At 36.5% G+C, this 108,189-nt stretch overlaps 3 protein-coding genes and 2 long non-coding RNA genes across 6 annotated transcripts; 3 read left to right on the plus strand and 2 right to left on the minus strand.

Moving 5' to 3' along the window:
• Window positions 1-12,371: 12,371 nt before the first annotated feature.
• LOC128027328 (coiled-coil domain-containing protein 69) lies at window positions 12,372-22,262 on the minus strand. 2 transcript variants are annotated; one of them, XM_052614868.1, is made up of 10 exons: window positions 22,073-22,262; window positions 17,992-18,055; window positions 17,451-17,608; window positions 16,138-16,225; window positions 15,955-16,028; window positions 15,211-15,312; window positions 15,008-15,127; window positions 14,590-14,687; window positions 13,833-13,968; window positions 12,372-13,795 (listed from the first exon to the last, which is right to left on the minus strand). In XM_052614868.1, exons 1-10 carry the CDS (start codon window positions 22,118-22,120, stop codon window positions 13,772-13,774), a joined length of 912 nt encoding a protein of 303 aa, XP_052470828.1. In that variant the 5' UTR covers window positions 22,121-22,262; the 3' UTR covers window positions 12,372-13,771. The 2 variants fall into 2 exon arrangements, with proteins under 2 accessions (XP_052470828.1, XP_052470827.1); XM_052614867.1 differs by having other exon boundaries at window positions 12,372-13,968; window positions 22,073-22,261.
• On the plus strand, window positions 18,256-30,039 carry LOC128027333 (uncharacterized). Its single transcript, XR_008186671.1, has 3 exons — window positions 18,256-18,426; window positions 26,266-26,828; window positions 27,279-30,039. It is a non-coding gene; the product is annotated as an uncharacterized LOC128027333 (long non-coding RNA).
• LOC128027334 (uncharacterized) lies at window positions 24,226-51,633 on the minus strand. The gene is made up of 2 exons (XR_008186672.1): window positions 51,425-51,633; window positions 24,226-24,513 (listed from the first exon to the last, which is right to left on the minus strand). It is a non-coding gene; the product is annotated as an uncharacterized LOC128027334 (long non-coding RNA).
• Window positions 41,349-94,322, plus strand: LOC128027320 (protocadherin Fat 2-like). Its single transcript, XM_052614851.1, has 24 exons — window positions 41,349-41,575; window positions 44,061-47,339; window positions 48,226-48,537; window positions 50,309-50,367; window positions 51,439-51,750; window positions 52,698-52,908; window positions 61,886-62,025; window positions 62,209-62,484; window positions 62,828-63,038; window positions 63,265-67,305; window positions 67,541-67,737; window positions 68,004-68,157; window positions 68,717-68,950; window positions 70,019-70,408; window positions 74,594-74,805; window positions 75,892-76,029; window positions 76,197-76,340; window positions 78,032-78,229; window positions 79,266-80,067; window positions 81,638-81,792; window positions 87,264-87,705; window positions 88,602-88,761; window positions 89,882-90,390; window positions 91,925-94,322. Exons 2-24 carry the CDS (start codon window positions 44,090-44,092, stop codon window positions 92,395-92,397), a joined length of 13,020 nt encoding a protein of 4,339 aa, XP_052470811.1. The 5' UTR covers window positions 41,349-41,575; window positions 44,061-44,089; the 3' UTR covers window positions 92,398-94,322.
• Window positions 94,323-96,482: 2,160 nt separating this feature from the next.
• On the plus strand, window positions 96,483-106,873 carry LOC128027326 (melatonin receptor type 1A-like). The gene is made up of 2 exons (XM_052614865.1): window positions 96,483-96,747; window positions 105,847-106,873. The coding sequence occupies exons 1-2, from the start codon at window positions 96,483-96,485 to the stop codon at window positions 106,614-106,616; spliced, it is 1,035 nt and encodes a 344-aa protein (XP_052470825.1). The 3' UTR covers window positions 106,617-106,873.
• Window positions 106,874-108,189: the final 1,316 nt, after the last annotated feature.

The following is a 108,189-nucleotide window of genomic DNA, read 5'->3' on the forward strand; positions in this document are numbered from 1 at the left end:
TGCTGTTGGGCCCAGCATGGCGATTTTAATTGATTCAGGCTAATCAGTGAGCAGAATTAAAACAGTCACAGTTGTTTGGAAGAACAAGAGAGCAGGTCTGGGCACCAGGATGAGTGAAACCAGCAGAAGGCCTGATCCACGCTGGAACGGATTTGAGCCCTGCATAAATTACAGCAGGGAGGCGCACCATCGCGCCTGGCACTTTGGTGAGACAAATGCGAGCTGCTATTGTTTATTCTCCTCAGAAATACTCTGCAGAGAGGCTGTTCTTCCCTCATTTTTGTCTGCACCGGACTATGTGTTGCCTGTATGCGTCTGTGCAATTATTTGAAGTACAGTGGAAATGAATTGTGCGTGTGATTGCAGCAGGTGATTTGATTTATTAGCTTGATTGCTTTGGTGACGCAAAAAATTTTCTAATGATTGCAGGGTTGCGTAATGTCAAGCCGAAGGAGTCTATAAGCTCAAAGCTGACAAGCTGAGTAGTCTTTAGTTGGTTTAACCCCCCTGTTGTGGCTCTAGTGTTGGCAGGAGGCCCTGCTGCTCAAGAAGAGGAAGTCCTGATGATGTCCGTGACAGCAGCCCTCGGGGCCTGGACCGGAGCCAGAGCATCCATAATGACAAGCACTCAGATGGACCAATGACTTCACAGGACTTAAATTACAACCTTAAATCACTGAAAGGGTCAACTGTGAAGGGAAACGCCATATATAGGTAATGTGGGTTGATATGAGCTTCTTTAATCTAACATGTTTAAAACACAGGTGAGATTTATGTGAAAAGTCTTGAAGGGATAGTTCACCCAAAAATAATTACTAACTATCCTGTCGTTCCAAAACTGTTTGACTTTCTCTCTTCTGCACTGTAAAAAAGCATATAGATATTTTTGTTTTTATTTTTTTGGACACCATATGTGGTGGCGTATAAGAATCTTTTTTTTTTTTTTTTCATAAACAATAAAAGTCACCAAAAGTTTGGTAACCAACATTTTCTAAAATACCTTCTTTTGTGTTCCACATAAGAATGAATGTGAAGTTTGGACTTTGGAGCGATATGGTGAACTATCCCTTTAAATGTTAATGATACAGCAGATACACCCCATTAGTGAATTTACTCTATTTGTGTCTAGAGACCAGCTTGGATTATAGTTCCCCAACAAACATGATGTACAGTAAAGACAGATGTTTTGGCTGTGAACATGTCGTCCGCAATAGATGACGGTGATCTAATGGGAGAAGCCAAGCTGGCTGTACAGATGGCATCCTGAGGTGCTTATAACATCCAGTAAAAAAGATGTCATAAGATCTGCCTCCAAGGCCCCTATTAGAAGAATCAGACAATTAAACAGTTTAGAAACTCACTGGTACATACCATCAGGCAGTGTTGCAGTTAAACACCAATAAATGGTGTTAAAATACTTCATGATTAGTATCTTTAGATTATGTAATGGTAATTCAAATGATGCCTTCTGCGCATAAATCAGGTCGGGACTTGATTTTATCCATCTGGAATTGATCAGAGCTTGAAAGCTGGGCGTCACAATCAAGAATTTGTTGAAGTAATGGCTAAATTATTGGTTAACATCATCTGTCCGCCTGCTCTAACTAAGTGACGAACAGGTTTGCATCATATTCTGAGTTGCATTTCACTTTTTTTATGCATTCTGAGGAAAACTGAATCTGTTTTCGTGCAAGTTAATAAATGCATGTTTACATTTAGTCTAGAACTAGACGAAGCATCATGTTCACACACCACCTCTGCACTTACTTTTGATTTCTCTCAGTATGGGGACAGGAAAGCTGTCAATCAGTATATTTAAAACAATAGTAAGTAAAGTAACCGATCTGAAAAAGTAACTCCGATCTGATCTTGTAAATTTAAAAGTAATGCATTACTACAAAAAAATGAATCTGCGTTCCATGTAATGCATTACCCAACACTGGCTCTTGTGCATTTTTATTTTCATGCACTTATGAAGCATGCATAATGAAACAGGACACATAGGAAAAAAAGGTCAGTTTTGTTTCTGATCATTTTGATAATGCTCAAGATATAAATCACAAGACCAGTCTTCATTCTTGCTGCAAATACATCTTTATAGTAAACCACCCCCTTTACACACACACACACCTGTATGCACACACACACACACCTCACATCCCCAGTAGGTCTGTGCATTGTAGCAGGCACACCTGGAGACGCTCGAGTGCTCCTTGTGTGAAGCCTGCATTATGCTAATTGTGACCCACAGGCACTGTGTGAATGCTTGGTATAATTATCCATGTAATTGTCTCGTATTTTGTAAAGTGCCAGATCGTTTAATTCAGGATTAACATTTCTTCACCTCCAATGGCCAAAGGCTTTACTTTGACTCAAACCCCCTCCCAACCACTGGGAATTTAACAATATTCATACGTTTGATTTTCACACTACCTTACAGTCTTTCTGTTCAGTGTGCATGAACTTACATGGTACTCATAAAACAAGGGAGAGATTGTATTTTTTCTTTGTGTTCTTGAGCAGAGGATTTGACGTGCACTCTTGTACAGGGAGATGACAGAACGGCTTTCATTTAAGGCAGCGTCAGTTTTCACATACTTGATGCCTTAATCCTTCAACCGTTTTCCCGTGTGGCTGTTTGGGGTGAGTTTTCGCTCGCAGCCAGTGTTTCCAACGAAGCCAGAGAAGCAACCACAAATTGAAGTGTTATTAGCCTCTGTAACTCACTGGCGTTGTGGTTTGTTACCAAAGCCAAATGACGCTGAAAATCGTTCTGACACTAAATGACGTTTTAGCAGCATGTCAACTTTTACCGCTGTTTGCTTTTACAGATCCTCTGCATGTTAAATCTGAAAAACGTCTTGCGAGTTCTGAAAGTGTTCCGTGTCATTTTCCACTTCCTGTCTGTTTCTGTGATACTGACAGGTGTGGCTTAAGCTTTTTATATAAAAGTTTGGTATGTGGCCAAGGCTTTTTGTCTCTTGATAATTTGCAGTGTCTATCTGTTGTGACATATACCAGTTTTGCAGTTTTGTTTAAATTGCATGGCATCAACACTGTTGTCTGAGTGAGAGATGTGGCATTCCATTAATTTCTCATCAATGTCCCTCCAGGCACAGTCTGAATGATCCTTTCAAGTCTAATTATACAGTTAACAATTATAATCTATAAGCCCGTATGTCTGCTCTGCCCATCACCTGTCTGAAAATAAAAGATGAGTAATTTAAGATTTAGCAGGGTAAAAATAGGTCTAAAAAACAAATTGCATTGTTTTGCTGATTTTAATATCCATATGAATTAAAATAAATGAATATATGTTTTCTAAATGCATCTGATATTCTGAAAAAAAAAAAAAAAAGTTTCTGGCAATATGCCAGACTTCATTTAGTCTCTTTCGAGTTCCTTTCTTAAGATCGTCTCAAAGCTTGTGTTAAACTCTGCCTCCATCCAATCAGCGACTGATGGCTAGAACCAACAGAACCCTATTCTACATTAACACACTAATATAAATACAATAACTGCAAAAAGAAATATATGTCCACGGCTAATTACATAATTTCAATAATAAATACATATAAAACTATCTTGCAAAATAATGTTTAAATTACTTTTCACAGCCTTTTCACATCATAAATGCAGTTCAACAGCTAACCTTAAAGGAATAGTTCACATAAAAGTGAAAATGTGCTTAATATGTGCACATCCTCAGGCCATTTGAGATGTAGATGAGTTTGTTTCTTCATCGGAACAGATTTGGATATATCTAGCATTGCATCACTTGCTCAGCAATGAATGCTCAGCAGTGAATGGGTGCCGTCAGATTGAGAGTCCAAACAGCTGATAAAAACATTGCTATAATCCACAATTAATCCACACCACTTGTCCATCAGTTAACGTCTTGTGAAGTGAAAATCTGCATGTTTGTAAGACACAAATCCAACATTAGTGTGTGTTTTTTAATTGTAAATCATCACTTATGGCCAAATCTGACTCCATAATCCATAATAACGCTTCCTCCACTGAAAAAAGTCAATTTTCTGTTGTTCTCGGTTTAGAACTGTTTCCCTATTGCATCTGATTCTTAAAAAAAAATCTAAAAAAAAATACAAATAATTGTTCACACAAAGGAAGAAAGTCTAAATGTGAGAAGAAAAAAAAAAACCTAAACAAACAAAAACTCTTGTCTTTAACTATATATTATATTTGACCCTATAGTTTGAAGAATGGTGTCTGCAAACCAATTCTTAGTTCAATCCTAATTACATTTTATTTTACATTGCTAGCTGCTACCAATTATAAGTAGTAGTAGTGCCATTACTACGCTAATATAAACATCTGCAACTCCAAAATGAGTTATGAAATGCATCATCAAGACATTTCTAAAATATACTTGAGAATATGACATGAAAATCACTCAAGCATGCAGCATTTTATTTCAACTAATTCTACAAATGAGCAGCCTAGAGTGAAATCATTAGGCTTTAAGCAAGACGAGACAGACTGCGTTGTCTCAGGTGACAAAACTCTGACAGGCTCCGAAACACCTGACATTGAGGAGTTTTTCATTCAAACATTACTGGGGAAACAGTCTATTCTTTGCTGATGAAGGGCTACGTAATTCAAGTTTGGACTTGAAACACCCTCACTATTAACTGTACATTTATTTGCGTCTGTGTTAAAGTGACTCAGCTCCCCCAGGCACGGTGAGTTTTCACATTTCCCAAAATCCACTGGAGGATTTCGATCATTTGTCACCTTGATTTACAGTGAATTACAAGCATTAAGAGATATTTGATCTCGTCACAGAAACGCTGTCTTTCAAACGTCTGAAGTCCTGACATGCTCACAGGTCATTAGAGAGGAAGCAAAGTTGGAGAATTTTCCCATTCACTGAGAGATGATGGCATACAAATTGCTTGACTGAACATGTCAATATTTAAAAAAGAAGAAGACAGACACCACATAGGTCTACTGAGCTCTGATATCTCTAGGATGTTGTTCCAGATTTCCAACACGTCATAAACCTGTTGTACCTTCTGTATGCTGTGACTGCCAAATCATCCTACAGAGAAAACAAATCCTCATGCTGTGTAAGAGATAAGATTCATCTCTTACACACAGCATGAGGAATGCTTTTTTTTTTTTTTCTGTGGGGTTTATGAAATTCGCAGTGTCCATTAACAGTTACATGACATCCTGCATGTCAATATCTTTGATTCATCCATGTTTTTTATTTGATTTGGGACGTGTCCAACATCAAACAAATGCTCTTTGTCAGTGTTTATATCACGGTATGTTTTTGTTTCCTCCTGATAGGTGACTGACGACTACTGTAGCATGTTACCATCTGCACTGTGTGTTTCTAAAAACACTCCAGTGACGCAAAAGGCATCCTGCAGAAGTCAAATCAACTGGCATAACAACTTTGTCAGACTTAGAGATGCCAGTAACAGTGATACAGAAAGTACATCTAAATATTAGTGGTTCAAACTCCTGTTAAAGACAAATAAATATATATATAAATCAACCAAAGTGCTTTCTGAAGCATCATGTTTCAGCACTTTATTTGGGTATATACTAGCTGTTAACAATCATGATGGATGACTTTCAACTGAACTTTCAAAGAAATATTCAACTGAAAATTTCAGTAATGCTCTGTGACTAATACAATGATTGCAGACCGTGCTGGAGCCAGACTTACTTTAAGGTCAAACCACCTCGCATCATCACTTTTCACATAGAAACTTATCATTATATTCAGGAGAGACAGGAACTTGTTTCTAGGTGCCAGTCTATTTTTTTTTCATACCTTGAAAAAACTTCCTATCTCCATTATATAGATTAAATATATTTAATATATTATTATTATTTTAAATCATGCTATTGCTATTGGTCATCCTTATGTCGGTTTGTGGATTTTACAAATATAAAAAAATGAAAACCATTTAAAAGAGCTTGTGACTAAACCTCATAACTATGCAGTGCAATGCAATGCAGTGTTTAATTGTAAGAAAAAAATAAAAAAATAACTTCCTGGTTTCTTTCTGCAATATTTCAGTGCTTAGTGGTGTGCCATGAGATTTTTTTACTTATCAAAAAAGTTGGGAAACACTGGTCTATACACATTAAGCTTTTAAGATAAATAAATAAATCAATGAACGAATTAATGAATATATATATATATATATATATATATATATATATATATATATATATATATATATATATATATATAATACAAATAATAAAAATACTACAAAATATAAAATTAAATTAAATTTAACAACAAAAAATGGTTTGGCAAATTTTTGAAGGCCATTTTCTCCATAGGCACACCACCAAGTCTTGACTTATAAATAAATAAATGCATAACTAAAAAAAATGTATCATTAATGCTGTTATTTGATCCAATAATGGGGCATTGTGGTAATTTCATTAAACAGATTATTACGATCTTTTTTCTGTAAATGTAAACTATAATTATTATGAAAAAACATTCGAAACCACAAAAATGAAACAGGTCAATTTTCGTTATAATATAACAATTAAAACATGTGACTTATCAGCTAAAATCCACCTTTATACTATAGTGAAGTTAATTTAAGTTAATTTGACTGTTTCCAAAAACCAGGTGTTTTGAACTACCCTTTTGAAACCAATATACAAACCACTACTAGAGAAAACACACATTTGCATAATTTGTCTCCATGTGACAACTAGCCCCGGTCTCCCCTACAACAGAGAGTGTGCTAAACATATAATTACTTTCTCATTTACAGCCTTATAGTGAATCTCTGGCACACTGGCCCTGAAGGAGGGGTGGAGGGACGTCGGAGTGGTCTTATCTGATCCAGACCACTTTGAGACGACACCTGTAGAATTTGCAAAGATAAATTACCACCTAAGTAGCCATAAAAGAAGATTTATTGTCAAACTGCTGCAATCCTGACAGCTGGAAGCTTTACTGCAGCTCGCCTAAAATAATACTGAGAAATTTACATACAGACTCAGCTATATCAATAAAACATCAAATCAATGCAAAATATTCACAAACTACACACAGACTCGCTCAAGTTGGACTTTACTTTGTAAAAAGGTTTGAGGCAACAGATCACACAGATCCCATTAGTATTGTGCCCAAGGACTCAAGAACACTGATCCATGCTGTCAAGAGAGGTCTTTCAGTTGCCTACCTGCTGGCCCAGGTTGAAAGGTAGTTTATTTGACACCTAATGTGTTGACAGGTGTCAAGGTAGGATGCCTCTGCTTTGTAAAGAGGAGATGGGCTGATGGGAAGAGCGAGGGGGTATCTCTGGTGCCCCTGGGGTCTTCCTGTGGCGGCGTATGTTTCCAGTTAAATCCCTAAAGGTGATAGGGCTTTAAATAAAGGCTTTAACCAGCCCAAACGGCTCCCTGGTGAGCACAATTAAGCCTTTGTACATCTCTGTTTGTTTTCCTGTTGATTCATTGTTTGTTTTGGTGGTACGTTATGTTCTTATGACATCGACTTCATTCAGATTGTTGTTCTGATGCCTGAAAGGTGTCATCTTTTGAAATTTCCATTATAAAAATGTGTTTTATTTATTTAAGTTTCTTTTTTTTGGTCCAAAACAACACTGGAACCAGTTGACTTTCACTGTATCAGAAAAGATATGCAAGGTCGATTATTGCAGGAAACGTTTGCACACAAAAAAAGATTTTGAAACGCATCCTCGCTGATGATTGACTCCAATTTGTTTCTGTCTGCAAATATGATATAAATTGACATGGCACATACCACCGAGACGAGAGAGAGAGAGAGTGGACTCGTGTATGGAAGGAATGAGGCTAAGCTGCATCTCTTGTCCATCATCCACCTCTGATGTAAGGCACATGTCAGTCACGCTCTCAGCCCGGCCGCAGGGCAATCCTGATGCCCACAGATGAAGGACTAAGATGACAACAACCCATTAATCCTGAAAAATATTGTTAATACAAATAAGTCGAGGATTCGGACAGGTGAGCATCCATGTGTGTTGTTAAACAAGAGTCCAATTTGCTGGGAATGTTCAGTGATTGCTATACCTTCAAACACATTGGTCTATTCTGCCTAAAAAATAAATAAAAGCAAAAATATATTTCATAAAGCTCTAAGTAATTTGTTTTCCTGTATCAGCCAAGAGCACCTATACAGACTCATTAGGGAGTCACTTTTAAGTGCACACTAGTGTCCTTGAACCCATATGGGAAATACTGCAGTCTATAATGTGAGCATTTAGCACAATTGTGTTATGTTGTGCTGTTTAATCCATGCAATTTGGTGTCATTTTTATAACCTGTCCAACTATGTCTAGTAGTAGAAGTAGTGAAAGTCATCTTTTAGACGATAATTTATGTTTTGTTCCTGGGGACACTGTGCTTCAGGGGTGGCGTACCATTAACTAAACTAAATCTCTTCTGCATGTTTTCACCTGTATGAGAGCTATGCAAAAAATGCCGTTACTCGCCATATCTCTGGGCACCTGAAGACACATGAAGGAGTTTCTGAAGACCCCGAGCACATATTTTAAAAAGAGACAGAAACACCTCATTCACTACCTCGTCCAAGCTGTCAGTTTCTCTGTCTGTCTAAACGTGGGACATTTGGAAATATGATCAAAATACATTTAAAAAAAAATATTTAAATAAAAATAAGCACATAAATAAAGGCTACAAATAGAAACCTACATTTTATATAAAAGGTAATAATTTAAGAATCCTTCACATTTAAATTATTCGAATTTGCATTAAAATGTTAAGATGATAAGCTAAACCTAAATTCTTCGGGGATTAATTTACTGTTCTTTCACCTTACAATAAAGGTGGTATGGTTTCAATGATCAACTCTACCCATCAAATCTCTTGATTTATTAACCAACCATGGCGCTATCATTCCGACAAATTACGAGTAGTAGTCAGTGCAAACATGTTGTATCTTATCTGATTTTAATTATAGGAATGGAACCAACTTGAGTGGAGGGCGCGTGACTGCAGTAGAGCGCGCTCTAGTGGAGATGATTGACACAACACTCCATCAGTCTCCAGAACCAGACGCTCAACTCGACACAAGTCTGTGAGGGAGAGTCCCATAGACTTCCGGTATTCCGCTTGTTATATGTGAAAATGAATCCTGTGAAACAAATGATGGTATAAAGCAGAAATGTTTTAATTATCTATTTTATACACGTAAGTTCATAGAAATAAAACCTTTGTATTATTTTATTCATACATACATAAAAAAATAAAAATTAAAACGTAATGCTAATTTAATCACTCTAAAGATGTCGTGTCATTAGGCTAAAGTTAAGAACATTCACGTGCATTTTAAATCGCAGGAAAATCGTACCAAACTGTTCTATGGTTACACTGCTTGACGTCTTTAAGCGTGATTAAACAATGATTACTTTTTATATATATTCACATTTATATTATTATCATAAGCCTTTTTTTTTTTTTTACAATTTGTCAAGAACATTTTTTAACAAAACTTTCCTTTAGCTGATGCGTTTTTTTAATTAAAAATAAAAGATTATAGTAGCCTACCAAACTGAGCATGTCCCCCCTCGAGAAATTCAGCCTTTAAATTAGTTTTTTCGTTGCATATCCAGACAGTTAAACCACACATACATTTTCACCCTAAAAGACTTGCACAAATATAAAAAAAATTTAATAAAAAAAATTAAAACACAAATAATTTTTGTATTAATTGAGTTTGTGAAAAATAAAAATCTGAACACACGTAAGAAGTCATTGACATATCAAAACGTGAAATATGTACGGATCCTCAATGCAACCCAATGTATGCATGAGGTAAAGGAAAGTCAACGATTAGGTGCTTCAAAATATCACATTGTTGCTGAAATGATCTAGCTACGGGTCTGAATTGGATCTGTCTTGTAGAATATTAGGCTATAGCTACTGCTGCACTGAAGTAGGAGTTTAAGAAATAAAGCTGATTATGCTGTGTAAAAAAACTGGGGTGATAACCAGCCCCACACCTTTTAATCAAAGCTGTTTTCCCCGGGGTGCAATTTTCACCTTCTTTGTTCTAAGTCAAGGTGATGAGGAACAACTCAGCAGCCCCGAATAGCAATCATCTCATCTGAGAAGATTCGTGTCTGCCTCCAACCCTTGGCAATTTAAAGGTTATCTTTGCTGTAATAAACTGAAATTGTAAATAACCCTTTCGAATACGCGCGCAGGTCGCACATCATCAAAGGCAGGACACGGGAGCAGATGTAAGTTATAGCAACACATTATTCTCCGCGCTGTTAATGCATATGGGGACGCTTCTGCTGGGCAATTAACAGATAATGGAATGAAAGACAGGTATTGTGTTACATTCATGTGGCCGACGATGACGTCACCAAGGGACAGCGCGTGAACGCAGGTGAACACCGCAAAACTCGCGCGCCTTCCCGCCAGTTCAGAGCAGGAAGCAATTACAGATTCTCTTTCAAATCACGGCTTTATTAAATTGAGTTTTTTTTAAATATATACAAATCTATATCTAATGTCTTTTTATTTTTAATTCTATCATTATTTAAATCATCATTATTTGTGCTCTTTTGTAAACAGGGCTTGATTCTTAAAATGTGTAGCCTACAAATAATAATAAAAACAATAGGCTATAGGATTGATGGTAAAATTTAATTATACAATTGGACGAAAAACAATTATGCTGGATATGCATTATAAAGAGTTAATTAACCTTGATCCACTGGAGCAGGCAAGCATTTTTTTTTTTTTTTTTTTAAATACAAAATAAATACTGAATACCGAGTTTCAGATTATTATTATTATTAGGCAAATAGCTGATTAAATGATACAATTTGTGTTTGCATGCATTTATTATATTGTATTATTGTATTAATAGGCTTATATTAGCACATAATTATCAAAAGTCCATGATAATAAAACACTGATAAAAGTGCAAGTGCATCAAAAAAAGATCCCAAATATTCCCAAGTGTTCTAGCCCCAATAATGTCAAAAATATAAGCGTTTTACTTTTTATTATTATTTATTTTTTGCTAACAATACCTGCTTAACTACTGTTTCCTGAAAATAAAATAATTAAAATGATAATGATAATAAACCGATATAAATGACAAAACAATAAAAAGTCTTAACGTGAGTAATTATACATTTAGGCTAATAAAAGCATTTTGCTTTTCTTAAGTATGGACACTGGTCAGGATAGACGCCGTATTTGTTTTTTCGCGAAGAAACTCAAAACAGCCGCATACTAACGCTGGAATAATAATAATAGCTACTCATAATGAATAGAGATTTTTTTCGATACATTTATTTATTTCTCGCAACCTTATTTGCATATTATATATATAGGCTAATAAATCTAAACATATACAAATGCTTTCTAGTTTTTTTTATTTTTTTACAATGATTGAATGAAGAGTGAGTTTTATTGACAGCAGTGTTTAATCCGGACATGAGGTCTTGAGATCTGCTAGTGTTAGTGTTGAGATTCTCCAGGTGGCTGCTAATGCTCTGGGAACCTCCTGACTTCACTACACGAGGCTGACCTGTGCTGATCTCAGTGGCTATAGACAGGTATTGTCCAAACATGTCACAGTCAGAGAAGCGGTGAACCTGACATCCGCTCGTGCAGCAGAAAGAGCCGGGCTCTTCTCCATGTTGAGTGCTGTGTAGTATAATGGGGGGCTTCACGGGTCTGTCAATCAGCCGGGCTTCATGCTCTTATTTGTCATGAGAGATACCCACCAATCAGTGTCTCATTACATGCAGCAGTGAAAGTTGTGGTGTGAGTGACCTTGTACATGAGGGGCAGAGTCAACTGTGGGACAAAAACCTAAACAAATATTAATAAACAAGATTTTAATAGGCTATATTAATTTAGCTATTAAGATTAAAAGGCTATCTGGAACAGATTATTCCAACATCAGGAATACCAACATAATAGTAAACCAATATTTTCTAAGAATTGCTGAATGAAGAATGACTTGCATGTTGCTGGTATTCAAAACAAACAGACATGCCAAGGTGAAGCACCCAGACAACCAAAAAACTTGTCAGAGCAACACCAGCAGGCTCTCGCGCCTGTTTTAATCTCGAGTCCTTGCGCCCCCTATAGGACAAAATCTAAGCCTGTCTAAATCTTTGACGAGCGCTGGGATGTTGTAATTCCATTTATTTCATAAAACTTTAGGCCACAATTTGATAAAACCGGTTATTGATAAAAAAAAAATAAAAAAAAAAATACATAAAAAGGTCTCCAGTTTAACCAAACTTTAATATGTGTATGGGATCTTCCCAAAGCAGTTCTTTGGTTGATATATTTTGTTCTGGAATAACTGAGCAGAACAGATACAGTCCCTCTGATGCAGCTTTTATTGCTTGTTTTTTTTTTCCAGGAAATATCTTACAACAAAGGCAATGATTTAGAAGTAAACATATATAAGAGCACAACATTACAATAATACACAATATCTTAAAAAAAAAAGATATGTACACAAAGGCAACCATTTTACCACTCAAGCTTTTAAAAATGACAAGTCGAATCACTGCAATGAGAAGTCCATCTGAAGTCCTGCAGAAAGAATATTTCAACCAGATATTCTTCATAGATTTCTTCATCAGAACAGATTTGGATAAATTTTGCATTGCATCACTTGCTCAGCAATAGATGCTCTGCAGTGTATGGGTGCCGTCAGAATGAGAGTCCAAACAGCTGATAAAAACATCACAATAATCCACACCTCTCCAGTCCATCAGTTAATGTCTCCGCTGCAGGTTTGCAAGAAACATTTTAAAACAGCCAAAATACAGTTAAATGCCTTGATGGACTTTTGTTTGTCACTTCACAAGATGTGAACTGATGGACTGGAGTGGTGTGGATTATTGTAATGTTTTTATCAGCTGTTTGGACTCTCATTCTGATGGCATCCATTCACTGCAGAGCATCCATTGGTGAGCAAGTGATGCAATGCTACATTTCATTTACGTACTACGCCTTGGATGTCCTGAAGGGGAGTCCATTTTCAGCTCATTTTAATTTTGGGGTGAACTACTCTTTTAAAGTATTAAATAACTTAAAAATCTGTTCAGAATTTTCTAAAATAAAATAAAAATAGGTTTGCAAAAAGTAACAAAACAGAGAGGCTAGACTCTTCTTGAAAACATGTGTGCTGGTTCTTTGAGACAACATGGTGTTTGAGCTAAAATGACAAGATTTTATCCAATAGGACCCCAGGACTTTACCTACCACTGAAAAGCAGAAGGATTCAAAACGGAAATACTATGTGCAAAGTGTAGGAAGAAAGCATACTGGTTATCACCAAAAGCCCATTATCTCTCCAACAAATAAAACAGATAAAAGTGCAAGTGCATCTGAAAAGATCCCAAATATTCATGTTACATGTCCAAGTGCTAATTATGTCTTAAGGCAAAAACATAACAGCTGTTTTTGCTAACAATACTTGCGGTTTCCTGGAAAGAAATAAAAATGTCAAAAACCCTGTAGAATAATAAAAAGAGTAACTACTGCATAGATCTACAGCTATTTCAAAATGCATCCAAAAAAAATCCTGATAAGAAATGTCTCTTCAAACAAAATGTACAAAAATATTTGTTTGGCTAGTTAAAATTGCTAAGTGCAGTGAATAAGTTCATATCAGCACTGGGTGATCACAACACTATATTAAACTGGCATAAAAAAAAAAAAAAAAAACGAAGGCACTGAGGCCAGCCTGTGATAAAGGTGGATGCTGCGGTCAGCTGGGGATGACAGAAGGAAGGTGGATGCTGTGGTCAGCTGGGGATGACAGAAGGAAGGTGGAAGGAGGAGCACGAGTCTCTGCGGTGTATGAGTTTAAAGAGCAGCTCTTCTTTCTCCTGGCTGAGCTTCTGGTTCTGCAGAGACTGCTTCTCTAGCGCCTCCTGCAGCTCATTCTGCTCCTTGGACAGTTGTCTGACAGAGGACAAAAGAGTTTCAGTTAAAATCCTTGTTTGTATATATATTTAAAACAATATGTTTTCATATTCTTTATGTACACACATTCAGTCTAATACAATTACATTTCAAACTCATAACTTGGCAATTCTGTAAAAAAAACAAGGGGAATGTTAATTACAGCAGCTACAACACCGCCAGGGGGCGCCACATACACACACTCGAGCTTACAAACTTTCAGTGCAAAAATACAATTACAATAAGGAAAGCTCGGTAAAATGTAAAAAGCATTATTACATTTAGACAACAGCAAGTTAGAGACTAGCAAGTGAAAGCCTACTGTATTATATTTAATACACAAAATATAAACTATGTGCCTTTTACCCTATGACGGAGCCCTTGTAAAATGCCTTTTATAATAATATTTCTGATAGCACTACAGTACCAGAGTCACAGTTCACACAGCTTCACAGGATCAACCCCTAAAAATACATATTAGTTGTTCACGCTCACAGTAAAGTTTCTTCTCTTCTGTCAAGATTTTTCTCCCAGAAAGTAGTGCAAACTTAGTCTCAATATTTAAAAATACTGACGTCTAATCATCCTATAAGAATCATTAGTAGACTGAGGTTAACGTACTGTATGAGGCTTTGGTAGTTGTCTATCCTCACTCTGAAGTCCTCGCTCTGCTGGAGCGCCTGCAGGAGCTGATCCTCCAGCGACTGATTCCTCTCCACCTGACAATCACAACACCACGAAGAAAATCATCAAAACAGCTGATTACAGTGGGAAAAAATTCATAATTTCTTGATGCAAACAAACAGGTCAATTTGCCTCGTTCAGACAAACAACACGAATACACAAATAATACACCTGCTTTCATTTCTGAACATCATTTCTCAGTGATGGAGTATAAAGCAGATGACATGTTTGACAAAGTGGATGAAACCATTTTTTTTAGACGGAGGGAACAAATGTAAAGGTAAGAATCTGCTACTGAAAAGTACATTTTGATTGACTGCTAAACTGAAGATGTATAGTTACTGGCCCACAATACCAGTGTTTCCATCTGCAGCAGCTTGTTCCCCTGGTCCTGTAAACGCTCACGCTTCATTTCGATGACAAATAACAGACTCTCCTGCTCCTGCTCCCAGAATGCACCAGGGCTGCCATGAGTCTGGGATGAAAAGACAGATAGAGCTGAATACTGCAGCTATCTGAAGCACGCTTTGCCAACAGATCTCCACTCTCCTAACAAACCTCAATGTTTCTCTGAAGGTCTCTCTGGAGCGTGGACTCCTGCGCTCTGCGCTTCAACTCCTCAAACAGCTTCAGCTCTGACGTCAGCCCTTCAATCTGATCCTGAGTTCAGAGACAGTCAAGTCAAGTCTGGTATGTCTAGCCTGATGTGGGAAGTACATCTATAAATTCTTGATTTCATTGCTCAAATTTTTATAGAGTATCAGCTGGGAGTATATCACTGTTCTATTAACATGTTTGCCAAAACAACCACGACATTTCGACACAAACCTTGATTTTGTGGCAAACAGTGATCAGAATTACAGAACAGGAACCACTGTAGCACAAAAGAAGATGACTACATTTTTAAAATAGGGTTACAGCTGTCAAAAAGGAGTAGGAAGTGGGAACTTCAGCACATCTGCGCCCCGTCATCTTACAGTCTCAGTGAAAATTAGAGGAATGCTGCCAGTCAAATAGGGTTTGTCATATATAATTAATGAAATTAGCACCAGGTGCCAGATTAACACCAATAACTCTGTTTTACTGATATCTTAAGTTTTTTTTTTTTTTTACTGTGCTTCAGAATCAAATAAATTCTTCTACTCATGTTAGGAACTTCAAATACGACAAAGCAGTGATCTTGAAATTTAGGGAATTGTAGGTTCTTCTCTTACTTTGACCTCCACTGTATATTAGATCAGCTCTCAATCAAATACATTAAGACAAATCAGATCAGTGATGTTGCAAATAGACAAGCTTTACCTTCAGCACATTCTCAGCTGCTGCATGGGACTCATTTAAAATGTTCTTCTCTTCATTGTGTAATCGCTGTAGCTCTGCAAAGTAAACAATTATTGAATATTATTATTTACACACAGATACAAAACATATACATACACACATTTATCATTTCTGCTTCGGCAAAGTCAGCTGCTGTGCTCTGACCTTCTGTTGCGCTCTGATGCCGTTCTAAGACGCTCCTCGTCTGTTTTTCATGAAGATCATTTAGGTCAGAGGTTATCTCAGTCTTTACCTGTTAACAAAAGACACAATGCATTTATTTATTATTTAACACCAAATCAGCAGCAAAGGCTATTTACATGGCAATTTAGTAGAAATTGTCTGATTGAAGAACTTTTAGGCTTGAAACATAATTTAATATTTTTCTAACTTTTGGAGCTGTGGTGTAACAACTTTTTCCTGTTTTAAAGTAGCAGAAATTTAAATAAGTTATAAGAAACTTAAATAATGATATATAATAACAATTTTTCAAATAATGTTTAAACAAGATTTTTCAGTCTGATATTTGATAGAAATTTTCCCAAGGAAAAAAAAAAAAAATGCTATTAATTAACAAGAAAAAAAAAAAATCAAATATATAGTAAATGAAAATTACATTTATACAATTAAAAATATTAATTATAAAATTAAAAATAAATCTGAATACCTGCCAAACTATCAGTCAAATTTATATACAAACCTTACAGAATTCTCAGAAATGGATAGTGCCTTACATACACGTGACCTTAAAAAGCATCCCAGGATGCACCCTGCAAAAGTTCTGTTTAGAGAATGGCAAGAACTACATCTTTAATTTTTTATAATTAATACAGCCAAAAAAAACCTGACAGAACCTTGTTCTTCATTTGTAAAAACACTATAAAAGTCTAAATAATTTTCATATTTTTTATTGTAAAAACTGTTCCAGTTAGTGATTGGTTACATTATTTAGACATATTTTTCATAAAAACAAAAGAATGTCCTATGCAATGTTCCCATTTACATTGCTATAATAATGCATGTTTACAGAATAAATGAGTCAAAGTTCTAGAGTACAAAAACACTTGGTGAGAGGTTTAAAAAGAAACGTAAGGCCATCTTTGTCCTCTCTTGGTAAAACAAGCAGTGCTCTACTGTGTTAAACACACAAACCAGCCGTCTTTACAAGGCAATGAATAACATCCCTCCCTGCAAACAGGTTTAGTTTTGTTGGTCAGAGGTTAGCACAAGGACAGATGTACCAAAGCACACGTTCCCAGACCCTGAACAACAGCGCACAGAATCGGCCTTGTTCCCAATTATGCTGTAATGGAAAAGCATGTCTTGTTTATTGCCGCTGACAGCTTCATAATGTATAACCCGATGACATAATCCGGGATCAGAATACTAGTCGTTCTTGAATGCCTACATGAAGCTACATGTACTTGCAATGCGTTCCATTCACAAGACAAAAAGAAAGGCCTTCTTTCAAACTCTACCTTCTCCAGAATACTGTGGACTAAAGTGCAGATGTCTCCAGGATGGTCCTTGAGGAGCTGGTCTCTCTCCTGGTCTCCTGAAGCCGTCAACACAGCATGAAGTATCTTTAGCTGACACTCATACGTCTCCAAAAGATTCTTCTCAGACGAGCGTGTACCTGGGGAGAGCAATTGAACACTACATTGTTTACTCTACGGTACATCTGAAACAATATCTCCATGAGCACAAGACAAGATCGCCCAGGGCTAGCAACACAAGAGTATCAACAGGTCTTTGCAACCCAACGTCAGCGCTACAAAAGCCTGCGCTCTGCCAACAACAACACACTTCACAATGGAATCGTGGGACATTGAAAAAGCCACGCATGAAAAGCACACATTAATAGATAATAACCGTAGCACACGCATCATGATCTACAAGTGTTGACATTCTGAAACAGTCCATGACCAGAGGATCTCTGTCACAATGCATTCTCTGTTTCCGTTTCTCTAAAGAACATCTGCACACGTTCACATGACATGATCGAGAGAAACCACTTACCACTTCCATCTTGAAGTTTGATGTCCTTTATGTGCTTCTCACCTTCTTGCGCACAACTTTTTTTCTGAAAGAAAAGAAACGGATGCTTTTTGTTGTTGCATTGCAGACACCATCCTTTCAAAGCTAGCTGACATATTTAATCTACATGCACAACTTTTTAACATTTCAGAGACGTGTAATATAAGTTTATCTCTGTTGCATTCCAAAGCAATCTGACCAATGAGATATGCGCTCAAGATTGCACAACCATGACATCATTGACAAATCACTTACAATAGTGCAGCACACTCTGAAAACTTGACTTGTATTTCTCAATAGGTGGAGCAATGTCTAATTTCATTTAAAGGTGCACTATGTAATATTGACAGCTAGTGGGTTAAAATGAGAACAAGAGCAACTGACAATGGAAGACGACGAGCTGAATGCTGTAAGCTGGTGAGTTGATTTGTCCATGTTTTAATATTTTAATAGATGTATGTGCTTTTTAGGTTGGGAAGAATCTGTGATCTTTGACCTAGAGATTCGTTAGTTTGATGGCTTATATGGCTACAATATGCTGTGTTTTCCACCAACTGGCAACCCGTGATGTTTATATACTATTGGGTAAATAGGCAGTGGGCGGAGTCACACAGATCAAAACAAAAACAGACATTCTGACATCGAACGCACATTTCAAAGTAGAACTGTAACATGTAACAACTTTGCATATTTCCTAAATATATCCGAATAATGAAGGTATGTTTATGCTTACATTGCAATTATTGACAGTCACTGATAATTATCATAAGAACAAAAACAGACAGACGAACAAAATGTGAAGGCCTATTTATTTCCACACATTCAATATCATTAAAAATAAAATCAGTAAAATTATATATATTTTTAAGAATTCTTGTGCTTACCAAGGCTGCATTTATTTGATCAAAATTACAGTAAAACTAATATTGTGAAGTATTATTTTAAATAACTTCTCTTTAGTGTCACATGATCGTTCAGGAATCATATAAAATAAAATAGGAACATTTTGTAACATTAGGATTGTCTTCACGGTCCGTGTCCTTAGTGTTTATTAGCATGCTCTCCACACATATAACAAGCACTGAAATTCAAGAAGCAGCTATCATGCGTCCATAGGGAGTAAAGAATGTGCCGTTCCAGTGTGAGAGTTTTTGAAGATGGAGCTCAAGGCCGGCAATGTTCACAGGTTATTTAACGTTTTGAAGTTTACGTGCCAAATATCTGAGACACAGCCTACACACATGAAGTAAAACACTCGCAAGTGCAAAATGTCTCTCCTTTGAGAGCAAAGCCTCCAGTTTATTTCAGGTTAGAGAAGTGTTTCTCAGCAAAAAAACAAATTTTTCACAGCTCACAATCACTATTAAGATTTAAGAGATGCAGGGAAGACTACCAGGGAGTTAAATCTCAAAGTTTTAACTCATACAAAGCATGTGACATGGTTTTAGTGTAACATCTATAATCATGATTTTTGGGGCTTAATGGCCCTTGGTTTCCTTTCTCTTCAGTCAGTTGAGGCAGCATCCTCATTCAAGAACCAAAAGAGTCAAACCACATCAAGTCACCTAATAACTAGTGAGATTCTAACACGTGAGGTTTAAGTGTCAAGCCAACCAAAACATGACACTTATGCTTCATGCAATCTACAGTTTGAAAGAAATCACAAACAAATTAGGTCATACTGCGCATGTATTCATAGTTTTCACGTGGCACTTGTATAGAAATGCCCAACTTTCCTCCGCTGAATGCCACTTATTTTTTTACCAGATTAATATTAGGAACTAATGTATCAAGACAGCGATATTAAAAGGCCAAACTCACTATAGACCTTATTAATCACGAGGACTATGTACAGATGAACAGTTGTGGCTCACGAAATTGCACATTAAGCATTTTTCCATTTAAAACCATTGCAAAAAATGCTTAATGTCATGCATTAATGCAAGGCATTCATATTCTGGGCTCAGCTGCTTGCCTATATATATAATTTACATCATGAGTAAGGTGTATGTTGAATTTTATATTTTAATATCACTCAGTACATTAAGACACATTATGCTTGTTATCCAAAATTATCCACTCATTAAAATAATGCTGAAGAGGGTTTATATAAATCACTCGTGGCCAAAACTTGCAGGATGTACACATATCTTTGTTTTTCTTGGTATGAAAGGTGATCTACATGTTTGTGGCTTGAAACAGATGGAAATTGACAGGTTTATGCTGTAGTTGGATGGAGGTTTTGCCCTCCGGGTCTCCATACCAGTCATGTGACTGAAAATTATCGAATAACATTTTAAAAGGTCTACAACTTTCTAATAGTGAAACAATTTAATAGCTAGGCTAAGCTTGGCTTACTTTCCAAAAATTAAATCAGTAACAAAAAGCCAGAACAGGAACTGCTTCCATCTCATAATTCAGTTTAATCCACAATAACACTATTATGCATTTGCCGGCTCTCTGTGGCAGGGAACCAAATGTTCTGGAACTTTAATGAACACTTGGCTTTATTACACTTCATCGTCATGTGGTTATGTGCTTTTGATTCAACTCCAACAGAAGCTGTAATCGTGAGCGTAAGGCTTTCTCTGTTTGGTCTTCAGAGAATTTTCACACTTCTCCAGTTGTCCATGTCAAGTATACTGACACATGGCTATGTGATTAACAGGACCAAATGAACTCTGGCTGTTTATAGGTCATATTAAAACTAGCAGTGAGCAACTCGGGACCCCATGTCTGTCACATCTAAGCCCTGTGTATATCTAAATCCTTCAGCAATCTGGGCTAATGAAAGCTTGACCCTGTTGCCATCAAAGCCAGATTTCACTGTATGCTTGAAGGCCACAGGAATGCATTGACTTTTATCATGCATTTATATTAAATATGGAATTTAAAGTGCCAGTGAGGTTCTAGTTGTTCTTCCATCATGGTGTTTAACTTTTTTTTTTTTTTTTTTACTTTTAATGCACGCATGATAAAAAGAACATTAAAATGCAATTTATTAAAATAAATAGCTTTATATGCCTCTCCTATGATGACCTTTTTCAATGTATTGGTGCCCAGAGATAGTTAAAATGCTGAAATTCTTGAAAAACACAAATATTTAAATAAATAGTTTGCCAATCATGCATCATGCATCTAGACCCTCATGCATCTGTGCAAAGGTCATTTAAAAATATCACATATTTTAAATGGTGCAATGAAAAGGTGCATTTTTTTAGATAAAAGAATAACCCTAAGGAACCCTTTTCATATTCAAGAATTGAATAAAAATATATCGGTTTAAAAATATTCCATATTTTAAAAAACATATACCAATGAAATAACACTTCTTTTTTCCCTTTTAAAACATTGAAATATTTAATTTGTTTTTCTTTAAAAATATAAGAAATATTTCCATAAATATCCAAAACAAGTTTCAATAAGTGGTCTGGCAATCAACATAAAACATAAAAATGACATGTGATATGTAAAAATAATAATCATTGTCTGTCACACCTAGCGATTACTTTAAATATTTACATTGAAAATAATGACTAAGCTGTGTACCAAAATACATTAAAATCACTAAATGATAACATTGACAGATAACCGTTAGAAAACTGAGGGTTAGTGTCTAAAAACGAACAAAAACTACATAAAAAAACTGAATTTCACCTTTTTATCATCTCGTACATGCTGATTTGTCATTGACCTAAATGCGGAACCATTTAAAGGAGAGCACACAGTGATCAAACATAAATTCAGGATAACACGACTTTATTTTGTCGTAACGGATGTCAGCAGCACATTTTAAACAGTAGACCTCATCTGTTGATCCAGGCATCTGTTTCTAATTAAAACTTTCACAAGTCGACAAACTAACATGAGAGCTTTCGCATCGAATAACGCATTAGTGAGGAAGTAACAAGTGATATGAGAGAACAAAACAAGAGTAGCTCCCTTGATGCGGATACATTTGCACGTGCTGTACATTTCTCGCCTCTGACGTTGCTGCGAGTCTCATTGCAACTTTCTGACTCATTATTTGTGAACATCCTGAGAAGGTTCTTAAACGACCTACCTTTTTCCTGGAGACCTGGCCACAAACTTTGCTGTTGTGACAACCCATGCTCCTCTGTTATACCTCTATATTCAAGCCAGTTGTCGATGGTAAGTTTTGGCTGTCTGCGGCAGTTCAAATGAGCCCTCATTGATCCGCTCGAATAGGCTGAGACCGGAGCCGAGGGGCGGGGCTTATAGAGTCAGGGCGGCGTTCCAAAAACACAGGCTACATTTACATGAACAATTTAAACCGAGACAAGCGGGAAATGGGTAAATCTGTGCACAGCTGCGTAAACTAATGCACACGGCAGCTTCCTGAAATGCAAATTAATAATAATGTTTTGTTTTTGTTCAATAAAACAGTATGTCCCCAAATATAATACCGTAGTTCAATTAACTCTTTATGAAATAATTAAGTTAAATAACAATTTTATATCATTTATTATATAAATCTTATTTTTTTAATTAAAGATTAATATTAAATTTGAAATTTTTATATCAAATATGTTAAAATATTAAATACAATGCACCGTATTTTTTATTTTATATAGACATTAAAATAGTTACATTATTTACAGGTATGGAAAGTATAGATACTAAATTTAAAAACGTTAATGCAAGTGTTTCAAAATGTTTATATATGTTATTTATTTACTTGTCCTTTATTAATATAGTCTACTTAATATAATTTTATACTTACCAGATTTATATTAATAATTTATATTAATATAACTTAATATAATTATATACTTAATATTCTTTATTTATTTATGAGTGTGTGTTTCTGGATTTCCTGGGTATTTGGTGCTCAACCACTTTCACTTACAATGTTTCATTTATGCTAATGCCATATGAGGCCATAGTGACAGGTCACGTGGTGGTACAAATTCATAATATCACAGTTAACATTTAAATATCTAGTCTTGTTCTACGCCTCGAATAAAATTAACATTACATTCTTAAAAAACTTGATGTTTGAGGGTTAACTATAGGCTATAGTTCTTACGGACAGATCAACAGACTGTCTGTTAGCTAGGAAAGCATTGCAATTAGCAAATTTAGTGGATGTTTCCGTCCCTAAGCATAACGGCTATATTATCCAGCAGGTTTGAAAGAGAAGCAAAAATGTGAGGCTCACGGATCTGCAGAGTGAATTGTAAGTTGTACTGTATTGTAAGTGGCCATATTATCATCCCGCTGCTGTAGAGGATTTCTGTTTAGAAAAACTGTCAAAACAGCAGTGATCCATAGCCAGCGTTGAGGTATGTGGATGCACATGCTGAATATGTAAACATTACAAGGTTTATACTGGCTGCCAGTTATGATTTCATCACCAATGTCATTTTAATGATAAATGAGTTAAACACTAAGTGTAAATTTAGAAATAGAGAAAAAATGGATATTTAAACCTTTCTAGCATTCTGTCGCTGTCTATTGTAACATAAACTATTGTCAAATGTTCAGAGGACAAAACATAATCCAGCACATCTGAGCTCATCACATTCACTGCTCTATATGGTGCATACAGTAGTGTGTCAGACATCTATCTTTGGCCTCTTGGCTCTCATTTGGTATATATTAAGCGTTAATATGATACATCGACTTTGGATCATCGGGGTAATCTGAGACTTTCCTCTATTTATAGCAGGGTCTCTAATCTGTCATAAAAACGATAGAGCAGTTGTTGCTGAGAAGTTTGCGTCATGACAAACTTTCCATTGACAGGCAGCTGCAGGGACTCTGGTGACAATAATAAAGATCAGGTCTCCACTTATCTACAGGAACAAAAACACAGCAGTTGTATAAAAAAGTACTGTATGTTTAGGTTTAACATAGGATTCGCCAAAGTTAACACGCTTATCACACACGTTTGAGCTCAGGGTTTGAAGGGAGGACAATAAATCGAGCCTGTTTTCCTTTTCACTCGTCAGGATACACTTTCCTGTGTGCCAGCCAGTAGCAGTATGTGCCACAAAGCTTTATGAATGTGCTTTGTGCCACAAAGCTCTTAAAAAAACCAGACGCGAGCTCTCAGTCAGCAAGGAGATAACATTCTTTCCACTGCTCCCCCTCCAACCCCAGGCATCGAAAAACCTCAGTGATTTCAAAGGGCAAAATAAAATATAGAAGTCTTACTGAGAGTTAAGCATCTGAGAGAACGATCAGGCTTAATTCAAACTTAAAAATTTTTTAATTGTTTGCATAATAGTACACTGTGCAGTTCAGATACTGCTGAATTCTAAGTGTATATATATCTTAAGTGTATATATATATATGTGCATTTTAGTAAACAGCACATTTCACATGCCAGGAAGGTTTTACGAGTGATGGTACATCTGGGTTCAGCCATCATTAAAAATGAAGAACATGGCTAGTCTTGCTAGCCATCTGGAAATCTGCTCTGGTTGGTATTCCACCTGGACATCTGGATTGAGGGCTGTACAAGTCTTGAAAGACAGCCTGAAAAATCAGGAATGCAAACAATGTTTACAGGAGGGGAACAAACCTGACTGATAATATACAGTTGAGCATATGAACGAATTCTCCAAAGAAATGTATATATTGTATTGTATCTTTACATTAAAATCTTAAAATGTTTAAGACACTGTTGCAAAATAATATGTATAATTAATTATGTTATTACAGTACTTTCTATTACTTATCAGTAATAGAAAGTACTGTAGCATGTGAAACAGAAACACAGTATTGTAGCTTTTCATTTCGTACAGCTGATACAGAAAGTGTCACCTTTAATTTTTGGTTAATTATCTATGATGTATTTAAATAAATTTAATTTAATTTATACATTTAGGAAATACTTTGGACTTACAGTGCATTCAGGCTAACATTTTTTTTTACCTAACATGTGTTCCTTGGGTATCAAACCCACAACCTTCTGCATTGCAGGAACACATAAAAAGGTAAAGATATGAATACTCTGAAAGACCATTGTGATCCATCCCATATCAAAGACACATTAGGAACTGTTTGTTGTGTGAGTTCCTTCATTATGATAATGACCCTGTTGAAAAAAACAAACATAAAAAGCATATGATGGTTAGGTATGTTTTGAAGCATGACTGCTGGTCTGAGCTGGTTTAAGCTGGTCCTTAGCTGGTCATATGCTGTTTCTGACCAGCACATGACCAGCTTAAACCAGCAGCCATGGTTCAAAAAATACCTATGCTGTTTTTTTTCAAAAGGGGTAATATATATATATATATATATATATATATATATATATATATATATATATATATATATATATATATATATTTGGCATTTATGGAAACATTTATACAGAGTTATACAGTGACCTCTACAAGCTGATTCACACAGCATCATGAAAACCCTTTAAAACATCTTAGACAAACAGGATGCAGGACAACAAGATGTAGCCTATAGATTGCAGTTATATGCCCCAAAGGAAAAAATGCCCATGTATTAGTTTTTGGAATGTATCATATGATATAATTGGATTATTAACCCATTAAAGCTTGCATGTTAAGTAACTTCTCCTAAACCGGGGCACACTCACAGCTTTGAATGGTCAGTGACAGGGCAGAGGTTCAGGACAGTCCTGTCCCGGAGGGATGAGTCGATCGAGCAGGTCACAGACATTAGGATAATGACAACTTCCTATTTCATCCAAGCATGGTATTTTCACCCACACACCAACTATTTCTCTTTCCAACATCTCGTTCAACTGAAACAAATAACATGGTGTGAACATGGAATTACGTTTTTAAAACAATGCCTTATGGAGGCGCAAACTATAAAAGGTGACAATCATGGAAGTTTACAGCCTAAGCTTGTGATAGTCACAAGACGGCCAACAGAAGATTCAGGCATAAAAACATTTATTTCACTACCATAAACTATGTTGGGACGGGAACCTCTGAACTCAACTGCTAAGCTTTGTTTTTGTGTTTGTAAAATGTCATTGTAGTATTTGTATCATTATAAAATTACATTTTTTGGAAACAGCTACTTTTAGGAAAGCAGAAAAAAAAATTTTTTTAGCCTGGTATTATATAAATTAAAATGATGAAAAATATGCTATTTTTCCCCGCTAAGCATAGTAGCCCACGTTTTATAGGTGCTTTGCTTTAAAGAGGGGAGTGCCTCATAGTTTCTTGACTATATTATGAATATTATTACAAATATTTTTTACATCCATCCATCCATCTTCTTCCGCTTATCTGGGGCCAGGTCATGGGGGCAGCAGTCTAAGCAGAGACGCCAAGACTTTCCTCTCCCTAGACACTTCCTCCAGCTCTTCCGGGAGGATACCGAGGCGTTCCCAGGCCAGCCGAGAGACATAGTCCCTCCAGCGTGTCCTTGGTCTTCCCTGAGGCCTCCTCCTATGGGACGTGCCCAGAACAGCTCCCCAGGAAGGCATCCAGGAGGCATCCGTAACAGATGCCTGAGCCACCTAAGCTGGCTCCTCTTAATGTGACAGAGAAAGCTCATTCCTGCTGCCTGTGTCTGGGATCTTGTCCTTTGGTCATGACCCACAGCTCATGACCAAAGGACGTCGAGAGCTTCGCCTCCTTCTTTACCATGACAGACAGGTACATCGACCGCATCACTGCAGTAGCTGCACCGATCCACCTGTCAGTCTCCCGCTCCATCCTTTCCTCACTTGTGAACAAGAACCCAAGATACTTGAACTCCTCCACTTGAGGCAGGAGCTCTCCAACAACCTGAAGGGGACATGCCACCCTTTTCCGGCTGAGAACCATGGACTCATCCCAACTGCTTCACTGCCGGAGGTCAGGTTATCATTATTATTATTTTTTTTTTTTACAAATGTATTAAATTACTTCCTCATTTTTTCCCATATTTGTAAGTCAAATATGGGTGTTTTCAACATTAATCAGAGCCTAATTCTATTTTAGCATGCATTTGGTCATATATACAATAGTGTTATAATTTTCAACAACAAAAAAATTCTCACATTTCATAAGAATATAATTGTATTATTAATTTTCTTAAAAAAACACACAAGCAAAAAGTTCCTCTTTCCACAAAAATAAGGAATTGTGACTTATTAATGTTGTCTATTAATTATTCTTTATTTCTATAGCACTTTAAACAATACAGACTGTGTCAAAGCAAATTTACAGTATTAAATAGGAAAATAGTGTGTCAATAATGTAAAAGCTATTAAAAACCAAGAAGAGGAAGTTGTCAATGATGATCTATTTCTGTAACTTACACAGAGAGATGTCAGCGCTACTGATGTGGAGCCTGATGCCGCTGCTGTCATCTGTCCCGGGATGGAAATGGGATCTGGAGATATACTAAGAGTCTTCATCTGCCCAAGATCTTCTAGTTTACTGCAGTGTACCTCTCCTTCAAAATTTGCAACATCTGTGGCATTGTGCTGTATGATAAAACGGCACATTTTAGAGTGGCCTTTTATTGTGGCCAGCCTAAGGCACACCAACACTGCCTAAATCACTAGTTACTGTTTTTATATCTTCCCCCATGATATGTCAGCTCCTTAATATTATTTGTAAAGAAAGAGTTCTGGATTTTTAGATAGTTTAGTGGCCTACACATAGCAGCACCAGAAAAGCAAAACGGCTTCTGTGTTCAATATATGTGTGCATTTGATGGCATTGAGCTATATTGAATTTAGAAGTAGTGCTGGGTGTTAACTGATTACATGTAATCTGGATACATAATCAAGTGCTCGTAATTACAGTAAATTACATTTTAAAAGGCTAATAATCAGATTACGGTTACCTTTTTATGGATTACATGATTTAATTATTAGCTTTTGATCTCTAACACACCCACTACAGTTCTTTAAGACCAGTTTGGGAAACTCCAGTGCAATCTAATAGTAATGGTAACAGCATGTATTTACAGTGTAATGCAATATAACTTTTACATTCAACCGACAAGACAACAATGCATAATTCAAAATATAAGAAAAGACAGGTGAAAAAAAAAAAAAAAAAAAAACCTTCATATTACACTGTGCTTTATTTTATTTTCTTTTTTATATAGTGCATGCACAGACTTTGTTGTCAAAAAAATTGGCATGGAATTGCAATAAGCTTTTTACCTTTTAAATATATATTTTTTGCAACTATTTTCAGAGTTCTGTAGACTATTCTTTCATCTGATGTTGCTTATTGTATGAAAATCATTTCATTTGAATACACATTTTCAAAAGGGCTTGGTGGTTGATTTTCAAAGGAGTGATGGAGTTTATCGGTGGTCTCTCTCATTTACCTTCAAGGCCACACATGACCTAATTATCTGATTGATCGAATACCATTTAAATAACAATCTTTTATTTGTGAAGTAATGCTGAAATTCAATTTACTGGTTGCGTTCTTTTGTTGTTGTCATCACTATGGCCACAAGATGGAGATCTTGTATTTGTGTTCAGAGTCATGCGTGACCTATGCAAATTTGCTATTGGTCTGCTAGGAAAGTGTAAATATATATAAGTCCATGCATTTGCTAAATCACAGGGACATAAATTCAATGCATATAAATTTAGACTGATATAAAGCTAGTGATGCACGCACATTTTAAAGCTGAATAGATTTATGAGAGAAGTTCACGCTCAGAGATGCATGCTATAATAAGTTTGTGAGAAATACGAGGCTATGTAATTTTCTATGTCATTATCATGTGTTATGAATCACAAAAGACTGCATTAATCAGGGTTTCAGGTTCTATTTGATGGAGTTCTTGTATTCACAGGCCATATGATGATACTGTATGTGCATGAGTCATCTTTAATCTCTCTGCATGTGCCTGCAGGTAAATGCCGGTCCATATGTGCCACATAATCACCCAAGGTTTAGATCTAAAGTATGGTGCCATTCAAACACAGCTTTGTTCTTAAAGTTGAACTCCTAAATAGTGCTGGAGAAAATCACCGCTTATCAAATTACTCACCCAGGGATTTGTCAAGTGTGTTCAGAGGTCATGTACTTGTAGTTAAACACTGAGCTATATGCTTTATATATAACAATATGTAAATTAATTCATGAGGTGTTAAATGCACAAAACACATGCAGAAGCATGTGACCTCTGATAACACTACAAATCCCAAGTGAGTATTTAATTTGATAAGCAGCAAAATAATTATACATTGGCAGTCAAAAGTTTGGAATAATTTTTATTTTTAATGTTTAACTATTTTATGCTCACCAAGGTTGCTTTATTTGATCAGAAATACAGTAAAATACTATAATATTTTGAAATATTTTTACAATTAAAAAAAAACTATTTTCTGTTTGTATATATTTTAAAATGTAATTTATTCCTCTGATCAAAGCAGAATTTTTTTTAGCATCATTCCTCCAGTCTTCAGTGTCACATGATCCTTCAGAAATCGTTCTAATATACTGATTTGCTGATCAAGAAAATGTCTTATTATTATCAGTGTTGAAAACAGTTATGCTGCTCAGAATGGTTCAGACTATTCACATATACCATATTTATCTCTTTGATTTTAATGGAGATGAAAGCTGAGATATGGTGTGAGGCAGTTCTCTGTTGATGATGATTGAAAGTGTTGGTTGGTGGAATATTTTGCCATAGATTGCTGCTTTTAGATTTTGAGATGAGGGTTTATGGTATGTGGTAATACTGTATAGACCTAAAAAGTATTTTCCAAACAAGCTGAATGACTGGCACATATACATCTTGTATTGTGTGTATGCACATTTTTTATTCCTGTATTGATTTTTCTCCTCTCATACTGAGAAACATGTGCATCAGCTTAACCGTAATGTTGGAAAACATTATGTTGGCTCTTTGCAATTTTGTGTTTTATGCCAATCAATATCCTCTATGAGTATAATGTGTATGAATTAGCCTTTCATATGACCATAAATGATGTAGCTCACTGAAAAGCAAGAAAGGCACTGAGATTATTTACTATATATTTTAATTTTAATTTAATTTTTTTTACAAAAACATATTTAAAATATTTCAGTTTTACAACATCACAATTTTGACCCCAATTCTTGCACTGCAGATAATTACTGCCAACCAAAAGTTGTAAATAACTATGTTTTTTAATATTTTTGAAAGAAGCCTCTTATGCAAAACTGCAGTGAAAAACAGTGATATTGTGAAACATAATTTTTTTATTAATATAATTAAAATTTTAATTTATTCCTGTGATCAAAGCAGAATTTTCAGTATCATTACTCCAGTCTTCAGTGCCACATGATCCTTCAGAAATTATATTATCAATGTTGTAAACAATTTTTGCCTTAATGGAATTTTTTTGGGAGATAATTATACACTACCATTCAAAAGTTCCATACAAAATTAAAATAAAAAAACATTTTTATTTAATGTCTTTCATTTAAATACCTTTCTATTCATAAAAGTATCCTGAATTTTTTTAATCAAGGTTTCTACAAAAATATTAATCTGCAAAATCAGTTTTCAACATCACTAATAATAAGAACCATTATTAGTAATTAAGCTCAATATGAATTAATTAAGTAATTAAGCTTAATATTAAGTAATTAAGCTTAATATTATTGATAATAATTGAGCAGCAATACATCATATTAGATTGATTTCTGAAGTATCATGTGACACTGAATTAAACATATCCAAATAGAAAAGTAATTTTAAATTGTTATAATATTTCAAGATTTTACAGTTTTGAGTGCATTTTTGCATAAGAGCATAAAACACATTAAAAAAAATTATTAAAAACTTTTGGCTGCCGTTGTATACTGTGTATAAATATTGGGTTCGCTCTTTTTTTTTTCAACAAAAACTTTTTATAGACTATACACTGTATGCACACATATTTCAGTATGTTTAAAACAAGTAAAGCCGTCTGTTGAACTATGACCCATCATTCATCTGTAGATTGTCTCATACACTCAAATGCAGCTGGTGAAACAATAAGCCAGGAACTCTCTCTCTACGTCAGACAAACTCTTCGCACATCTCCCAGGCTGATAATGTTACCCCAGACATCGCACAGATGCACCCTGTAGGTACAGGATTGAATGAAGGTTTCACTCGGCCATGCGTTCTGCAGGTGAACTCATTCATGACAATACGTTAATAACATAATACACCAGTGTTTCTTGGATAGATAGATTCTTGGAAGATATCATAGCTGCAGGGATGAGCAGGCACCTTACGGTACACAAAGGACACTTGCTTAAATAATACACCAAGGGTTTTTGCCATTTCAGTTGAGAACAGATTTATACAGATGACCAATAATCTTTGCATGAGTAAATCTGTGTAGACAATCCTGCACTGCAGCTTTCTGGAGGCTTGTGAAATATAGCTAACATTTTGAAATAATAGTCAGTATCATAATTCATAAATCCAACATACTCATAAGAGAAAGGCCACATGATGGATTTTATTCAGTGTTATTCTTATCTGCTTGATCTAGCCTTGGATTTTATGTATTTATTTATTTTTGTAGCACAAAATTCGTAGGTGACCATGTTCCATTGACTACACAAACAGTATGAATACATTTTTTTATGAATAACTGCATATGTTGACCAGCTATTTAAGACCATTATTAAACAATTTATGAACAAAATACTACCGTTCAAACGTTTAGAGCTAAATAATTTACAGTTTTGAAGTGTTTTTAATGTTCAAAAAGGCTTGAAAAAAGTCCTGTGAATGAAGCTTTCATTTGATAAAAATACATTAAAACAGTTGTATTGTGAAATATTATTTATTTATATAATACTAATATTTTAACTTTTCTATCTTAAAATTATATATATATATATATATATATATATATATATATATATATATATATATATATATATATATATATATCCTTCAGAAATCATTCTAATATGCTGATTTGCTCCTCAAGAAACATTTCTGATTATTATTGGATATCATAATAAATAAATGTATTTTTTTTAAAATGATTCTTTAATGAATAGAACATTCAGAAGAACAGCATTTATTTGAAATAGAAATATTTTGTGACATCATAATTAAATTTAGTTTCACTTTTGATGGAGTTAAATAGATCCTTGATGAATAAAAATATTTATTTTAGGGAACAAAATGTTTAAATGTTGAATGGAGGCGTATTTGTCATGCTTTCAATACATGCATATAGTTCATTAGAATGTCTCATGATTTATATTGTAGTCTTTACACTACTCTGTCAAGAGAAGTGTTTGACTGGAATGCTACAGCAGAAATATTTCCTTCACATTGACATTGATTGTCTTATTGACATAAAGTAACAGTAGCAGCAGTAACATGTCTACAGGCAGACCACAGGTAACTTGTGGTTGCTAAAATTAATTTTTGTGGCTTTTTTTACATGCTAAAAGTTCATTACATTAAAACTAGTATTTCAGTTGAACCAGTGGTGCAGTTGATTTGAGTCAGTCAGTTATTTCTGATGATGCTTTGGGTTCGATTCAAACGCTCCGAGGGTGGCATGATTGACACAACGCCGAACCCTGTGAAAGCTCAGACTTTGCCAGTTCTAAGCTTCGCCTGAAGCATTGTTGAGCAACGGCACTGAACGCATCTGCCTGCACAAGCAGACTTGCCGAGGCAAAGCCTGAGAGAGAAACTGATACTGTGATAAGAGGAGCGTGAGCTAGTTGAATAATAGACTGGTTGAAAGGTTGTGTAGAATGCAATCTGTCCAAAAACAGGAAATCTTTGTTGTAGTCTGTTTTAACATTCCACATCACCTGGCCGGCCGCGTTTATACAGGTGCCAATTCGTCAGTTCTTATAATGCAGCTTTGCCATTTGCTGCTTAATAATGCATATCCATGGCAGTTGTGGAAACTCAATGTGATAATAAAGCCTAGTTATCTCGTCCCTCATTTGCTTCTCTTTAACCTTTAAACATATAAACATCTACAGTATATCATTTCCAGAATTGCAGGACTTGTATAAAAACAAGTCAGACCTTCACAAGGATCTTGCTGGGTGTCCAGGTTTCTCCTCCCTAGATAATGCTGAATATTTACCGGCTGACCTTTGACCCGTGTGTGTGTGTTGTGTGCGGGAGTGTAGCTGAAGGCCAAGCCGTTCCTCCAAAGACATCTGCATGCTTCCTTATCTGTTCATGTTACACAAAGAAGTTTTTCAGAGAAGCTTCTGTTGGTGTGAACATCAACTTCAAAAGATTTTTGTTCCAAATGAGGGCAACACAACCATTTAATCTTATCTGAACGCTTCTTCTCACTCTGACTATCTGCAGCTGAAATATATTGTCACAACAAGCCGAGCTCAAATCCTTGACAAAGCCCTTGTCTTAGCACTTATTCCCTTAGCTGAGAAATACGCCACTTTCATCAGGCTTCAAAAAGGAGCAGGAATGCATATTTTATGCATTAAGGATGGCTGAAAGGACAGTGGACTTTAAAAGGCATAAATATGAAAATAAAAAAGAAGCTTTGGAGATAATCTGTCATTCACTACGATGCTGATGGCCAGAAATATAGGGGCTTATGAGCAGATAAGTGACCTAATAAATTCTAAAACACACATATAACTCCACAACACAATGCAAATCTGTGAAATCAAGCAAATCTGTGCAGCGCTGGTCAAACCGGTTTGCAGCTTAGTCAACAAATCCAGGAAAAGTGCTTTTAATGCAACTGTATTTATTACATTGTACATATTACTCTTTACTATCATTTAATACACACATTCTGATTGCCCATTTGTAGCATTTTGTGATATAGTAATGTGAAATGATGAAAAGTGTTTGTCACAAATAATTTTCTACATAGCTGTGCTAGTTATGTGTTTCTCACAGCAGTCTGCAATCTCTCTCTTCTTAGCTATTAACATTATTTAAACCACTTATTTATTTATTAGTGAAAAAGAGCTGTTCAATAGGCATGATAAAGAACACAGTCATTGTTGCAAAATAATTTGAGATGATAAATTTCCCATCTGCTTCACATTTGGGTCATGTTCATCCTATCTGGTCTATTTTGCAATAATGTACCTACAAGTCAAAACATAAGAGGCAATCTGAGTGAACAAAAGCAATCACCCATGTGAAAAACTGTTCAACCCCTTAAATGTAAAATCTGTTTGTGACACTGTAACAATTGTAATAATTGGAGATCAGTGCTGCAGTGAGCGTTTGGCGCACTCATAAACTGACTGGTTAAGAATGAGGTCTGATTTACAATGGAAGGTTTTTTTTTTTGCCATTTCCTGCCTTTGATATATATTTAATATGTATGACTTCCTGCTGCACGGAGAACATTACATGTGACCGTTTTTGGAAACACGTTCAAGGTATAGCAAATGGCCATAGCAGGTATATGGTAATGTTTGGAGAGAAACTGAGATTGAGAAAGAGAGAGAGAGATGTGTTGGATGTCAGACTCAGCGGGTCTGCTGGGAGTTTGATTGTATTTCCTGTGCGTGCTGCGCTGTGCCTAGTCCTGTCCCCTCTCTCCCCAACCACGCTCCATCTGCCTCTCGCGCTCCTCATCCTCCTCCCTCTCTCCTCCAGTGTCCAAACAGCATTTCAACCGGCCCACCCTCCGCCCTCACGGCCTGCTTTGAGGAGGGCCAGGTGATGACGAGGTGACACGAGGAAAGGTTTTCTCCCCTCTCTAGCACTCTTTGTTCCCTGTTGGCATGCTGCGCTCTTACGACAGAACAGGTTGGATAAAAACATGCTGCACAATAATGCCTCGAGTGAGAAAAGTTGCTGGGTTTCCAAGTTTATGTGGTGAACTGAATAATACCCAGACATGTTTTTGTAAGACTATGAAAACAGTCACTTGCTGATCTCAGTGACCCTGTAATGAGCAGGATGATGCATCTGTTTGTACAGCTCATATATATACGGCTTATAAAATGAAAGAGGGTTAAATGCACATTTTTTCACAGTGTTACACTAATCTGAGATTTGCAAGGTAGAATTCACACTCAAAACTCGTAATTACAGCCTACTTATTGCTCAGCAGACGGCGGCAACATGCATCTCAGAGCCTTTTTTTGAGATGGCTTTTGTTTCCGCCTCATTTAGTTTCTACATCATTGGATTAGTATTTGGCTTGTTTGTTTTTTCTATTTTTTTTTTTTTTTTTACAATTTCCACAACAGTATAAAAAAGTATTTCTCAGAATTCTGAGTTTAAATCTTGGAATTAAAAAGTTTATAACTTTTTAGACTTTTAGACTCTTTTCTTGCTTATATTTCACAATTTAGTCTGAATTGTTAGATATAAATTCAGAATTGTAGGAAAAAAGTCAGAAGTCAGCTTTTTTTAAAAAAAAAAAAATCCTTTTGGTGAAACAAGCTTCCAAAGTAAACAGTTTCTAAATTTATTTGTGGTAACTTTTATACTTTTTTTTAAAAATCCAGGATTCTTTGATAAATAGAAAGTTTAAAAGGACAACATTTATTTGAAATGCCTTTACATGTATTCACTTTTGATCAATTAATGCATTCTTGCTGAATTAAATTTAAACTTTCTTTATAAAAATATTGCTTTTTACTGGCTGTGTATGATAAAAGATGACTATTTTATTGTATACTGTATATATATATATATATATATATATATATATATATATATATATATATATATATATATATATATATATATATATATATATATATATATTGCACAAATCTGACTCACTAGCAGCTATTGGGAGATGTGAAGCTGTGATTGTGTCAACATTAAGGTGATTAAATAATAACAGTATTCTTGCATTTAAATATCTCTTTAACCTTTAAATGAAACATATTAGATTGCAGCAGGTGGATAAAGTTTTGTCCTTCAGTCTGACCCAGTGAACTTTAATTTATCTGAAATGTTTGGCTTGTGACAAGTCCACTTGATCTGCTACAATCAGAACAACAATGCATACACACAGACTATTCCAAAACCGTATTTTTCAAGGTGACTTTGATCCACTTTTTCATGTACCTGCAAGCAAAAGCCACATCTATTTAACAATAAAGAGTTCCATCTATTTCCTCCATCTGACAAAAAGCCCTGTTGAAAGAAAATTGCTCTCACCTCAAGAAAGAAGATGGAATGGCAGCGTACTTTTTGAATAGAAGGTACTACAAGCAATTTACTTGTCTTGCCAAAACTCTAATGCCTGTAACAATACATCTATGTCACAACCCGTCAGGGTTTACACTAGAAGAAAACTGCAAACAGCTGAGCGATCGAAACATAAACCGTTTGTCGAATTATACTGTTAAAACATTTATGATTACATGTGCAGTTGCAGTTTATCATGCACAGTATTGTAGTTAGTTGTAGATGAACTGAACTGACAGGAATTCTTTGTGCACTTGGACAATGCCGTCTAAAGCCGTACATGAAATAACATTCAACCGTGCTTGAAACCGGGACCGGATTCAGATTAACATCTCTCTATTCAAATACCTGGTTTGTTAAATCATGCACGAGGATCACAGTCGTCCCTGTCATGAGAAGACAATAACCCAGTGATTTGTTCTGATGAGACCTTCATTATCTTACAGAAACAGGCAGTACGGGAATCTTCTGATTAGCATTGCAAAGTCAGACTGACATATGAGTGAGCTCAAACTCCTAGCTCCCTCTCCCGCTGTGATCTCAGTGTGAATTGTTATGCAGGCCGCGAGCAGCTGTTCTCATTCTAATGATGCAGTTAATGCGTCCATGACAGGTCCAAATGCTATAAACATTAGTAGCAACTGCGCCGTTCATTGGCCAGAATTTCAATCAGAGATCATCGAGAGTTGTCTGATCTCAGCAATTGAAATGCCAGCTGATTAACAGTTTGAGATAATGCAACCAGTTGTGTATTGGGTTCTTAAGGGAATACAGACCTTCACAAATGATTAACAGTTCAACTTTTGCTGTTCATTAGGTTGTTTCAAACCTATGCGATTTTCTTTCTTCAGTGCAACGGAAAATGAGAGGTTTATTAAGTTTGCAAAAAAATCCAATTAAACTTCTTAAATCTTATGTTGTGGTCTATGTAAGAAAAATAACTAAACAAAAAATAATAATAATCTAGATTAAATGAGGTGGTGTGATATATTGCAATGCTTAACAATCTCTGACGATAGCATCGATCAATACAATAAATAAACCATTACTTGTCAAAATCGTACAACATGTATGATTGTTTTGGCACTATGAGAATACAATTACTATAGCCCTGGAGGAAAGAAATAATTGATGTGCAGCTTGTGCTCTTGAAACAATCAAAGTCAAACCTTCCCAGAAAAACTCCCTTTGCAGTTTACTTCAGTTCATCGGAACATGAAACATCTGCAATTAACACACGGAGTTATGATATGTCTTCAGAAAGCTTGGAGTGAAATGCATGAATTATGCATTACACTCCATGCCTGATGGACATCTCAGCACGGATGAAAGAACATCACCTGCAACTCAACCTGGAAAGACAGAGGTTCTCAGATCTTCCCGGCCACCCCATCAGTACAGCACCAGCTTACCTCTTGAGGTGATCCTTGTTGATCAGCTGACCTTTAAAAAGATCATACTGCAAAAAAGGCAAAGATCATGCAGGTTTGCACTACACAACATCAAGAAGACCAGACCCTTATAACAGAGCATGCAACACAGCTTCTCGTCCAGGCTCTTGTCATTTCTAGGTTGGACTATTGCAATGCTCTTCAGGCCGGACTTCCAACATGTGCAATCAGACCTCTGCAAATGATTCAGAATGCAGCAGCACGTCTTGATTTGTTCACGTCTTATTCACATTGCTCCTCATTTCTCTGCAATGGCTTCCAGTCGCGGCTTTCATCGAGTTCAAGTCATTGGTGATTGCCTACAGAACAGCCATGGGCCCCGCAGGCTCCTACCTCCGCTTTCTCGTACTCATCTACATCGACGCCTGAAGCTTGCTGGCAGTAAACGAGCGCCGGCTTGCAGAGAGGCACAAAATGACACTTTCACCGTACCTTTTTGGTGGAATGACTTACCTAACTCCATCCAATCCTTCTCAAGCTTCAAGAAACAACTGAAAACTCATCTCTTCCGTGAGCATCTACCTGCCTCCTCATAAAAAAAATTCCATGCCTTCATTTTTTTCTTTATGCTTTTCTGTCCTAGCTTTTCCTATTTTAAATGATGACTGAACCCTTGTATAACGGGCACTTCTCGTGTTTATTGCCATCTTATTGTAAATCACTTGTTGTATTCCTCTGTAAGTCACTTTGGATAAAAGTGTCTGCCAAATAATGTAAATTTAAACGTACTGTATATAGACTATATTTGTGACCTGGACCACAAAACCAGTCATAAGGGTAAATTTTCAAAAATTGAAAACTGAATAAATAAGCTTTCCATTGTTTGGGTTGTTAGGATCGGAGAATATTTGGCTGAGATACAACTATTTGAAAATGTGGAATCTGATGGTGCAAAAAAATTTATATATTACGAAGATCGCCTTTAAAGCTGACCAATGAAGTTCTTAACAATGCATATTACTAATCAAAAATTAAGTTTGGAAAGTGAAAAGTGACATACAGCCAAGTATGGTGACCCATACTCAGAATCTGTGCTCTGCATTTAACCCATCAAAAGTGCACACACACAAACCGTGAACACACACACACTGTGAACACACACCGGGAGCAGTGGGCAGCCATTTATTGCTGTCCCGAGACTTGAACCCACAACCTGGTTAGGAGTCAAACTCTATAACCACTAGGCCATGACTTCCCCTAAGTTTTAATATGTTTACAGTAGGAAATGTACAAAAATCTTCATGGAACATGATCTTTACGTAATATCCTAATGATTTTTTTGGCATAAAAGCATAATCTATCATTTTAGCCCATGCAATGTATTTTTACCCCATCAACTTAAGACCAAGGACACATTTAGGGTGTTTTCATCCTTTTTAAAGCCTTTTTGATCACTATGAATTGTTGCAGTATGGGGAAGAGCTACATAAGAATTTACAGGGGAAAAAAAACGCAAAAGTGATTAATTACAGAATTGTTAATATGGTGTTATTATGGTGAAATAACCTTTTAATAATACTAAGCCAGAAAAAAATGTTGACTGTAATAGCTGCTGATTGTGACTGAACTGAACACATGGCTGTTGGCCTGTCCAGAAATGACCTCTGACCCCTTTCCCGGCAGTCTTCAGCACTGCTTCCATGTTAACACCAGTGAAGAGTCTCCTGACAGCCATGTGTGCAGGATACTGTTTACAGAGTGCAGACAGTTGTGAATTTCAGTCATTCATCTGCTCCTTTACTTTGACAGAAAAACAACCAGGTCTGTCAGCCAGTAAATATGATTGGTGGTTTATAATACTTCATCTCCACATTAACCATGTTAGCTGATTATGTATGTATGTATGTAGGTATGCTTGTATGTGTATATGTGTATATCTATATATACATAGTTTTGTAGTATTTCTTGTTTTTATATATGTATTTGTTTTATAATGTTCTTAGAAATGCCCAACCAGGGACAGGAGTTGAAAATTAGCACTAGCTATAATCTCTATATGCTGCACATCAGTTACAGGCTTTGTATTGTAACTATGTTTGCTTGTATGGTCCCTGTTAAATAAACTTTAAATAAATAAATAAAATAAATAAGCTATTACTCAGTACACTGCCAACATGAGTAGTTCATTTCTGGATGTTTGTTTGTTTTTGAGTTGAATTCGATTGAATTAAATGATTCCTATATTTTTAACCACTTAAATAAAGTTGGTTTTATATTGTTTTATTATATAAATTGCACTGCATTTATTAGAACGGTCATGCTTTTACAATATTGCATAAATATAGCCTATAAGTAATCATAGAGAAATATAATGTAGAAATTCAAGTATTAATTGTCTGCTAATAGCCATTAGAAAGAAATGATAAGTAAAAAGGTGTCTGCTAGTAGCCATTCATTTTTACAGCATCACACTTGAAACAACTTTTTAAAACAGTCCAAATTTACACACCACATCTGAAAAGACTGATGGCGACTTAATGCAAATATTGACATCCTGAGTGAGAACAATGACTTAATTAAAGTTTAGAGGTTTTTTAAGGGAAGCTGAATACAACGACACTGTCTCACTCTTTCACAATCCTCTGACGGTTAATGTAAATTCAAGGCAAATGAGAACATGAAGAATCAGAGAAGCACGCAATGAGGAAGGTCAACACATTATCTGAGAGGAAAGAGTCTGTCAAGCCCAGATGAAACTGCTTTTTTTCCTGCTGACTGATAGTGAATGCTTCGCTCTAAGGTGGTGCCAAAAAATACTTTGTATCTTTTAGTTTGTGTATCCTCGGATTAAGGGGTTTGGTTTCCTTCCTTGCATTTTGTAAGTGATGATTGATTCATTATCAAGATATGGTGTGAAATCATGTCAGTCCACCAGCTCTAAAAAGACAGGATGACATTAAATACTGATATGAACATGGTTAATCCACTCGTAAAACTGTCCAAATAAGCAGCATTGTGAGACAGAGATGCATGTGGTTCTCTCATGCCTTTAGGGTTGCACATTTTTCACTTCATCCTCAAAATGCACTTCGGCGAAGTCCACCTGCTGCCGGTGGCCCGGTGCCCACCGTCTGTTGAGTCTTATTTGTGGGCCATGCCTGCTGCCATGTGCTCATCCTCTCTCACTCCACGCCACATCTTGGCACTGAGTGTGGGGTCTGTTTACATCATCTCTGGTGGGTAGCTGGACCAAAAAGCGCTGTCGTACCTCAACATACAGCTCTGAAGCCATTTCGGCTCTTTATCATGAGGTGACTGTGGAGAACTTTTAATTGGGGAATCTGCTAAAGAAATGCGGATCACCTTGCATCTCAACATGATACGCATTACACTATAGGTAGCCTGAGTGTGAACGGTGATCTCTGTTTACATAACAGTCAAACAAAGACTATGTGCTTCAGGCTGTTAGCACTAGCACTAATAATAGGTAATTGCCTTCTGGTATCCGTTGGAGCGGTTTTGTGTTTAGCTATCGTGAGTTATTTAGGCACTAAGTCTGTTTCGATATTTTGTCTGCAGCCTTCAAAAGCATTGATGTGACTTCATCTAGCACAATGCAGAGACTCTGAACTGTAATTAGCAATGTGAAACCTGTGAGGTGTGTATTTACTTGGAAAGGGACTTTGTGGAAAACTTAGAGATCTACCTCACCCAAAGGCTAAAACAAACAAAAAGACAGACGGAGAGAGAGAGAAAGGGTAAAAACACCTCCAATCTGTGTGCCCGGCTGAGTTTAGGGGGAGGGTTTAAGAGGGAGGGACCATGTCATCAGGATTGGGGAGGAGAAGATCAACCTGATTCCTCAGGGAATGAGGTGTCTCAACAGCCTTGCAACTCTACTCTCGTGAACACGCTAAATTAGCTGGAACCGTCAACACTGGCTTTTCTGGCAGAGTTTTAGTGTTCATTATGGATGAGAAGCGATTAGCTTTATTTCCGCACTGGAATACTGTCATACCAAAGGTGTGAGGACTTTGGGAAAAAGTTTTATGTATAGCTGCAGTCGAGGACCTCAGGTGAGTTTCTGAGATGTCAGGCATGCGGTGTCAGCTTGCCAAACTTTTTTGCCTCATTTCTGTTGAAAGTGGATTTTAGCACATACTTTAATCTACATCCAAAAGTGTATTGGTGGTGCTTTGTGGGATTTTATCAATCTTGTTATTTTCTTGTGGTAAACATTTATTTGGGCTGCAGTCGAGCGTCGTGGTTAAGAAATGCTGAAAAGTATATATTAAAAAATGAAGTTCCTGGTGCAAATATGAGGGTCATAGTTATTAGATAATAATTACAGTAGGTGCTAGTAAATGCAAAAAAAAAAAGTTATTAAAACAAACTACTATGTTCTATTAATTCAAAAGTTCGACTTGTCATCTAAAACACAAACAGAAGCTGTCCTCTATTCTGAACTTTTTGACTGGGGGATAAGGTAATCTTGTTCAATACAAAATATTATTTCTTCGTAAATACACCTAGTAGCTATTTCTAATCTTATCCATCAAGGCCTTTTAACTTGGTGTGGTCATCAGAGATTATTTGAACATTGATTTGATTACATGTTGAACGTTTTGTGGTAGCACACATAATACATGAAGGTGGACACCTTGGAGATAACAAGAAGGTGGTCACCTTAAGTGTCCAGGTCCAGTTAAATTGGTTTTAAGCCATTTGTCTAAACTATCCATTCTCTGAAGCCTTCCTAACAATTAAGATAATTGCCTCCCTGTGGAACTAATTGTGGATGTGGGGTTGTGAGGATGTGATATCCGTAGACAGATGGGGAACCAACTCACACACAAAAAATGTTGTAAAGATCTTTCAGAATTTGTGCAAAGTTCTGAGGAACTTCTGAGGAAGTTATTTTTTCTGAGGATTACTTTGCTTTAAACAAAGATAACTGTGTTTATCAGAATCTAATTAGCAGGCAGTTCAAGAACATTTTGGGAGGAAATTCAATTCAGCGTCATCTGGATATCTCTGCAACATACAGCTAGCTGTTCTGTTGAAAATGACGCATCTGTGGGCATAGTGATGCTTGGCTCTGGCTACAACTTTTGCCAAAAATAAACCAACAACAATACTAGTGTAATCTTATGCACCACAAAGCATTAAAAATGCAGGGAAAGTAATAAGAACTGCTGTAGCATCTCCTTAAAAGCTAATAATAAAAAAAATGCAGTATGTGCAATAGCTGAAGACTGCACTTTGTTGGTTAACAGTAGAACATACTTTAAACACATGCATTAGTTAGCTTTGATGGGAGTTTCTTGAGTATTATTAGTGCTTGATACACTTAAAGTTTGATTTATTATAGTACATAGTACCATTACAAGAGTGCAAGCATGCTGAACTGTTCACAGTATCCTTAAATGACATTAAATCTCACAAAACTGGTAAAGTGAGAAGGGATAGTGAAATGAGATCAGAGTGTGCCGCCTGATTGAACGTGTGGCGGCAGTTAACTGTGAGAGTGTAGGCTGGAGGGCAACACACTGCACATCCTACTGCTCCACAACAAACTCTCCTTCAGGGATTTCACAAATCTTACCTGTTGGATTTCGGGAGATTTCAAAAGAGTTTAGAAGTGTCACACACTGTATTGTAGTTAAAGGGATAGTACACTCAAAAATTGAAATCACCCCATTATTTATTCATCCTCGAGCCAAGGTGTATAACTTATTCTTACAGACGAATACAATCAGATTTAAATTAGTATATGGCTCTTCCAAGCTTTAAGTGAATGGTGGCCGAGATTTTAAAGCCCAAAAAAGTGCATCCATCCATCATAAAAATTGCTCCACATGGCTCCAGGGGGATATTGAAGGCCTTCTGATCCCAGACGATGATTTGTGTAATAATAATGTCCATATTTTGTCTTACACAACTTCATGAGAGAGTTGCGTTCCAGCAAATGATGTAGGAAATAGGCATAGCATAAGCTCCAGTAGCGAACAATGTGTGCTTTAAAATTTTATCTGAAACTGGATGGGTGGGATGTGAAAGATAATTTAAGTCTTGTTGCTAAAAATTACTGTCGAACAAGAGGGTGAGGAAGGGAAGCGCAATGTCAGGCGCCCCCCAAATATATGATTTTGGTATCCAATTTGAAGAGCAACCCAATGCAGTTTATTGGTTACAATACTCATTTTCATATGCTAATTGTAGTTGACTTGTAGTTAAAGAAGACTGGCTCAACCATGTGGAAACATACCAACTGGTTTAAAGAGTTTTGGTGCTCTTCTTATGGTCAAACAGTGTAATGTAGCTTGTCAAGGCATGTCAAAACGGGAGAAAAAATACCTGTCTATGGTCTTTCATTAGGTAAAACAGACAATGAGTTGAGGCTGTTTGCGTGTTTTTGTGATTTCTGGTTTCGGTATGTGGTTAGATAATGGTTGTTGTAATATAAATTTGACATCTAAGCTCATGGTAAGATCATGTTGTGACACAGCATGGTCTACTTGTCATATAAAGGAGTTTTAAAAATGTTTTCCTTCTCTTTAGGTCTGCGGGTCCATGTTGAGACAGTGAGGATGGCTTTCACAGACACAGCCATAATTCTCATCGTCATAGCAGTCCTAGGAACGCTAACCAGATGTCAGGGGAGCCTGGTTAAAGACAACTCTCTGCTGAGATTCACCCATCATTTATATAATGCCAGCATTTATGAGAACTCTGCCCCCAGGACCTATACTGAGAGCCCGGTCCGAATGGGCATCATCCTAACTGATTTCTTCTGGGACATTAAGTACAAGATTGTTTCTGGTGATGATGATGGCCTTTTCAAAGCCGAGGAGATAACCATAGGAGATTTCTGCTTTCTGAGAATCAAAACACGAAGCAGTTACTCAGCTGTGCTAAACAGAGAGGTACGAGACATTTACACTCTCACCGTCGAGGCTACAGAAAGCACCTATGACAACCGAGCTAGAACAAAAGTATCAATCCAAGTGCTTGATACAAATGATCTGAAACCGCTCTTCTACCCTGCCTCTTATCATGTGGTAATCAGAGAAGACACACCGATCAAGTCAAGTCTGGTGGGTGTGAGTGCCACGGATGCTGATATTGGCAGCAACTCAGAGTTTTATTACTCATTCACCACTAGATCCCACCCCTTTGCTGTTGATCCATTCACTGGGACTGTTACACTTATAAAGATGCTTGACACCAGTCAGAGAGACAGGTATGAGCTGACTGTGCTGGCAGAGGACAGGACAAAGAAAATATCTGGCGTGCAGAAGTTTGGAAATGTAGCAAAGGTGGTTGTGACCATTCAAAACGTGACAGAGAACTTTACCCTCATCACACCCACCAGTCCACAAACGGATGACGACAAAATAAGTTTGAACATCAAAATAGAACCCAAGGAGAAGGAGAAAGTGGCATCTTTAAGTATAGTTCAAGGGGATCCTCTGAAGTGCTTTCAGATTGTTCCATCGATGTTGCACGATGGTGGCTTTCAACTGGTCTCAACAAAATGGATCGATTGGTCGCAAAACCCATTTGGACTAAACATTTCCCTTCAAGCCAAAGACGAAAGAAACCCTCCTTTGCTAACACCAATAAAAACTGTGCATATCCCTCCTCCTCCGCAAGCTATACCTTTGACATTTGAACAGGAACTCTATTATGTCACTCTCAGTGAATTTTCTCCACCGAAAACTCATGTAGTTAGAGTATCTGTAGGTTTGGATTTCAAAAATATAACCTACAGCATCAAAGAAAACCTGGATAGCTATAAATTCAAAATTAGCACCCAAACTGGTGTGATTATGACTTCTCAGACTCTTGACTTTGAAAAGCACCACCACTATGAGTTTGACGTCACAGCAAATAATGGGGAAGCGTTTACCCGTGTCGTTGTGGATATTATAGATGAAAACGATAATTCCCCAAGGTTCACATTGCCCTCATACCAGGCTTCTCTGCCTGAAAATGTCCCAATCGGAACAAGCATCTTGGCTGTCTCTGCTATTGATGTGGACAAAGATAATAACGGTTTTGTAACATACTCCATAGCAAACACAGGTCCTGTTCCTTTCAATATAGACCCACTGACTGGTGTGATTTCGACCTCTCAGGAGTTTGACTATGAGCTTATGAAGAGATGGTACCACCTGAGAATCTGGGCCTCTGATAGCGGAAGCCCTTTCAACAGGGTAAGTGAATGCTCTGCGACCATCACCATGACCAACGTCAACGACAACGTTCCAGTGTTTGAGCGGGTGGCATGCAATGCCTCCATACCCCGAGACTTTGCTGTGGGGAAGAGTATTGCAGAGATGTCAGCACTCGATCTGGATGAGCTGCAGCAGATCACATACAGGATAGAGTCTGGGAATGATGATGGACTGTTTGCAATTAACCCTGTTTCTGGCTCTATTAAACTTGCTAAAGCAATTCCCCCAAATTACAAAGGCACAGAAAATCCTTTATATGTACTTAAAATAACAGCAACAGATGGCAAATATAGTGCTTACCCCAACACCATGACTGTGCGCATCACAAGCAACGGCGAAGCCGCCAGCACACATTGCGAGGAGACTGGAATTACAAGGCAGTTGACAGAGAAGCTTATTGAGTCATTTAAACCATCTCTCAATTCCAAAGAAGAGGAGTTCATCTCAGATATTCATATAATTAACCAACACTCTCCAAAGTTTATAACGGGCACACCAAGCTCGATTGACATCAGGGAAGACTTTGCTCTCGATAGATCTGTATTGCAGTTTAATGCCACTGACAATGACTCTGGCTTTAACGGAAAGCTTGTCTATGCAATTTCTAGTGGAAATGAGGATGGATGTTTTACTATTGACACGAATACAGGTGAACTGAAGGTAATCAGTGCTTTGGATAGAGAGAAAAAAGAGTTTTACATTCTCAACATAACCGTGTATGACCTGGGATCTCCACAAACCTCTACGTGGAAGCTTCTTGCCGTTAATATTCTTGATGCAAACGATAATCCGCCATTATTTTCTCAGCCAAGATATGTTGTGAACATCCCAGAAAACACAGAGGTTGACAAAAGCATATTCAAAGTCAATGCAATCGATTTTGACTCTGAAGACAATGGAGCATTTAAATATTCGTTGTTAACCTTCACTGATTTGTTTAAGATTGATGAAGTCACAGGGGTGGTGAAGGTAACTGGGACTTTAGACAGAGAGACGTTTAGTAGATATGTCCTAACAATTGAGGCCAGGGATCAAGCCAAACTGGACCCACAGCTTTTCTCATTTACAGATCTGGTGGTTGTCCTGGAGGACATCAATGACAATCCTCCAAAGTTTGTACCCACAGTCTACAGGATCAAAGTTCCTGAGGATGTTCCTCCAGGCACAGTGCTGTTATGGGTCGAAAGCTTTGATTTAGATCTGGAGAGTGGAGGTCTTATAAGCTACAACCTGAAGAACAGCGAAGCAGGGACTTTTTTCCTGGATACATCCACAGGGTGCTTGACTCTGGAGCGTGAACTGGACTTTGAGAAGCAGCAGTTTTATAATCTAACTGTTCGTGCTGTAGACCACGGAAAGCCCCGGTCTTTATCATCTTCATGCTCCATTGAGGTTGAAGTGTTAGATGTAAACGAAAACCTGAACCGACCCCTCTTCGCCCAGTTCGTGCATAATGCAGCCGTTATGGAGGATGCAACAGTAGGAACCTCAGTATTGACACTAACTGCTGTAGATAACGACCTGGGACAAGATGGCCTAGTCAGATATTACATTCATGATGGCTCAGGGCTTGGCATCTTCACAATTGATGAAGAAACAGGTATGATTGTGATTACAACATGTCTCCGCTGCTTTACCTAAATAGAAAGGTACCTAATGGATATTTCTGGCCTTTTCTATTACAGTACTTGCCTTGAGCATTTTGGGTCAACACTGCATGTACAAACATTTAGAGATCAGTCATAAGGCATTCCAAACATATGTAAAGACAAAATGAGGCATGACTTTCTCCTAAACGTTTAAAGATTTTAGCCATTTGAACATCTTTCACATAAACTATTCTTTTTTGACTACTTTATATTTGGTTTGAGTTTTGCAGTTCTTGTGCACATTGATTTATGAAGTGATTCAGAATTAAAGGATAAAAAACTAAACAGACGTTGAGACTTGTGATGAATGTTTGGTAACAATTTTGATTAATGAATGCATATTTACTTTTAACTAAGAGTTTTCCTTCAATAAACTCATAATTTGTTGCTTGTTAATAGTTACTAAGGTAGATCTGAAAGGGATAGTTCACCTAAAAATGAAAATACTGTGATTAATTACTGACCCTCATGTCGTTCCAAATCTGTAAAACATCTTCATGTTCATCTTCAGAACACAAATTAAGATATTTTTGATAAAATCCAAGAGCTTTCTGACCTTGCATAGACAGCAATGTATCTACCAAGTACAAGGCCCATAAAGGTAGTAAGGAAATTGTTAAATTGGTCCATGTGCCATCAGTGGTTCAACCTTAATTTTTTGAAGCTACATGAATACTTATATGCTAGAAAAATGCATGCTAATAAGCAACTTGTTAATAGTGACAACTGGTCCTGAAATGTTTAGCATTATATGGAGACAAGCACAGATTTATTGTTAAATGTGCAGTATATTGCTGTTGGTATTGGTTAGTGATTCTGGACAATTACATGTTGCAGGTGTTATTCGGACCGCAGGCCTTCTGGATCGTGAAGCCGTGCCACACTATTGGCTGACAGTTTATGCAAAAGATCTGGGCACTGTACCCCTGGTATCCTGGACTGAGGTCTACATTGAAGTTTGGGATATTAATGACAATCCCCCTGAGCTGTCCCAGCCTGTCTACTTTGGCTCAGTGCGAGAGAATTTGCCAAAGGACAAATCTGTGCTAAAAGTATCTGCCACGGATATGGACAAGTCCTCTGAGGGGAAACTAGCTTTCCAGATCCTTGATTCTCAGCGTGTATATTTCACCATTGACGCAAAAACAGGTAAGCTCCATACTTCAAATGATTTATCAGGAAAAGTACTTGATCATCAGTTTTGGCTTTTTATAGGAATAATTAAATAGCACAAGTTTTTTAAATGGGGATTCATGATTGATTAAACGTGTCTAAACACATGTTTTATATAAGGGTGGTATGCCTCGTGAAGGGCACAATGAATAGGACCTCTAATTACTGTGAATACTGTGATCAAGTGTGTGTCATTTTATGTCAAGGGTGAGGACAGTTGTTAAGCAAACCCACAGAGCCACACAAACCACAACACCTCTGGCCCTTTTTGCAGCTCAACATAGGTTTTGAACACCAGCTATGAAAATTACATTAACCAGCGTTGCAAGCTCGCACTTGTCTTTACTAAGTCTTGTCTCTTTGTTGTTCCATCTGCCCCACCTTGAGCTAATGCACAAGGATTATAAAGAAGACAGGGGGTTGGGTTATATTATGTGAAGGATCTACTTCACTGAAATGTTCATTTGTAGATCTTGTAGACTAGACAAAAATGTTGAGATGTTTGCATTTCCATTGTTAAAGTACTAGTGGGTTTGGCTGGAAGCTTGGGGTGAAAACTTCTTTCAAAAACCCAACTGGTGTGAAGCATTACTTTTAAGAGATCTCTATGAATATTGTATGCATGTACAATACTGTATAGTCCAGGAGGATCAAGGAGAATGCTAAATGAATATAAAGATCAGGAGATCTGGCTCTTGGGGTGGTGACAGCAACAAATCACACTTCAATGTGGTTTAACCTGCTTCCCTCAGGGCTAAAGGGACTAGAGTTTTCTGGAGGTTTTTGTGTGTGTGTGTGTGTCAGGACAGGAAAAGACAGGACGTCCTGAGATGACTAATCACTAGAAGGAACACTGTGACTAAGCTAACCGCCTTAACAGCTTAGCACCACTAAACCATAGCATTTATCGAATATGAACACTCTCTAGTGAGTATGTAGGCAAGACAAATATTTGACAAATTGTGGGTTGGGAACGGAGTTTACATTATCAAAAGCCAAATGAAGGGAGATTAAGACATGAGAATAGAGACAAAAATGGTTGCTTTGTAATATTTTGAAAGCTAAAAGTGCTAAAGACGTGTTTTTAATCCATGCATTTGCCCATTGTCCCATGCACGGTAGGGACATCTTTCCACAGGTGGGCATTAATGCCAAAACCACACTTTCAGGATTACTTGCCTAGATACAGGCTTTCATAAAAGCTCAGCAGGGTTTGTTTTGAGCGCTGCACAAGTAGATAGACACAGTGGGTCCCTGCCAGCCCTCGTCTACTGAGACGACACTCCTAAGTGTTTATTGCAGTGGTAGTAAACCAGTATCACTGGTGCAATTTGGCCACTTTAGCCTAAAATCAGCTGTTGAGTAGTGGAGCACACTTAACCAAGCTTAACACCCAGTTTCTGTCTGAAAACCTCTAATTCACAACGCTTCTTAACTGCAGTGGCTCTTAAGCTGTGGCTCATTTTTTGTCAGTTTCTTGGCAACTGGGAAGTCTGGTCTTTTGGTCTACGTCAGCGATGGCTAAATCCTCACTGACACGGACATGAATAATAACCGTTGTTCCCACGGCTTGTATACCAGAGGTTGACCTAGTATAAACAGTGGAACAAAACAAATAAAGCTTGAAAAACAAAGCTGTGGGAAGGGAAAGTAAAACGGGCAGCTTGGGGTGAACGAACAGGTGTGCCATCCATCTGAAGCTGGTGGCATTGATCAGCCTGTCTGTTCTTCCTCTATGTTTGTTTAGGTGTGATCAGCACCCTTGCTCCCCTGGACCGGGAGCAAAAAGCAGAGCATATCATTGAGGTAGGTTCACTTTCTTCCTTCTGTTTACTAGGTCATGAACCTCAGGCCTGAGCCTTTCTCTGGCTGATTCCTGAGAACATGCTACTGTTTGTATTTCCAGTGTATTGTTATATATCACAGTCTTAAAGGGATGGTTAACCAAGCCACACACTGTGTAACACATAAAGAAGACATTTTGAGGAATCTTCAGGTGCGTCTTTACCATGCAACAATTCAGTGTCCATGAGCCCCAAAAGGACAAAAAAAGCATGATAAATGCATGTATGACTTATTTTAAGTCTTCTGAAGCCAAGCCAAGTTTTGAGCCCTGAACAGACAGAAATGTAAAATGATTCACTCATAATCATCTCCTCTAGTGTGCTCTTAACTTCAGAACAATTGTCACAGAATCATTGAGTCACTGTTGAATCAGAGAACCGGATCTGTCCGATCTGTGAATGAATCACTCTTGTGAGCCAGTTCCTTTGAACAAACTGGTTGATCTGGTTCACAAATCTTGCATGATCAATTTGAATCATTTGATATGTTGTTGAATAGAAAAGACATGCAAGATTCACTCCAAATGTTGTCCTATAAAAAGTAACAGCATTTAATTTTGAATGAAGGACAGTACGTGAAGCACAAAGGAGTAAAACAGTTAATAATTTAAGGCGTGATTTAGAATATATGTATTTTTTTCACCCCTAAATAAAGGCAAATTTAATTTTCGATGAGAATTCACATTTAAATCACATAGTGAATACACTTCATTTTAAAACAGTTATAGTCTCAGGAAGTATTTATAAAGGGCTATTTAAATAACAAAGAATATTGCAGTTGAAATACATTATATATATATATAATTGTGTATTGTTTTTAATATTTATTTAATGTTTAGTTAAGATTTAGTTTATTGAACCTAAGAGCCAGTTTGATTAGTTTCTTTTTTGTGTTTGATTAATTACTGTGTCTCACAGTGTTACCTACAAAGTGTTACAAAGTGTTACATGCTCTGAGCAACAGCTGTTTATTTAAAGACAAATGTGGTTTTTCTTTGTGCACATGATGTTTCCCTCACCTGCTGTTGTTTAGGTCATGGTATCAGATGAAGGGGACCCTCCATTGAGCTCCACTGCAACTGTAGTCATTGAAGTCCTGGATGAGAATGATAACAGCCCTCAGTTCAGCCATAAGCTTTTCCAGGTTAAACTCCCTGAGCTGCAGAGCACGGCTGAGCCTCAGGAGATCTACAGGATGGTGGCCCGTGATGACGATGTGGGGCCCAACGGCATGATCACGTACAGTCTGGAAGACAACAGTGAGGATCGCTTTGATATTCATCCTGAGACCGGGGTGGTGACAGCTAGAGGAGAGTTTGTTCGGGGCAACTACAGTATTCTGACGGTACGGATACAAACTAGGACTGTGAACTTTTAGACTGACAGGGAGTCTGTGTGATTTACAATGCTAGAGTTTGGTTCAGAACAACCATTTGAATCAGGATTTTTAAAAGTTCTTTGAATGCTTCCAGTAATTTATGAGAAAATAAGTATTTTGGTCGTGTCATATTGTTTTTTACTCTTCTGAATCACCATACTATTGCAGATTTGGGGTAAAAAAAAAAATCTGGTGTAATTTTTTAACTCTAGGTCATACGTTTGGAATAATTGAGATTTAGCTCTCTGTTGCTCACTAATGCAGCATTTATTTGATCAAAACACAGTGAAACCGTAATAAGATGAACTATTATTACAATTTAAATGAACTGATTTTCTATTTAAATATATTTTATATCATTGTTTGTTTCTGTGATGACAAAACTGAATTTTCAGCATCATTACTCCTGTCTTCAGTGTCACAGAATCTTTCAGAAATTGTTTTGCATAATGGTTTCCACAAGTTGCTTATAATAAGAAATGATTCTTGAGCAGCACATCAGCATATTAGAATGATGATGCTGGACTTTCAGCTTTACTGTCATAAGTTAAAATTAGATGTTAAAATAGATTCAAAAACACTTATTTTAAATTGTAATAATATTTCACAATATTACTGTGCTTGGAGTATTTTTAATACCAAATAAATAGCATGGTAAGCATAAAAGTTCAAAAACATTAAAAACCTTAATTATTCCAAACTTTTTACCAGCAGTGCAAATGATTCACGATTCAAAAGCCTTATTAAAAAAATTATGCATATGAATCTGCAGTGATTTTAAGCATCGTTATAATGCTACTAAAACACTCAACAAGCTTAAACAAAATATATAATGATATATTGCATAAAATATTGATAAATAAGTACAAAAAAATCCACTTTTTCGCCTATAATTTTCTCCTTCACTCTCCTAGATTCAAGCAACAGACCATGGCCACCCTCCAAGAATGTCTAAGGCCCGTCTGCATGTTGAATGGCTGCCCCAACCTGAGCCCAGCTCCGATGTGTTGGCTTTTGATGAGCCCCCCTTCAACTATGTGGTGATGGAGACAGATCCTGTCACTGACATGGTGGGAATCATCCGAACCGAGATCCCGAAGAACCTACTCTTGTTTGACATCATCGGTAAGCACCTCTCTATCATTTACCATTACAATAAATAAACAAGATCTTTCTTACCCCACTGTCAAATGGTTTTGTCGTAAATTTAAGCATAAATATAACAACATTTAGCAAGGTTTATGTTGAAAACAAAGAGTGGGGAAAAATGCCTCAGAAAACTCTTACAAATTAATTTTAGGATCTGACAATATTTGGCAGAGATGCTATTTGAAAATCTGGAATATGAGAGGGCAAAAAATTCTAAATATTGAAAAAAATCGCCTTTAAATTTGTACAAATGAATTCTTAACAATGCATATTGCTAATCAAAAATTAAGTTTTGATATATTCACGGTAGGAAGTTTACAAAATATCTTCATGGAACATGATCGTCACTTAATATCCTAATGATTTTTGGCGTAACACTTTAGTATAGGGTCCAATTCACACTAATAACTAGTTGCTTATTAGCATGTCTATTATTAACATATTGGCTGTTTATTAGTGCTTATAAAGTACATATAATGCATGACATCCATAATCCTACCCAATACCCTAAACTTAACAACTACCTTATAAACTATTAATAAGCAGCAAATAAGGAGTTAATTGTGGCAAAAGTCATAGTTAATGGTTAGTTAATAGTGAGAATTGGACCCTAAAATAAAGTGTGACCAGAAAAGAATATAATTTTGACCCATTCAATGTTTTTTTTTTTTTTTTTTTGGCTATTGCGAAAAATATACCCCAGCGACTTAAGACTGGTTTTGTGGTGCAGGGTCACAAATAGCTATGCAAAAGAAAGAAAAACTTAATTTTATCAGAGTACAACAGTTAAGAAGGCCTGTAATGGTACAGTACCGCATGTAGGGGGTCTAGTGTCACTGTGATGCTGTAGCGTCCCTGTCTGTGATGAGATCTGTTCCAGGAGGCTGATCTTAGCAGTGACACATTTCTTCAGATGACAAGCCAGAGCACCAGAGGAGCTGTCTTCCTCACAGCTCTGCCATCAGTCTCTCTGTGGCCGTGCAAGCAGCACATATATCGCCTGCAGTTAAGGGCTGAACCTGACCTTCACTGTGCTCCCGCATTCTTACCTTCAGCCCTGCAGACTCACTCCGAGAGAAATGAGCTTCAGTGGAAATAAATCCCAAGCATTTGTAGTAGAAAGGGAAAATGAATCACATGGAAGAAAGTTTCACCTGTTGGCTATAGATCTTGTTTTATCTCAGCATGGTTCTGATATTATGACAGTGAGGCCCGCGTTTCATCATTCCTTATCTTACTCTTAGATATGAACATATTATATTTTAACCAGCAGACTTTGGTCAATCTGATTAAAAATACTCTTTGATATGGGAACCAGTGTCATGCATTTCAGATGCTCTTAGAAATAAAGGTGCTTCAAAATGTTCTTCACAGCGATGCCATAAAATAACCGTTTTTGGTTCCACAAAGAACCATTCAGTCAAAGGTTCTTTAAAGAACCATCTCTTTCTTACCTTTTTATAATCTGAAGAACCTGATTTCGCCACAAAGAACATTTTGTGAAACAGAAATGTTCTTCAGATGTTAAAGGTTCTTTATGGAACCATTTGGACAAAAAGGCTCTTCTATGGCATCGTGAAGCACCTTCATTTTTAAGAGTGTAACTTGCACGTTGCTTTGAATTGTCATAAGGTTATTAGGGCTCAAGCCTGGAGGGCGAGAGCCCTATTGTTTTCCTTAGGATTATTTGTTATTATTATTATTTATTATTATTATTTTTCTTCAAGGTTTCGGGGGCTTTTGGGGCCCTTAACATGCTTAAAAAGTCTTGAAAATTGGCACACACATTGGAACCTGCGGCCATTAGGGCCGGGCAGAGACTGATACACGGGCGTGGCACAGGGGCTCTACAGCGCCCCCTGGAATATGGAGGGCCATATATCATACATACTTGCACGTAGACGTACGAAACTCGGTACACATATAGAACTCATCAATACAAACAACTTTCGTATTGCATATCATAGGCTCCGCCCAACAGGAAGTTGGCTATTTGGGGTTTATTATTCATATTTGTCATCAAAGTTGTGGGGGCTTTTGGGGTCCTTAACATACTCAAAAACTCTTGAAAGTTTGCGCACACTTTGGAATCTGTGGCCTTTAGGAGCCTGCAGAGGCTGGGACACGGGCATGGCACAGGGGCTCTACAGCGCCCCCTGGAACACAGTCATAAATGTTGATGTATAGCTCACACATACTTGCACGTATTAATATGAAACTCAGTACACATATAGATCTCATTGTGCCGAACAACTTGCGTATTGCATGTCATAGGCTCCGCCCAACAGGAAGTCAGCTATTTAGAGTTATGTAAAAAGCGCATGCTCTGGAATTTGAAATACTTGTCATAGGTTTTTTTCTCGATTGCCGCCAAACTCGGTCAACATGATCTCAAGACACTGGGGATGAAAAATTGCCAGGGGATTTTTGATATCTCAAACGGTTTGCTCGTGGCGAGGCGTTGAAATTATGGCGAGAAATGAGAAACAGGAAGTGTCTAATACCATCCACATACATTTCCTGATTTTAATCAAACTTCATCAGATTATTCTTTGTATGATGTCGATCGCATATATGTGACTATTAGGAGTCAAAGTTATAGCGCCACCAACTGGCAGCAGGAAGTGTGTCATTTTCAAAATGCTTTGTATTCAGCATCTTATTTTTACTCGATTTGCTTCAAACTTCATCAGAATAATGTTAAAACACAGCCTATATTAATCTGCTAGGGGGATATTGATATCTAAAAATATTGTTGCCGTGGCAACATGTCAAACTTGAATACTTCTCAGGTGATTTTAAGGCATATAACATACTTAGAATTTCATGAAATTCAGAACACATATCAGTATTTATGATAACTAGACACTGGCAAAAGTTCATAAGAGGGCGTGGAAGAGGCACTCTATAGCGCCACCTTTTGTCAAAAGTGGGGGGGTTAGTTTCAGCTACAGACACCAAACTTGGTACAAAAATTTTTCTTATCAAGACGAACAACTTTCTAATTCACAGTCATCAGCTACGATCAACAGGAAGTCAGCTATTTTGATTTGAATGTGGATTTTTTTTTACATTTAGCTGTGAATTAATGCATACTGCTCAGAGGAGAGTAACACTATACACACCAAACTTTGTCTACATGATGCCAAAACATTTTAAACAACTTAAATTGCCAAAGGATTTTGGATAGCTTGAACGGTTTTGTCGTGGTGATTTTTTTAAATGACAGTAAAAATGGAATTATTAATTGTCCTGCATTTTTAAATTCCAAACACTTCAAAACCTTTTTTCATACAGAAAAAAAGTCATTCTGAGTAAATATGGATAGTTTCACGACTTTACAACACTGTATGGATAACAGAAAATTAAAAAACTGTCAGACATCTCATCTCACTCTGTCCATCTGTTTGAGTATTATGTGCTGAGACTTACATTGTCTGAGAGAAAATGCGCCCCTACAGGTGCAATTCCTGAAAGGGAAATTCGACTGAAAGGGAGGAGACTCTCTTTTAGTTTCATTTTTAAATCGGTTAAAATACAAATAAATACTTGGATTTAATTCACACTGACAAGCTAAACCAACATATATGATTATTACCAGGTCAGGGCTCATTAATAATTGATGTGTGATCAGTGATACGTGAGAAACACGAGAGATGAATCACCGCTCTGAGCAGGAGCGTATGGAATGATGAGCTCAGAAAAAACGAGTTTATTCTTGTTTTATAGCTTTTAAAATTAAAATATTAAAGCGATATTACACAATTCACCAATTAGAACACACCAGGAGCTAAATTCAGATGTTTTTGAACTTTTTGTGTGGAAATGAAATATTCGCGGCTGCCAATCTGAAATCACTGCCTCCGATCAGCGCGCACAGTGTCACAAGTTCAAAACAAACGAATTTATTCTTGTTTAAGAGCTTTTTCAAATAAAATATTGTCATAAATGCACACAATACACCCATTATAACACAACACGAGCTAAATGCAGGTGTTTGTGACCCGTTTAAGTGCGCAAGACTATTTGAAAGCGTGACTGGCAGAATAACATGTATCTCTCGAGCTGCAGGATTCTGGCTTTCGTCGTAAGAACGAACACATCACGGACAAGATTATTTCAAAACACATAATAGCTTGGCTAATATAAATGAAAACAGCCACGTGAACATAAACTGTTGAGAATTAAATCTGAAGTGGATCTACTGGATTTTAATATTAAGTGACCGCATATACCAGCTGCTTCTGTCTTCAATTTTAATCTATATAAAAAATTAAACTCATTCATCTTGGCGGCTTTTTTAATGTGTGTACGTATTTATTTATTATTTTGCTCTAACAAGAATTAATCTATATTTAATTAAATCAATTACATTTTATTTTACATTTGATTTGTCCATTTCTGCATCTAAACGCCTAAAAACCTAAAACATGCTCTATTATACTATTGTTAGCAATTTCTTTATCGTCCAATTTATCTGGTGTACACACTTTTATTTTCATAATAAACTTGTTTCTTAGATTATACACAGTTACAGTGGTCTATTATAAATATTGACAGGTTTTATTCAAGCTGTTTAGAATGATTGCAGTAGGCTAATTTGTTTTTATGTACATCCCAAAACATAAATTAAATAAATAAAAAACATTGGAAAACAATAAATGTTGTACTTTTTTATACATTTTGTATAATTTCATAGTTTATGCATTATAGTTATAAAAACAAATAAATTTAGCCACTCACATAGAAATCTTAGGCCTTATCCTTTTCTGACAGTTTTAGGTTTTTTTTAAAAATCCTAAAAAACCTTATTTGTGCTGCAGATAATAATTTCAAACTCATTTGATACTGACCTCTGACATCCTGTGACATGATATTTATTTGAATTTACATAATCTCATGGATGCAACAGTAAATCTGATCAGCTCACAGATCAAGACTAAGCTGTAATGCAAGCAGAACTTTCACAAATGCTTTTAGGTCAATAAAATCATTACAAAACACTTACAAATCATTTAAGGATTTGATAACACTGTAAAATAATGTCTAATTTGTCAACATTAGCAAATGCATTAATAACACTTTATAATAACTGCACTCATTAGTAAATAGTCAGTTCATGCTTTATAAAGCCTTGTCCCAATATTAATAGTCAGTAGTAAGCAGTTTATAAATACAGCTATAAATAGCTTGTTCTTGGTTTATAAGCACATTTATTAAAAAGGAGAGTAAAGGGTCAGTTATCTTCCTATGAAAAATAAAAAAAATAAAATAAATAAACAACAACACAGATTAATACAGAACTCAGAAATGTTATTGTGGATTTATGATAAACTCAGCCTGTAAATGAATTCATTCTCCTCCAAGAAGACACAAGTAGTTCACACCAAACTGTTTTAACATGAAGCCATATACTGAAGATGTTAAATTGCGAATGGGTTTAAGATACCTTAAATGGTGTGGCCATAGTGATTTATTAAAGTAACATAAAAAAATACAATAGTTATTTTACTATATCTTTAAAATTTTTAATTACAACTCTTCATAATTTTTTATATACGTAGAAGTCATCATTTGAAGGAAGCACAGTAAGTTTCATAGCTTTATCATTTTCAAGAGCCAGCATAAAAATAAACTATCATAACATATAAATCAAGCTTGCAATTCTTAGTACCAATAATGGCCACCAGATGGTGCTATAGGATTACTTTTGAATAATTATTGTAGAAACAAGTATGATTTAAATCATTTATAGAAATCTTTCAAAGAAAAATAATATGTATTTTATGTATTTTACTGATAAAATGACCCTCATTTAATTAGAATAACAAGCTGAAGTATTGTGAACCGTATATTAAGAATAATTCTTTATAGGCTTTATGGACAGATACGTTTTGAGTGACTCTTGAAGGTTCAGCACCACATCCTCTTTTACCACTGTTTAAAGAATTTATCTTACAGAACAGGTGCGAATTAATTTTGAATAGCTTGAATGGTTTTGTCATGGTGATTTTTTTGAAATAGCAGTAAAAAAGTAACCAGTAAATGTCTTTTATTTTTTTTAAGTGCAGCTTCTAAACACTTCAAAAAATATACACATAGAAGACACGTCATTCTGAGGAAATATGCATAGTTTCATGACTATACAACACTATATGGATGATAGAAAATTAAAAAACTATCATACATCTGATGTCACTCTGTCCCTCTGTCACTGTGGGTAATGTGTGTGTGTGTGTGTGTGTTAAGTGAATTAGGTGTGAAACTATCAGGGAGCATTTAGTCTCCAGTGCCAACATTTTACAGAACTGCCACTTTCCTGGAGTCTCAGAATTACAATGTGTCAGGTTCTGAGAAATCAAAGATTCCAAAAAATGATTTAATTAGAATACCATGAAGTATTGTGAAATGCTATATATTAAGACTTTATATATATGCTTTATGAACAGATTAGAGTGACTCGTGAAGGACCAGCACCACCTCCTCTTGTCCGATAGTTTGAGGAATATATCTTCCAGAATCCGGGATTAAGATTTAGGAGCTCATTTTTATTCCACCTCCTTTCCTGAAAGTCTGTCTTGCAAAATTGACTAAAAATTAATCTTCACATTAATTCCTAATTATTTTGCAATTATTTTTGTCAGTTCTTCTTGACCTGTTTTTTTTTTTTCTTCTTCTTTTCTGACCTCATGACCCAGTCAGCATTTTTGTACAATGGTCAAGTCTTAACTTATCCATTTCTGCATTGCATGTGTGTTTGATATTTCTCATGGGTATTTCATAATTTTCGACTTTGAGTTAAAACAGTTTGAGTTAAAACTCTTTTTTAGCGCATTTCATTTGTAAAAGAAAACATGCCTAATGATTCTGCACACATGAATATAAGGAGTTTTTCTCTTCCAGCTTTCCTGGACTATTGTATAGCACTCATAAATGATTAAATAAAAAATAATGGTAGTTATTAAGATTGATATGGTTTGGAATTGGTAAAATGTGCTTGGAAAAAAATCACAATAAAACAATGTTTTAATGTTTAAGTTTGGAATATTAACTGACATGAATGAATGCTATATAAATATTATTCATGTTAACATAATGTTTATAAATGAAATCTTATCGTAAAGTGTTACTAAATATATATATATATATATATATATATATATATTGTTCTGTGAATGTGATTTTAAAGTCTAGATGATTCGGATTAACCCTTTAACTGCCATATCCTTTAAAACCTCACTGCCAGAGGGATATTGTGAATGCATGTGCCCGCTGGGCACAGTTTACCTGATGCCACCGGGGTGGCGATGGCATTGGTGGCTTGAGCCCGCCATCGCTGCTTGCAGCTATATTTCACCTTTAAAATCTGATTTTTAATTTGATTTTGTAAAATACAGGTCTGTAAACCCTACACCTGTTTAATTTGGAGGACATAAATAAATAATTCCATAAATAAATAAGATACTGTAATAAGTTATGGATTATTACTTTGCATGTTTGAATTAGCAGTGCATAGTTGATTTGTTAACTGAAACATTAAATATTCTATAATGTCTTTATGATGGACCTAAAAGGATAATGTATATTAAAAGCATTAATTTACATAGCAGGAAAAATATTCATATTTGATGAGAATATAAGGTCTGAATCTTGTGCAGTGTTGGTTAGAAGTTGCATGATTGCATAAAATCATCTCTAGTGTGCTTTACTTTAAACATAACCCTGACTTTTCATCATTTAGTTTGAAGGCTTTGTTTCACTGTAGCAGCTTTTTCAACCCTTGAGAAGTCAATTATGTATTAATTAAAAAAATAATAATAATCAGACATTTCTTCAGAATATATCTCAACCAAGGCCAGTATTAGATATGGTTGATCTTCAGGAAAGAGATAAATCCAGTTGAGGATTGCTTTGTAAAGTTTGCAAATAAACATAAATCAGGACCAGAAGGCCTTCAATAGGTGGATTTTTTAATAAACACCATCTGTTAAAGCAAGCATGAATTTACCCCCACTGAGTAAGACGTCTGGTCTTTTTATACATGTGCCAAATGTTTTCCCTCAAACAATAGAGCTGATCTGAAGTGTCACAGGAGTGCCCTTGCTTCATGTCATTATTGTACCAGGATGGGCATAACAGCACAGTCTCATTTGAGCTTTAGAGAGCAATTGTGTGATTGTTCCCATATTTTGAAATGTGAAATCTACCGTATGCTAGTGCTTTTCATCAAGCCTTTTTTTTTCGAAGATTGTACCTTTATTATAATTCACCTTAATCATACTGTCACAACACTTCATGTTACTCACTTGGCCCTAAAGTAATCCACACAGGTTCACCCACAAAGGTTCACTCGGGTGTTGATGGTAAACCATCAGATGTGTGAAACATGTTATTCTAGCCTAGTGGTTTTCTAACTTGGCAGATTTTGCTTTGGACATTGAGTGTTGACCCAAAATTGCACAAAAACAACAGTTCTCTTCAAATCAAACATTATAATGGATTTATCTTCAAAATATGAATATAATATTGATATGAATAAATATTAATCTTAGTTGTCAGATATTCTCACAATGGCTCAAAGCATGTATACAAACCTAAGTGAAGCTTTGTGGTTACATACATTTATAATGAAAAGCACTAGTCTGTATACAAACATTGCAATAAGTTATTATTTGTATGCTGTAATTATGTAATATCAAAATGCATACATTTAAATATTATTTTTGAAATATTAGCACATAAACAATGGTTAAATGACCAGCTAGAGAAGCGAAAAAGAAATATACAAGTTTGATTGGATGGATGCCCTTTAATGAATAAAATATGCAGGAATGTTTTTTCCTTCCTTTTAAAGTTGACCAGCCTTTTCTGTGCTTACATTTATGTGGTTAGTTCAGAAAAAACAGTAGGTTGAGAACCACTGATCTAAACAATAGGTAATTTTGTATCTCAGGTGGTGATGAAAAGCAGGACTTCTACATTGAGAAGAACACAGGGAGCATTGTGAAAGCTAGACGTCTGGATGCCGGCAGAAAATCTCATTACAACTTAACAGTCAGAGTCACAGATGGATCTCAGGCCATAACCACTCAGGTATGAGCACACATGCCAAATCCATCACACGTTGAGTGCCAAGTCAATAAATTCATAGCTTGCACCTCTGCAAATAGAATGTAAGATGAAAAACTTACCATTGTCATCAGGTCAGCATTTTAATATGTCTCACTTTAAGCCAATGGACAGCTGAGAGATAGTGGTTTGTCTTTCTTTCCTTAGGCCTACATTCAAGTAGTGGATATAAATGAGCATCGGCCCATGTTCTTGAAGAGCCTCTATGAGGTGAGCGTGCCAGAGGATACATCTCCATGGAAGGAGATCCTTCACATCAGTGCCCACGATGCAGATGCCAACAGTGGACTCTATTACTCCATCCACAGCAGCCTTAACCCAGACAGCCTCAAGTACTTTCACCTGGATCAAAGGAGCGGTGTGCTTGTCATGAAAGAGGAGCTAGACTACGAGACCATCTCCACTCATACTCTGATCGTGATGGTAAAGAGACACTTGACTTGACTCAACTAGACTCTCATCTCAAAGTCTTATGGAAATAGTAGCCAGTGCAATCTGTGACAATTAAGTACAAGCTTTGATTGAATGGACGTGAAAACATTTGGTTATTTTTCTTGTTAAATCATACTTGAGTTCAGAATCTCGGGTCCCACACTTAATGAAATAGATAGGGTCAGAGCACAGGGAAGACCATAGATTTACATTCCTGAAAAAGTCCTGACCTCAATTAAGTACCTAAAAAGGAAAAAGAACAATCCGTGGTCAAAGGTTATCTTCCTGGCTTCCGTTCCACACATTCACTGACCCATGATCTTTATCATTCCAGGTGCGAGATGAGAAGATCCCAATAAAAAAGAACTTTGTGAAGGTTGTTGTGCATGTAGAAGACTGTAATGACCACAACCCATCGTTTCTGTTTGCTCATTATGAGGGAACCATAAGTAATCTTGCACTCACTGGCACTGAAGTGCTAAGAGTCAAAGCCCTGGATAAGGACACAGGGAGCAATGCAGAGATTGTTTATTCCTTTCACTCTGGTAAGACATTTGCCTGGAGCACTGCTACCTTTGCTTTTAAGCAACTTTTCTTAAGCAGTCATTGAAAGTATAAATATACTGTAAGTTAACGAAGTCTTGCCTTAAAGCTTAATTTTAATGTAGGATTTATAAAAACTCTTGGGTGGCAATTAAAAATGGTAATCGTATTTAATCTGGTTTTGACATTTGACACAAAATTTACGTAAACTATCTCTTTTTCATCTAGGGGGGAATGTAGATGGTGCTTTTGAAATCGACCAGGATACAGGAAGCATTCGTGTGTCTGATCCATTAGACAAACTTCCGCAGGAGCAGTATCACCTCACAGTAAAAGCCACAGATCAGGGCTTTCCCCAGCGCAGTGCCCTTTGCCCTGTTACCATCACCGTAAAGCTGTCTGAATTCACACCACCCAGGTTCTCCTCCGAAGAATACATCACTGAGATAAGTGAGGCCGCTCCTGCTGGCTCCCCTGCACTGTCTGTCTCCGCCAGCTGCCCGTCTTCAGTGCTGTACAGGATCACTGACGGCGACCCCAATGGGACGTTCAACATCAACATAAACTCTGGACACTTGTCTGTCCGAAACACACTGGATTTTGAGCAAGACTCCTCCTACCGTCTGACAATAAGAGCTACAAATACTGCGGGCGTCTCATCTTATGCAGTGGTTTACCTTTATGTAATAGATGAAAATGACAACGCCCCTGTTTTCCATCAGGATACTTATTATGGGCAGATCAGTGAGTCTGCACCTATCAACAGCATGGTAACAGGGGAGAACAACACCCCGTTAGTAATTAAGGCATCAGATGCAGACAAAGACACAAACGCTCTTCTGATCTTCCAAATCCTTGAACCTGCTGCTCAGAAGGTGTTTAAAATAGATCCAAGCATGGGTACCATCTCCTTAAAGTCTATGATTGACTTTGAGGCAACACCTGAATTTGTCTTCACAGTTCAGGTGTGGGATTCTGGTGAGCCATCGCTAAGTGCATCCAAACCATGCAGAGTAAACATTCGTGTGCTGGACATTAATGATTGTCCTCCAAAATTTGCTTTACCTGTATATGAAACTGTCCTCACCTTACCGGTTTTTGAAGACTTGAATGTAATCCAGGTGACAGCTCACGATGCAGATTCAGAAGTGGCCTACATGATTTCGGAGAGCACTAATAAGAATGCTTTTAAAATAGACCAGTCTACTGGAATCATCTCTGTAAATGATTCGTCTGAACTGCAGTCCCATAGTGAGTTAAAGATCACAGCCTCAGATGGGTTATATAAAGACACTACCATAGTGAAATTCAATATCACCAATGCAACAAAGACTAGTCTGAAGTTCGAGGACAGGATGCATGTGGCCACTGTTCTGGAGAACAATACTTCTATAAAAATTTTAGCCGTTCTGAAAGCAACAGGTAGCTACCTGAATGAGCCCTTGCAGTACACTGTCTTGAACCCAAATGGGAAGTTTGCAGTGGTTCCATCGTCTGGAGTCCTGCGGAACACCGGTGTTCCATTTGACCGGGAGGAACGGGATAAGTATGATGTTGCTGTGGAGGTCCGAGACATGAGGCATCCACCACGTGTGGATATCACTCATGTTAAGGTCTATATAGATGATATCAATGACAATGCCCCAGAAATATCCAATTTGCCTCATTCGCTGATGATATCGGATGAAATTGAACCAGGGGATGTTCTCTTTCAAGTGCTAGCGACTGACAATGACTCCGGTGAGAATGGATCTATACTTTTTGCACTGGAGGACGATTTTGGCCTCTTCAGAATCGACCGTTATCTTGGAGATGTGTCACTACTAAGACCTTTAGATTTTGAGTCTGTGAATAAATATGTTCTCACTGTACTGGCATCAGATGAGGGTGAGCCGAGTCTGTCAGCAGCTGGGACCCTATACGTCCAAGTGCAAAATCGTTCTCATCCGATATTTCAAAGCTTATACTACCCATTGAAATTACCTGAGAATATAAAGCCATTTACAACAATCTTGCATGTTCAAGCAAGAAATCCTGAAGGATACCGCCTTATCTACAATCTAGAGGAAGACAATGCCTCAAGTTTTTTTAACATTGATTTCAAAACAGGTGTCTTAAGTGTCACTGATTTCCTAGACTTTGAGACTCAAACAAAGCATATTTTGACTGTTCGTGCCACGGATTCGGTGACTGGTACCTTTGCCGAAGCCAAAGTAGAGATTGATGTGGAAGATATAAACGACAATGCCCCTGTCTTTCAGAGTCTGTCTTATGTTACAGATATGTCTGAAGGCCTTCCTATAGGCACATCTGTTTTACAAGTCTCGGCTGTTGACAATGATTCAGGCAGGAATTCAGATATAACTTACCAGTTGGTTGAAAAAGAAAATGAATTTTTTGAAATTGACCCACTTAGAGGGACTTTGGTGACATCGCAAGTATTGGACTATGAAACCTCGCAACAGTTCACTCTGAAAGTTAAAGCCACAGATAAAGGCACACCACCTCTCAGCGGTGAGGCTCAAGTCATCGTGAACATCATAGATGTCAATGATAACCCTCCAGATTTTAACGAGCCGTCTTATCGGGCCTCTCTTGATGAAAAAGCCACTTGTGGCCACATCGTTATCAAAGTTCAGGCTTTTGACCCCGATAGTAAGGATGACCTCCAATATAAGATCCTGTCAGGCAATGAAGGGAGGTATTTCTCTATTAATGAATCATCCGGACTTATCTCGTTCTCAAATGTGTGCAAGAGAAACCTGGATCCATTTTATAACCTCACCGTTGCAGTTTCCGATGGTGTGTTTCAGAAGACTGCCCCTGTTAACATTGACATGACAAACGGCAACAAGCACAGCCCCTATTTTAGCCAGAACATTTACGAGGCCGATCTGGCAGAGAATGCAGAAGTGGGAACTCGTGTGATCCGACTGGCTGCTATTGACCCGGACGATGGTCCATACGGGAGTGTCGATTACACCATCATAAACAAGCTTGCTGATGAGAAGTTCTATATCGGCGAAGACGGACAAATTGTGACTTCTCAGTCTTTGGACAGGGAAAATCCATCGCAACGAGTGATTGCAATTAAGGTCATGGCTAAGGACGGTGGAGGAAGAGTGGGGTTTTGCACTGTAAAGATTATTCTAACAGATGAGAATGACAATGCCCCTCAGTTTAAAGCCTCGGAGTATCAGGTTTCCATTCAATCCACAGTGAACAAAGGCTCACCGGTTATACAGATAATGGCTTATGATGCAGATGAAGGCAAAAATGCTGATGTAACTTACACAGTAGAAGAAACGGAAGAGGTTACGGAAGATATTATTGAGGTCAACCCTTTTACCGGAGTGGTCAGTATCAAAGAGAGTCTTGTTGGTTTGGAGAATAAAATTTTCAGCTTCAAAGTTAAGGCTCGAGATGGAGGCATACCCTTTTACAACTCCTCTGTGCCAGTACAGGTCAAGGTGGTCCCACCGGAGGTCACTTTACCCCAGTTTACAGAGCCACTGTACTCGTTCTCAGCATCTGAGGACCTCCCTATCGGATATGAGATAGGCACAGTCAAGGCTGACACTGACATGCCACTGATATACAGTTTGGTAAATGGCAACACTATAGACAGCAACAAAGAAAATGTTTTTGTTGTTGACAAAGAAAGTGGAACTCTTGTAATGCAGAAGAACATTGACCATGAAAAAACCAAGACGTACAAGATTGATGTGATCGCTCAAGGAAATCACAATGGCACCGATGTAGCATCTCTTGTATCTGTTCTCATAGAGGTTCAGGATGTTAATGACAATCAACCTGTGTTTGAGGCTGACCCCTATGAGGCCTTCCTGGCTGAGAATTTGCCCCCTGGCACCACGGTCATTCAAGTGACAGCTAATGATGCAGATACAAACGTCAATGGAGAAGTCTCATATACGCTTGAACCGGACTCAGACGACATTGGTGACATGTTTGCCATTGATTCACAAACTGGCTGGATTACTACCTTAAAGAGGGCTGATTCTGAGACCAAACAGCTTTATAGATTCTATGTTGTGGCCACTGATCATGGTGACACTGTCAAACTATCCTCTTCAGTACTGGTTGAGGTTACTATCACAGATGAAAATGATAACCCACCTCAGTTCACAGAGGAACTGTACCAAGGGTCCATCCTTGAAAACAGCAGGCCTGGAGAAACCATTGTCACTCTGACGACTGCTGATAAAGATGTGTCTGAAGAAAATAGAGAGATTGTATGTTATATAACAGGTATGCAAAGTCACTTGTGTTGTTAAATAATGGCTCATTGTCGGCAGAGATGACAGTTGTCTGTTACTAGGTTTAAATCATTATTCATGAAACTGATTTCTAAAAGAGCTTTTGGCTGTACAATTCAGATTTTACATTTTGCTTCATCTCTGACCGTTGTATAAACATTTTTTGCATGGGTGAAGTGATGTATTTTGGTTTTAAACAAATACTGTTGGTGTTTTCATCTCTGAAGATGGAGACCCATTGGGACAATTCTCAGTCACGGCAGTAGGGGAGGAGTGGACAGTGATTTCCAAAAGTCCTCTTGACAGAGAAGACAAAGACAAATATACTCTTAAGATAATGGCCACAGATGGAAGGTTTCAAACATCTGCTAATGTGGAGGTCCATGTTCTTGACCTTAATGACAACAGCCCTTTGTGTGAGCAAGTAAGTCAGATATTCTCCAGAAGATATATGTGTGTTTCTTCAACTGTGGGCAGTTTTGTCCCTTTAGACATGTAGAGAACAAATGCAAAATAATAATAATAAATAATTCTAAAATGAAAATAACATTTGCATTTTAAACATATTTGGGTTATTGTTCTCAAATTGCAAAACAAGATAAAATATGATGTTTAATGATGGCTAGCTTTTTTATTAGAAATTTCTCCATTTGGAAAATATCTATTTAGTAAAGTTTTCCCTTTTCCCAGTTACTTTATACCGAGGCCATCATGGAGAATTCCCTGTCGGGATTGTTCATCCTGAAGATCTCTGCTTCTGACCCCGACATCGGAACAAATGGCCAAGTGTCATTCACTCTTCATGGACCAAATGCAGACAAGTTCCATCTTGACTCCAAAACTGGTAATTTTAATCTCTAGATCTAGATCCGCCTACATATTTCTACATATTGACCGTTTAAAAATAAAATTAAGAAACATTTAGAGATGACCTTTGCTACTACAGTTTTGAGGAAATCAAACCAACAACAAAGATAAGAGACAACTTTCCCAGGGCATTTGACATTTTTTGAATTCCTTGTAAACACTGAGAGTATTCGATATATGATAAGTTTATGCGACCTACTTTCTTCCAGAGTATCCTATCTAAATGTAACATCTATTAAGTCAGTTATAATTGGTTTATCCAAGGTACTCGATGCATGAAATGCTTAGGTAGAAGCAAAGGACTGTGTCCAGCTCTGTAGTGTTAAGTTCCTGAAACAGCAACTCTCTTTTTTTTGTATCCATGTTAAAGAAATTAAACCATCAACTCCAAGTAAATGATCTGTTGTGCACATTTATTAATTAAATAACTAGTCAAGGCTCGTCTCAGATGCCATACATGTTACAACACAGTGATTAACCCTCCCCTGTTATTGTCAATCAGTAAAGTTTCTTTGTTTTTTTTGTTTTTTTTTTAGGAGAGCTGTTCACGCTTGCTGTCTTGGACCGGGAGCGGGAAACAGAATATGATCTTGTTGTCAAAGCGACTGATGGCGGTGGCCGCTCTTGTCAGGCAGACGTCACACTCATGGTGCAAGACATGAACGACAACCCGCCACAATTCTCCACAAGCCATTATGACATCACAGTGTTTGACAACACAACGATTAGGACGCCTATTGCTGTCATTTATGCCAAAGACCCAGACACAGGTACGGTTTCTCTTGTCACGAATGGCTGCTTTAAAGCAAAAAAATATATAAAATGCTCAGAAAGCATTAAAAGCCCCGAGCTTTTTTCCTTGTCCCATCACACGCAGGTTGAAATCCTAAAGGTATGCAGGGTTTGATGTACAGTAGGATTGAAGGCTGTCAAAGAGAAACATGATTAGGGAGGGACAGACCACACCTGGAGATGTGTGTGAACATGTAAAGTACACATACTGATTACTGTCAAAGGGATTCACGTGAATTTGAACTACTTTGCCTTTTATATAATACTGTATGTCTTCACGTGATGAAATGACATTATTCTCTCTAAGCATGAGTATTACTCAAATGTGCAAAGTCAAAGAACAGAATGGTTTTATCTTGCAGTGTGAGCATGCATTAGGGGTAACACTTTATTTTGATAGACATTCTGCTAACGATAAATAACTGTGTAACTAAATGTCACCATGCAGTCATATTAGTATGCTTAATATCTGCTAACACTTTAATACACTTGATGCTCTAGATATTCTTCTGACTATAAGTAACTTTGCAAGTACATTTCTGCCAAACCATAACCATAATCTTAACCTAACAGTCTAATACTCTAAGTTGACATGTAGTTTCAATTTAATAAGGGTTAGTTGATACATAGTTGCAAAGTTACTTATATATAGCAGAACGTCTAAAGTGAACTATCAAAATAAAGTTAAAATTAAATCCACAATAACCAATAAATAATTATATTGCATTATCTTTAGGACCATTTCTCACTATTAACTAGCATGCATGTTTCTAGCATATTGGCTGTTTATTAGTACTTCTAAAGCATATATTAATGCCTTATTCTCCATGATAATATTTTAGATCCTTTAATCCTAATTTTAACAACTACAGTTTTTGACTAACTATTAATAAGCAGCAAATTAGGAGGTTATTGACACAAAAGTACTTAATTATATCTTACTAGAGATTACTTTTAAGACATTTTAAGTCATTTTAGACGTACTGTATGTTGCTCTTCTATTCCTGAATTGAAATACTGAGAATATAATGTTATAACTCTTTCAGGTATAAACTCACAGGTGAGATACTCTCTTCAAGGCGCCGAGAGCGGCTTCTTCTCCCTGGATGAAATCTCAGGAATTCTGAGACTGGAGAGATCTTTAGCTGATGAGACCAAGTCCACTTACGAGATGAAAGTCAAAGCCACTGACCGAGGCCTCCCTCGCCACCTTTTCTCCTTCGCCACCGTTACAGTACACGTGGTGGTCCTGAGTGATTACCAGCCGCTGTTTCTTAGCTCGGAGTACTCTGTACAGATCCCAGAATCACTTCAGATCGGATCGGAGGTGATCAGTGTGTCAGCCCTCACCAAAGAAGACACTGAAAGCGAGCCTGTGCATTACAGCATCATCTCTGGCAATGAAGACGGCCGATTCAGGATAAACCCCGTGACAGGTAAGGGCTTTTTAATTTAGCTTTCTTTTTTGGTGGATGTAAACATTTTTTACCCTTAGAAGCACTTTACATTTAAGAGGTAGATTTGGATTTATTTTCAACAAGACATATTAATGACATTTTAAAAATATAGATTTTAAACTAGAATATGGATTTAATACACACATGTATTTAATAAACAAAATATGTTTGTACTTTTTTCACTTATATGGCCATTTTAAAGTGATTAAATTCAATCCTTTCTTGTAAAGTGTATACAAGTTCTAATATTGTTTTTAAAAATGTTTGGTCACACTTTGTTTTGAGGCACAATTTTCATTATTAACTAACTATTAAGTATGACTTTTGCATCAGTAAATTCTTAATTTGCTGCTTATTAATATTTAATAGTATGTTGTAAAGTTTAGGATTAAGGGATCTAAAATATGGTCATGCAGAATAAGGCTTTAATATGTGTTTTATGAGTACTAATAAACAGCAATTTTGCTAGTAATACACATGCTAGTAAATAGTGAGAATTTGTCCTTAAAATAAAATGTTACTGTACGTTCATATGTCTTCGACTCTCTTATTTTTCACTATCCTTTTTACTAAAAAAAACAAAAAAACAATCTGATTTAATCAATTTTACAAAAATGACAATGATTTCGAAGTTATGTTTGTTGTGCATGTACAGGACATGATTCATCATTACTTGCAGAAAGCAGACAATTTATATTAGCATGCTGCCATGTATCCTCTGTGGCTTATACCTGTTGTGTGAAGCTGGAATTTTCTTCAGTATGAGTAAATGTTGAACTGACGAACCTGTGCTGACATGCTTTCAGTCCACACAGACACTTGTGAGCTTGTGTATTCCCATCTGTTCATTCCTGTTAGTCTCTCCTTTCTCTATTGATCGTGTCCTCTTATCACGACTCCTCAGAGCCTTCATGCTGTAGGACTTTAGTGCGAGACTGAGCCAAACTCTTTATAGGTTGTCAAACAAAATGCAACTTTGAGTTCTGCTAGCAGGCTTTCTGCAGAAATGAGTTGGCTATTTAGAGATAATTTCACTCATCAGCTTATAGTCTCACAGCGCGTAACACTCAAGCTCAGATCTGCTGGGTATGCATTGCATTTGAGACTTTTTCTTTGTGCCAAGAGACTAGTGATTAATTTTAAGATGTGCTATATAGACAGTCCTTTATATGGTATAAGAAATAAAGAGAATAGATGATTTATTGCAGTTCAGAAGCTTTTTCTTATTTTTCTAGTGTTATGTCAACAATATTTCCTGTAAGTGAAGTTTGCATGTTTTGACCTTATTTTTGTATATCCTGATAGCGCTGCATTTCAATAGAAATCACTCTTCTTTGAACAAGAGCTGATGGGTTTCATCTCTGATTGTTTTTACCTTGTCTTACCAAAAAGCGGTAGCTAATAACATTTTGACTATAAAGATCAAATGCAGTTTGTACATGAGAATATTTTTTGTTTGTCATGAAATAATTGAAACTCTTCAATCGTACATTAACAACATGCACTATATTACTATATTGCCTTTTTCTCATTTCATGCAAGGCCAAACTGAATAATTGTAGGATTAAAAATAAATACATTTAATTTACATCTCTTAAACCTAATTAAATGCAGTAAGAACCAGCGACACTGATGGATTCATGAGTAAGATGATTTACCGAAATAAAATAATAGCAGAATTGGTGACCATATTAGACAATCGCCTGACCCACTTTGGTGAAAAAGTGATTATAATTTGATTAACAACATAACACCGCTGACATTTCTAAAGAACTCTTAAATTAAGGGGCTTAATGAAAGGGCACAAAAATATGAGAATGGACAGCTACCTAACAGTTATGGCAGTATCGCTGCAAATAGCCTCGCTAAAGATTTCATATGCGTTTAAAAAAACAGTTTGCTGCTGCATTTTCAAAAATAATTCAGAAAAAAAAAACTATAAAAATTTGAATATCATTGCATGCTTTAGCTAATGACTCACGTTTACATGTTCATTCAAACTGAAAGGTCCTCAAGGGTTAATTTTTTGCAAGTGAGTAGTTTTGCATGTTACAGTAGGCTAATTAACTGCATTACTTCCCCCCACCCACACAGACCTTAGTTGAGGTAAATGGTGTATTTAAAAAATAAATATAAAAATACAATAAAAATTGGTTAAGGACGATGAGGCTATGATGGATAAATGTAAAGTCTGTTCAACAGATTGTGATCTGGGTGTTGAACCTCAGTCAAGTAAAGCTTCCCATTCTCACACTAATTATGAAAATAGGCAAAGCTACTCAACACAGTATTTGTCATTGTGATCTGAATGGAAGTAATCCTTTATTGTTAGGAAGCTTTCATATGTTTTCATATGTTTCACATCATTAGAGGATAATGGGAGCTATTATACGGTATAATGTAGACTCATAACTGTTGACATCCTGACATGATAAAGAACATGATTTTGTCATCCCAGAGACTCCTGAATGGGTAACACTTTATTTTGATTGTCCACTTTAGACATTCTACTAACTATAAGTAACTTTGCAACTCCATGTCAACATGCAGTCATTGGAGTATTAGTATAGACTGTCTGCTTAATGTCTGACTATAAGTAACTTTGCCAGTATTTGTCAACTTATTTTTATGAACCCTGACTGTAACCCTAACCTAACAGTCTACTTATACACTAATGAGAGTTAGTTGACATGTAGTTGCAAAATTAATCATAGTTAGTAGAACATCTAAAGCAGACTATAAAAAAAAGTGTGACCCAAGAAAACTATAAACATGAAATGAAATAATATAATTTTCCAGTTTTTGCATCTTCCAGTAGATGTCACAGTTTTACATCTTATTACCCATGGTTCAGTGTCACATTGCATCTCTCATGACAAGATCAGTGGGCTGTGATCCATGCTCTGACAGAATGATTTAAAGTTACTTCAGCCATTCGAGACAAATGAAAGATAAAAATTAGACCCGACATAAACTGATGTCTGATGCGGATGGCTATTGCAATTAATTTTATTTATATGAATGCCAACCAATTTTTTTTCCCCATAACAACATGCATCATTCTGCGTCTTACAATTAAATAATCTACAAATACACATTTGGCCCTAGCAAGCAACTCATGGTAAAATGCACGGAGCACACTGATGCATCTCATCACACTTGACATTGACAAGTGTGCTCTTTTTGCTTAGACAAGGATTACTATTGCTGTCCACTCTTACATTACAACACCAGCTCTATGTTCAAACACAAGCACAAACATGCCTATATTGACAGAACATGTGACAAGGACATGTTAATAATACGGTGGAGGATCTCTAAGAAAACCATTAAGTGTCACAACATAGCCCTTGATCTTTAAAATCAACACAAATGAAGAAGAAACATCACAGAAAGCAATTTTGCGCTTGTTGCAAACTGGATTCTTGATCTTGTGGTTCTGTGCTTTCTTGTTTTACTCTAATACTGCAAGCAGACAGAACAGCAAGAGGTCCGGTAGTAAACTTTCTCTTCTGCTTGAGAACGAGACATAAAACAGCAGCATATACCAATAATGCACAGCAAATCCCACCGGCTTTTTACATGCTTTAGATGAATCAGCTTCTTGTAGGAATCAACTGCTTTGCAAAAACAGAAAAGGCGACACTGAATAAAGGATATCATGCATTCAGTCCAACTCCAGTGGGAAGTACATGAGAGTTATTAATCATGTTGGAATGTATGTGGTCAGCTGATGCAGCAATAAAATAAAATCAGCTGGTATTATACTGAAATGCTTTAAAACCTCTATCCAGAATCAGACTCATGAAGAAGTTAATGTCAGCATTATTCTGCACTAAGCATACTGTATGGTAGACACACAAAGAAATCTAGAAACATTAAACAATAAATATTTCATTACTGCACTTTACAAACTAGACACATTAGAAACAAATGTATCTTCTTCAAAACCCTCCGATCAGTTGGTAACGTGCTTCTGTCACGGGGGAAATTTTCATTTAACCCAATATATTTAGTATTTTGCCAGCATTGTAATTGGTATTTTTAAGCCAGTATTAAAAAAAAGTTTCAGAACAAACTTTACTTTTCTTTGCCATTTTTTGCTGGAAAACTGATAAAGAGATGGGCCAGGTCTGGATGTGATTTTGTTGTTTTGTGCCACAGGTTTGCTGTCGCTGAACTCTGCGCTGGATTTTGAGCTCTGCCGCGAGTATTACCTGTCAGTGGAGGGAGCAAGGGGCAAACCATTGCTCAGTGATATTGCCACAGTTATCATCAATATCACAGACGTCAATGACAACCCGCCTGTCTTTAACCGCAGCAGCTACAGCAGCGTGATTGCAGAGGACATTTCCCCCGGGGACATGGTTCTGCAGGTATTATGCTTTCCCTTAACTGACACTGAACATCCAGTGATCAAACTTTAAAAAATAAGGCTAAAGCTGACTGCGTTATTTCTGAAGCTGGTCTACAACATATCGTTTTCTTAGTTTTTCAAGTAAAAAAAAAATTATATAAAGATATACTTCATATCAAGATACAAAATTGCATATTAATATGGTTAATTATGGTCTTCATTCTCTTTCTACCTTGTCTCGAAAAAAGTACTTTTTATGAAAACAAGTTAACAGTATCTAATAAACAAAAAAAGAAACAAGAATGCAATCTATGCAATTGTACTATTTATTAATATTTTCTTGTTTTTAATGATTTAATGTTTTTTTTTTTAATTTTTATTATTAATATTTTCAATATTTCTATTTAGCTTTAATTAATTTCATTTAGTTTTAGTAATTTTAATACGAAAATTTGAAATGTTGCATTGGCAGCTAAATGAAATAATTTTATGTAAAATTAAAAAATTACATTTATGCATTTAGCAGACGCTTTTATCCAAAGCGACTTACAGTGCATTCAGGCTAAATTTTTACCTATCTAAGTATTTAATATTCATATATTATTTGATTTCAGCTATATTTAAAAATAACATTTTACTTTTGTTTAACATTACTGTATCTTGTTTGAAAGATATTTAATGGAAAACGACAAAAATACTTTTTTTTTTTTTTTTATGTGCCGTTTCTGGACTGTTATCATATTGCCTTTGACTTCAAATGTAAGGTGACTCAGACTTTCTCTCCAATGCATTCTATGAAGCAAATTAAATCCAACTGTTGTCAGTTTGGGGACGGGATTGAGGCAAGCTATTGTGGCAGCTGTTGAGGGAATGATTTACTGCATCTGTCACTTAAGCAATCAGACAAACAGTTTGAATGGAGCAATCAGCTAATGGTGATTGTATATGAGCACTCGCAGTCTGCTCCGCTATTCGTTGTGACATTAGCCGTGTCTGATGCAGACCACTAGATTAGAAGAATCTGCATTAATCCAGAGCTTTGAAGCTTTGTTAATACCACACAGGTGTGCTCATCTTCCTTTCACTAACTGTGCATCTGTCTCAGGTAAGAGCCGTCGACCTTGATGGGCCTCCAAATAACTTCATCATCTACTCTATTGTGAGCGGTGATCCACAGCAGCAGTTCAGCATCGATCCTCGCACCGGCCACATAACTGTGCGCTCCATGCTGGACAGGGAAGAGGTGAGCTTCACTTCGCGCCCAGAACACGTACTCACCTGTTTTATCAGGGGTTTAGTTGTTTCTTTTGAATCCTCTGATCACAGGTGAACAATTTAATCACTACTGTGTATGAACATGATGATGTTCATATCTCCATAATCCTGCTGACATGGCCCCTCGTCTTTCAGATAACACACTACTCATTAACCGTGCAAGCTGCCGATGAAGGCGATCCCCCTTTATCCTCCGCTGTCCAGGTGACTGTGACCGTTTCTGACGTCAACGACAACCCACCGATGTTCTCGCAGATCAATCACAGCCTCATCCTTCAGGTAAAAACAAACGCTTCATCCCAAATACCTTTGTGCCCCCCGCCAAGTCAATGATTTTGCTTTCTTCAGACAGACAGCTTCAGACGGCACTGTAATATCACGCCTGACGATCTAGAACAAATTCACATGAGCTCTAGGGATAACCAAGCAAATATTTCAAGATTACAGTGGTTATTTCACGGTAGAAATGAAAGAATATGTTAAAAATGGATATTTGCTTCTTGCCGATCCATCAGACACAAGGTTCAACCAAACAGTTTTCTTTAAAGAAGTTGCTTGTCAGTTTCACGATTACAAACAAAATGCTAGTAACACTGAATTAAACATTAGATTTTGAAGTAGAAAGAATGAAATAGGATTTTCTTGTAAAATGTTTATATCCAATAGTCTGTGTAACTTCAAAATAAAAAAAAATAAAAAATTAAAGCCTTTATATGCATTGCACTATAAAATAGTTTTAATGCATTAAGTAAGTCCTGTAATGCACCTTATGATGCATTGTATGATTTCATGAATACTTGTAACCAGAGTTACAATACATTATAATACCTTTATATTCATTGTCACATCGTAAGAAAGTATAATGCATTAAAACACATTGCAAACAAACCTAGAAAAATGATCATGCATTTTTTCTTTTTTTGGTTTGCCTTTATTTATAAAAATATATAATGCATTACAATGCACATTATAAAGACCTTTATAATGCATTATACATAAAGGCTTTAAGTAAACTGTGACCCCTTTTTATTATTTTTTATATAATTTTTTATGTTTAGAAACATTTTTTCTCTTTTCTTTTTCCAATGCACTGAATCACTAGCATGGGATTTTGGGACATCAAAGGTGACACAGCTGTCATCTCATTTGTGCTGTAAGCTGCACATGAGCACACGGGAAGCCAAGAGTTCAGGCTAAAGAGCCAATCAGCCATGTATAATAAAGTCATTTTTTTCTGCAACGGTGTTCGGACTCTCTGTTTACTCCTTCAGAGTCAGCTGGATCCATTGCTTCTAATCGTAGGGTCAACTCTGCTGACTTGGAAATATTTTTCACACCCCATTTACCCCCACCCAAGGTGTCTGTGTCTTCAGAGCGCAGCGGCTGTTTAGCACCATGAAGATGGTCACTAACAATTAGGCTCATCTCTGCCAGCAGAGCGCTCTGTTTCAATTACCTTTTCCGGTTGTGCCAGCTTGAAGGAAGCACGAGGAGCACATATCAGTCCAATCAGTAGCACTTTGTTGACAAATGCAGGCAGAGTGATAAAAATCACCATCTGTTCTTGCTGTGTTTTCATTTTGACAGAATTGGGCTGTTTCTTCAAGCTTAGATTTGTTTGCACAGAAGAATCTGGCACTGAAAACGAGTCCCGTGAGAATGAGAAATATGCTATCGATTTGAAAAACAGCAAGAAACCTATAAACATAAGGGCGGATTGATCATGGTTATTATTTTCCCTGCAATTTCTATCTGGTCGCCATGATACATTCTGTTGCCAGAGCAATAGAATATAATAAAACTCAGAGGAGTGAGTTCCACAATCACTTGCATCTTGATAAAAATAAACAACACATTTGTTATTTGTTCATCTACTTTCAAGAAAGGAAGGACACCTATAACTTTCCTAGAAGTCAGATGGTATTTTCCAAACACGTGTGGCTTGATTAATGGTGTTTTTCTGGACACAGGAAGGGGAGGCTGTGGGCAGTGGAATTCTGCAGCTGCTGGTAACAGACAGAGATACGCCTCAGAACGGCCCTCCGTTCCTATTCCATATTGTCTCAGGAAACGAGGACAGGAGCTTTCACATTGACCAAGGAGGACTGCTGTCCGCATCCTCCCCGCTGAGGAGGAGAGGCAAGCCTCAGCATCTGCTAAAAATCCAGGTGGAAGATTTCATTCATCCATTTCAGTTACGAGTGCAATGCATGTTTACAACACAAGTTTGTTTCGAGATTAAAGTGGTAGTTCACACAAAATTTAAATAGTGTCATCATTTACTCATGTTGTTCTAAACCCATAAGTCTCTCTTTCTGCTGTAAAATTATTTTTTTAATGCTGCTCCTTGCTCCTATAATAAAAAAAAAGTGAACAAGGATGGGTGCTGTCAAAAATTGTCCAATCAACACAAGCCAGAATAAAAAAATAAAATAAAAAATGATATGCTACAGGACTATTCCAAGCCTTCAGAAGTCCTTTATTTATTTTTTTATCAATCACACACACACACACACACACACGCGCACGTATATATATATATATATATTTATTATTTTTTTCACTTTTAAAGCAGTAACCTCAGTCCTCATCATTGTAGGGGAAAGTTCAGAATTTGCTTCTTCCAATTCATAATGCAAAATTCTATTCTATTCTATTCTATTCTATTCTATTCTATTCTATTCCATTGTATTCTATTCTATTCTATTCCATTCCATTCCATTCCATTATATTATATTATATTATATTATATTATATTATATTATATTATATTATATTATATTATATTATATTATATTATATTATATTATATACATTTCAGTAGGTTGCAAAATTGTAGGTTCAAATTATTCCCAATTAAATTATAAGGGGCACACGACCCTTTATATTCCTTCACTATCATTATATAGAAAAGGGTAGCAAAACATCTTCCACAGAAGAAAAACAAGAAGTAATACGTGTTTGGAACAACAATAGAGTGCATAGATGATGACAGAATCTTTCGTTTTTATGTGAACTATACCTTCAAATGGAATATGGCATGTATGGGATGAGACAACCTGAACTAAACTTCATTTGTTATCTGTGCACCAGTGATTCTATCACACCGTCTTAAATTATTTAAAGCGACTCTTCAAAGGTCAGTGTATTGTTCACATGTCGCAATGTTTTTTTTCACCCATCACATAAATATCATCTCCACAGGTCACTGACAGCGGCCACCCTCCTCTGTCCTCAATATGCGTGGTGAAAATCAACATCACCGAGCAGAGCCGTTATCCACCCACTGTGACTCCTCTAGAGGTTTTCATCACCACCGCTGGTGGGGTGTTCTCCAAACGTGTCATCGGCAAGCTGCACGCCACAGACCAAGATCCCCAAGACGTCCTGTCTTACAAACTGGTTTCTGAAGGCCAGGACCAAGGCCTGTTTTCTGTGGACGCAGTGGATGGAAAGATCGTGGTGGAGAAGAACCTGGATCCAGGGCTGTACCGCTTGAACGTAAGCGTGTCCGATGGGAAATTTAACATCTGGGCGGAAGTGAAGGTCTATGTTTGGACTCCCACTCAACACGATCTGGATCAGGGCTTCACGTTGCAGTTTGCTGGACTTTCGGCGGAAGAGTTCGTGTCTGATCACTGGAGAGGCCTCCAGCGAAGCCTGGGCTTTGAGTTAAACATCCCCAGACAAGAGCTGCACATTGCCAGCTTGCAACAGCAGCCAGACTCCGTCAACATGGAGGTACTGCTGGTCCGGAGAGCTCAGGACGGCTCCGTCCAGCCCATGTCTGCTCAGCGCCTCACTGGGGTCCTTTCAGCCGTAGAAGATACGCTGGGTTTGAACATCTTGAGAATGAAGCATGATGGTTGTGTTGGTGCTGGTTGTCCACCTCGGGGTTGCAGGAATGCTGTAGTGATGAAGCAGGGGAGAATGAGTAACTACGCCACTGCACGGGCAAACTTCATCACCCCGCAGCACAGATGGGAGAGCGTGTGCTCCTGCAATGGTAGGCAACGAGACCAGCATCTTATTCTGCATTCCACTGAGGATTTAGACAAAACTTGAGGCCTTGAATGTTGTCCCATTTCTCACTTAGTTGCACCTTTATTTTGACTGCTCTGGGTATGGTTTAAAGGGACAGTTCACCCTATATTAAATGCACCCTCATACCATTCCAAAACCATAGGGTTTTCATTGTCAAGGGAACACAAAAGGAGATTTCACATTAATTTCACGCTTTACGAGGCTTTTAAGCTCCAGTAAGGACAAAAAACAATAGTCTATATCAATGATCCCAGGGCCCTCAAGATGACTTGAAAATCATGAAAATCAAGACACTTTTGATAACCTTTTGTCTTTGACAAACTAGGATTCTCATGGCATGTGATTTCTAGACATAGAAAAGTAAATTAATAAGTAAATAAAATAAAATCTTTAAATGCTATGGGTATTTTTTATAATGTATATAGACTTTTATAGTTATGCTGTGAGTACATTGTTATTATTTATATATTATATATATATATATATATATGTTAAATATATTTTTTCATAATGATTCAGTAAATAACAAATGACAGAGAAAAGTCATGGGGCGTTTGAATTTTGTTATGGTCAATGGGGGCCTTAGAGTCAAAAAGGTTGAGAACCACTGGTCTATGACTTTATTATCATTATGCTCCAATGTGTCTGAAGTTACATGATCAGAAAGAAGTTGCTATTCACAGAACATTGTCCCTTCTGTAATCTCAATTGCTATTAATGTTCATATTTAAATTTGAGTCATGCAAGAATTAATGGCATTTGGCATCATCAAATCTATTTGATGCGTTGTGGCACTTTACATTTAAATGCATGTAAACATGAATTAGATTTGAGAGCTATGCCAGAGGGAAAGACATTCAAAGAATAATGACTTTAATCTCAGTCTGTTTCACAAGGAGCACACTCATACTGTAGGATTTACAGGATGATAGTTTAAATCCAATTTTATTTTGTTCTTTTTACAGCTTTAAGTCTCCGTATCACTATTTGCTTTCATTTTCTGGTAAAAATCAGTTTGAAAGTTTTTTCAAAATATCTTATGTTTTACACGTACACTACTGTTCAAATGTTTGTAGATAGAAAGATTTTTTCAGTCTTTTGAAATAATTTTCATATGCTCACAAAGGCTGCATTTATCAAAAATACAGTCCAACATTAATATTGTGAAATATTATTACAGTTTAAAATAACTGTTTTCTATTTGAATATCTTTTAAAGTGTAATTATTCTTGTGATGCAAAACTGAATTTTCAGCATCATTAATCTCCAGTCTTCAGTGTCACATGGTTCTTCAGAAATAAGTATAATATGCAAATTTGCTTCTCAAGAAACATGTCTTATTATCAATGTAAAAAAAATACAAAAAAATTGTTTTTGCTTTTATATTCAAGATTCGTTGATAGACAAAGAGCAACATTTATTTGAAATATAAATTTTACTTTGTAAAATATTTTCTTTACTGTAATTTTTCAGGTTATCAGGTAAATGCATTGCACATTTTACCAAATGCATTTATGCTTCCTGTGTTGCAGAATCTGCATTGAGATTTGACGGCAAGGGTTATCTGAAATACCTCTATGAAATGGAAGAGAGCAATGAAAACTTCCACCTGTCTCTTCGATTCAAGACGTCTGCAGAAGAGGGCACAGTGATGTCCACCAATGCTTCTGACTGGGGAAAACTAGAGGTATCACATTTTTCAAGCATACTAACAAAACCGTTTTTAGCTCATTCTTTTGTCTTGTATAAAAAGCTTACTTTGAGTGAACTGCCGCAGGTAAAACTCTATAATACAAACCCCCCTGCCATCCAGATCACAATAGAACGATCACAGGAAACTTCACTCCACCCCATGACAAATACAATGACCAAATGTTTGCAGCAGAAGCTTGTTTGTTCACGACTAACTGCACATTAAACGCATTAATATTCAAGAGCACATCCCAGAAGGGATTGAAACAGCTTGTGATGTGGATTTCATCCCACCCTTTGAGCACATCAGTGATAAATCAACCTGTATTTCTCAAATGAGTGTTATGATGAATCCATGGCAGACTGCTCTCCTCCTTTGACTCGGAGGCACAGTGAGGACTCTTTGAGTATTTGATTATTTAAATGGCTGAATGCAGCTTTGAAGCTTCAGCTAGAGGAAGTCTTTAAGGTACCGCACGAAAGAAAAACTAAAAAGTGCATTCATGTCCTATACATTATGAGATAAAGAATGCAGCGAGCATGACTTGAAACGCCGACCTCTGCTTCAAAATCATATGACATCTCTCCTGGAGGACACCTCAATTAGGCACCATAATTGAATATTCAAAAAAACGTCTTGTTGCAACATCAAAAGTGCACTCAGCTTTTTTTTTTTCAAAGTTTTACCTCTGGGTTTTGAAACTTGGCAAGCTGGACCATTTCACTGTTGCTGAGGGGATTCAAAAGGAATTGTTAAACATGGTCATCTAAGAAATCTTCGGGGCACTGCTCTTTACACGCTGCAAAGCTATACCTGACATAATTTATGGAGAATCTCTCTGGAGAATTAACATTCTGGCGATCCTTAGCAAAAATCCTATCAGTTCACGTCTCATCATTCTTTCAATTTAGCGACAGCTCGTGCTTTGAAAAGTTGTCAGATTTGAATCAATTGCTAAGCTAGTACTTTCTTTCAGTTTTCTTACCTTTTAAGTAATTACTTTCAAATGGAAATCAAGCCTATTTGAGAAAAGCCACATTTGACAAGAAAGGGAAGAAAAGGTGACTTGTCAGTTGAGCAGCTGTAGCATTCATGAATACTGACAGCTGTGATCTATCTAACATTATTAAGAGAAACGAGATCTGTGGTGGGATAGATACGGTACAACTGATACCCTTTAATGCATTGAAGAGTCCAAGCATGGGGGCATTGATCGCAATAATTAGGTTTTTCTTCTAACTCGACTCACATCAGGAGGTCTGTTACGAAACCTACCTAGACAGCATTGTAAGAAATCACAGACACGATCCTGATGCCAAGAGTCTTCCGAACAGCATGGTATAAAATTATTCATCTGAGATTCAGCATGTGGACCAAATTCTAATGCAACATTTTATCCAAAATAGTAGATAGAATGAATGATATATGTTGTTTTTTTTAATATATATTAATTTAAAAAGCTTTTTATTCAGCAAGGATTGATTACATTGGTCAAAAGTGACAGTAAAGACCTTTATAATAAAAAAAATAAATGCTTTTTCTCTTACTTTCTATTCGTCAAAGAATGACGGCAAATAAATAAATAAGTTTGCCTAAATATGTTAAGCAGCACAACTGTTTTCAACATTGATAATAATAATTATGTTTTTTGAGCAGCAAATCAGCATATTATAATGACTTCTGAAGGATCATGTGACACTGAAGACTGCTCCAAATTCAGATTAGCATAACATTAGCATATTGAAAATACTATATATTTAAATAGAAAACAGTTATTTTAAATTGTAATAATATTTAACAATATTACTGTTTTACTGTACTTTTACTGTATTTTTGGAGAGGTCTTATCAACATTTAAAAATCTTATATACCCCAAACTAGTGAATACATTCATACAAAAACAGTCATTTACAACTTAAAAATATCGGTAAAACTTTATAATAACTGCATGCTATTAATCATTAGTTAAGCATTAGGAAACAGTTAATTCATCATTTATAAAGCATTAATAGACATTTATAAGCAGTTTATAAATACAGATATAAATGCTTTATACCTGATTTAAAAGCATATCTATAATGTATTTAATAATTGTTTTTTCATACTTTATTAATGATCAATTTATCATTTCTAAATTAAGTATAGCATTATTTACACACCAGTTATTAAGGAGTTGTCAGTGGTTCATAAGATCACTTAGAAATTGTAAGTAAATGATTAATAAACTATTTAAATGTGCATTCATACATCTTTTTATTCAGACATATAGTAATAGTTACTTATAGTGTTAATAAATGGTTTATTAACATGTATTTCTACTGTAATTCAGGGTTAATTCAGGTAGTTATAAAACATATGTAGTTGTTAGTTAACTATTTTTGTGAGCTCATCTAAAGTGAGGACTATTTATGCCTTGTAAAGCTTTTACAAATGAGATTTAAATGCTGTTAATATTTCTATGTTCTGCATCACTGTGTTGTGTTTGTTTCTGTTTTTGGTTTAGAAGATAACTGAGCCTTTAAATATCCTTTATAAATGCTTTACAAGGCATAACTAGACTCACTTTAGATGAGCTCACATAAATAGTTAACTGACCACTACTAAATGCTTTATAACTACCTGAATTCACTACATTTCTTGTGATCTTATGAATCACTGGCAACTCCTAAATAACTGGTTTGTAAATAATACTATACTTCATTGAGAAATGATAAATTGATCATGAATAAAGTATGAAAATACAATTATTAAACACATTATAGATATGCTTTTAAATTAAGAATAAAGCATTTATATCTGTATTTATAAACTGCTTATTACTGTCTATTAATGCTGTATAAATTCTGAATTATATGCTTAATTAATGATTAATAGTGTGCAGTTATTATAAAGTGTTACCAAAGTATCTATAAAAAAATTTATTCTAGTAATCCATCGGTTGTCAACCCCGTTCCTGTTTAAATCCCATGCTATTTGTTCATGAGGAGTTGCTGCCATCTTGAATAGGATGCTACTTTTATGAATCCAGTGGACAATAAAGCAGAAACAGAGCTTTTATCCAATCATTCACTGAGAGATAATAACAGTAATCAAGTGAGGGATAATAGTCATGTGGTCGTGACCAACAGGCATGTATATAGGACGATCAGGAAATTATTCATTAATGCATGGTGTATTTTGCTAAAACGACCAGCGCAATTTAAACGATCTCACTTAATACACAGCTGCTTGCCAAATAAATCGTTGCACATTAATGTGAGTTGAAATAACTTTTGCCACAGTATGCCATGACTGACCAATGATTGTCAAATATACAGAGAATTGAGTATTGATGATGAATATTGGTTAGTTTAACCATATCAGCAAAACAGAATAGAATTTTGCCATCATACTCTGCAGTCATCATTTCACAAGGCAAATAACTGGGCAGGGAATATCACCTCCTTAATAATAATAATAATCGCTTAAATAATTATTGCATGCTTAACCATAAATGTTTAGTTAGCTGTGTTATTTTCTGATTTACAAGCACAGCGAGATCATATGCTGTTAGTTTAGTTTTTAGTTTTTTCTTCTTACCTGTCAAACTCAGCATTGCCCTCGAGGAACATTCACCTTCATCGAGTTCTCTTGGGGAGAGTTCCTCTTCCTCTCTTCCTTTTCTGTGCTCATCTCACAACCACCACCATCACTGCACACTCAGCTCAGCCCAGCACAGCAAAATCAAACAGAAGCTCTGTCCAATGAAAGCAAATGAGCAAAACCCATGGGCTGACTGGTATCAGATCAGAGCAAAAGGCTCTGTGCTTCGCTCCTCACATCGCAAAAGTCTCTGAAGATTCTGCCGCAGCAATTAAGGGGCTGCTGTGAAGGAGATGATTGTTAATAATGCATACTCTCAGCACCAGTGTAATACTTTCAGATGTGAAGTGCACACACACACACACTATGTTTTTTTAATGCACAGAACAGGAAACTAATACATGCTTATGTGAGTGATCCATTATTTGAGGGCGGATCGCTGAGGATGCATAGTGTCAGCGTCTGTTTGAACGCTTTGTAGAATAAAAAAGTTGTTGGTGTGATTGAAGTAGAACTAACCGCGTTCTCCCTCGAGCTCTGTCATTCACAACTACCTTTAGCACACACAAAGGGCTTCTTATCTCCCACAGAGCGAGTGCAGAGAGCACACACTTCCAGCTGTGCAGAAACACAACCTATCAAACCTACTTCAGCAAGAGCTTCGCTAACTCTCCAGCAACCTGGGCACAGTCCGTAAATATGTGACGCCAGGCATGAAATTCATACTTCTCTTCTGTGATGATCATGCCTTAAATTTTAGACTCTACTACAAACATAGACGTTATTTATTTTGGCGTTTTTAAGACCTGGGACAGTCTTGTGCACTTACTTCCTATAAATAAAGTCAATTATATGTTTTGTAGAGTGAGTGTTGAACTTTTCTTCTGAAGTTTGAAATTCGAATTTTTTGGAGTTGAACCACGTCTGCGTCTGGTTGAGTATCTGTGTATTTTACAGCTTTGTTAAGATTGTTATGTTAATTTGTTGATGTAGTTCGACCATAGAGTCTACAAATCCTTACACTATACAAAAGTGAAGCCTAAATATCCTAGTACAGCCACTGTCATCTTGCGAAAATGATGTTATTTGGAGCCTAAGTCGGTGCAGAAGTGAATCATTTGGAGCCTGACCCCTTGTCCAAATACCCACACTTGCGGTCTTAGCCACTTGAGAGCACGTGTGTGTGACAGGAAGTAAGTATACAAGACTGTCCCAAAGTGCAGTACCCTTAATGCACACTAAATCCACACTTTCTCGAAAACGAGCCTTAGTGTATACAATCATGCATCATGTTGTGGAAATAAATCGTGAGACTTTTTGCCGAGAACTCTCCAGAGGTCATGGAAATTTTCCAATGTAAATAAAAACAAAGTTCTGTAAACATGTGCATTTTTACAACACTCTAAGAGTATCCTATCAGCTAATGAAAAGTCTACACACACTTGTGGTCTTAATGCTCATTTGAACACTTAGACCAAATACAGGAAGTGCGTCATATAAGTGGTCAAGTGCAAAGACTGCAAGTGTGGGTATCTGGACAAGGGGTGAGTCTACACAACAGTGATTTGGAGGCCGATTCAGCGCAGTAGTGATCATGAGCTGGAGTCGCAGAATAAAGTCCTCATGACTGTGTGTCAAGGTCATATGACCTTGAAAATTTGACCGGGTAACGTTATTTCAGATTGCGAAATTGCACCCAAAAATATTTTATATTATTGAACAATTAATTAACTTTTAGCATTATAATTTCATAAAGTGTAAATCAGAAAATTCTAATTAAAAGTGAAAATATGTCATAAAAACCACATGGCATTTGCACAGTCTAACCAGATTTAACCTTTATATTAAGAATATTATAAAAGTTCATTTGTGTGTTTTTCTAGCTGGTGGACAAGGAGCTGTGGCTCAGATATAGATGTGGCAACATGCTCCCTGCCAATCTGCATGTGGTCAACCACCCTGTGGCTGATGGCCGCTGGCACCACGTCTCTCTGGAGGTCAACGGCTCAACCCTTAGACTCACCATTGATGCCAGCCATTCCAACTCTGTGGTTCTGCCTCAGCCCTGCAAACTCAGTCAGTCCGGTGGAGCCCTGGTGCTGGCCAACTTCAATCCCAGCACAGATGCAGGGGGACTGGGCTTTACCGGATGTTTGGAGAGCATACAGTTCAATGGAGAGATGGTGAGAGGAGAGGAGGGGATGACAGGAACCGGCCCGCAGACCGGCAGAGTTTTCGGGATCTACCAGTGCTGCTCCGATGTGAAGATCTGTGCCAGTAATCCTTGTGAGAATGGAGGCACTTGTGCTGAAGACCCCAGTGAAGGTGGGAAAGCAATGTTACTCTTAGGGGGGAATATTTGCAAACACATTGATTATTGTTTTACCTACCAATCCATAAAATATAATCTGCAAATTAGGTCAGTAAATCTGAATGCCATTTGCACACTACAGTTTTCCATCTTGCTTGTCTACACCTTGAGTTTTGACATATGGATGATTATAATGCTACATGATTTCATCATCATATGATGAATTTCTGCTGCCAGGATCACTAGAAAATGTACACAAACATCTCTGTAAAATAAGATGCATGTGTAGAAATAATAAAAACAGAAAAGGTTTGTGCTCAAAAAAAAAGAATTGATGACACTTCGCAATAATGTTTAAAGTGTTTACGTTAGTTAATGTAAACAAAAAATAAAAAAAGATTTAGGTTTAATAAAAAATTAAGTTAAATAAAATTTTTTCATAATATGATATTTTCTATATAAATCAACAATAATCTATATTAATAAAAGCTGTAAAATTTTGTCAGTTTAAAAATGCATTAACTTAAATTAATTGAACGTGTCTGTTACAGTGCTAATGTCTGAAAGTGAGCAAATAAATTCACCACCTAAATATTTCACCATTTTGATTCATGTTATACGATTGGGAAGTAGGGAATTAATTCTTGAATATTATTCAAGGTACCTTAACAAATTGGTAAGGGACAACAAACAGAAATGCCGTAGTGTCTTTGGAGTATATATGCAGCAAAACACAGATATGGAAATAAAGCTATGGAGATAATAATCTCCACTGCATCTCCATTCAAAAGATCTCTCAATACCCCAGTGTCAGTATTCACTTTCATCTCAGCACAGAGAAGTTCCTATGGAAATGTCTTTGTTATTCTCATTATTACTCTAAGATGCATTTTTTCCATCCGTCCTCCAGAGTTTCACTGTAGCTGTCCATCGCCATACTCTGGCTCTCGCTGTGAGAACAGCATCCTGCCGGACGATCTTTGTGCATCCCAGCCATGTGCCAATGGTTTGTGCATGCCAAATAATCAAGGGTACATCTGCAACTGCTCTGCACAAATCGCTGGAAACAGGTGAGACTCACACAGCGAAGCTCTTGAAATCACACATGCATATTATGTCCTTGGAGAAAGGCATTGAGTATTCTGACTAATTTGCATGAACCCTCACGCACACAGGTTACATGTTATGTGCATTTTCTATTTGCTGTGTGCTTTTGAGGTAACATATTAAAACATTATCGATTGTCCTCTTTCATATATAACACCAAAGCTTGAGTAAATTAGTCATGGAGTGAGAAATTCAATCAATAGATGTCCTTCTGTGTGTCTATCTCTGTGTGCATTAATGCATAACACTATATTGGTCCTCACAGCATCACTGTTTATGTATATCCAAGACGGGAAACTTTACAAACACTGTTATAAAAATTAAAATAAACTATCCTTTATATTAAATATAATAGTCTACTCTACAGAAATTGAATCAATTAATCAAATGTGAAAATAAAACAATGCATAGTTTTCCCCGTATTAATTAAATACACACTGATTTTTATTAAAATTACTTAAGTTATTCAGTAAAGAGCGGTGAATAATTATCTCGTTTTCTTTTGTTGTTTGATTAATATTAACTGACTTGAAACATCTGGTCACTGAATGCAAAATCACTTTCTCGATTATTTTATGTTCACTTAAGACATAACTGACTGCGTTTAACTGAAAACTTGCCAAAACAACTGTGTTGATAAAAAAATGGTTGGTTTAAAAACTTTTAACATATTGTTATGTTCAGATATTCACACAACAAAATATTTTGACCATTTTGTGAAAATGTTCAAAAATGCTGGAGGTGCCTGGCAACAGAAAACACTGCCAAGGAAAGTTAACCCTAGCATTCAGTAATATCAAGATATCTCAGATTAAATAATATGGAATGTTAAAAATAAAATCCTCTTTATTTCTCAAGATGATAAGAGTTGTTGAAACACCCAGATGATAGCTTGATAACATAACTGTTTGCATGCATAAAGAAAATCTAAAAGAAATGTATCTGATACACTGGACGTAGTTTGGAATGAGGAAGATATTATATTTTTCCACGTGTTATCTGTGACCGAGTGTGAGAATATCTAGATCAGTGTGGCCCATGAACACACACTCCTACATTGTTAACTCTTCCTTCTCTTTGCAGATGTCAGAATGCATGCACTCCCAATGCATGTCGAAATGGCTTTCAGTGTTCAGTTGCTGAAAACTCAATCCACTGTGAGCGCAACACCTCCCTTTCTTATGTGGAAATCGCAGAGATCTGTGCAGGCATACTGGGGCTTGTCCTCCTCATCGCGGCCTTTGTGTGTTTCCGAAAACACTACGTCAGCCGTAAGAAGCACAAGTCCGGCTGCGTGCAGGACTCCAACGGCTACTTCCCAACTTTGCCTAAAAGCATGATGAAAATAACTGAGATCAGCTCTCCTATGGAGGTCAGCACCCTGATTGGCTCCACAGGTGATATGGTTAACAGCCCGTTTCATTCCCTCAAACCTTGTGAACAGAGAGAGCTCGGCCCTCAGGTGGGCTCTCAGTCCCAGAGGCCTCAGGGTCCTGTGATTTGCAGCGTTGCTCCTAATCTACCTCCTCCACCCTCCACCAGCTCTGATAACGACTCTGTTATGAAAAACAACTGGGAGCACGACTACGAAGGTGAGAACTTATTTATTATTTTCTCAGCTTCAACAGCCACTTCACTTCATTTGGAATTTAGTCACATCGTAAAAGACGAAAGGGGTTGCAGGACAATGGAAAAGCATGTGCAGGTCATATTCAGTGATATCTTCTGTTTGCTGCAGCACTGAGCACTTTCTCATGTGTTGACTAAATTCAAGTAGTTATTAGGACAGTGTTTACCTAATGCAGAGTCTCTGCTGTTTGTGGAACATCCAACATTGCGTTGATGGAAAGTTTATGAGTGGATCACCATAAACTGTCATTAACAGTGCAAAAAACTGTCATGTCCCACTTGCATAGTGAGAAACTCTGAGCGACACTTTAATAGTTTCATATATTTGGACATATTGGGTATTTTATTGGTTTAATAATAATATTAACGTCACTCACCAGTGAGAGGAATTGTCTCCTGCTCTTGCCGTTAGGGATGCACACCACATCGATACCCATATAATTAGAGGATGAAAGTGGAGACTTTTATTTGGTCAGTATATGTCGATATTAGATTGGTGCATATTTTGTGTATTTAATTTTGCGTTTATTTCCCCTTAGCCCTGCTGTCCTCTGTCACTTAAAGTTAATCTTTAAATACAGTTTAATAATATAAATCTCATACTGAACTGTGATTCCTGAAACCACTTTAAAAAAGTATTTACTTTTTAAAAATGTTTTTATTTGTTTAGACAATATAGAATAAATAAATAAATAAATAAATAAATAAATAAATAAATAAATAAATAAAGTCCAAATGTTTGGGATCTTACCATTTTAATTTTTTTTTGTCTATTTAAATTCTATTTACTCATCACACAAAATAATGGACAATAACTGTAATTTCCAGAAAGCCTATCATTTTCTATAATTATAATAACCTTGCACTTGAAGATACCACATTATGTTATAATTTTATACTCAAAAAAAAAAAAATGAGTGAAAACGACCTATTTTAGCTTTAGGTTCTAAAGGGTTAAAAATAAATATTTTGTCGAGGGCACTTTAAAATAGACAAAAATGTTAAGCAACACAACTCCATTATTGATAATGATACTAAATGTTTCTTGAGCACCAGAGAGATTTCTGAAGGTCTTGTGACACTGAAGACTGGAATAAAGACTGTTGAAAATTCAGCTTTGCATCACAAATAAATTCTATTCTATTCTAAGTTATATCAAAAACAAGTTAAAACAAATATTTTAAATAGTAATAATATTGCACAATTTTACAGTTTTCCCTGCATTTTTAGCAAATAAATGCAGCCTTAATGAACGTAAAAAAAAAATAAAAAAAATCTTACCAACCCCAAACTTTTGACCAGAACATGAAAATATAATTTAAATATTTGTGCATCACCTACATGTAGAACTTGTGTACGTAAAAATATCCACATGACTAAGTGCAAGTGAAATCCTGTGGCACAACCAGTCGACATAGACCTAACTCATCTACTACTCTCAGAACTGATTTGTGCAACCCCTGTTTGCAAGAAATAAAGAATAACTCTCATTCACAGTGTATCCAGCTGATCCGGACTACTACGGCCGACCCACGGTTCAAGAGTTCCCACAGTTTGACATTGTGGAAAGCACCTACTCGACGGCCAACACAGAGTCACGCAGGAACTCTCGCTTCGGAGGCTTTCCTTTCCCGCTGGACCGCGCCGACCGCCGCGCTCCATTACCCCCTTGTTACAGCAATCAGAATTTAGATGACTTCTTGGGGCCGGATGGTCTGCCGCTGCCCAGCTCTCAGTGCCCTAACGAGTACACTGCCATAAGCTACTACCCTACCCAGCACACTCGCAGCCTGGACAACGTCTCCAGCGGCTTTAAGAGGCTCAGCGTGCGTTTGAGCGTGGCACAGCCTTCCTATGCGGACGGAGACAGATCCACGCGGCCTGGATCTACTAGAAGGACACTCAACAGTTATGCTGGATCAGATATGGTGGAGAGTGACTACGGCAGCTGCGAGGAGGTCATGTTTTAAGAGACTTCAGTGGATCAAAGGTCCCGTGTGAGTGGGTTATAGAGGGGAAGCTCATCTCGTGCATATAGTATATGAAGCTCAATGGCTGAAAGCAACAGAAGCACTATCAGTATTAATAGTCACTTTCAGGGAAAACAAATACGTGTGTGTGAAATGCAACTTTCCTCATCGTTTGCCCTTTAGGAATCTGTAGAATTATTGCATGGTCTTACAATGTCTACGATGTAGTTATAACTGATGTTATTAGTGTTTAGAGATAATGCGGCCTCATCTAGTATTGCGAGTTCAATCGCACCCCGTCCAGTTTGGTTGGAAAATATGTTCTTTTCAGCACGTGCTAATTGACTGATTGTAGTGTTGCATGCCATTATCAGATTGGAATCCAGCTGTGGGATGGATGATTATTTTTGTAAAACATTGGAGCCCATATGTGCTCACCCAAACCAGTGTACTATGAAATGTGATGTTTTCAGTCGTCCCATATGGCTTAAACATTTTTCACGATGCAGGTTATCTTGAAGCACATTTCACTACAGCTAAACAGCAGTATAGAGGTTACGCAGATTTGTACAAGAGACTGAAGCAGAGGCTGGCTCCCTGTTGTATATATATATATATATATATATATATATAAAATAGTGCACAATGTGAAATATAATGTATGTTTATGAAATATCAAATGTAGGTCAACGGTAAATTGATGTGTCTTTGGTTGTTGGGAAATGTACAACTTTTTTATTCAAGCAATCAGGCCAGATTTGGAGAAATTTTGCATTGCATCACTTTACACTTTAAATTCATTACATCAGAATGAATTCCATCAGAATGAGAGTCCAAACAGCTGATAAAAATATCACAATAATCCACAAGCAATCCACACCATTCCAGTCCATCATTTAATGCATTGAAGTGAAGAGCTGCATGTTTGTAATAAACAAATCCAACAAGGCATTTAACCGTCGCTTCTGGGGAAAATACGAGTCTATATTAACACAACTCTCACAGCAGGGGATGGATGCCAGTGAAACAATGCCAGATTTCCTCAAATCTGTTCAGATGAAGAAACAAACTCATTTACATCTTGAATGGCCTGGGGGTGAGTACATGTTCAGCAAATTTTCTTTTTTAGGTGAACTTTTCCTGTAAGACGTGTCTGAATTGCTGCGCTTGGTGAATAGTAATTTTAAACGTGAACCCTGCGCTGGCTTTATCTTCTCATGCTGCAGATGTTTTGCAGTTTTAGTAGTTTTCAGTGATCAAAGGAAATCAAACTTAAGCCATAAAAAATATCCATGCAGCTTTATATGGCTCAATTATGCTTCATGACAAACTGTCATAATGCTTACTAATCATTATAAAAGATAAAAAAAAAAAAAATACTGCCAAACTGAACTGATTGAAGAATATGTATATGTGTGTGTGAACATCACAAACAGCTGCATTTTATATTCTAAGGCACTTCTGTCTTTGAACTGTTCATAACATTTATGTCATCTATAGGGTTCAATAATTTCTTGTTATGAATAGGGATTTCCAACAGAGTACATTTTATTGGATGCAAAGATGAGCTGAATGCGACTGGCTTTAGAGACTGGTGCATGTGTTATCAGATGATTTTGCATGTGCTCCCTTCCCTCGTTGACTGCTACTTCACTGTAGTGTTTAGTGTTTCAAATGACACAATGTTGATGTACATATTATTGGCAGCTGTTTGCAAGTATTTGTTATGATCTGCCGTATGTTTGTGCAGTGGGTATGGTAAGTGTGAATGTAATTTTTTTTAATTTAGAAAATTGAATATGGGATGAAACCCGACTTTTAAATGAGTTCCTCTGTGAGAGAATCTGTGTTGTCTTTGCCATTTCCCATCTAATGTAGAAAACACTATGAAATATATAAAATAAAATTATGTTTAATATACAGAATGTACTGTATTTATTTCAATTAATTGTAATCTTATAAATGAATTTTTTTTTTCAGCAGGAATGCATTAATCAAGAGTGACAATAAAGACATAATATCTTCCTTTATTATATAATTATGTTACATTTCAAATAAATGCTTTTCATTTAAACAACAAAAATTTTATTGTTATGCACCAAATACATCAATTAGAATGATGATATGCTTAAATTCACCTATAACATTTCAAATTACTGAAACAATTAAATTATTACTTAATATCTCACAATTATTGTGAAAAACAGCATTGGTCAGCAAGGAATTGCTAAACTTTTCTTTAAATGTTCCAATGGTATCCAAATCTTACGGACGAATTTAAAGGCAACGTACCTGGTTTAAGCTGTTTTTCTCAATCTGTTACTTCCTGAGTATAGGGCATTTTTATAAAAAAAAAAAAATGTTTTTTATGTGTTTGTAAAATGTTGTAATGTGAACATTTTTGTGCTGCTATATATATATGTATTTAATCTGTTACTCTGGCTTTCACACTCTCACACACCATGATAAACTCGCTCACATCTGGATTGTTAAATACGTACACTGCATTGCATTCATCATCATACTCTGCAAACAAAAACAATCCTGGTTATTAATGTGACCCCCAGTCATTTCTGGGTCAACAGATGGAGGGCAGCAGTATTTGTGTGCTCAGTTTAGTGCTTTTTAAGCACAGTCTCAAACGAGAGGAGATGAGAAGCAATTAACTATGGAGAAAATACAGTGAATATCAGTGATCAGTGAAGTTCAATCTGTTATACATGGCATCTGTTGTGCTGCACAAAATATATGTTAGGGGCCACATTAATCATGAAATTCAGAAAATATTTTGCACTTATTTGAGGTACTTAATTATTGCCTTTATTTTTTTCTGAAAAAAAAAATGAAGCTAAACATGCATGTTTTATCTTCGACACAGAATCATACGGTATGATTCTGTCAAAGATAAAACATGTTTAGCTTCATTTTTAAGTGAGTGGACGTGTTCTCCTGCATGTCTTGACGCTGGTATTCTGTCACAAACTTGTCAATAAACCAACTGAGAATGGCAAGATAAAGGATAAAATATTTAGTGACCTTCCAGACTGAGAAAATATACCATTACCGACAACTTATTATGAGCCACACCAGCAGTCCAACCCTTCTTGAACAATCCTCATCGTAGCAGTCAAGCATCATCATATGCAGAACATATATATTTTTTTACACTTTTTAAGCATTGCAAACCACATAAGGTGTGCACAAAATGCATGATGGATGTGAACGAGACCACACATGAATGCAGTTTAAAAAGATGCAAAGGTGTTGCATATTTGATTTGATGAATCACAACTGACCCCCCCCCAACAAGAAATATTTATGATTTGCCATGAGACTTTGTTGGTTAGGCTAACTGTCAAGAATGGATTTTAAGCTATGATGTATTTGTGATTTATAATCATATAATAAAGCGATGACCCTATACTGTCGCGAACGCCTAGCATTTGCCTAAAATATTGACACGTTATACATACTTCCAGAGTTGTGTTTCGACATTTTGGGGGAGCGCGCGAGTGCGCTTTAACTGCGCTTGGCAAGCTGGAGGCATCAGGTGCGCTCACGTGATCAGAGCATCCTCAGCATCAGCATCCAGCTCACACGAAGACAACACATCAGAGCACACGCGGAGAGAAATGGCACATGTCTCTGGATCTCCATCTGCGCTTCACGACTAGCTGAGAACTTCTAAAGTTTGGGAGGTGTTTGTAGCCTATTTACTTCCCGACAGTTTTTGCAGTCAGCGTTGTGAATGAGGGATGCACGGTTAAGAAGTGAATGAACGAACACGAGTTTTGTATTTTATGTCTCAGATTTATGAATGGGCGTCTCGACAAGCAAAGCGTGCTTTGTAAGTTCTCACGATCTACTGAAGAGACGCTGGATTACAAACATCTCTCCGCTGCTTGTCAAGCAGGATTTTATGTCTAAGAACGAGTTAGCAATTTTATTTGAAACGACAGATTTTTTTCGTTCATTCACGATTTAATAACTGCTTTCATTTGTATCATATCGACGTCCCTTTATGGCAGCAGTGGTAAGAGCGCGCAGCTGAAGTGGCGCGCGCTCCGCTCCTGCGCGGTGTCTGGATGCGCCCGCTGCGCGGTAGATGCCCGTGGCACGGAGGACCGGACCCCTCGCCGCTGTCCTGTGATGATGCATTGAGGATGGTGGAGGGAACGGACGCCCCTTTGAGGAACATTTCGACAGGAAACCAAGACAGCAAGTACCTTTCTTTCCCCTGGGTGTTGACTTTACTCTCCAGTGTTCTCATCACTACGATTATAGTAGATGTTCTGGGCAACCTGTTGGTCATTGTATCGGTCTTCAGGAACAGAAAGCTCAGGAAGGCAGGTAAATATCTTATATCTCTATAATTCATCATGCTGACGGTCAGGGCTGGGCAGTATTTCAAATACAAGTATTTGACATACAATATACTATTTTTGTATTTAAATACATTTGAAGAAAAAAAAAAATCAAATATATTTTGCTTTTAAACATACAATCTGAATATTTTTGAATTTTTAAAATACATAAGGTATCAGCCTACTTATTAGACTGCTGATTTCCTGCAGGGATGGGCAGTTTTTGAAATACATGTAAATACTATTTTGTATTTAAATACCTTTGAAAAATGTGTTTTGTATTTAAATACATTTAATCTTAGTAATGTTTTTTGTTTTCAGTATTTGTGTATACTTGTTGATACAGGAAATCAGCAGTCTAATAAAGAGGTTGATTGGCAAAAAGTATTTTATGCATTCTGAAACTACAAAAATACTAAGATTAAATGTATACAAAATACAAAATAGCACTTCCCATCCCTGCTGATGGTCAACTATTAATACATTTTACTGGCAAGGTTTTTGAAATAACTCATTTTTAGGGATTTATATCATTGACTGATTCAGAACAGTTTTAAATTTTCATTTTCCCCCCTGTTCTTTGATAAATGAGAATAATCTGTATTATGAATATGTATTATTGTTATCACTTGGTCTGCTGGTCTTTAAACCTGAGCAACTAAAAAGTGCCCAAAACACCAAAACCAGACAACGGACCAGACTGACAAGTAAATTAATCATTAATATTTTTTATCTTCTTCTTCTTTTTATAATAATAATAATAATAATAATAATAATAAACAATTGTTATGATGAATAATAGTAGTCGTAGTAGTAATAATAATATTTTCAGCAGGGTCATTATTAATCTTTTTATTATTCTTTTTATTTAATTTTCATTTATTTAAATTAGTTTATATACAAATTTATTTAATAATGTCATTTTAAATATGTTATGCATATGTTATGCCATTAATTATTATAAAATGTCAACGATTAAAAAAATAATAATAAAGAGCCTTATTATTATCTTTATTATTGGTATTATTATGGCTATTAATAATAATAACAGTTATCATTATTACTAAGATTATTATTATTGAATAAATATAAAATGAATTCTATATTGTCACAGTTTTCATCTTTGTTTTGGACTTCGTTTTAAGCAAAAAAAAAAAAAAAAAAAAAATATCTATATATATATATATATATATATATATATATATATATATATATAATAACAAAAATAAAGAAAGAAAAATATAAAAATTGACATCAATGAATGTAAAGAAATTTATTAATTATGCAATTAATTATTTTTCTCTCAGTGCTGTTGTTTGGTGCTATTTCTTAGAGACCGATTAAATGTTAGTATTCAAACAGACCCGATATTAAAGTACCAACATCTGATTATATGTCTGTCTCTGCTCATTATTTAAGATTGAGACACAGTAATTGACTCATCAATGATTTCCAGATCCTCAGCTACATGATTACAGAAGTGTCAAACTGGAAAGACAAAAGCCTGGTGGTGTGCAGCTGCTGTGAATGCCTCTGCATGCTGCCCTGTTCACACTGTCAGTTTTAGTTTGAGTTGCAACATCTCACTCTGTCCTCCTGCCACTGGTCTTATCTCATGAACACACAGCACAGCCTGACCTTCTCCTTTTGGAGATTTAAGCTTTAAGTGGTTCTTAGGTGCAGCTAACTTGTCTGACCAACTAATGATTGACCTTTAAAATATACAAGCACTGAGGAAACATAAAGACAAATGAGACACACTTCTCTTAATGAGCTTAGCCTCAGATCTTTTTGCATGCTAACCAGACACAGAGAGATCATGTAAACCTCTGGCTATTGCAACAAGTGTTGTTTAATGGAGCTCACACAGTGCTGGCAGTGAGACAGGATCATGAACTCCTGACACACTCCCAGTGATTGAGCTCCACTGTTTTGCTGCTATGTGATGTGTGTGGATGCTTTTGAGATAGATCTTAGTTTTGCATATCATTATACTGTCTTGGTGTGATTATTATTTTTATTATTATTTTATGCATCAGTATTTTCATCATGTTTTCTAGTAAAATTATTAAAACATCCTTAAAATAAGGTAAATTCACTTTAGAGAAATTGAATAAGATTATTAAGGAATCCCATTTCTGCCATGGAATAATAATAAAAAAAATATATATATTTATATATATATATATATATATATATATATATATATATATATATATATATATAGGCTATATATATATATATGGGTTAAAGACGTTAAGATGTCTGCATCAAAAGAAATGTACAAAAGTGATTTTGTGTCCATAGAAACCATTAAATGTAAGTAAAATGTCTACTTTTAAGGTTTCAAATAAGTTTTTGGAGAATAAAATGTCAAAATTTGGTTGAAATAATGTTACATTGTCATTCAGTGTAACACAATATTTATGCAAAAATTCAAACAACACGCTTATTCTGACGTGTACATATTAAAATATCTAAAAGAATAATGGAGCATACTAAATTTTATTGTGTTTTATATTAGTAAAAAATTCTTACTAGCAAATGGGCAAAACCTAGGATAGTGGAAATGTTAAAAATGTAAAATTACAATAGTGTTTGGGCTGAAAGTAATTAGTCTTTTAATATGTCAAATTAGTCTTTTAATATGTAAATATGCCTGACAAGATTGTTACACTGAATGACATTTTACTGGGTGTCTTCTGTAAATCAGGGGAAAATGTATGATATTTATTTTTTGCTCAGAAAAACAAAAGCAAAATTGCTATTAAATAAAAGAGGAAACTTTTTGCATTTATATATATATATATAAATGCATTTACTACTTTTTCTCTCAGAATTTTTTCAGGAATTGTTTGTATCTCACAATTCTGTGAAAAAATTACGAATTTCAAGATATAAATTACAAAATTTATGAACTGCAAGATATAAATTTAGAAATGTAAGCTATAAACTTACAATTTTGAGATAACCTTGCAATTCTAGGGGAAACTATGAGATATGAACCAATTGTGATAAAAAGTATGTTTTTATTATTTATTTATTTATTATTCCATGTTGGTAATTCGAAATAGAATTGCGAGATATAAACTTAAAATGTCAAAATATATACTTGCAAGTCTGAGGATACATTTTGTATTCCATGATGAAAAAAAAATGCAAGATTTAAACTCAATTTTTATGATATACAAACTCAGATTTGCTAGAAAAAGTCATAATTCTGTTTATATCTTGCAATTATTGTTTCCTCAGAACAAAGTGTGAATTGTGAGACGATGGCTTTTTGTTCAGTGACTGTAAAAGACTGAATAAAGACTGAATAAACTTACTGGCAAGTTATTTATTTATTATTTTCTTGTAAGCAAAAATGTACTTTTGATTGCTAATGAGGTACTTAATTTAGCCTTACTTAATTTAAGATACATTTTCTAAAACCAAATCTTAATACCTTATACAACTTAGCTTTTCAAGTAAATTTTCCTTGTTTTAAGTTTGCTGTTAAATTCAGAAACATGTTTGGTGTAGAGGATGTTATAGGAAGTGACAATGCTGTCTTTAAGGCATTGTATGTAGCTCTATAAATGTGTAAATATTTATATCTGAAGCTGCACTGATCTCGTGACGTCACTTGATGCTCAGTGAGAGCCGATCCATTACAGATAGAGAGGATCTGGATCAAAGCAGTTTTAAATGTGATGAATTATTCCATCACAGGTCCTGAGATTTCAGACTGGGTGATGCACTAGTGCCAAATTCAATTTGAGTCCCATTCATATCATGTTCATCAATGGCCAGCAAATGAATTAATTGCACATAAATTCATCAATATTCTAGACCTCTATTCTTGTGACACTGGTGCTGATACAGGTCACAGAAAGCACCTCCATGACAATCCAGTCCATCATAATGCACACACGTCTATCAGTAAAAGAGTCTACTACTTTGAGCACCTAACTGAACTCCCAGAACAACGCTTTGAGCTTGTATCTAAATGACCGCCTGCAGGCATGAATTTACATGTGTCCTGTCATCACAGATATCTGTCGAGCGAGACCAGGTGATCTGTGAATTAACTTTGCAGTGCTACCTGTGCAACAGAGAAAAACAAGAATCCTGCTAAACTACAACTAGGGTTCTTCATTGTCTTCATATCATTTGACACCTTTGCAACAGGGATTTGTACAGACACTTTTCCACATGACTGGATCTCAACTGTCAATCATCCAGGGTCTAGCCTCTAATTTCTGCACCGTGATGACTGTGAAGAGAAGCACCATTATCATGTTCTTTGCTTCACTTAAACAGACCATTCCATTGAGTCCCTGTTTAAGCTGATACTGCTTCGCGGATGAAACACAGTGGTGACAAATAAAGTAACAATTAAGGCATTAATTTGTTGGTGATTAATTGAACTGACAAGAAGAGGTTAAGGCAGTCTGCTTAGTCTTTGTAACAAATCTAGCCCAATTACTACTCAAATTTAGCCCAACCACACCAAAACAAGCCAAAATGTGGTTGAAATTGCATTCCTTTTTAACTCGTGGCAACAGTATAAAAGTAGCCCAGTTACACAGAAAAACTGTGGACTTGCCAACACTGGTTTAAGCTTCATGCATTTTCATTTCATTTTTTTTATCAACATTTGAATATCGGTCAGTTTCATTAAACAAACAAGATTTTAAACAAAATGCTGAAAATGTGCATTTTTCATGGATTAGATTCAAAACATGATGAACAAAGTAGATGGCTTCCATCAACACATCCAAAGCTTCACAGTTCTAAACCAATTCCTGGGTGGACATTTCATTCAGGATTTCTATAATGTTTAATGATCACATTATTTTACATGCATCTGCTTTTATATGCGATCGCTTGTTTCTGCTTTCTTCACTGTTTTCATCCAGAAATTCAGTAATATTTCAGAAGATGTGTAATAGCTCCTTCCTACCAAATAAGAGTGAAAACAGAGAGAGCCAGAAAATTCTATCAATGGAGAAGAAAGAGTTAACACTGAACCTAAAGGCATAAACTTTAATGGGCAACATTCTGTAGCTCACCTGACCAGAATTTTTTGAGCATTTTGTCCATTTTAGAGTTGCATCTAGTGACATCACATCCTGTTATTGGTTTAGATGTCTTTAGTCCATGTTCGTTCATATTTCAGTCAAACAGCACCACAGTTTGTTTGGAAGTGAAACAACACCCACTTTTCAAGGCTTCTTGGTCTGCTTTTGAGCACACAAAGGTATGGATGGCAGCATTCACATTTATTCAAATGAAGTGCAAGCAATGGTTTGCTTTAATTAAACAAACACTGCGTCTAAATTGTGATGGGTCCAGCATCCCACACTCCCAATACCTCTGCTGGAGGAGGGTGCGAATCATTTGAAATAAATGTGTTGTTCACGTAGTACAAGCCCGGCTGACACGTGAGGGATTAACACAGCTGGATGAGAAACGTGTGCTCAGTAATTCAATCCAAGAATGTACAAGGCAATACCGAAGTACCTGGAGAGTTGAAAATTGGAATTTAAATAGATAAAACAATTTCATTAGTATGTTGGTGTAAATCTGAATTTTATTTTGAAAGTCAGCCCACTTAAGAGACACCACACAAGCACTGAATGTAAAAAGCCTCGTGTTCAAAGCGCTCCACAGGCACGGATGAGATTTCATTGTTTTATTAGATTTCATAATCTCATTGATGTAGTTACACAGAACTAGCAAATCTTTTCATTAAAGAAGAAAGGCCAGTCATTTGTCTTATCATGTATGCATGTGATCTTGAGCTGCGTGAACATTGTAGTGGAGTATGAAGACATTACTCAAACATTACAGGATCCAGTTATACCGTGTAGGTCATTGCTTTGAACCTCATGGATTTGTCTTTTCACAGTTTGATATCGATAATTAAAGCACATGAGGTTTGTTTGTGACTCATATCAAGCACACCTGTTTGCTTTGAGTATATCACTCAGATTTGTCAGTAAAAGTATAGAATGATAATCCACACATGGAAAGGTAAAACCGGTTTGAGACTGTTAACTGCTAATTTTGGTGATTTGTATGAGTGCATGCTGTTTTCACGTGTCAGTCGGGTATAATGCGGGTCTATTACATTACTCTGATTCAGGCCTGAAACACCATGAAAGTAAAGTTTGCATGCAAAATTTTGCATTCTGAAATTTGTCTGTTATACCTGGAGAAAATAATCTCAATGACATCTGCTCGACTGGCACAGGAGCCCCAGGAGTGCGCAATCTGACTTTTTTTTTTTTTTTTTTACTTGAACCAATAATGTCTTGCAGCCAGGGGTGACAATAAACATAAAATTTCTCACGAGCAAGTTTTGAAGGGGACACCAATAAAACAGGCAAAATTGTACTTAAGGATATGTGCACAGAGAGCAAAGCCTTACTATTGCCTGGAGAACGTTCCATTATCCTTCTTCTCAAAGTTTCTTTCTGGTTCAATAAAAAAGCTGACTAAATTGACCAAAACATTCTTCAATATATATATATATATATATATATATATATATATATATATATATATATATATATATATATATATATTTGCAATGTTTTTGAAGTTGTTTACTCAATCAAGCCACCAAAATACAATGGAATTTGAATTTAACTTACACTTTTATTTATTTATATAGCACATTTAATAGCAATCACAGGCGTAACTATCGGTAAGCAGGGTAAGCGGTTGCTTACGGGCCCGGACCAATCAGGGGCCCGCCCGCGTTACTGGAAGATTTTGATTGACAGCCGGGTCCCCCTATCGCATTTGACTACTTTTAGTTTGATCGCATTTAAATTTTTTGCGAATTGATTTGAATAAATAATGACAAAAGCATATTTGACTGAAAATTAAATAAATTTTTGAAACGAACAATGATAAATTTGGTGTAATTTGTTTCTAATTGGAACTGGGGAATCCCCAGGTGAACATGGCATTGCGTGCAAAACAGTAAAAAAAAAACGTTAAACTTGAGACAGACATGGAGTCATCAAATTATAAACAAAAAGTGGTTTGCATTGCTTTCATGATTTTTCTGACCATCCCAGTGACAGTGGCCTCTGCAGAGCGTTCTTTCCAAAACTAAAACTGATAAAAAGCTATCTCAGGAGCTCAATGGGACAGAGTCGTCTCTCTGGATTTGCCATACTGTCAATTGAGAATGCCGTGCGCGCAATCTGGCCCTTAAGGATATGATCGACAACTTCGCACAGAGGAAAGCCCGGAAAATGCAGCTATAATTTAAGTGAGCATCTTTTTTATGTATTTGGACCTATGCCCTATGTGTATATAGCAGTGACAGTAACGGTAACAATGTGTTATTGTGGTGCGCCGACACCAGCTGTTTTTTTTTTTTTTTTTTTTTTGGTGCGCGTAGCGTCATCATGTGTTGTAGTAGGGGGGCCCGCCTTGATAATGCTGCTTAAGGGCCCGGTGTTAGCTCGTTACGCCACTGATAGCAATGTTGTTGCTTCACAGTTAGAATTAAAACATGCATATATGAAAACATTTGCTATGCCTTGCAAAATGAAGGCATACACACTCTTACACCCCCATACAACTATATAGTGAGATCGGTATAAACGTGAAAGACAGGGGAAAAAGGCAGAAAATAATAATTTATTATGTCAGTGACTGATTTGTTCAAAAAGTGGATTCATTCAGTTAGGAAACACCTCCTCAGTGTGTGTTTCTCAATGACGCAATTAGTGCTGTTACTGCTGTAGCTTAGTTTTCAACTTTTGTCGTTGGTGAAATAGAGCTAAACAGGCAATATGGTGCCTAAAATGCACTTAACATTCACTTCTTGTTTATTCAATTTTTACAAAAATCTAAATCACATTTGTTATGCTAATATCTGCAGAACAACTGAACTCCCGAACTGACTCAAATGATTCACGGTCCGAACTCCCGAACTTACTCAAATGATTCACGGTCCGAACTCCCAAACTGACTAAAATGATTCGCGAACCCGCTTTAAACTCCCGAACTGATTCAAATGATTCGCGAAACCGCTCCGAACTCCCGAACTGATTAAAATGATTCGCGATCCCCAAACTGACTCAAATGATTCGCGATCCCGCTCTGAGCTCCCGAACTGATTAAAATGATTCACGCTTCGAACTCCCGAACTAATTCAAATGATTCGCGATCCCAAACTGACTCAGATGATTCGCAGACCCGCTATGAACTCCCAAACTGACTCAAAAGATTCGCGAACCAGCTCCGAACTCCCGAACTGATTTAAATGATTCGCGAACCCGCTCCGAACTCCCGAACTGATTCAAATGATTCGCGATCTCCAAACTGACTCAAATGTTTCGCAAACCCGCTCCGAAATCCCGAACTGACTCAAATGATTCGCGATCCTGCTCCGAACACACGAGAACTTGTATGTATGTTTCTCGAGTGTCTCAAGACACTCATTCAGTGTTTCATCCTTCAGAAATCATTCTAATTTGCTGATTATCAATATTTAAAACATATGAGTACATTTTTCAGTATTCTTTGATGAATAGAAGGATCCAAAGATCAGCATTTATTTGAAGTAAAAAGCTTTTGCAACATTATACACTATATCATTCAAAAGCGTAGAGTCATAATAATTTTATTTAAAAAAAAATTAAAATTGTGGAAATTAATACTTATATTTAGCAAAGATTCTTTAAATTGATCAAAAGTAATGATAAAGACGTCATTTTACTAAAGATTCCTATTTCATATAAATGCTGTTCTTCTGAACTTTCTATTCATCAAAGAAACCTGAAAAAAATGTACTCCGCTGTTTTTGACATTATCATTATATCATTACACTCCGTTGACATTCAGATTGTTTTTTTTCTCTTTTAAAAATCCTACATTTCTGTATGAATCACATTATACAAATTCCTACGCAATTGCCACTTCATAAAATAGTTGAGTTTCCAAATGAGATCATATTGGATCTCGCATAACTACAAAGCAAATGATTACAGCTAGTTACCAGGACAGATATCTAAACTCCACACAAATCCCCATACACAGAGTTTTCACTTCTCTCTTGCTCTCGTTTTTACAGGTAATGCCTTTGTGGTGAGTTTGGCGGTAGCAGATCTGGTCGTGGCCATCTACCCCTACCCGCTCGTCCTGACCGCCATCTTCAATGACCGCTGGATCGCTGGTGATATTCACTGTCAGATCAGCGGCTTCCTCATGGGGCTCAGTGTGATCGGCTCTATTTTCAACATCACAGGCATCGCCATCAACCGCTACTGTTACATCTGCCACAGCCTCAAATACGACAAGCTCTTCTCCAACAAGAACACCGTATGCTACGTCATCCTGGTCTGGGCGCTGACTATCCTGGCAATCGTCCCAAACTGGTTTGTGGAGTCTCTGCAGTACGACCCACGTGTCTACTCATGCACCTTCGCCCAATCGGTGAGCTCGCTCTACACCATCACGGTGGTGGTGGTGCACTTCATTTTGCCCATCGGCATCGTCACGTACTGCTACCTGCGCATCTGGATCCTCGTCATACAGGTGCGCAGACGGGTCAAGCCCGACAGTCGGCCCAAGATCAAGCCTCATGACTTCCGGAACTTTCTCACCATGTTTGTGGTGTTTGTGTTGTTCGCCGTCTGCTGGGCTCCGTTGAACTTCATAGGCCTGGCGGTGGCGATCCACCCCAGACTCGGTCAAGCTATACCCGAGTGGCTCTTCACTGCCAGCTACTTCATGGCGTACTTCAACAGCTGCCTCAATGGAGTTATATATGGAGTGCTAAACCACAACTTCCGAAAAGAATATAAAAGGATAATACTTGCTATTTTCAAGTTTAACTGTTGAGTTTTCACTATCAGACAAGCACTGTGTCTTTCTTAAAACTTGTAAGTTATTCAAAAGTGACTGACTTATGAGTGCAGCGTAATGATGCATCTTTTTTTGATTTGAACGATATTCTAAATATGGACATATTTTTGAGTCACTGTATTTACATGCTTAAATTTGCACGGAATGATACATGTTTTAATTGTGCTCCTCGTTACATGATCATCTACACAATATGTTCTTATTTACAAATTTAATTGGCATCTGAATGTAGAAGTCCATTAGACGAATCAAAACATTTTTTATTGAATTAAGATCAGTGTACTTGATATATGTTTTTACATTCAGATGCCTAAGAATGTAAATAAACCTTATAAAAATATATTTTCCGAAATGCAACTCTTTTTACACGTTTATTTTTAACATTATTGTACGGATCACAGCGTCTCACTTTCTCAGATATTTGGGAGAAAGATCTACAAAAAAATTAATAAAAAACTATTAGTGAATATTTGAAGTACTAATGGAGCACATCAGAACGTTTTTAATTTAGGAGACATGTGAGAGGATTTTCAGGTTATAATTACGATTATGATTAAACCTAAATCTACATATCATTTGATCTCAATTTAATTTACTCAATCAATTAAAATTCATTAGGGTGACAGAGGTCACATATTTGAAGAAACTTGGGATGTAATATTAAATAAGAAAATATATCTATGTTATGAATGAATTAAAGTTATATTAATGAGGATGTAAGATAGGAGATTTTGATAGATTACATATCTGAGCATATTTTTGCAGAGCTAAATGAATTTACTCTATTATCTGATACCTCGATTGCAAAAAAAGAATGTATGACTTACATCCATATCAATTATTTTACACAAATGTAATTGATAATTAATATTAGTTACATTATTAGTTGATATTTTAGCTTGTTTTCTGGTTAAACAGAAAATGGATCACAAGTGGAAAGTTATAGCAATTGTAATAATTCATGATTCATGAACTTAATGTTGCATAAAAAAGGAAATATGAATTTTCTTTTTTCTTTTTTGCAATGGAAAGCACTTTCATGTGTCCCTCAAATATTTGTGTTTTTGTGTGTAAACATGCAAAAAGTGTAAAACTGTGTTATTTGAAATCTCCACTGCACAATTTCTGATCAAATATTTATGAAACTATAATATTTTTTTATGTAAACATTACTATGAATGCATTGCATTCATGTTTTAACAGTAAGAAGTCTTAATAAAATTTAATCACTGTGCAACATATGTTGTGAAATATTCACTCTACTGTGTGGAAAGAAAGAAACATTTTACTCATAAAGAAACTTTTTCTGACACTAGTTGTTTTCATGCATGAACACCATAAGTAGATTTTTGACAAGACACATGATGTTTTCAGCTAGTGCCTCAAGTGTCTCACACACAACACACACCCACTAGTCAACACACGTTAGAAACTAACACTTGCCCTGGGCAGTTTTCTTCATGGTTTGCTGCCAGTCATCATTATCCATTCAGAGCAGGTTCAGCAGAAGAAAAAGTATAGATCTCTGACAGGGAGCTTTGTGGGTCAG

This window comes from Carassius gibelio, chromosome A14 (genome assembly GCF_023724105.1).
Source record: "Carassius gibelio isolate Cgi1373 ecotype wild population from Czech Republic chromosome A14, carGib1.2-hapl.c, whole genome shotgun sequence".
NCBI classification, from domain to species: domain Eukaryota; kingdom Metazoa; phylum Chordata; class Actinopteri; order Cypriniformes; family Cyprinidae; genus Carassius; species Carassius gibelio.

Coding starts and splice junctions, on each gene's coding strand:
- LOC128027328 (XM_052614868.1), bottom strand. CDS start 22,120: ATGGGTTGTCACAACAGCAAAGTTTGTGGCCAGGTCTCCAGGAAAAAG. Junction 18,056..22,072: donor GCCAGGTCTCCAGGAAAAAG/GTAGGTCGTTTA, acceptor CTTTTCTTTCAG/AAAAAAAGTTGTGCGCAAGA. Junction 15,128..15,210: donor ACCTTCAGAGAAACATTGAG/GTTTGTTAGGAG, acceptor TTTTCATCCCAG/ACTCATGGCAGCCCTGGTGC.
- LOC128027320 (XM_052614851.1), top strand. CDS start 44,090: ATGGCTTTCACAGACACAGCCATAATTCTCATCGTCATAGCAGTCCTA. Junction 52,909..61,885: donor ACTCTTGTTTGACATCATCG/GTAAGCACCTCT, acceptor TTTGTATCTCAG/GTGGTGATGAAAAGCAGGAC. Junction 62,485..62,827: donor CTCATACTCTGATCGTGATG/GTAAAGAGACAC, acceptor TTATCATTCCAG/GTGCGAGATGAGAAGATCCC.
- LOC128027326 (XM_052614865.1), top strand. CDS start 96,483: ATGCGCCCGCTGCGCGGTAGATGCCCGTGGCACGGAGGACCGGACCCC. Junction 96,748..105,846: donor CAGAAAGCTCAGGAAGGCAG/GTAAATATCTTA, acceptor TCGTTTTTACAG/GTAATGCCTTTGTGGTGAGT.